Below are 144,179 nucleotides of genomic sequence, written 5' to 3' on the forward strand. Positions count from 1 at the left end.
GGTCATTAAGGGAAGTTACTGACTCTTCTGAATTCCATTCTTCTCTCCCAACCTCCACGCCCCTACTCTAAAGAGCTTTATGAGTTGAGGAGTCAGATTTTTGGGGGTGGATCTCTCAGGTAGTTCTACTGGACAGTGCTAATAAAGATATGACAGCAGGATCACCTGTCCCATTTCTAACCTCTTTAATTTTAAAGGGTAAGATCAAATGCTTTGCTTGCTAAGACTCAGAGCTGTCCAGCTCACCTGATGCAAGCAAACACAGGCATCCCAGCACCAAGACTGGAGGGTACGCAAAACCATGGCAACAGCTTACAGAACCACTCTGCAGCAGGCAGGAAGGGACCTTACACCACTTTCCCAAAAGGGGAAACTGAGGCCCAGCTGGGTTATGTAAATGCATTTACCACCCATGCAATACATATGTCTGTCACTACTCTTTTCTCACATTTCCATCTCTCTCCTACACCAGATCATGAGGCTCCTACGTAGTGCGGCATGAAGGTGCTCAGGGTTGAATAGACCTGACTCACCCGGCATTACACAGCCGTTAGGAACAGGAGAGGAATTTGATTCCAGGTCTCCTGCCTTCCAGGGCAATGTTCCTTGTTGGGAAAGCCCCAGTACATGGTACAGACAAAACTCCTTACTGTCCAAACCGTGCATGCTTGGGAGCATCCAGATTGGAAAGAATGTGCACGAGGTGGGCCCTCGAGAACACCAACCAGCTGGGAGTCCTGGGCTGGGCTTTTTCTCTATCCCTTGATTTCTGAATCTCTGAAGGCACAGAAAGCTTCTGTCCTGGCCAGCATCAATCAGCTGACCAGGGGGAACAAGCTCCAAGATTTACCCCCTTACTCTGAGTAGAGACTGGAAATAAAACGGCAGCATGTAAGAGAAATGCTTTAACTTTATAAAAAATGTGATAATACAGCAAGATATTGTTGGGGTTTTCTTTTTTTCTGTCAAGTAAGAAAAAAAAACACCTGGAATAAAAATTAGAAACATAATCTAAGAAAAATTGGAAACAAGCATTTCAAGGAAACAATTTGGAAAGACAAGGAAGAGAAAACAACGAGCAGCATGAGCAGCAAAAGCAGCAGCAACATGGGGGGAAAGCTGGCTCTGCTGTGAGGACAGAACAATCAAAGACCAACGTGCACTTTGCCTTCCATACCAGGCTGAGCTGAGGGGTGGGGTAAGGGTGGGCAGTAACCACCAGAGAGGCATGAAGGCTTCCCAGGTGGGATCAGCTGATGGCTGCTGGCTCACTGTGGGGAGAGGGTAGGCAATGGCCTCCTGCAAACGGGCCCAGATCCGCCCTCTTATAAGGCCTGCCAGCCAAGTGGCAGTGACGGATTTGGCTTAGCTGGCTTCCTCCTCTGTCCACTTGCTCCAACCTGCAGCTCTGCAGGTCACCGTCCCACAGTGATGAGCTCAGCAAGCAGAGACTCATCAGAACATCAGCCTAAGCTAGGGTAGCGAACTTGCCAGGGAGAACCAAGAAAACTAGATGTACAGGGCTGTGTACAAAACACTTTTTGGAATGTCTGCACCATAGCCAAGGCAGAATCAGGACCACTTTGGAGAGGCAGCTGGGAATGCTCCCAGCAACATTCCCCAGCCTTTCCCTCTAGGGAAGGGACATCCAAAGAACACTGAGTGAATTCTTGACTACATTCTGAGGTAGTCTAACTGTGACTTGGCACAGGTAGCTAAGAATGATCACAAAAAACAGAAGAAGGGAAGGCAGAAAAGTCGCCACAGAGAGAAAAGGCTAACATCTCTAACAGAAGAAGCTACACTACAAGTGGGCTCAGAGATGACCAGAATGCGTCTTGGGCTCGGGGTGGCCAGTGGCAGGGCCCACCCCTAGGCACATACAGCTCTCATAGCACACTTGATGCTGCAGCAGTGTGGCAGGAGATGAGGGAATCCACAGAGAGATTTCCTGGCCCAGAGCAGCAGCAACTGAGGTGAGGAGAGTCTGTCTTAACACCTAGTCCTCTGCTACCAACTCGTCATGATGGGGATGAGCCAGACACCCCAGGGACCATGCAGTGAGGAGTCCCAACATTCCCTTCGACTACAACTTCTCTACCTGAACTTGCTTATGGGGGAAACTAATACTGCTAGACTCAACTTGGAAACACTTTAGAGGTGAGGGAGCAATCAGATCCTAAGCCACTGAAAGAGAAGTAATGAGAACAAAAAGCAATGGTGTTGTTAGACTCCCCTATTTTTAAAATGCTAATTCACATTCTTTTTGTCTTCTGCCCCAGCACTCAGAATTCTAAGTCAGAATGGAATGTTCCGAAGGATGAGGAGGCTGCAGCTGTGTGGACATTAGTATTTTCTCTGCTTTCCACATTTCCGAGAACGCCTTCTAGGCCGAAGCTCACCAAAGTCTTCAACTTCATTTTCATAATCATCTTCCTGAACAATACCTGAAGAAAGAAGGAAGAAAGGAAGGAAGGAAGGAAGGAAGGAAGGAAGGAAGGAAGGAAGGAAGGAAGGAAGGAAGGAAAGAAGGGAGGGAGGGAAGGAAAGAAGGAAGGAAGGAAAGAAGGAAGGGAGGAAGGAAGAAAGGAAGGGCAGAATGGTGATTTTTTTTCCCAATCCACTGTAAAATATAGCATCCTAGTAAAACCTAGTGTCTCCGTAATCATTGGTTTAAATTAATGAAATAAAACTTTCTGCCAGGGTTCCAGAGAAAGAGAGATTGCCTTTGAGTACTGATGACTCCCAAAAAGAGTCAGAGTAAACACCCTTCTCCAGAATTAAGTTCCTTTATAGGCTGGTTCCTCTCGCCTTATTTTAGAGGCCTTTTAAATAACAAAGAAATCAAGCAAAAAATAAACTCAACCATACACTTGAATTGGTATACCAATTCTCTTCCCTTTGAAATACACATCACAAAATCCAAGACCCCAGAAGGGACTAAATGCTAAAGATTTTTTTATTGGCGCAGACATTTGTGCCAAGTCCCTTCAAGTTTTCCCCACCTCTGGGGTCTGGATTTTCCAGGGGCATCTGGGGTTGATGAAATACTCGGAGCAAGAAGGAATGTGGTCCTGTGGCTGGAATGGGCAAAAGAAAAAACATTCTGGATCACATATAACTTGGCAAGATCATTCTGACTGCCAGGAGAGAAAGTGCTTCATTCTACACAAACTTTTAACCCTCTGTAGGAAGAAGCATTTAAGTTTCCCCAGTGATTTTGTTTGTTTTATTCAGAAGTATATCCCCAGGCCAAGAACAACACTAATATGTACTAGAACCTCAATAACTATCCACTGACTTAAATGACTGATTGACACAGGAAAACATTTCTCAAGGGATAGCTTCGCAATGCTTTGTCCATCCTTGGGAGTCACTGCATTGAGTATGTGCAGTGACTGAGCATTATCAGTAACAGCTCATGAGCAGCAAGAGGTTTATGGCAACTAACATGTGCCCAGAATAATGGCCCTCATAATCAGATAAGAAAACTCAGATATTATGTTGCTAGTAATTTGAGTCACTGGAGGTGATGCTCCTAGACAGTGAGAGTCCACTATTGACATCACTGGGCTGCCCCACTTCAGATTCCCCCCGGGAGCCAACAGTAATAAGAACCACAGGACCCAAAGTGTTACCTGTCCCCAGAATCAAGACTCCTTACCTTCCTTCTTTAAGCGGGTCTCTGTTTTCATCAACCAGTCTCGTGCATCCCTGACTGACAGGATCAGAATGTTGACCAGCCGAGTCATCGCCTCCTCCGCTTCAGAAATCAAAGGACATGGCTCTGAGTAAAGATGCCATTGCAGGAACTAGAACACCAATTACTAGACCCAGAGTCCCCACGTCCCAAGAGCTGGTCTCTATGTTTTCCCTGAAAAGAGCCCTCCTTATGGGGTAAGGGACCCAAAGCTGCCTTCTGCTGCTACAAGCATAAACTACAACTAAAGGCTAGCCTGACACCATTACTGTCTGTCTATAGAGACTGCCACAACTGTAAACCTTTCTAAGACACTTGTGTCCAAAATGTCATTAAACCTTAAACTGGAAAGAGTATCTGAATTATGGGACATTTTAAAATATGCAATTTCACTAAGTTTATACATAACTTCTACACAGTGTTGATAAGAAGTAGCTAGTAAAAAAGCCAAGGAACTATAATCCCAGCACCTTGGGACGCCAAGGCAGGCAGATTACCTGGGGTCAGGAGTTTGAGACCAGCCTGGCCAACATGGTGAAACCACATCTTTACTAAAAATACAAAAATTAGCTGTGCATGGTGATAGGCACCTTGGGAGGCTGAGGCAGGTGAATCATTTGAACCCAGGAAGCGGAGGTTGCAGTGAGCCAAGATCACGCCACTGCACTCCGGCCTGGGCGACACAGTGAGACTCCATCTCTACTTAAAAACAAAAAACAAACAAAAAAAAAAAACGGGAAATCTGATTCTAAAATAACATAAGAATTCTATTAAAGGCTCACACTGGGTATGACTTAAAGACCCTCCTAAAAGGAAGAGACCAGCTAGACCAGCTACACACTTCCAGATCTTAGTCAGGGGATGAATGGGTCAAGAGAACCTTAAAGAGTTTTCTTAACACTTTAAACATTTTCCCTGTATCTTCTCCACAGAAGATTATTCTAGCAAGAATCATTCTGACTGCCAGGAGAGAAAGCGATTCATTCTACACAAGCTTTTAACCCTCTGTAGGAAGAGGCATGCAAGTTTCTGGAGTACCTGGGGAAACCATCCCAAGCCAAGGATAATGACAAACTTTTAACTGGGGGAGGGGTAATCCAAACAATGAGGTTTGCTATAACTTGAGAATATACATTCCTCATTTGTATTTCTTCTAAGGCCAAGATTCCACCATCCCCAAGTCAGAAGCCACTACAAGGAACTTAACCCTGAGAAATGTCCTCAGAGCCCAGGTCTCACTCCACCTGGGCCCCCATCTCTGCAGACCCTTACCGCCAGCCCAGGCCTTCCGCCTGTAGAGGTCCTCCACCATATCCGAAACCCTCTTGATGTGCTCCTGGACCTTCTGCAGCATGTGGCTGTGCTCCTTGGAGCCCACGTGACTGTGGATCCATACACTTTGCTCGATGTCCTGCACCACCAGCTTGCCTTCATCAATGGCCGGGTCCACCTTCTCGTGGAAAAATTCTGAGTATTTCTGGTAGGCCACTTGCTGCCTCTGGTGGTGTTCTAGATGGATATGCTGCTCGTAAGACTCGCTGTTCCTCTCCTGACACTCCTCCCTTTCCAGCTCAGCCCTGGAAAGGACTGCCACCTCAGAAGCTGCCCCCTCAAATGCTTTGCTGGGGCTGAAATAGTTCTCTGGGCCACGGGTAAACTTCACTCCACATAGGTCACACTGGGTCCTGTCCACGTCTGCCTTTTTGAAGTTCCCAGCCCTGGGCTCCCTGGCCTCCTCCCTGACACGCTCCATCTGGGTGCCCACTCTTCTCCTCCAACTGATGCACAGAGACACCACCAGGCATGCCCTCCTCAACTTCCGCTGTATGGAGGCCTTCCGTTGCTTTTGGGAAAGAATGGTGGCCAGGACGTGGTCTCGGTCTTCTAATGCCAGTTCATCCATCTCATCCTGGCCAAACTCACACTCAGGTTCAGCAAAGTAGTCCACGGGGTCCAAACAGAGCAGGCGGTTTAGTCTGACCTCCTCATAATAGAGGCCACGGACTATGGACCCTTTGGTGTGCACAGGGTCCCACCGCCAGTCACAGTCCATTAGGTACTCTTCATCCCGCTCAAAGAGCAGGTCCTGCAGTGCCTCAGCCACAGACTTCACATTGACTGCCACCAAGACCCGCTTCACCACCTTCAGGAGTCTCTCGGGAACCTGGCCAGGGCAGTCCATGCTCATGAGCTGCAGCCTTGACTCAATCTCCCGGAAGTGGCGATACAGGAGAGGCTTGCAGTATGGCTGCAGGATCTCCTCAGCATTCACTAGCATCACCAAGCACAGCACCAGTGTCCGCTCAGCCTCACCCGAGACCACATAGTCTATTTCACTGAAGGCATCAAGCAGGACGTTGAAGTTCACATTCTCATAGCCACATAGCACCTTGGCGAGGTAGGAGAGATGGAACCGGAAATCCTGAATGGCTCTTGTCACGTCCTTGGGTTTGTATTCCTGAATGATGGAGAACACATCCCCAAGCTCCTTGTCCTTCTTGCTAAACAGGAACTCCCAGTAGTGCAAGAGTGCAATGTAGCTCTTGGGGAGGCATAGAATGACATTCTTCCAGAGGCGGGCCAGCACCACCCCACAGTGGATGAACTGGAACTCCAGGAGGGCTACTGTGTTTCCAATGCTGGGGATGAGTGGTTCTTTGCACCTCTTGATGAGGACATTCATGAAACGGAAAAAGAGCCTCTTGTAGTCTTCTGGGTTCCTGTACACGTAGAATTGATCAATGCAATTCTCCAGAAGCCGGATGAAGCACAGGTGGGTCTTGTCCATATTTTCATCATCCCTGTTGGGTGCCAGCATGCCAAATTTCCCTTCTATTCCTTTTATCCTGCTGCCTCTCCCCCTGCCCCTTTCATCCTTTTCAGACTCTAGAGCTTTGAGTTCCCTGTTGTAGTTGTCCTCCTCCTGGTGGAGCAGCTTTTCAAACTCCTCTGGGTAGTTGGAAGAGAGAAGGAAAGCTTGCATGGCACTCAGCCACAGGTCTGTGGATTCCCGGCGGTTGCGTGCGCTTTCATTTTCAAACAGAAAGTGGATGTACTCCTTCAAAGCAAATCTGTAGAACCGGAAGGATTTGTAATTTGGTTTGAGGATTTCTTTGCATGCCATGGGGTTTTCTGACAACACTCTCTGATGGAAATGCTTAGGGAAAAGGACATCCAGAATGGACTTGCAAAGGCCATACATATCTGTAGACAAAATATAATCAATTTCTTTAAGTTCTTCTGCTAAGATTTTAGGGAATACTTTTTTGGCTTCCAAAAGCAACCCGTTGATTGCCACCAAGTTCATTTTCGACTGAACTAAACACTTGGCTTCACAACGCCGCAGAGGCCTGTGAAAATGTTCACAGTTTTCATCCTCACATTTTAAGCCTACAATAAACCTCATGCAGACTCCTCGGTAGGTCTTCCCAAGCAGGCTCCGTGTGATCTGACACAGCCTGCCCAAAAGGTGTTTGTTTAGGGCTAATTTCACTTGGTCAGTCATTATCAAAAAATGATCTTTTGTTTTCTTCTCTCTCAAGTTCAAATCCAGGTCAAAAATTATTCTTAATATGGGCCCAGGGTCATTCTGAGCTATCTGGCAATACTTGGCATCCACCTGGGAAATCCCAAAAAACTCAAAGCAAGATTTGACCATTTCCTTCTCAGCATTGTTGGTCACTCTTCTGAGAGCCCTGACCAGACTGAGGAGGATTTCCAAGCCCCCTGGAGCCAGGCCCAGAATCTTCTCAGGCTCGGCCTCACACTGGCTGGCTGCTTCGTAGAGTGCTTCCACCACTCCAGCTGAGTGGTTGAGCGTGTCAAACTTGAAGAAGGCATCCCTGAGCTTCTGAAAGTCTCTCAGGATTACCCCTTGCAGGAAGTGGGCCTCGGCAATGCCAGACAACTGGCCAGTTTGATAGCAGATATCAAGTGCTTCTCTCAGAATGTCCTTGGTGTGTTCTATGTCAGAATCCCTGGCCACATTGAGGCGGGCGGCCCCCAGCAGACATGAGGCCTGGAAGTCCTTGTCGGCAGTGAGCCTGGCAGCCTCCAGGAGGCAGCCATGTTGCTTCATCAGCAGGGCAGCCTCTTCTCTCCTACCTTCCCTGTTCAGCAGGTCTGCAGCTTCTGCTAAGCGTTTCCGAGACTTCAAGAACACCAGCTGGTCTTCTATGTCTAGCTTTGAGAGGACAGCCATCATTTCCTTCATCTTATTTGCACTCAGATACTTTGCTGCAGCTTCCAAGTAAAACTGACTGGCAGAATAGGAGAGCTTGGAAATGGGAAGGGTCTTAGTCTTTAGCATTTCTTCATACCTGCAAAGACAAAGGACACAAATGCCAACTTGCCATCACCCAATCAATGGAAAATTTCCTCCAAAATACAGTGCAGAGCAACTTAAATAAAACTCCCACATGTAGATATTACAAAATAAAACCTAAACTTGTCAAGCATTCAAGTATTTTTACAAAGGCCTTATTTTACACTGTTACCAGTATAATAATAATGAATAAATTCCTTATGCTTCAATCAGGAATTGGTGTGCTTAATTAATGAAATATAGTGGAGGTGTAACTCAAACAAGTGGGAGTGAAATCCAAAAGTCAATCTATAGGGCAAATGTTATGCATAGTCTAAATTATCCTTGAAAAACATCTCTTTGGTTCTCATAAAAGCATCATAATCATCTGGGTCTACAACTCTGTTCAGTTTGATAAAATGAGAAAGGATGACATGGGGGCTGCACATGCATCAGCAATTACACCAGTCTTCCCCTTATTACCCAACTTGTGATTCTTCTCTTTTAGCAGGTGTGCATTAGTTGGGTTCCTGTGAGATTAATGAGGCTCTGAAGGACTCCCCTTTATTCTGCTGATGGAAGTCAGAATACGTCATTATATACACACTCATAACATACTCCCATCCCCCTCAGCCCCCTCTCTTTGTGACACTGCATCAAAGCTTATAAAGAGACTGGAAAATAGAGTCCTGCTCTCAAAGAGCTGCTGACCCAGCACTGAGGCCATCGCTTAAGTGGAAAGGGAGCAATGTGGTCAAACCATGTCAGAAGCAGCAGGATAGCACCACCCAGAGCAGGCTGCCCCCAGAGAGAAGTGGGAGGAAGAGAGGGAGAAAGGGAGAGAATAAAACCACCTACTTTTCCACTGCAATAGCAGCTTCTTCAAAAAGCTCCTCTTGGCAGTACATTTTGAGTGCTAGATCAAATTCCTGAATCTGCTCAAAGCATCTGAAAGCGTCTTTGTAGCACTGGCTTCGCTTATAGAAATAGGCAGCATCTCTTATCTAGGATGGAGTAAATTTTACTTTTATTTAGAGTACTCATGATCAACTTTCTAATCTTAAACCAATACCACAAGTAATAAAGAGGATAGTCATATGTCTGCTTTCTGTTAGAATCCAGTTAAAAACCCTGTAACATAGATAATATTAGGAAAACCAATTATTTAAGGGGAGAAAAATAAAGTTAAATCCCAACCTCACAGCACACACAGAGGTAAGCCCCAGGTAGATTAAAGATCTAAATGTGGAAACTACTGTGGGAAAATATGTGAGAATATCTTTGTGACCTTGAGGTCACACTCAAGTGGAAGGAGTCTTCACGTGACTTCCAAAAATAACATAATCAACAAAACCCAAAACACAAATTTCAGGAGAAAAACTGATGGATCAAACTGATACATCAAAACTGCTCAACAAAAGACACATGAAATAAGCTAAATTTTAAAAAAATAACACCTAGATCAGTACTGTCCAATAGAAGTTTCTGTGAAGATGAAAATGTATTGTTTCTTTGCTATCCAATCTCACCACTAGTCACATCTGAATGCTGGGCCTTTAAAATGTGGGTAATGCAACCAAGGAACTGAACTTTTAAATTAATTTAATTTTAGTTATTTTAAAGTTAAAGAGTCACACATGGCTAATGGCTACCGTACTAGACTGGGCCTGTCTAGACAAAAAGAACTCTTGCAACCATAAGAAAAAGACTTTCCTCGAGACACAACAGAAAGCTAGGCAAAGGATATAAACTGGCAGTTTACAGTGGGGTAAACTTGAATGACTAACAAATAAATAAAAATGCTCAACTTTACTGACAATCAGAAGAATACAAATTAAAGCCACAGTGAAATACATCCACCAGGTTTGAAAAATTAGAAAATCACAATCTGCTGACTGTGGTCAAGAATTTGGGGAATGCAGAACCCTCATGCACAAAGTGGAATGGCTATCCCAGAAAGCGAAAGGACTGTACTTAGTGAAGTGAAGCATGTGCATACCCTAGGCCAGCAAGCCTGCTCCTGGCAATACATCTTGAAGAAGTATCTCACAGAACCCTAAAAAGACATACTGTGCCAAGGTGCTATGTGTGGGAGCCAGGAGCCAGTGGCAACCTGGAAGTGCCTCACAGGGAAATGAATTCATCAATGCAGTCAATGCCCACTCAGGAATACATGGCTGTCAGAAGCATGGCCAGACCTAACACTATATAGCAAGGGATGGAAAAGGTAAAACACAGAGAAAGATGTCTTCTAGATAAGCCTAAAGTATATATATATGTATAGAAGACACCACTATTCATTTCTCAATAATGCATGCATTTGAGCACACATAAAAATGTATTAGAATGACTACCAATGAGAAAAGAATGAGAATGGAGACTGGCTGTGAAGAAAAGGATGAACAAAATAACATGCAGTGATTGGGCCCCACACCCACCAATGGTGGGCTTGCCATGAACAGAAGAGTCTACTAGACTCTTCTTCCTATCACAGTTCCCATCCAGTTCACCAGCTAATCCTGTCTGCTCAGTTTCCCTAACATTTCCCGGATATGCCACCATCCCACCACTTCCACCACCACCATGGTAGGCCAGGCCCTATCATTTCAGCCTAAGCTGATGCTAGACTCTAACTGGCCTTTCTGCTTCAGCTCTTGCTGCCCTATAGACCTCTTCACAGAGCATCCAGATAATTAGCTTCATGTCAGTCTTCCCATCAAAGCCTTCCACTGGCTTCCCATCATGCTTGAACAAAGCCCAGTCCTTGCCACAGTCATCAAGGCCCTACTGATCTGGCCCTGCCACTTTCTCTTACTCATTTACCATTTCTTGTGGTCATCTCACCCAAACTGACTGGTAAGATTCAAACCAACCAACTTGGCAGCAGCCTTCTTCTGGATCCTCAGGATCCATCACCTGCCTTTTCCCAGTTCCCAAATGCATTCTATCCACGGGAAGAAATGTTTATGCAGGTGCCACAAGAGTGAAAGCTTTCCTTTCAGGGATTCCTGTGCCTTGCCTGCTTCTTGGCTCTAGAGAGCAGCGTTGTATCCCTGTTCCATTCCCATCTCCCACATCCTAAGAAGTCACATCCCATAATAAACATGGAACAGGGTAGGCAGCATCTGGAGGGCCTTATCCTCTTCTTCGCATTGACTTGGGGCCACACTTCAAACTTCCCAGTAGGTCCCACTCCTACCCCTCTCAATGCCCAGGGTGCTCTGAGGATCCCATGAGTCACTATATTTCACATACAGACAAGGAAACCCCCTTTCCTACTGAAAGATATTGACACCTGATAGGGGAAAATGCAATGGCCCACAGCTCCTTAAGCACAGTTTCTCCAACTACCTGTGGTAAGGGACCAAACCATTTTAAATTTCCGATCCATCACAGTTGATATGTTAAAAAATGAATTGATGGGAAGATTATCACCACTTGGATGTCAAAGCAATGCCAAATGTCAATTAAAAAATTCTGCTTACTTTTATCTTCTGTGTTAATCTTGCTGCAGACAAATAATAGTTTGTAGCCTGCTGACCACTCTGTGAGTAGCTATATTCCAGACTAGCAGCTCTGTCCAGCAGAGCTTTCTGCAATGATGGAAATGTTCTGTTAACAATGAGCACTTGCCATTGTGGCTAGTAAGATTGAGGATGTGAATTTTTAATATTATTATATTTTAATTAATTTAAATTGTAAATTAAATAGCTACATGTGACTGCTGAATTGGATAGTGCAGATCTAGAGTGATTACTAGGAACACAGCTGAGGAACCTCCATCTAAATGCCAGGCCACTCAGCCAAGGTGACTGAAGACTAGGAACACAGAGAAAGAAAAGTGGTATTCTAAAACCCTTCTGCCCTTTGGCTTGAGCATTTGGCTTCCCTGTGGTTAATATTAGGCCCTGAATATTAACACAGACATTAACACACAAACACACACACACACGCACATGCATACTGTCTTCAGAGCCTCCTCAAAGTTTGCCCAAGTAGTGAAAGTAGGCTTCCCTTAGAGTCACAGGGCCAGTGTCTCCCTCCTTGGAAGACTGCAGCCTCTTCCTGCTATGAGTAGAGGTCGAGCCTACCCCTCAATCTGCTCAAGTGAAGCCCAGTTTTCCCTGGAGCAGCAGCGGACTAGGAGCCATACCTTTCCCAGCCTCTCGCACAGCTGGGCAGAGAGCTGGAACTCCTTGGCATAGCTCAGACACTTAAGGGACAGTGTTGGCTCTTTGCACTCCAAATAGGTCTTAGCCAATTCCAAATATTCCAACTGCTTTTCCCTAGGGGAAGGAAAACAAAATAATATTTCCATGGAACATTGACCCTACACCAATATTTAACCTGCTACTCCCATCGAAGCAAACCAGAAGTGATTCCAAGACTCTTACTTGGGGCTGACTTTCTTGGATTTCATGCTCAGGGCAGTGTCATGGGCCAGGGCCAACTTCTCCTTCTCAAATGCACCTCCTTTCTGGTAACACTTGGCTGCAACCTGGAATAGGCAAAAAGTTTTATTCCCAGCAAGGTAATGGAGGTAACAGACAGAACAACAGTTAAAGCATGCATTATAAGTTTGTACTGACAAAACATGAAGTCTTGCTCCAGCCCAATCTGAGAAGGAGGAGCAGGAAGGTGCAGATATTCTAAAGAAAGTAGTCTTGGAGGATAAAACCCAACAGTATTCACACTCAATGGTATCTTTTGGAAGCACCCATCGAAAAGGTACAGAATACGTATTTTTTCAAGCTACCATAGTAACACCCTTATTTAATCTTCCAACAGCCACAGCAATAAGTATCATCCTTCTCATTGTATATAGTTGCTACTTCAGGTCAGAGCCATGGAGCAACTGGCCCAAAGTTACCCAGTGGCTCTTCTGGGCTTTGACCCAGTTGGTGAGTACAACAGCTACTTTGCAGTGTTGGCAGAACAGCTGGAGTACACATACTGGAGGTAGAAATGGGGATAGAGATGGTATCACAACACATCCAGATCCCTGGGGCATGCAGATCTGTTACCAAATCCTCTGACTATAAGGTAGGCAAACAAATGTCACAGAGGAGTCAGGCTTCACTCTGATCTTTGCCAGCAGAAAGCTGCTTTTCTAAAACAGGGGTGCTGATGCTATGTCTCAAAGCACACAATACATGGGCAGGAAGTTCACATTCTGCCCAGCATGTACACATTAGGTCTCAGTGTGGGCAAGGGAGGGACTAAGTGGCACATGCTGATAAGGTGGACAGGATGACCACTCTCCCCTTCATGCTATCTGTGTGGGTCTCCTTTCATTCCCGTGACCTGTGCCATTTCCTTCCCATTGCAGGGCTTTTGCACACACTGTTCCTTCTAACTGAAATGCTCTTCGGTCCTTTCCCTGTCTTGTTAACTTCATTCATTCTACAGGTTTCAGTTCAAGGCTATGTTCCTCAAAGAAGGGTTCCCACGACTCTATTTCCAGGACAGTTGGTTCTGGGAGCAGCTGGTCTCTCATCTGTGACACCTGCAACAGCTGGAGCTGTGCATTGGTCTATGTGCCTGTTTTGCTTACCATCAGATTCCTGGGATCTAAATATAATGCTTGGCCCATAGCTGCTGAAGACTAGGAACATAGAGAAAGAAAAGGGGCATTCTAAAAACCCTTTTTGTTGAATGAATGAATCTTCTGTGGTGGTTCTGAAACATTTATTGACATGCAGCCAAAAACTCAATAAACCACCTGAGTCCTGAAGTCCTTTAGCAGGGTCAAAATAAAGTCAGGTGAAGAGAAGGCTTTTTATAACATTCTCATCTGGGCCGGTTCCCCTAAAAAGATTTTAGATTCAAATATTCAAAAGGTATTTTTAAAGCGATAAATAATTGGATATCCATGGGCAACACATATGGGTAACAGCAAGAGTGTTCTGAAGGGAATAAAGGGTAAGATTTTATATAGTTTTCCAATTTCAGACCCATACCTGCTGCCCATATTATCCCTCCCTTCCCTCCCTAACACCCAACCCCTGCCCCACCAAAAAAAAAAAAAAATTCTTGGTTTCATAACAGCCAAACATTCAGTATTTCTTTCCAATTCTAACAAGGATGGGCAGTGAAGAAAATTGTGAGGCTTGGTCAACTTCTGCAGCTAAATACTACATACTTAGTAAAATACTTTCCAGACCTACCCAAACCTACAATAGCATAAATTGTACTTTTCACCCCATATAATACATTGCCAGGGTGGCCACAGTTCTTTACTCCTCCCTGTATCTGTCCACACCCCCTTACAGTGTAACTTTCCAGCTTCTCCCATCAAGAGTGCTGCCTATTTACCCTCCCGTCCGATCTAGGCTGAGACTTGCTTTGGCAACAGAATTCAGCAGAAGTGGCACTGGGCCAGTTCCAAAGCCAGGCCTCAAGGGGTCTTGTGTGCTTCTGTTCACGTTCTTTGAACCCTGCTCAGGCATCATGTGAACAAACCCAGACTAGCCTGCTGGAGGAGGAAAGAAATGTGATCCAGGAACCACAGTCACCCCTGTCCCCCCGTCCCCTGAGCCAAGAGCCAGCCAACCCCCAGAAGCAGACATGCCCAGCTGACTGCAGACACATGAGGTGCTCAGCTGAGCATAGAACCACTCAGCTGAACTCAGCACTGCCAATCCATAGAACTGTGAGCCACATAAATGACTTGTGTTAAGCCACTATGTTTCAGGATTGTTATGCAGCAAGAAGTAACTGATAAATCCCAGATGTAAGTTATATGCTACAGACTTAAAGCAATTTCCCTCTAACAATAGACAAAACTCTTCGAAGAACTGGAGCTGAGAAATCATTGGAAATTCCTTCTCCAGGCATGTCAGATCACAGATACCTCACACTGTGGCTTCCGTTAAGTCCTGAACTTGTGATTTCATTGTCCTCATCACTTCCCAGAACCTTTACTCAGGCCCAACGCCATGAAATTCCAATGAGAAGAAGGATCATTAGACAAGCAGGACAAGCCCTCCATAGAAAACACTGTTTCAAAACATTTGTTCCAAAGCGGCAAGAGAAAGTGCAGATACTTTTCCTGTAACATTTGAGGAGCTGGAGCCTTCTAATATGAACACTGGGGTGTAGAAAGAAAGATGGTGATCTTTCCAAAACCCAGATCCAGCTGTTGTTTCAGAAAACATCATCTGCAGCTGCATGCATGGGGAACTCCAGGTGCCTGGGGTAGAGAAATCTTAGGGAAATGTGCATTTGGTATGGTCATGCCTGTGGTGTCAGACACTGCTATTAGTTACCCACAGCAGTTCCTCCTCTCTTTCTTGCCTTTTGGCAGAACTTACCGCCCACAAAAGGTTAAAACTGCCAGATGGGATTGCTCTCCCAGACTCTCTTGCAGCTAGGAAGGTGTATGTGACCTAGTACTGACCAATGAGATATAGAAGGAAGACCACCGAGGACTTCATGATAAAAAAAATAGAGAGATCAATGAGAAGAAAGCGCCTGCACTTCATTCCTGCTTGGAATGCTGCTGAGGGAACGGAGCACTTGGAACTGCCACAGCAGCCATTAGGCAACCAATGAAAGGGAACATCTCAGACAAGCTGCAGATGACACAGGGAAGAGACGGAATGAGACTGGGCCCATGTTGACTTTGTTGAACTGCAGAACCAACCCTAAGACCTGACTTGTTGTTATTAGATTAAAGCAAAAAAAAAAAGCACTCTTTTAGTAGGGTGTTTAAAACTTGCAGGTGAAGTCATCACCACTATTTCAAGGGAGACACACATCCCAGCCATGGTGCCCCACCCAAAACCCTGTGATGTGCAGGAATGCTGACTTTGGGAAAAGCAACGTGGCTCTTTAACCTGGTTTCAAAATTTAAAGAGGTCTGCTACAGAGATAACACTTCCTGGAAGAAAACTGCTCAGGACCACTAACACGGCCTGTAACTGGAAATTGGTCAGTGCAGTGTAATAAAAAAGCTTAACCTACCTTCACCAGACTCAGATTGGCAATGAAATCTGTTTGATCAATTTGAAAAAAATCAAATGAGAGATCAATCTTTTACTGCTTTAAAATGCAGTATGATGATAGCAAAGCTTTTAGGCATAGAGTACAGGAGGGAAAGAAAATATATACAAGGATTCCTTGGTGGGGCAAAGGCCATAGCCCTTCATGATCTATCAGCACATGCTGGCACTCGGCCAAAATGAAGAGTTGTCATGCCTGCACTGACCAGAAAAGGAGCAGGACAGGAAGCTCTCCTCATCTTGAGGTGACCTGATGTTTCAGAACACGTGGCACAAGCACCATTACCCTCATCCTTTCCTGGTGACAAACACCATGATGCGAAACCTGCCTGTGAGGTCTGACGAGGGCACCAGTGATAAGGACCCCTCCTAGTCCAACCCCTTACCTTCCAGCACTGGTGCTTGGCGTAGTAATCTCCCTGTGCAATCCACTCCGCAGGAGTTGAGGTCTTAACGAACATGCTATCATCAAAGTCTAAAATGAGAAAGAAAAGTGTGTTTGCTTCTCTGGGCTTTCTTTCACTTAAAACTGTTGTTACGGGCTGAGTTGCGTCTCCTCCGCCAGCCATCAAATTCACTTGTTAAAGTCCTAACTCCCGGTACCTCAGAATGTGGCTGCATTTGGAGAGAGATAGGGCCTTTAAAGAGGTGACTAGGTTAAAATGAGGCCATTAGGATGGCCCCTCATCCAATCTCACTGGTATCCTTAGAAGAAATTAGAACACGGGGTGACCCCAGGGGCAAGAGAGCAGAGAGGAAAGACCACGTGAGGACACAGAGTGGCTGGCTGCAAACCAAGGAGAGAGGCCTCAGAAGAAACCAACCCTGCCAACACCTTGATCTTGGACTTCTAGCCTTCAGAACTGTGAGAAAATACATCTCTGTTGTTTAGGCCATCTAGTCTGTAGTATTCTGTTATGGCAGTCAGAGCAGACTGACCTGTGTTGTCTTTCTGGTATTCATGTAAGACATATTTTAACTTACCAAACCACATTTGTGAGGTTATTGAAAGGAGGAGGTAGAGGGGAGAAAGGATGTGGTTTGGTTTTTAAGTTTTGGTCTACTTTCCTTTTCTATGGCTACAAATCAGAAGACAGAAATTAAAAATTCCTCCTTGAAAACCCAAAGTCAAGTGGCTCTTAGCAAGCTCCCAGGCCAGGGCTTCAGCAAGAAAAAAAAGGTGAAAAATTTTACACTATTTCCAAATGTGCAAACTTTGCCCTCATCACAATAAGTAATCTGACACATTCCTATTGGTGGACAGAGACCATTGTCACCACCTGCTGTCCATCCCTTCTGTTATCCTCACTAGCCTGCTGGTGACTATTTCAGCACCGCACCCCACCCCCACCCTGCCACCTGCATCCCCCAGAGTATCACTAGACAATGGGTGACAATCCCTGCAGGTTCTGAGCCACAGCTTCATGAAACACACAAAATATAGTGAATACCAGGGTAATACTGGCAGACAAATCAGAGCTGAAGGAATCAGAGACACCTAGGCCAATGGATATCAACAGGGGAGTGAGGCAGACAGGCCAGATTTGTTTAGAAGGTGCAAAAACACGTTAAGCATCACAACCTGATCCCTCCCTGCTCGCCCTCTGCTGGTGCTGTGTAGCAGTACAGTGATGACTTAGCATCTTGTTCTGACTCCGTATGTGCTGCTATGAGTGCCCCTGTGACATTTAATTCCCACGGCAAAACCCCATCCCTATTATCTCAGAATAGGGCCAGTGAACTCTGCAGATGCCATGTGAAAGAAATACAAATTACATAATCACCATACTGAATCCAAACACAATGGGAACAGATGCTTTAGAAGACTTTACTATGTACAACTTAAAATTTGTAATTAAGACTGCACTTTTTCTTGCATTCTTAATGCTACCAAAACATAAAATAAATTGTGATCTGTTTTCATTTTGAATTTTTAAATTTAAAAAAGTCACTTAGCTTCTATGATCTTTGGTTTTTTAGTTTTTTTTTGTTTTTTTGTTTTTTGTTTTAAGATGGAGTCTTGCTCTATCACCCAGGCTGGAGTGCAGTGGCACAATCTTGGGTTACTGCAACCTCCACCTCCCAGGTTCAAGCAATTCTCCTGCCTCAGTCTCCTGAGTAGCTGGGACTACAGGCATGCACCACCACACCGGGCTAATTTTTGTATTTTTAGTAGAGATGGGGTTTCACCATGTTGGTCAGGCTGGTCTCCAACTCCTGACATCAGGTGATCCGCCCACCTTGGCCCCTCAAAGTGCTGGGATTACAGGCATGAGCCACCGTGCCCAGCCATATGATCTCTTATAGTGGATGCCAGAACATACTTGGGGAATAAAGGGGGATGAGCTGCAGGAAAGATTGAGAATGCCCATGCTAGGCCAATCCAATCATTTTCCTTTGGGAGAGAAGGTGGGACCTGAACAAGGTCATGTCATTACACAGGTAGAAAGTTTTTATGAGAAGCTATGTTTTGTTTTTTAACTCCTAGCCTTTGACTTTTCCCATCACAATAGTCAAGTCTTAGGATAAGAAATCTAATCCTAGTCGCCAACCAAGCCATCAGTAATAACCAGAAATAGCCTCCAAACTGGCTGAGGAATGCTCAGGACAAACCTCTCTCCAGCAGCCAAACTCTGATCCTTGCTCTACCCTTATAGAAATGAACAACAGCCTTGAGGAGACGACTTGACAACTAACCCTCAAGAAAGACAACAATTTTCTCCTTCCTAAAGGGCTGATTATTTCTCTTCTCAGTTATCGTATCAGAAGAACTTCACTTCGTTAGGTAGCCTTTGCAAATTATGAAAAAAAAATACACAATTAAAAAAAAACCTGCAAATAGCACAGAGATAAGAAGGTGAAAAGTAAAAAGTGTCCATATCTACTCGACAACCCCATACCCACCAATCCTAGCACAAGAAGTAATCACTATAAACAGTTTTGCAACAGAAATAATAGGTGTATACATGAATTTATATGCATGCTATCTCTCCAAACTCTTGCTATTTAAACCCTTGTTACCCATAATCAGGAACTGAATACAGATAAGTTTTCTGATTGATTCCTTACTATCTGAACTATCGGTTCTTACTATCTGAACTAAGAGTTCTTACTGTCTGGACTCTTAGTTTCCTTGTTTTGTGAAATTCGGAAACCAAACAGATTCAGACAACCTGTTAACTCAGTAGCTGAACCCTCACAAACCCAGTTCTTGTTAAACAAACTCAGGAAATGAATTGGGTTTGATGGTTAAAGACACTTCAATAGGTATTTGTATATATACACATACATACATACACATGCATAAACATTCTATTATGATATATACTGATATGCATAAATGGTTTTTATATTTGCATAATATAAAGTTACTTATAAATTATATCATTCTACCCATACTGTTTTAAATTTATCTTTTGCCCAATACATCTGGAACATCTTTCCTTAGCAGTAAATGACAATCCACATCCTTTTTCTCTTATATGGTTGCATAGTAGTCCCCTGAAAGAAATGAATTTAGCCTTTCCCTCATTGGTGGACTCTTAGATTGTTTTTAGTTTCTTGTAATTACAAACAGGGTTGTGATGAGCATACTTGTGCAGGTATCTTTGAGATTTTGAACACAAATATCTCAGATATATCCCTACAAGTGGAACTGTTGGGTCAAAGTATGTACCATCTTTATTTTGATAGATACTGTCAATCAGCTGTACAAACACTCATAGCACTTTGTATTCTCCCAAAAGGGCCTATTTCCTCTAGCCCTGTCCATAATCCCCACTTTTAAAGGCCAAATAAAAGATCTTCCCTGAAGGAGTTAACCTTCCCAATCCCACTACAGCTACACTTTCCCATGCACCTTGGCAAATGAGTAACAACTTCCATTTCTCAGAAGATTGCGGAAAAGAAAGAAAGCACTTTCAAAATACTACACCTTTTATTCCTGACCATAAGAACAGTTGAGAGAAACATGATTCCTCCATCAGTTAAGAGTATTTTAACAGGATCTTACCTTTATTTTCATCTGTCTTTACAACTTGGACAAAATCTCTTCTAATGAAATATTTGAATGCGGGAGCCCGTTTCTCTCGGTTTTCATCAAAGATCCAGAGGTTGACCCGAGCCCGTGTGATGGCGGTGTACAGCTGCTTCAGCTCTCCATTGAGGAGCTAAAGATAACATTGAGGACAAAGACGATGAGCCATTTATCTATAGCTACAATGTGACACACTTCAATGGGCTTACTCTAATTTTGGAAAAACACAAAAACTAAATTTTAGAGAAGCATAGCACAGCTGAGAACAGGATACCAGGAGCTCACTGTGGCCACAGCACAGGTAAGTGAGGCTCCAGTGAGGCTATGAGAAACTCCACCTCTTTCCCACCTAAGCAGGAAGTGAGCATGCCATCTGTATAGGATGACCTTTGAATCAGCCATAATTTTTTTTTCCTGTTTCTGCTATAATTATTTTAAGAGTTAATTCTGAAGTAATTATAGACTCACTGAAAGTTACAGTGGAAGATTCACTGGAAGAGTACAGACAGACCCCGTGTACTCAGTTTATCCCAAAGATTACATCTTACACAATTGCTGTGATTTATTTTTAAAAATTAAACCAGTCATACACTTTTACTATAACTATCGCTAGTACTGAATTACTCCAAACCTACCTTACGATTGCATCAAAATTTCTGAACAAAGCTGAGTTCCAGAGGTGAACTAGAAAGGACAACCCTTCTCCTTCCGTTTTCAGACAGTGTCCACCCATCAAGCCCAGTTCTCTACTAAAAAAAATGGAATTTACCAAAACTGAGATCCCTGCCCCTTCCTTTCTTATCCTCAGTTCCCCATTGCTGAGGAAAACCAGCCAAGTGCAAGCTCCATTTTTCCTCTCATCTTCTCTTCCAAGCCTTTTTCACTACTTCCATGTCAAGTACATGTGTTGACAAACGGCAGAAATTCACCTTGTACATTTCTGGATTCACCATGAGAGATCGACCCTGAGAAGAGCTTGGTTTGTCCAGCGGTACTTCAACCAACGGCCGGTTTTCCTCTCTGGAGTCAGTTGATGTAGGTGTGAATGAGGAAATGATCTTCCATTCCTTATAAGCCTGAACAACAACAAAAAAGTGAAGACCAACAGAATATGCTTTTGAACTACGCATACAGCCTCCCTGAGCTTCATGGAAAATTAAGCCTCATCGGGGGACCAGGCCTTCAACCCCAACTTTGAGAAAGATCCATCCTGTGATCTTAGAATGGACAGGAGGGAGATTAACTTGCACAAGCAGAGATCAGGGAAGTTGTGAAAATTCCCCACACACTAGACCAAGAAGCTAAGAAGCCAGGCACACATGACCACTTCCATGGAAGAATGCTAAGGGCTCAGGGAGTTATTCTCATTGAAAGAATTTCTACAATCAGTATGGACAGGGGAATCCCCACCCCTTCTCAAAACATGGTTAAGAGATGCACATAGGGTCAGCCGTTAAGACACATGTGGCAGAATTTTCTAACTAAATTATTTAACCGAGGATGAAGAAAATCCAGTGCTATGGTGTGCAAGGTAGACTCTGAGGTCAGACAGAACAAATTTGTATCACAGTTCTTCCATTTATTAATTATGCAACCTCGAACACATTGTTTATTCTCCTGCTCTATAAAATGAGAATAATAATACTCAACTTTGTTGGGAAAATAAAAACAGATAATCAGTGTCAAATGTCTAGTACAATGTTTAATAGTTGACATTTTACCCATTTTTTTCCTTTACCCAAACCCCAAAACCAAAGTGACTACAAACACCAGGGGTTGCTAAATTTTTTCTTTAAAGTGTCAAATAATAAATATTGTTATCATTGCGGGTCACATGATCTCTCTTTGCAACTACTCAACTCTGTCATTTTGGTGCTAAACCAGCCACAGTCAACAAGTAAATGAATGAGTGTGTCATGTTCCAACAAAACTTTATTTGGGAACACTGAATCAAATTTAATATAATTTTTATATGCCATAAAATATTATTCTCCTTTGGGTTTTTCTTCTGGCCATTTAAAAATGTGAAAATCCTTCTTGGCCCACATGCCATAAAAAACCTCCGGTAGTCTGGATTTGGCCAACAGGCTGTAGTTTACAGACCCCAGTAAAACTGAAGTGCCCAGATTACATGCAGAATTTAGAATTCAAAATTCTTAAGAAACTTCATATTTCATACTTTCCTGTGTCTTGTGAGAGTAGCTCTCCTAGCCTTTACTTTTCTTTTTATAAAATGGTGCTACTTGCCATCTATGTAACTTTTAAAGCATGCTGAAAAGGTGAAGTGGATAGAGTTTACTACCTGCCTTAAGTTACTCCATCACTTGAACTATGTAGACAAGGTTAAATGCCTTAAACACTGTCTATTAAATAGGAATGGTTATGCTACTAATCAATTATAGTACTAATCACCATGTTTTGAAATCATGAAATCACTTAGGTAGTTGGAAGGTTTAAAACAATCTTCAGGACATATTTGTGACTGTCCTCTTTGTGAAGCTATGCAGACAACAAAATTGTTTACCAAGGAAAGTAGGCAGAAGACACAAGTGCTTGACATTTGAGAGGATCCTCCTGGCAGGTAGCATGAGATACGGACTGGCTAATATTGAAAGGGCTAAGGAAGAACAGTGTATTTTAAAACAGCTGTAAGAGAAGCAAAAGCTGCTCAGATGGCACATGAATGGCCTGTTTCATGAATCAAACATATTTTATTTCCAAGGTGGGGCCTTTTAGGAGTGCGCTTATGTACTTGTAGCAAGGATACAGGCCTACAGCATTTGGGGGAATAAAAGCAGGAAAATTTAAAGTCTTCCAGTTTCTTTTCTTGGTACCATCAATTGTGAAGGAAAAGGCTTAGATTTTACTAGCAATCCTACCTTTGAGGGGTCTATTCTCTAGGTCAATTAGACAACCCATAAAGGTTGTAGTTTTCACAGTCCCTTCTGTCCCACTGCCATGAGTATGAAAGAAAGGAGGTCCCACTGGGGCAAGGTATAAATGGCAGTTACCCTTCTAAGTCCCCACAGAAGGATAGCTTGAGGGTGACTGGAAGAATGACTTCCTCTTCCCCAAAAAGAATGCAACATCCTACAAAAAGCTTTGGGGTAGCCTTTCTGTGTCCCTTTCACATCTCAAGAGATGGCTCTGGTGACCATGTGGTTCAACAGGTAACAATAAACCCTCCAGAGAGAAGAATCACAAACCAGGCCAACAAGCCCCATACCCCTCAACCCACCCACATATAAGCCCAGATAACAGCTGCTTCAAAGACAGAGCTTGCCTGAAATATAAATGAGATGGAAGAAGAGGTCAAGGAGAGAGAGGAGCTCTCCGCAGTTCCCCAAGTTCAAATAGCAATCACTGTTCAGCAGCCTTCAGTTACCTTGAAAGAAACCCCATGTAAGCAGCCAGACCACAGGAGGCTGGGGATATATGGGACCTGCCTTTCCTCTCCTTTTATGAAAGCGTTTCCTCTCATCTGCTGACTGACTCCCTTTGGCCTGGAGGTTGTAAATGATAAACTGAGAGTGTGCCTTGGGCCAGGGAATGCATGGTCACATTAACACTGGGAAGAACCCCAACCAAAGTATTTTCCAAAGTCTTACTGTGTACACAGGATGAAGTGGATGTTTACAAAAGATTCTGTTTGGGATTGTTTTAGTTTCAGGCAACTCCCTGAGCCATTGGTGGGAGCACTGGGTCAAGATACCTGAGCCTTCGCCACTTCCAGGATCAAGGTAAGACACATAACTGGATTTTTCTTTCACAAATAGAGCCAACCACAATTTACAGATCCTTAAGTCCAGAGCTCCTTGAGCTTCTTACTCGCACAAGCATACAACTGGTACTTAATAAAGAACAGAAACAACAAAGTCTTACCCTTCCTCTTTGAGGAGAGCCTCAGTCCAACCATGACCGATGGATGTATCATTAGAAAAAAAAGTTAGTCCTCAGAGGTAAAAATGGTTCCAGGGTTAATGAGTGTGCATCTGATTTTATTAGCCAAATTTAATAGGAAAGGAATGTGCATAAGGAACAGCAATGATACACTAATTGTGGAAGGTTCTGGAATTCAATTCGCATGCAAGGCTTTAAAAGGAAGGAAAATGGAAAGAGATTTAGAACTCAAAGCATCTGAGTTCATCTCCAGGCTCTGCCATCTACATTATGACTATGAGAAATGTACTAATCTCAGTGACCTTCTGCTTTATCTACAGATAAAGGTGGCGCATGCTTATAATCTCAGCACTTCAGGAGGCCAAGGCAGGAAGATCACTTAAGGCCAGGAGTTTGAGACCAGCCTGGGCAACACAGCAAGACCATATCTCTATAAAAATAAAAATAAATTTTAAAAAATAGAATGAGAGTAATAAAAATACATATAACCTCAGAGGGTTGGTGGAGTGAGACAATGACTTCAAAAAGTACTCTGTAAATTGCAAAGCACCTATATCAATATTGTAATAGTTGTGCTATTAAGGCAAAATAACATTTAAAAAATGATAAGAAAAAAGGGAAGGACTCTATCTAAAGGGTCAGTTCTGGGGCAGATTTTTAAAGTGTTAAAGCCAACAGTGCTCTTGACTTGGGTATAACATAGCCCCTTCAAGCATGCATCATGTGCAAAGGAAGTCTGCAACAAGGACTGGGACACAGCCAGCTAAGTCCCCAGAGAAGACCCCACAGTACAGTCAGCAGCCAGCCTGAGTCTCCACCAAAAGATAGTGGGAAAGAGAAAACAGTGGCTAGAAAACCCAGGACAATGGCCGTGAGTTGGTGCCTCTACCCATAATGAACTAAGCTTGGGGAGAAAAACCCACAAGGACTCAGGAGCCAAGTGAAAGCAGTGGACCAATACAGAGGTCACTGGGGGTCAATGTGGGGACTCTTTGGCTGCCATCATCTGCATGGGCTGCAAGCAGTGGTAGTGAAGCCATGCTAGAGGGGTCTCCCATGCAAGGAAGCTGTTCTTGCCCCCCATATTACCTGATCCAGAGGGCAGGAACCAAGCCTCATTTGTCTTCCTGGAATTGTCTCTATCTATGAACTGACCTTACCCAGTTCTGTCATCACAGGGTGGACATTGCTAACCTTGGCTTCATCTGTAAGGCTCTCCTTAGAGCTTGCTCCAACTTGGGCATCCCTGGGAGCCAAGGATAACAGTGGCTAATGAGAACTGGACACTGGCACTTGGGTACTAGAGAGCCAAAGAAGGGCAGGGCACGGGGGAACTAGCCCATGACACACTGTGAAACAACCCACAGCTAATGTCAAAACCCACATCTAAACACACAAAACCTCATACTGAATGAATGATGCTCTAAAACACAAACAGGAGCCTGTGATAAACTCTCTTACCCTCAACTCCAAATTCCCTTCCCCAGAGGGAAGTTCAGCTCATACATAAATATTCATTGTGTGAAAAGAATTAGGTGTGACATACCTCAGAATCAGTAAAAAAGTTGTAAAGGAGGACATCATCAAATTCTAAGCCTTTTGCTTCATAAATTGTTAGCACAAGTGCTAACCCCAGCTCTTCTGGAATTTTCTCCTTTGCCGTTTCATTGGCCACAAGGATTACCTGAAGAAAAACAAAAAAACATCAAATTCTACAGAGAAAACCCCAGTAAGCCTCAGTCTATTTCTATGGGAGATAGGTAATGTTTTTAAAGAGAAATGGCCAGCATAAACATGGTCAGGCAGGCCAGGGGAAAGATTGAAACACTTGGTCACTCAGCCATCTCTGGAACTCACCCACTGTGGGACAGGGACTATTTTTAATGCTACTTTGTGGTATAATTTAGCTTCTCAAACTTTTTTCAATTGCAAACTGTCTTTTATTTCAAAACATAAAATCCCAAGCAGCTCACCTGGTGGGCTCCAAATTCAATGGGCTGAGTTTTCCTTTTATTCCCTCGTAGCAAAATTGCCAAGTCGCTTACACTACAAGACTCCAGAACAGTTGGCTTGGGACCATCAAAGAGGCCAGAATCCCTTGGAAGGCGATCAAAAGATTCTGGGAAATAGAACTGAAGTAAATCCACCACTCCAGATGCCAGATTGAGGATTCCTGGAATGAAACAGAAAACCCAAGTTGGATAATTAACAACATGGCTGAGTTTTTTGGTTATTTGGGGTGGGGGACATGTTTTTCCTGAGAAGCAGATTTGGCCCCTACAGTATGTATAATTGCAAGCCTGTTTTCAGTTCCCATTTGATTACCACTGCAGCCCTGAGCTCTCTGGGTGCAGGGGATGAGAAGGCAGAGATATGTTGCTGTGCTGAGAGAGTTTTGTGGGATCTCATTCCCAACCTATATTCATATTAGAGAAAATTACCTCACAAAGAAGAGTCAAGGCAAAAATGTAATATAAACAATGAGACCTCAGGAGGCTGAGGCAGGAGAATCGCTTGAACCCAGGAAGCGGAGGTTGCAGTAAGCCAAGATCACACCTCAGCACACTCCAGCATGGGTGACAGAGAGAGACTCCGTCTCAATTAAAGAAAAAAAAAAAAATGAGAGCTGTTAAAATGCTCTCATAAGGGGCTGGTATTGACTTTGGTAAGGAAACCAGAATTGCCTTGTCCTCTCCCATTGGTGCTTACAGAAGCAACATTACCATGGTAAAAACAGTGCTGCATGTGAGCTAAGGACAGCAACCAAGGCCTCCATCACCCTTTTCCCCCAGGTTTATACCCAGTTGAGAGAGGATTACACTAAGAAAAAATGTCAGAGCAGGAGAGAGGATTTTCCAAAGAGATTTATTCCTGGGTCCCATTTCTTCTCTAATATCTGAAGTGACGTTAATAGTGACATTGACTTAATGCCTATCATACAGCAGGCACCTTCAAAAAAGTCATCCCATTTAATCCTCACAACAACAAATCCTCACAACAATGCAGTGAGACAGATGAGACAATTGCACTTTTACAAACAGGAACTCTGAGGTCTGAGAAGCTAATAAATATCTCCCAGTGATAGGATTTGAACATAGACCTCCCTGGGTGTCTCCACTACTCTTAGAAGCCAGGTGCCCTTTTCTAACACCAGATAGAATACAATGGTCTAGGTAGAACGTCATGAAATGGGCATATGTATCCCCATTGCTATTACCAAATAGTGAAGGGAAAATGTGACTATCCAATACTATTGTTATTAAAAGTATATAATATAAAGCAATAAGCCTAAGTGGAAACTGCTGAATCTAAGCAAATAAGCTTCTACTGTGGTTCCCTTCCCATTAGGAGTTAGCAGGGGCCAAATATATATCTACATTAACAGGAGAATCAGAAAAGGGCACAAAAGTTGCAGTGGAATCCACTTAAATAGCCTTCTAGGGAACTAGGCAAGTAATTTTTGATGTAACCATACTCAAAAAACAAAAGATGGTTCAACCATAGAAAGGAATAAAGTGCTGATACGTACTATACATGGATAAACCTTAAAGACATTAAACTGAGTGAAAGAAACCAGACACAAAAGGCCATGTATTATATGATTACACTCATATGAAATGTCCACAATAGGCAGATCCGTAGAAACAGAAAGATGAGTTGTTACCGTGGAATGGGAAGAAGGACACAATGAGTAGTAACTGCTATGATTATAGGTTTTGAGGGGTTTTTAATTTCTGAAAATGTTCTAGAATTAGATGATGGTGATAGTTACACAATCTTGTGAATACATTAAAAAACACTAAACTGAACATTTCAAATGGGTGCCTTTTATGCTATGTGAACCTCAATGAATGCACTAGAACTCCACATTATCAACATGCAAAATTCTCAACAACAGGCTGGGCACGAGGGCTTATGCCTGTAATCCCAGCACTTTGGGAGGCTGAGGTAGGTGAATCACCCAAGGTCAGGAGTTCAAGACCAGCCTGATGAACATAGCGAAACCCCATCTCTACTAAAAATACAAAATTAGCTGGACATGGTGGCAGGCGCCTGTAGTCCCAGCTACTTGGGAGGCTGAGGCAGGAGAATCGCTTGAACCCAGGAGGTGGAGGTTGCAGTGAGCCGAGGTCACACCACTGCACTCCGGCCTGAGCAACAGAGCAAGACTCTATCTGAAAAAAACAAAAAAAAAAAAAGAAAGAAATCTCAACAACATAACGTTAGGCAAAAATACCCAGTTACAGAAAGATATGTCCAGCATGATCCCATTACAGTTTTTAAACATGAAAAGCAATACTCCATATTGTTCACAGATATTTGTCGGCCAAAGGAGATAAATTTGTTAGTATCTATAAACCATAAAGGAAACATTCCAGCATTGGTACCCTGTTATTTAAACTTGTGTACCTTAGTTTCTCCTTTGTAAAATGGGTCTGATGCTTACCTCGCAGTGGTGTTATGAAGATTAAGCACTATACGTAAACTGTTTAGTATTGTGCCTGGCACAGAAAGAGGGGAAAACTAAGACACAAATTAAAAGCACCCCAGTGTGTGTTAACTCCCACTGCCTACCACCCTCCCTTTTTTTTTTTTTTTGTTCTCTTTGGGAGAAAACCTGCTTCAAGGATTAATGACTTGTAACTGGTATATTACTTTATATAGAATGAGCAGGTACTTCCCAAGTACTTTAATGAAAGTTCTCAAACAGTTTAAATGTTCCCCTGAAATGTATTCATGTTATGGCAAACTCCTTGAGATATAATTACTTAAAGGTCAGTTGCCACCCAACCACAGCTTAAATTATCAACTTAAGGAGCAGTGGCCAAAATCATACTATCTCTTGTCCATGAGCGTATTTACTAACAAATTCCAAAATACTACCCTTACTTCAGCTGTAAAAACCTAACAAGAGCTAGTCTGCAGCTTCAAAGGCAGCCCAAAGTCTGTGCCTAAGCACCCCCAGTAGGCAAGCCCAAGGCCTGGACTTACCTGAGTGGGACCTGTAATTCTGGTACAGCTGGTGGATCTTCTTGGGCTTCCGGACAGCACACTGCTTGTCTATGGTGTTTCTGCTGGCATAATGGAACAGAGAGCGCAGATCGCTGAAGCGGAAGGCCACGCCCTTCATGATGCTCTGGGCCGTGTCCCCCGTGAGGAACATAGCGTTGGGGTCATTGATGCATTTCATCAGCAGCGCCAGCTCGGCCTGGGTAAAGTCTTGAATCTCATCACCATAGAGCTCGTGGATGGACCAAGGGAGCACCCTGAGCTTCGACAGCCTCCGGGATATGTTGTACAGAACATCCTCTTCATCAAAATAACCTTTCTGGGACCTGATTTGCTGATACAGACTGAAGAGGCTGTAGATCTCACTCCGGTCTTCCTTGAAATTGGGGCACCGTTTCCTCCCTAATTTCTTATATACTTCTTCAGTGAGTCTCCCATGGGGACAGCTGAGGGCCTCAAAAGAACCCTTTAGAAAAGATTTTATTTCTTTCCAAATCAGTGCAGGGTTGTAGGCGGTCCTCCCTTTGGTCATTTTGGGCCATATTTCATTTTTGAACACCTCAAACGTCACGTACACCCGGGGGTCACTGTCACCCGTACGCATTTCTACAGCTTTATCCTCCTCACTGTAGTCCCCATCCACCTCAGCCTCCTCTTCATCCTCTTGCCAACTAGGAATGGTTGACTCTTCCTGTGCAGACCATCCTATGATGGTTCTTTTCAAGCTTCCATCTTCGTTTCTCAGAAAAAATGGTTTGGGCAGAGAAGCATCAAGCAGAAGAAGCAGCTGCTTGGAAGTGACAAACAGAGGAAAGTTCTCGTCCCTCAGGTCCTGGAGTTTGTGAATGTTGGGGTCCAGCGGTTTGTAATGACTAGTGGCCTTGGTGGACTTAGAAAGCTCAATGAAATTCCTTTGTACCTCCTGGCACAGCACATGGTTCTTGGTCACAAAGATCTGATGTAAATGCTCCAGCTGGTGGGGATGTTCTGGTGCACATACTTCTGCAGCTTGGCCGTCCCCTGCTGGCTCCACACCGGCTCCTCCTGTGCGGGCTTCACACTCCTGCTCATCTATGCTTTCTACTGTTTCCACTTCAATAGAATCTTCCTCTTCCTCGTCCTCTTCCTCCTCCTCTTCCTCCCCACCTGGACTCTCTTTTCCGGGTTCCACTTCCAACCTTCTCTTCAGCCAGACCTGTTTGGCCAGCAATGGGCTTCCTGCCTGCTCAGCTTTTTCCCAGTAAACGTGGAATTTCTTCCACAATCTGTACAAGCAGCAGGTTGTCTTCCCAGTGCCACTTCGCCCAATAAGGATGATGGGCTCCAGTGGCCTGGGATTGAGGTCGATCACCGCGTACTCAAGCTCACCCACCCGGAAGGGGTACTCCACTGTGGCTGTCGTGTCATTGAGGATGTTAAAGGCCATGTTGGTGCTGAAGCTGTGGAACTTCATGATGTTATATTCTGTCTCCACTGCACTGGCTGGGGGAAAGTACTCAGGATTGACATGCTCCCTGCCCTTCTCGGCCTCCGTGTCCTCCACATAGCAGCGAGGTATACGCTTTTGAATTTTCATGTTAGCTGACACTTGGCCTTTATTGATACCTTTCAGCTTCTTCCGCAGGACACAGGACAAGCCCCGGTTGTAGGCATTGCAGATGGCCTTAATGGAATCAGCCAGTTTGCAGTGATCTAAGACGATGTCCCAAATCCGGATGATTTCCGTGTAGATCCGCCCTGATTTCTCCATTGCACACGTGTTCTGCTCCGTGGCAATGATCTTCTCAGGGTTCTCACTGCATCGAGGGGAGAAGTCAATGGCGAGCTCCCAGAGCATCCGGGCTCCTTTGTCCAGCTTAGCTTCGAAGAGCTGAATGCTTCCTTTCAGGTGCTTCAGTCGCTTCTGCAGGCCCTGGGTCCACTCGCCATTTCCCAGCTGCTGAATGGCAAGGATGATTTTCTTCTTGATGACCTTAGTCATTACCTTACTAGACAGCTTCTTCAGCATTTCTGAAGTGCACTCGATCTCCCAGGTCATGTTATCGAAGTCCTGAAGGCAAGCCTCAATCTCCTGCGTGCTCCAGTCATCCTGATCATCACTGCCCTCCTTCCCTCTGTTATCATCAGGCACAAGCTGCAAGGCCCCAAGGCCCACCTGAGCATGTCCTTCCCCTACCTCACTACAGTCAGGGGCCCCTGCACCCAGGGTCGGCTGGTCATCTTTCTTTCCTTCTTTGCCAGCTCCTGCCTCCAGAGGCTCAGAGTTCTGAAGACAGTCCTCTGGGAGAGACAGATCCACTTCAACCTGCTGAATCAAAACTGTGATGTCCTGCATAAGGCAGTCTCTCAGCGAGCAGGGCCTGAGAGCTCCAGGCTCCTTCCTGGTCACCTGGGTACCTGGGAGAGTCTCCCAGCTGTCAGGGACTGCACTTCCTTCAGGCAGTGTTCTGGCAGTGGCACCACATGGCACTGACTTGAATGAACCCTGGGACTTCAGCTGAGACGTGTGACCAGGGGCAGTGGACTTTGAGAGCTTCCCCAGGTGGGCAGCAGAGTCCTGCCGGCTCCTCCTCCTGTTCTCCATCAGAGCTTTGTTCCAGGCCAAGAGCAGAGAGTCGTTCTTCTTAATCCGGTGCCGTGCATCTTTGCCCTCTTTGTTCTTCAGATTGAAGTTGATGTCAAACTTCACCAGCAGGTCTAACAGCTTCTTCATGCGCTTTAGCATGCCCTTCTGGAAGAGGATGTGCATCAGCGTGTTCCCATTGCTGTCCTGGACATTGGGGTTGAGGTAGTCGAATTCGGTGGGGTTGGACCAAAACAGATCCAACAGATGGTTGAGGAAGCTAAAACCAATGTCAGCTGAAAGACACAAACCAAACCCTGTGAGCACTGAGCCACTCTTCTTAGGGGACAGCAGACCCTGGGGTTTGAGAGTGATGCCAGCCAGGGGCATCTCAGAATGCTGAACTCCCCCAAAAATCTGAAATCCATTAAAGAGCTCAGTGGTTCTCAACCAATGGTGATTTACTCCCCAAGGGACATTTGGCAATGTATAGAGACATTTTTTATTGTCACAGCTAGGGGAGTGTCACTGGCAGCTAGTAGGTGGAAGCCAGGGATGCTGCTAAATATCCTACAATGCACAGAACAGTGCCTTACAACAAAGAATTATCCAGCCCAAATGTCATGGTAGTTCCTGAAATGACCATATAAGATTCTAGCAAGATCCTTCATATGCAGACCCTTGAAAATGATATACATAAATGGAAAGTATTTTTCAGCTACCAACAGCCAACTCTGGAACTTAAGAATCCTCCATCAACCCACCCTGACCATTCACCATGGTGGTCACTTCTTCCCATTACGCTACAAGTGAGGGGCCAGGTGACACGGGCAGGCCTGGCCAAGAAATGGGCCTTTTTCAGATCACTGGTTTACACAAAAGGAAAGACCAGAAAACATAGCATCAGTTCTAATATCCAGCTTCCTCCTCAAGGCAACGGCTGCTTAAAAAACAAGGGCTTACCTTTGATCTCTAGAAAGATGTGGAGTGCTGCATGCAAAGGAGTATCACCTTCCGTGAGAGAAATAGCACGGGGGTCTGCGCCCTTGGTCAAGAGAAGGAAAGCTAACTCGAAGTCCTCATGTTTCAGGCACGTGACAACTGGCCTCTCCTGGCTCTCCTGAACACCATCAGGCAAGGCTGGGAGAGGAGAGAAGGGAAGGGCAATGTGAGCAGGCACAGCCTGGCTCGCCTGACGAGAGAAGGACCGCTTCAGTTATTCAGTTGCAAGGGAAGAGCTAATGTTTACCTAACTTCCAAGATCCTCCTACCAGCACCCATTCTGGGAGGCAAAGGCTTCTGCCAGTAGCCACAAGGTGAAAGCCCAGCTCCTTCAAGCACCCTGTCTGGGGGCCTCGCCCCCGCCTCCTCTCCAGCTCCCCACCACAGGAGCATAGTTCCCACCATTCCCACTGTCCTGGCATGAGGACAGGGCATGAGAACTGAAACCCTAACACCCACCTAACATCATACCTAACACAGTCAGTGTGAGGACACTTTCTACATCCCTTGCTTCTTTTTTTTTTTTTTTTTTATAGTTTTAAGTTCTGGGATACATGTGCAGAACGTGCAGGTTTGTTACATAGGTACACACGTGTCATGGTGGTTTGCTGCACCCATCAACCTGTCACCTACATTAGGTATTTCTTCTAATGCTATCCCTCCGCTAACCCCCCACCTCCTGACAGGCCCTGGTGTGTGATGTGCCCTCCCTTTGTCCATGTGTTTTCATTGTTCAACCGCCACTTATGAGTGAGAACATGCCACATCCCTTGCTTCTACTGAGCTCCTATTCTCAACTGCCATCTTCCCTGACATCTCTCCACCCGAAATCACCTTCTTTTTAGTTCAGTCCACACAGCTCCTCTGCATCAAAGTTCCCCAACCTCCACCAGAAGGCAGACCCACCCACTATAGATCTGCAGTCTCCTCCACACACTTCCAGCAGCTGCGCACTCACCTCTGTGGGTTTGGTTCCTAGCACCTGATCCTGAGATGTGCTCTATAAGTGCTTGCTGAATCAAGGAATAAAACAGGAATTCCATGACAGCTGTGGTTTCCAGGCAAAGAAAGTAACACTCCACTTAAGGAAGGAGTTTAAAAAAATAAATTATAGAAGCCACCCCACCTACCTCCTGAAAGCTGTGGATGGAGCCAACACCTAAAGGCTCTGCAAGGTGTGTGGCACTTTGAGGGCTAAGGATCAATGTGCTATTGATAACACACAATGTCTTGTGTGTTACTGTTATATCTTACATATTATGTGCTATTGATAACACACACTGTCTTGTGTGTCACTGTTATATCTTACATATTATGTGTTATTGATAACACATAATGTTTTTTCTCATGAAAGACAATTCCTCATACAGCACGAAGCAAGCAGAGAACTACATAGCCAAGGTACTCTTCTAAAAGCCTGCACACATTAACTTATTTAATATCCAAAACAACCCTATGAAAGGGGGCCTATTTATTTCCATTTTACCAATGAGGAAATGAAGGCATAAATGGCATGTCCAATGCCACACAGTTAGTACTGGCATTAGTGGAGGTGTGAGGGACAGAGGTAGGAGGAGGTTGGTGTTTCTAAATCAGCTTGGAAATAAAAGCCAATTCAGCAAGATGTCTGCACACTCCAGACACACACCCAGCCATGCATGATAGTTCTCATTAAAGCAGCAGATGCTTCCACCCACCAATTACTTGACCGTTTCTTTAAAAACAAGCATCTTGAATCCCAATCTGTTGATCAGAAAAGAATGTCACAGGAGTAGATAACGATCCACATAGTATATCCACTGCAAGTCAAAGTCTAGCCAGAGGTCAGGAGCAAATGACTGCTGTAGGCTAAACCAGAGCCAAGGACCCTTCACACACCTGATGTTTCCCGTACAAAAGAGAACACCTGATGTTCCCCATACAAAAGAGAAAGGTAGTAACTGGAATTCACAAAAATGCAGAGATCCTCAAGGGCAACTCACTTACAGGGCAGTAACCTCCATCACTGTTTCAAAACAAGAATATACAGGGTAGGCAATGAGGGTGAACTTCATGGTGCCTCCAAAAGCAAGGGAAAGGCAGGCAGTGGCCTGGACTCCATCACATGGAGAATGTGGACAAGTCTCCAACGCTCAGCATCCAGTCACTCTCACCTCCACTGTCTATCAGGCAGCCCAGAAGCTGTTTCTTCCGCTGGTCCCAGGTGCTGAGATGGGGGATGATGGTACAGATGTCGAGGTCTGAGAAGTTGCAGTCTTTGATGAGGCAATCCCCAAGCGGTGGCTCTCCACTTACTTTGCGGGTCAGCAGCAGAAGCACCTCAGGCCATCTCTGTTTTTCCAATAAGAATTTGAAGACGGTGGTGGCACAGTCTTGATTAATATCACAGACCAGGTCAGGAGGAATTTCTTTCAAAAATAAGAGTAAGACACATTCCAAAAACGTTCATATGATTTCTCTTCTTTCCCCAGTCACAACCCAACATCCATATATAATTAACACGGATTATATAAACAAGTAATTGATTATTTGGGGCATGTTGCTTAACCACTCATGAACATCAGTGTAATGACCTTGAGACTTCATGGGAAGATCAGAAATACCCTATGAAGAGTACAGACCCTGGCCCAGGAGACAGAAGAATGATGACTGTGTCTTAACGCAGAATACTTGAATTCAGAGTATTCTGCTGAGATCAGAAGGGCAAAAGCCTGACTTAAATTTTGCATGATATTAAGAGTGTCCTTTCCTAATAAATACTGAAATACAGAGAGATACTACAGAACAATTAAAACGTCAAGAGCCGTAAGGTAACCATGAGAGGGTGGCTTATCCCTTAATTCTTGATTTTTTATCATGATAAATAAATGTTTCCATCTGATCTTTGATGTCTAAAGACAGGATAAAAATTATCCCACTTCATACTGTTGGTGAATCTTAAGAGTAGAAAACTTTTTTTTTTTTTTTGAGATGGAGTCTCACTCTGTCGCCCAGGCTGGAATACAGTGGCGCGATCTCGGCTCACTGCAAGCTCCACCTCCTGGATTCACGCCATTCTCCTGCCTCAGCCTCCCAAGTAGCTGGGACTACAGGCGCCCACCACAACACCTGGCTACTTTTTTGTATTTTTAGTAGATACAGGGTTTCACTGTGTTAGCCAGGATGGTCTCGATCTCCTGACCCCGTGATCTGCCCACCTCAGCCTCCCAAAGTGCTGAGATTACAGGCGTGAGCCACTGCACCCGGCCAAGAGTAGAAAACATTTTAACAGATCTTCAGCAAGTAGATGGTCAGATTTAGCAAATAAAAACATAGGATGCCAATTAAATTTGAATTTTAGATGAACAACAAATAAATTTTTGTATAAGTATATATATGCAATATTTAGGGACATATTTGTACTAAAAAATTATTCATTGCTTATCTGAAATTTAAATTCAACAGGGAATTCTGTATTTTGTCTGGCAACCCTACCACTAAGAAAGCAGGGAGGAAGAGCAGAAGGGGAGAAAAATCAAGGATTACCTAAATAAGAGCAACTTGATTTGCATTTGCTAGTTTTTGCTTCCCATCTTTTTCCAAGTTTTCTTAAAATGAATATTCATTTTAATATTTAAAATGTTCATTTTAAAATAAGAAGAAATTAAATATAGGCTAGTCTATCATCTTATTTTAACAGGAATCAGAATAAAAGTGTAAAAGGCAAACTATTTAAATCGGCATTTGCAATTTTTGTCCCCGGAATCTATTCACTCATCATCTGGTATCAGCCCTCTCCCACCTTCTGGCACTCTCTGTTGACGTATGGATGAGATAGGGTAGCATGTGATTTGGACCTAAGCCAATCAAGAATCTCCATCCTTCTGATCACATTCAGCTACAGAGGTATACATCGTGATCCAAAGTGAAGCCTAGGACATTTGTTCGAACCACTGAAAGAGAGAGACAGACGGGTCCACAAGTCCAGAAATGTGGGACAAGTCAGAGATTAGAGACTTCAATGTCATCTCCACAGAGAGTCTGAGATGGAAGCCAACTAGCAGAGAGCTCAGTTGAAAGATGGGAGACAATGGGTCATAGTGACATTGGTGAGCTCCCTGAAGCCAGCTGTACTCGAAGCCAGCCTGGCACTTTTATTAGGAGAGTCAAAAAAAGTCACTTTTTTGCCAATTTTTAGCCCACTCGAGTCTGTCATTTTCAATAGGAAGAGCTATAAATAGCCTACCCTACGGCCAGTTAAGGATACAAAGAGGAAAAAAAAAGGAAAAGTGAAGACAGAAAAAAGTTAAAAAGGTTGGGTGGTTTAGAGACTCACTCAGCTCTGGAAGACAGTTGAGGGAGAGACCTTCAAGAAAGGTACAAAGAGTAAGGAATAAGAGGAAAGGGGAAAGTAACCAAGCCAAAGCAAGAGAAAGAAGAACCCATACCAACACTCACAATACCCTACAGAGAAAAAAAGGAGGCACAGGAACACAGGCCATAAGACACAAAGGACATTAGAAAAGCAGCATTCCCATCGAATGGGCTTTTATGAGATTTTTACCAAATACCATTAAATAAGGTTTTATTTTCACAACCCTAAGTAAAAATGAGGACAGTCTTCATGGACCACAGATCAAATGACATTAAGTCCAAAAACCAAAGGCTCCCTAGATGTGGTTTGTACAGAATATCTACATCTAATAGATCCCATACAAAATGGCCCCATCCTAGAGTGTGTGTAACAGGTATGCTGGTTATCTTTGACTCACTGATACCTAAGAAAGAAAGGCTGACAACCTAGCCTCATCTCAACCCATCCTAACAGCTAACGAGTACTAGCATTTTATGTGCAGGACATTAGACTAATTGTTCTATATTCATTATCTCACGAGGTTAGTTCCCTACCCAAGGCAAGGAGATGAAGAAACTGAAGCTTAAAGAGGTTAATTAATTGGCCTAAGGTCACAGATCTGGTATGTTGGAAACAAGACTTGAATGCTAAACTCCAAGCCTTAAATACTATCATCTGCTGCACAACCTGAGTATTTTAGGTTTCTCTGGCCATGCCTTCTTGCACTCTTTGTAAAATGGAGACATCCCAGCCTTATGAAGTGTCCATTTTAAAAATATTATATTTTACCTACTTAGAATTTCTAGAATCTTCCCAAATTATTTAAATTTTTGTCATCTAAAGTTCTTTTCAGGAAGTTTCCTGATTCCCCATAATGAAAAGGAAGAACATTCAATTCTACAATAACTTTATACTCCAACATTAGCCATTATCTACAGAAGAGAGAAATATCTATAGTATTTTTTAAATGACTGTATATGCAAACAGTAATTCTAGAAGGACACATAACAAGCTAGTAACAGGTTGTTTCTGGGGATGGGATTTAGGGGTTGAAGTTCAGGGGTATGTAATGGATTTTACACCAAAGAATGCTCTGTGCTGTCTGAATGTTTTACATGTAGATACATTATCTTTATTTTTTAAAATTAATGTCTGAACAGATATTAGAAAAGAATTTTAATGAACATAAATCATTTTTAACATAATTGAACGTTGTGGAAAAAATTACCTTGCAGAGTAGAAAGGAGACGCAAGAACCTCTGAACTACTTCCTGCTTCAGAAAGTTTTTATGCAATAACCGGTTTCCTGAGTTCATATACTTCACCAGCTGCTCCAAGACCTTCCTGAAAATGTCGTTTTCACTAGTGGGTCCATCACCATTGCTGAATCCTACAAAACAGCACCAGGTAATGCTTCTGAATACAGAAATTGCAGCTGTTACAGATTGCAAAAATAACCACAATTCTCCAAACCTCCACATACTCACATGCTGTGCAGTGTGACTTTGCTGCTCCTCTCATCAAGAAGTGGAGCCTCTTTCCCCTCCACCCTCCCCTGATTCTGGACTAGCTTCATGACTTGCTATGACAAATAGAATGCAGTAGATGTGATTTTTGTGTCCTTTCTAAGCCTGGGCCTCAAGAAGCCTTGTATACTTCTGCTGACTTTCTTGAGGCTGTGGCCTTCATCATGTAAACAAGTCAGGCTAGCCTACTGAGAGATAAGAGACAACATAGAACAGGAAGGAATCGGCCTAGTTGTCCAAACTGAGACCCTATAGATGTGAAAGAAACCAGCCAACATCAGCAAAGACTGCAGACACTTGAGTAAGTTCAATTAAGGCCATAAGAACAGCCCAGACTAAATTGCTGACCTGTAGGATCAGGAGCCAAATAAACGCTTGTTGGTTTTTGGGGTTTTTTTGTTTTTTTGGTTTTTTTTTTTTTTTTTTGAGACGGAGTCTCACTCTATCGCCCAGGCTGAGTGCAGTGGCATGATCTCCACTTACTGTAACTTCTGTCGCCAAGGTTCAAGCAATTCTCCTGCCTCTGCCTCCCGAGTAGCTGGGATTACAGGCACCTGCCACCGCGCCCGGCTAATTTTTGTAATTTTAGTAGAGACGGGGTTTCACTATATTGGCCAGGCTGGTCTTGAACTCCTGACCTCATAATCCACTCGCCTCGGCCTCCCAAAGTGCTGGGATTACAGGCGTGAGCCATCACACCCAGCATGCTTGTTGTTTTAAGCCACGAAAATTGGAGTATTTTGTTATGCAGTAATAAATAACTGATATAACAATTCAGGGAGTGACAGCAGAAAGATGGCTTAGCACGATGGCAACATCCAACTACATGTCAGCCACCCAAACTTTTATGTCTTATTTGCAAGTGGAAAAGGCCAAGTAAGGAGCCATCTCTCTGGCCAAGGAAGGGAAGGCAATATCTTTTTCATTCAACTTATTTGATAAAGTAGTCATGATGAGAAAACACCCACTGGCTGGGTGCGGTGGCTCACTCCTGTAATCCCAGCAGTTTGGGAGGCTGAAACGGGTGGATTGCTTGAGCTCAGGGGTTCAAGACCAGCCTGAGCAACATGGCAAAACTCAGTCTCTACAAAACATACATATGTACACACACACATACATATATATAGACATATTCATATATATAAATAAAATACAAAAATTAGCCAGGTGTAATGGCACATGCCTGTGGTCCCAGCTACTCAGGAGGCTGAGGCAGGAGGATTGCTTGAGCCCAGGAGGTTGAGGCAGCAATGAGTAATGATTACACCACTGCACTCCAGCCTGGGCAACAGAGCAAGACCCTGTCTCAAAAGAAAAAAGAGAGAGAGAGAGACAGAGAAAGAAAGAAAGAAAGAAAGAAAGAGAGACAGAAAGAAAGAAAGAAAGAAAGAGACAGAGACAGAAAGAAAAGAAAGAAAAAGAAAGAAAGAAAGAAAGAAAGAAAGAAAGAAAGAAAGAAAAAGAGTCACTGATGAAGTGTTGGAAAAAATGACAAATTTTTTTTATTAGGAATCAAAAAGTATTGTTAATTAAAATGGAATCTTACTGAACAGATAAGAGAGCAGAACTGGACATTTATTTTCACACCAAGTGAAAAGAGCCTGGTCCAGAGTAGCACTATCATGGTTGTGAAGAGATGAATGAATGTTCAACGTTATGTTCTACCAGAGTGGGAATACTTTAAAAGAGACAGCCTATTTGAAAACAGGAAAAAAATTAAAAGCATGCTTCAGTCAGGTTCCCTGGCAGCAGACACCAGATTTGTGCACAAGTAGTTTATTAAGGAGGAAGACCAGTAGGGGAGTGGGGGAAGCAGAGTAAGGGTGAGAGGGGAAGCCAAACCCAGGTATGCAGTCAGGCAAAGTCCCACAGAGGGTGGTCTCAGCCTGATCCCACAGGAAGGCTCTGGAGTGTGAGTCACACTTCCGAGTGGTCCCTGTGCAAGGCAAAGGAAATGGGCTTTCATATTCTCGCACCTATCAGTCACTAGCTGCAAGCTGCCTTTGGACAATATAAATTCCCAGACATTTCTGGTTTAAAAAGAAGCACGAGCAAAACAGCCACTATAAGTCCAAAGACACTCCCTTGAAAACAAGCCTTGGGTGCTGACTTTTCAAACTGCACACACACCAATGTCAGGGGGTACTCAAAAATGGTGAAAGGGATCCAGGGGAATCCAGACAGAGCTCTCCAACATCTGCCACACCTTCTGACACACATCTAAATCACATTTCAATAAATCAAGCCAGAACACCAGAAACATACACACATCCACTTCCGGCGCAAACATTGCCCACTCTAATCAAGAGATGTTCAGGTGCCAGGCAGAAGGAAGATCCACTATAGCATCATCCTCCAGAGAACAGAAAATAATCATTTGGCAAAGAAAGACCCACATCACCCTGGCTGGAAGCTCACTGAGACTGAAATTGTGTGTAGTAAAGCAATATCTGGCTAGCATCCCTGGACTTTCCCCTCCCATCTTCATCCTAAAATACCTATGAAGACACACAAAAAAGGATGAAAACTCACAGTACAAAAAAAAAAAAAAAATAGGACCTTTGGTAAAAGAGAAACTTCCTTCACTATCAAGCTGATGGAAACTTGCTGCTTGTCTGCCTGATAGAATCTTTGCAAAAACATCATTCTTCCCCCAGGAAAGTAAGTTTAGTAAAAAACTCACATGAAAATGAACAGAAACATACTAAGCTCAACAAAAGACACAATTAGATGCAGCTGCATAATAAATACATGATTACATGGTTCAGACTTGTTAAGAAGGCAGTTATAGATGAGCGAAAGATTCAAACATCAGGAAAGAAATCAGAGAATGATACAGATGGAAAGTTGCTAAATACTGACAAATGGTATCCCTTGGTAGGAGGGCTGTGGGTGACTTGTTTACTTCACTGATCTTTTCTGATTTTGTTTCTAAATTTCCTATAAGCTTAAAGAGTCAAAAGAAACATCAGGAAACAAAGTTGCTTATGCATTATAATCAAGAGTTTTTTAAAAGATGACTACATAAGTACTGAACAACAAAAGACTGAATAAAAATGTGCTAACATGCAATTACAATAAATTTGCTTTTATATAAAACTATACTTTTACAAATTTTCAACAATGATCACATTTAGCAAATACAGCAGGTCCTCAAATAACATTCCTTTCAACAGAGTTTCATTATAACATCGATGAGAAAACAAATTTGGTCCCCACCGGGGACACTGTGTGGAGTTTGCACGTTCTTCCCATCTTTGCATGGATTTTCTCTAAGTACTCAGGTTTCCTCCCACACCCCAAAGATGTGTACAATAGGTGAACTGACATGTCTCAGTTGTCCCAGTCTGAGTGAGTGTGGATGTGTGTGAGTGAGCCCTGCAATTGAATGGAATCCTGTGGAGGGCTGGCTCCCACTTGGCTCCCTAAGCTGCCAGAATAAAGTGGCCACCTTCAACACTGAACTGGAATAACTCGGTAAATAATTATCTTACTTGCTTTTATTAACCTTTCTTAAATGTATATATAGCTCACATTTATTTCCATGTTTAATATTAGATCTTTATTTAGAAGTCTGGTGATGTTTTTGTGACCAAAACTATGCCTTAGGAACTTAACTCTTGTTACCAATTAACCTATGGTAAAACTGGTTTTGTTATACATCATTTTGCTTAAAGTCAGTTTCCAAGAACCTGTTAATAATGTTAAGTGATGACTTACTGTGTATACACACAGATTTGAAATTAAAAATTAAAAAGCTCTTCTGAAGTTGCAACCATAGTCAGAAGTAATAGAAAATAGAAATAAATTATTTCAAAAGGAGATTTCATTTTTCTCCAAAATCTTTTTATCAGGTTTAAAAAGCAAAAGTGTTAGGTTTTATTACATACATTTTTATCAATTTAAATTTACATTCTCATCGCATTTTATAAAAGAAAATATAAATATATAACTAAAAATGCATGGAATAAGACTAAATGACCAAATCACAAACACATTAATTTTTTTCTGGCAGGTACGATTACAGATAATTAATAGTTTCTTTTCTACATTTCATAAATTTTCTAAGTATATAAAAAGATTGGTTTTATAAAAAGGAAGAAGTATGACAGACATCCTTTAAGTCAATACCCTATGCCTGCATTTACTGAAAACAGGCACTGTCCTGGTGCTGAGCACAGCAGAAAGCAGCTGGCTCCCCACTGGAGGACCAGAAAGATAAGGATTCAGAGGCCTGATGTAAGCTGACTTGAAAAGCTCAAGAACTAGTAAATCAGAGAGAAGATCACAAAAACTGTGAGAAAAACAAAGGCTCCAATCTTGCGCTTCTTGGTCCCAAGGAAAGAGCTGAGCAGCAACAGCAGGTAGAGAAAGTGGACATGCTGCCATCTGGTGGTGGCTATGAAAACTGGATAAAGACCACTCTGTAATCTTGACTGTTTAGGACTAAAGCCTTGCTCCTCAAAGTGGTCCCTGGCTTGCCCTGGCAGCTAGTGAGAAATACAGAATCTCAGGTCCTGCCCTGAACCTGCTGAATCAAAACGTGCATTTTAGCAGGCTCCCAAATGATTCATGTACATGTTAAGATGGAGAAACACTGGTTTAGAGAACAGCAGAAATCTTTAGCAAGACCCTTTATTTCTCACCTAGATGCCAAAAGCAGCCCCATCCTAAGAGATAAGGACCACTGTTATCAGCAAAATGGGGTACAGCAAACTTGAGGAAGAGTCAAGGGAGAAAGTATCTTTCATCGTGGTCTGTAAATTGGAATGTTCATTCATCTGGATGTAAAACAACTCATATCCTAATGTTATTGTGCTCAGGACCATAGCTGCAAAAAACAAATGTTAGGCACAGATACAGCTCCCTAGCAGCAGCTCTTCCTAAAGACAATGCTTCCATCTGTCCCTTTAATGGATTAGGATGGGGAAGGATTAAGGTCCATAAAAACAAAGTAGATCCTCCTTCATTCCCATGGCCCTGGGCCTCCTCCTTTGATTCTCCCAGTCTCTTCAACTACTTTCTGGATAGAAACACCTTCTGGGAGCTAAAGTCTAAAGCTACATTATCCCATACATGGCCACTAACTTACATAAAATTACAGTTAATTAAATAAAATGAAATTTCTGGTTCTTCAGATGCATAAGCCACACACATTTCAACTGCTCAACAGTCACATGTGATGAGTGGCTATCATATCAGACAGAATAGGTGTAGGACATTTCCACCATCTAGGAAAATTATGCTTCATGGACCTAGTCTAGAAAGATCCCCCAGCCCCACCTTAGGTTTTAAACTTTGTGCCATCAGTAAAATCTTAGAAACAAAATGTGTGCATGTACCTCTACACAACTCTCTGGATGTATAAAGGAACAGTGATATTCAATATATAATTTCATTCAAAGATCATCACCTATAGAGTTCACATAGGCTTTATTTAGGCTTCTCCACAAGTTCTACTGCTGCGCCAGGAGTGGTGGCTCACGCCTATAATCACAGCACTTTAGGAGGCTGAAGGGAGTGGATCACCTGAGGTCAGGAGTTGGAGACCAGTCTGACCAACACAGCGAAACCCCATCTCTACAAAAAATACAAAATTAGCCGGGCATGGTGATGCATGCCTGTAATCCCACCTACGTGGGAGGCTGAGGCAGGAGAATCGCTTGGACCCGGGAGACGGAGGTTGCAGTGGGCAGAGATTCTGCCATTGCACTCCAGCCTGGGCAACAAGGGCAAAACTCTGTTTCAAAAAAAAAAAAAAAGAGAGAGAGAGAGAGTTCCACTGCCTAGAATATTTTGGGAAATATACAACTCCACCTTGCCAGCCCTTCCTGATTAACTTCTCCTCTTTAGAGATTTTTTTTTACTAGTTCCTTTCACTCATGTTTCTCTATAGTCTTTCAATATTCCTCTAGCATGGCAAGAAAATCTTTGTGACTAATGGTCTGGAAAACTTTACAGAAATCAAACATCCAACAAGTTTACCATTGAGTATGGAAGGCTTTAGGCTTGACTGCACCCACTACCATCACAGGCTACCTGGTAAGCCAAATGGCAAGCTTGGAACGATGCACAGTCCTCTCATGCATGCTTTTCTGCCAAGCAAGTACAGGTGAATTCTAATGAGTGAAAAGGGGACACACTGAGATTCTACTGAGTCTCTTCTCTTGGTTCCAAACCCAGGTCACATTTAACTGATGAAGGAAAGAGAAGAGAAGCGAGAGCAAGAACCTTGCCTCAGAAGACAAGGCATTTTGAGGATTAACAGATATTCAAGGATTGTATTATACAAGGAAACTAAAAAAAAAAAAAAAAAACTAAAACCTTAAAAACTAAACCAACATGAATGACTTAGGCCAAAGACTTTAACACTAAATAGAACATACACAGTATTCTAAGAACTGAGATTAAAATTAATAAAATATAAAATTTGCAGGCTGAGTGCAGTGGCTCACATCTGTAATCCCAGCACTTTGGGAGGCGAAGGCAAGCGATCACCTGAGGTCAGCAGATCAAGACCAGCCTGGCCAACACGCTGAAACCCCGTCCCTACTAATAATACAAAAATTAGCTGGGTGTGGTGGTGCACACCTGTAATCCCAGCTACTCAGGAGGCGGAGGCAGGAGAAACGCTTGAACCCGGGAGGTGGAGGTTGCAGTGAGCCGAGATCGTGCCACTGCACTACAGCCTGGGTGACAAGTGAAACCCCGTCTCTTAAAAAAATAATAATAATTATATATATATATATATTGCAAACAAGTCAGCCATTTTCTACCACTAACCAGTGGTTCTTCTTTTGCCATTATTTTAAAGCCTGAAAATTCACTGACCTGTTTGGCTACTTGGAGTTTCTCAAATCATGGAAACCATTCTGAAACTGAGATGATATGCACAAGCTCTCAAAAAGCATTCCACAATGACCTACACATTATACTACCTCACAGAAGAAATTAGTATTCCTAAAAACATGAGGTCATTTAAAAACTAAACATGATATGTCAAAGCTTTAAAAGAACACCCATGAAAAGGAAAAAAATAAAAAGAGGGCTCTACCCCTCTCTCCTTGTTCTCACAATCTCATAGAAATGACATCTTTAAAATAAATAAATAAAAATTAAAACATAAATGGGGAAATGGAGTCAAGGGAGAAGTGTTTAAAAAGCAGCTTCAATCTCCCTCACATAAAACTTTTCTCACTCTGGCAATTGCAATAATCTGCAGCCTGACAGACTATCTCCCACCCCAACACATGCCCTCTACAGGTTGCCTGCAATTTGCTGCCCACTTGCACATTCAAGAGAGGGAGTGTTTCTAGGGGAGCACATTTAAATAACTGCAGGAAATAAATGCTTACAAACTATTAAGTATTAATCAATCTAGTCCTTCAGTCATACATACAAACCATCCAAAGATCAGAAGATAATTAGGGAAAATGAACAGCACAAAAGAGAAGCAAGAAATGAGTCAGGCTGGGCATGGTGGCTCATGCCTATAATCCCAGCACTTTGGGAGGCCAAGGCAGGTAGATCACTTGAAGTCAGGAGTTCGAGATCAGCCTGGCCAACATGATGAAATCCAGTCTCTACTAAAAATACAAAAAGTAGCCGGGTGTGGTGGTACATGCCTGTAATCCCAATGACTTGGGAGGCTGAGGCAGGAGAATCACTTGAACCTGGGAGATGGGAGGTTGCAACGAGCTGAGATTGCATCACTGCACCCCAGCCTGGGCAACAGAGCGAGACTTCATCTCAAAAAAAAAGAAAATGAGTCAACTAACCCCGAAAGTAACATTAATAATTCAGAGAAGGAGAAAGTTTTTTTAAAAAAAAATTATTTGCTTTTTTAAATGCAATTCAAGAAGATGTGGCAAATATAAAACATGAATAAGCTGCTATAGATAAGAAACAATCAAAAGAGTTCTAGAAATTAAAACTATAATTTTCCAAATTAAAAAATGCAGCAATGGACAAGATAAATTATAAAAGGAGAAGCTTTAGATGAATTTAAAGATCTGGGAAGAGAAAAGGAGATAGAGACTAGTAGGGAAAGGTACAGAGACATATATTATAAATTCAAGAAGCTCATCCATTTAATAGCAGTGGCAAAGAGAAAAGAGACTTGGATGGGAACAAAATAATAGAAGATAATTCCCCTGAGCTAAGAAAACAGAATGCAAGGGGCCAACAGGTGCCAAGCCAGAAGAATGAGGAAGGACCCATATCTAGATACATACTAGGGAAATTTCAGGACTCCGAGGACAGAGAAAATTCTAGAGGGGGAAAAAATGAGACTGACATCAGACTTCTGTCAGTAGCAATGGGAGCTAGAAGATAATGAAATAATTTATACATTGTGAGGAACAAGGTTTTACAGTATATTTCATAAAACTAAAATACCATAGATATCGATGAACATACCAGAAAAGACTGCCATTAAACTATGACATGTCACTGATTATAAAACACATTCCCATTTCAAAGATGTTAAAATTGCTGGGAGGCAGGGGGGAGTGTAACTTACGATTGATGAAATACAATGCCTATATTCAGACAAATTATCCATCAATATCAGGGTAAAAGAAAGACATTTTCAAAAATTCTGTAAGTCTACTATCTATGCCTCCTCCATGAAAAACTTACTTGACCAAGTACTCCAACATATCAAGGAGGAAATCTGTGTGGATAACAGTAGCCATAGGAGTCATGTATGAGTGCAAGAACTACAAGAAGTATAAAAATATATACATGTTTCATTAAACTGAGATGCTTAAAGAGTATCACATTTAAAGAGCAAAGTTTTCAGGACATTTGGCGATTCCTTTCTATAGGTCTGCCCATGTTACTAGTTGTAGAAAGAGTAACATTTACATAATTGTACTACCATGCAAATGTCATTCACTAATTTGCAATTTTTAGAATCAATCTGTAGATGCAGCATGAAAAACTTAGAGTTAAGAAATAGAATATAAATGATACACACAGCATTACTAAACAACCCAACAAATAGGACTGACACAGCCAAGCACTTCATCTTTTACACGGTCTTGTCAGCAGATGCTGTCCAAAATTGATAAACCAAGAAATAGAGATGTATGTGTATTTTAAATTGTTGGCCATAATTGTTTCTAAGGAATAGACTTGATTTTGTTATCTCATATTCTGTCTAATTTTTTTCCTTTTTTTGCTGTGTGCATGCATGGGAAAAAAAAATCACCCACACTGTCCAAAGGTGGACTTGAAAAAGTTCCCAGAATGTCATAGCATCTCTCTAAATAAGAGCTATCTCATTCTACCTTTAAAAAAAAAAAAAAAAAAGCAAACAAGTTTTCCAAAGATTGGTAGGTCTCACTTCCATATATATATGTGTGTGTGTATATATATATATATACCAAAAAGAGATAAACTGATTTGTATCTAATGTCACAGAACCAGTTTTATCCCCCACAAAAGTTAATACACTGGAAGCTGTACCTGATAGGTCCTTAGAACACGTAGCTAGCTTTTCCAAGTGACTGTTGATTTTCTCGATGGCTTTGAAGTTCTTATTCCTCTTCAGGACATCCACAACAGACCGAGACTGTCGATCCAGCAAAGTGGGATCTGCCCCAAAGCGCAGGAGCATCTGCACATCCTCTGTTTGTCCTAGGGCAGGCCAAAATGAGAAGGGGGGTTTGTCATGGTTCCTTCCATAAGATGTCCCCATGAGTGCTCTTCTTCTCAGTCTCCTCCCAAGCAGCCCAGGGCAAGAGGACTAGGGTCTTCTGTTTGTGGAGCCTGCACTGCTAGCCTCAGGTAGTCCACCCAACTCCCTGAAGCAAGGAGTTCTTTGTAGAGTGGGAAGGACAATAGCTTTCAAGAGGTTCAGAAGTGCGCTCCTCTCTACCTTTCTCCCCTCTCCTTGGTAACAAGCAAGGAAAGGGGGAATCTGGTTACTAAGCAACAGTTACAGCTGTAAGGATAACATCAAGCTGTGACTTCAGATTTCTTTATTCCCTAGGGAGGAAACAAAATATTCTTCCAGGAGAAAAGTCTGCCTGGAGACAGGACATGAAAGCGGTGATTGCTTTGGCATCAGGGGCTGTTTTGTTGTCACTGTTACCACCCTCCTAGCCCCAGCTCCCTGGATGCCAACTCCATTTGCTGCTCTGATGTATCCATTTGCCAAGCATCAACGTATGTCTGTGGTCACAGATGCAACTGTTTGCGGAATGAAACAGGTATATCCCTGGGGGTACACAAAGACTTAAATGGGCACAGAGAGTTAAATGACTCAATGCCTAATCTCCAACTTCCATATGTAAGCTTTCCTAAAATTCACCTCCTGAGAAGGCAACTGCACTTCTCCCACTTTACCAAAAAAAAAAAAAAGAATTAAGTCATATTTCCCACCCATCGAGAATCTCACTGTGGTAGGCAGAATTCTAAGCCCCCAAGATTTCTGACCTGCTGTGCATCCACACTTTTTCCCAGTTATTCAATCAAATACTAGCCTAGGTGCTGCTGTGATGAAACTTTGCAAATGAAACAAAGGTCCCAAATCAGTTTATCTTAATATAGGGAGATTATCCAGAGAGGCCTGACCTAATCACATGAGTCCTAACAGTCAAAGTTCTAGAGGTCAGAGATTCAGAGTATGACAGGGATTTGATACACAAGAAATACTCCTCTGCTGGTTTTGAAGATACAAGAGGCAGGACAAGGAATGTGTGTGGCCTGCAGAAGTCAAGAGCAGCCTCTGGCTAATAACCAGAGCAGCCTCTAGCTAATAACCGGCAGAGAAACTGGGATCTCAATCCAATGATGGCAAAGAACTGGATTCTTCCACAACCATGTGAGCTTAAAAGCAGGCCCAGAACTCCAGATGAGAACATAGTCAAAGCCAACACCTTCAGCCTTGCAAGACACTGAGCAGAAAACTCAGTCACATCATGTCACTCTACTGACGTATAATAAATGGGTGTTGTTTCAAGCCACTAAGTGTATGGTGACATGGCATAACTATAGTATACTGCCCCAAAGGGGGTAAAAACTCCTAACCTCCAGGGTATCAACCCAAAGGACAATTAAAACTAACTGATACCTGCAAAACGTCTTTTAAAAGGCACTACATAATCCATCCCCTACCTACTTCCCCCCAGAATTTTATTTTTATGTTTAACAATTATAGAAATTTCACTATATTTATGTTGTTTTGATAAGCTCCATATTGATAATTAGGAATAATTCAATCCAGAAAAAAAGTAACGCTTAGAGCCTTACAATCACAGAAATGTTGGGAGGACATCATTTCCATTCTATTAAATACAAGTAAAGAAGTGAAATAACAGTTTTATTTTAAAATATCCATGTGTACAAAATTATACAAAATTCCAGATGTCAACTTAAATACATGCAGAGAGGTACACAGGTTTTCAAAATTCTTTAAGGGGGGATAAGGAAGCAAAATTCGAAAACCACCAACAAATAAGACTTATTTTTTTGTCTGGTCAGTATCCATTCTCCCTTTTTCTGAGAACCACCCAGTTTTCCTTTGAGACAGCACCTCCTCTCTCTCAGCCTTACCAGATTTGATGGTGTGAACACCAGACGGACTGACACACACTCCTGTGACAACCACATTCTCTACCATTTCACCAACGCCCAGGTCCAGGGGCTAACACTTAACCAGGATCTGGCCATTCAGATCATTCTGTTCTTCTAGCTCTGTCCCATACCCTCTTCCAGAGGCTAAATGCTGGCCAGGGCCTTGCCAATCAGATCATTCCATTCTTCTGGCTCTAGTGACTGATTGGTTCATAGGGAGGACATGTGACCAAAGTCAGGTCACTAAGACACACTAGGAGGACTTGTACTGAACTGTTGGGAGGAGGTATCCTCTTTGACTGAGATTGACAACTTGGCAGAAAGTAAGCCTGAAGGTTCTGGTGGCCTTAACTGAAAGACAGCCTGTCTAAAAACGAAACTAACAGAAAGAAGAAATAACCACAAACTGCTACTGATGAAAACAAACCCAACAACTCTCCCAACACCACTTTCAGAATGAACATATCAAACTTGATTTTCATTAGAACATAGTTATTTCTTCACACAACGGAGTAAAAGGCAAGACAGACTCATGAAGACAGCTTTGAAGCAAGCACCTGAACCAAACTCTGGAGTCTTCAGTCACATGAGACAATAAATTCTCTTTCCTGCCTAAACCAGTTTGAGTGTAGCTTCTAACCAAGACAGATGCAATGATCCAACCTCACTCCTTCAATTTCAGGAGCTAACCATATCTAGACTTGGGTTCTGCTGCTGCCCAGCTCTGGTGAGTTCCTGAGCCTCTGAAATCTCTATGCACCAGAGCCAATGAGACCATTGTAACAACAAGCACCCACCAAATTACAAACAAAGCTGAAGATTTCTAAGGCCCAACTGACACTGCAATTTTTTTCAAATGGGTTTAAAATTTAGGCCAACTTAAATAATCTGGAAAGTTCTTGATTCTCTATGTACCAAAAAATACTTAAGAAGGAGATAATAAACCCAGTGTTCAGGCAACATTTCTGGGGTTTAAGTTAGCAATAGCTTTCAAAATCCAAATGCATACCAATAAGCTAGCACATCTTAAACATATATGCTTTTACTTGTACATCATAAAATATTTGCAGAAAAAAATGTAAGATGTTAGTAACATTCATTCCTTGGTGCCTAATGGACAGAGTAGAATAGACTCTTGATGTATACATTTTGTACCTTTTGATTTTTTAATATATTTAAAATTTAAATAAAATTAAAATATATCCAAATAAATAACATGTACAGTTCCTTCAAACAAGAAATTTCTTAACAAGGAAATCATCCTATAGATACAACCCCACTGATTCACAAACATGTATGTAAAAGAATGGTCTCCAAGCCTTGTTTTCAATTGCAAAATGAACTAAAATACATTTAACCATCTATTAGTATGAGTTGTTAAAAAAATGAAACTGCTATGCAGATACTATTAGGGAAAGATGACTAAGATACATTGTTCAGTGAAGAAAGCAAGTTGCTGAACAGAATGTACAGTGTACCTACATTTATATTTAAAAGGGAAAAAACTGGCATTATACATATATATTACTAGCAAGACTCACAAAAAAAGTGTTTTAGTAGTTGATTTTGTAGAAAGAGATTTACTTTTTATCACATTCTTTGAAAGTGTCTGAATTTTTTAAAGGAATATAAAACTATTTATTGACCATCGTTCACCAGTATTTTAAATAATAAACAATATACAGTTGGATAACATTCTGATTAATACAAAGTTGTTTTTCCTGGCTTCTGCTGAACCAGTAAAACAAATACTGAAAAGACTGAGCCTACATGTAAGGAATAAGTTGAGGTAAAGAAAAAACATGCGAGTCAATAGTTTAGATCAGGGGTTCCCAACCCCCCCAGCTGTGGACAGGTGCTGGTCTGTGGCCTGTTAGGAAGCAGGCCTCACAGTAGGAGGTGTGCAGAGGACAGCGAGCATCACTGCCTGAGCTCCGCCTCCTGTCAGATAAGCAGCAGCATTAGATTCTTATAGGAGTGCAACCCTGTTGTGAACTACGCATGTGAGGGATCTAGGACATATGTTGCCACTCTTGAGAATCTAACTAATGCCTGGCAATCTCAGGTGGAACAGTTTCAGCCCAAAACCATCCTCTTCTCCCACCCCCAACTATACCCCACCATCTGTGGAAAAATCGTCTTGCACAAAACCAGTCCCTGGTGCCAAAAAGGTTGGGGACCGCTGCTTTAGATTACAAGACTTTGTTCACTCATTTACAGCTGCAGGTCCTAAACTACCAACATCTCTAACCATCTGATTAGTTTCCGTGAGCAACGTCTTAGATAGTCCATGAATCATGACCTTTTAGTCAATGTAGCAACAGGGATTTCAACTTACATGTTCTTACCTGTAAGTGAGGGCTACACAACTAGAATACTTGGATACCAGGAGGGAAACAACAGACACTAGGGCCTACTTGAGGGTGGAGGGTGTAAGGAGGGAGAGGATCAGAAAAAACACTTATCAGGTACTATACGTATTACCCAGGTGATGAAATGATCTTCACACAAAACCCCTATGACATGCAGTTTACCTATATAATAAACCTGCAAAAGTACCCCCCCAAACCTAAAATGAAAGTTCAAAAAAAAAAAAGAAAGAAAAGAAATGGCTCACTAAAAGAATCTTTTTAAATGCCCATTTAACTGTCTTGTTTAATTAAAACGTACTAGGATTTTCCTAGTTTCCTCATCTGGATAGGGAGGCTGCTGGGTTGTTGGCAACAATAAAATTTTTCTTTAAGGAATTTTGCTAACAAACCATTGCATTTTTAGATATAAATGCTTTTAAATTATCAATTTAAATTGTCTGATTAATTAGAATCATTTATTTCACTTAATACACATGGCTTCAGGAAAATTTTCAGTTTACCTGGAAGTGATTTATCTCTTACATTGCTCAGAATGATGGCATATTAGAAACATGGGCTTACTTGTGACTTTTGTTTTGGCAATTGTTTAAAAAAAAAAAGAAAGAAAACTATTTACATATGCATTTTATATATACGTACACAAAAACAAAACAACCAGAATGATCCTTAGGCTTACGAGAAGTCAATTTACGATTAATGACTATGAGAATTTTCCCCAACATTTAGAAAATCTGTTCCTTACTGCAGAGGAAATAATATACCATGGTATTGAATGTTCTTTACTGATAAAGGAAGCAACTACAGAGAGCTTTTGTTTCTTTGTTCAAAGTAACCAGTACTATTGATGAAAAAAAACAACAACAAACGCAACAACTCTCCCAATACCACTTCAAAATGAACATATCAAACTTGATTTTCATTAGAATGTAGTTATTTCTTCACACTAGTAAATAAAAAACCAAGATCCAGATTTTGTATAAATATATCTATATAAATATATATAAATATATACAAATATGTATAAATGTATAAATATATACACATATATAAATGTATAAATATATACACATATATAAATGTATAAATATATACACATATATAAATGTATAAATATACAAATACATATAAATGTATAAATATATACAAATACATATAAATGTATAAATATATATAAATATATAAATGTATAAATATATATCTATATATCAATCTATATGAATATGTATCTATATATCAATCTATATCAATATGTATCAATATATATCAATCTATATCAATATGTATCAATATATATCAATCTATATCAATATGTATCTATATATCAATATATATCAATATGTATCAATATATATCAATATATATCAATATGTATCAATATATATCAATATATATCAATATGTATCAATATATATCTATATATAAATATATAAATATATAAATATATAAATACACATAAATATATATAAATATATAAATATACAAAAATATAAATAAATATATAAATATACATAAATACATATAAATATATAAATATATAAATATACATAAATATATATAAATATATAAATATACATAAATATATATAAATATATAAATATATAAATATACATAAATATATATAAATATATATACATAAATATATATAAATATATATATACATAAATATATATAAATATATAATATACATAAATATATAAATATATAAATATATATAAATATATAAAAATATATAAATATATAAATATATAAATATATAAATATATATAAATACATATATAAATATATAAATATATATAAATATATAAATATATATAAATATATAAATATATATAAATATATAAATATACAAATACATATATAAATACATATAAATATATACAAATAAATAAATATATAAATAAATAAATATATATAAATATATAAATACATATAAATATATAAATTTATATACAAATATATATAAATATATAAATATATATACAAATATATATAAATATATAAATATATATAAATATATAAATATAAATATATATAAATATATAAATATAAATATATATAAATATATAAACATATACAAATATATAAATATATATAAACATAATATATATATAAAACAATGTGAACAGTTACTAACATCATCTTCTGGACGAGAATGCCAAGTTAGTCTTTCTTCATAAAAAGCAATTACAATTTAAGGACACTTCACACTTGTCTCTTTTGCCAGCATCAAGTTGGCCTCATTTGAGTCTTTCCATCTCATGAGAAACATCGATTCTCCACTGCTGTCTGTGGCACCAATTATTCTTTCAGGATTAAGACCTCTAGCAAGCCCTCTTGGTTTCTCAGCAGCATCTCTTTCCTTCTTTGATTTGCTCTCATCAGATTTACTGTGAGATAAAGTATTTTGTAATTCCTTTTCTTTACTTAATTTGGGAATTAATAAATGCTTCAATTAACTCTGGAGAATCTAAATTTTCTTCAGCTAACCAAGCATTGTATCATGACGTTCTTCCATCTGTAGGTCTGTAGCATCTGTAAATCCCTTCCACTTGAGGAAATAGTCCACTTTCCCTTTCACTACACATCAATCTACTACTTTTTCCACCACAAATTCTCCAACTTTTTTACTCTTTCCATTCTGTTTCTTTCCCCTTGTTTGCAATATAGTTTAATTGGAGGCCATTTTCTTTTTTTATTATTATTATTATACTTTAAGTTTTAGGGCACATGTGCACAACGTGCAGGTTTGTTACATATGTATACATGTGCCATGTTGTGTGCTGCACCCATTAACTCGTCATTTAGCATTAGGTATATCACCTAATGCTATCCCTCCCCCCTCCCCCCACCCCACAACAGTACCCGGTGTGTGATGTTCCCCTAATTGGAGGCCATTTTCTCATTGCAGACTTGAAGAGCCACTATTCACTGCCTCTCAGCTGTTCTGGGTCATGGGTCTGTGGCATCTGCAACCCTGTGCACCTTAAATTCAAGCCACATCCAATGAACTTTTTTTTATCAAAAACATGAACTTTCAATATTTTTCCCGTTTAAAATATTTTTTCCATTGAGATACAGCTCATATAACATAAAATTCATTCTTTTAAAGTGTATTATTTGCCCAGGTGTGGTAGCTCACGCCTGTAATCCCAGGACTTTGGGAGGCCGAGGAGGGCAGATCACCTGAGCTCAGGAGTTCAAGACCAAACTGGCCAACATGGTAAAACCCCATCTCTCCTAAAAATACAAAAATTAGCCAGGCGTGGTGGCATGCGCCTGTGGTCCCAGATACTCGGGAGGCTGAGGCAGGAGAATGGCGTGAACCCAGGAGGCAGAGCTTGCAGTGAGCAGAGATCACACCGCTGCACTCCAGCCTGGGTGACAGAGCGAGAGTCCATCTCAAAAAAAAAACAAAATTAGCCAAGCATGGTGGCACATGCCTGTAGTCTCAGCTACTTGGGAGGCTGAGGCAGGAGAATCGCTTGAACCCAGGAGGCAGAGGCTACAGTAAGCCGAGATCACATCACTGCACTCCAGCCTGGGCAACACAAGGAGAATCTCTCTCAAAAATAAATAAATAAATATAAACTATATAATTTAATTAGTTTTAGTATATTTATGAAGTTGTACAACCATCACCACTGTCCAATTCCAGAACATTTTCATCACCCCTAAAATAAATCTCATACACATTAGGTCATTCTCTACTCCCCTTCCCAAACCCCTGGCAACCAGTAATCTACTTTCCGTCTCTAGGGATTTCCTTATTCCGGACATTTCATATCAATGGAATCACACAACACGTGGTCTTTTTTGTCTGCTTCTTTCACCTAGCATAACGCAATCTTCGTCCATGTTGTAGCATGTATCAGTACTTCCTTTTTATGGTTGAATAATATTCCCTTGTATGGATATGGCATATTTTGTTTATCCATTCCTCAGTTGATAGAGATTTGGGTTGTTTCCACTTTTCTGGCTATTATGAATAATGCTGGTATTAATAATCATGTACAAGTTCTTATTTGGGCATGTTTACCTTCTCCTGGTATATACCTATGAGTGACAGATTTGGTCTTATGGTAATTGTTTAACTTTCTGAGCAACTGTCAAACTGTTTTCCAAAGCAGATGCACCATTTTTCTTACCCACCAGCAATGTATGAAGGATCCAAGTTTTCCACTTCCTTGTCAACATTTGTTGTTATCTTTTTTTATTTTAGTCATCCTGGTGGGTATAAAGTGTATCTAAAATTTTTAAACTGGTTTTTAGAAAGGTGATTCAAAGACGCCTACAACACATGAATAGGCAAAGAGATAAACAGAATAGAACAGAAAGTTCAGCATTAGTGACATCTCCAATTACTGAGGTTAAGACAGACTTTTTTTTTTTTTTTTTTTTTTTTTTTTGAGACGGAGTCTCGCTCTGTCACCCAGGCTGGACTGCAGTGGCGCGATCTCGGCTCACTGCAAGCTCCGCCTCCCGGGTTCACGCCATTCTCCTGCCTCAGCCTCCCGAGTAGCTGGGACTACAGGCGCCCGCCACTACGCCCGGCTAATTTTTTTGTATTTTTAGTAGAGACGGGGTTTCACCTTGGTCTCGATCTCCTGACCTCGTGATCCGCCCGCCTCGGCCTCCCAAAGTGCTGGAATTACAGGCGTGAGCCACCGCGCCCGGCCAAGACAGACTTTTAAATAAATAGTGCAGAGACAAATAGGTAATTATCTGGAAAAAAAAGTAAAGCTAGATTCTTATAATAAACTACAATGGACCAAGAATCTAAATGTAAAAAAATGAAACACTACAGGCACCTGAAGAAAATACGGGTGAATTCTTCTTTAACTTTGGTGTAAGGAAAGACTTTGTAACTCCAAATCTGGGGGCAATAAACAATAGATTGATAAATCTGACTACATAAAAAGAAAACCAAATTGCATGACAAAAAACAACAAAGTCAGAAGACAACTGACAAACCGGGAGAAAATAATTGCAATATATACCACAGACAAGAGCTAACGAGCAAAGAATTCTCAAAAATTGAGGACAAAGGACCAAAAACCATAAAGAAAAATGGGAAAGAGACATGAACATATAATTCATAGTAAAAGATATTAAAATGATTCTTAAACACATTCTAAAAAGTTCAACCTCACACATAATTAGAGAAATGCAAATTAAAACGATACTGGAAAAACAATTCTCACCTATTGGACCAGAAAACCTTTTAAAATAAGACAACAAATTCTACTGGTGAGACTGTTGTGAGAGAAGCACCCTCATACATTGTCGGTGGTAACGCAAATTGGTACAACCCTCTCCTAGATGAAAAGTTGATAATATCTAACAAAACTACATAAGCATTTATACACATGAATTAATATGGAGTGATTTCCAGGACACACTCTCAGTGAAAAAAATCAGGCAAGGTGCAATGGCTCATGCCTGTAATCTCAGCATTTTGTGAGACCAAGGCAGGCAGATCACTTGAGCCCAGGAGTTTGAGACCAACCTGGAAAACATGGCAAAACTCTGTCTCTACCAACAACAACAACAAAAAAAATAGTGGGGCATGGTAGCACATGTCTAGTCTTAGCTACTCAGGAGGCTGAGGTGGTAGGATCGCTTGAGCCCGGGTGGGTGAGGCTGCAGTGAGCCAAGACTGCACCACTGCATTCCAGACTGGGTGATAGAGTAAGACCCTGTCTCAAAAAAAAAAAAAAAAAAAAAAAAAAAACGCAGAGAAAAGAAAAGAGAAGAAAGAAAAAAGAAAAAGTGCCAAAGAGTATCTATATAATGTAACTCTTCATGCAAAAAAAAAAAAAAAAAAGGGAGCTATAAGAAAATAGCATGTGTGTGTTCATTGCTGCAAAAGAAATCCAGAAATAATAGGCCTGAAATTAAAGAAACTGATTATCTATAAGGCTGGATGGGCAGGCGGCAGAAAGGAGGAGGAAATGGAAATGGCCAGGGTGCAAGGATGAGAAGGAAGTGACATTTCTCTAAGCCTATCTTTTGTAAAGGTCTGACTCCCAGAACCATGGTAATATTTCACATGCCCTTCATATACCCAAAATATAAACAAAATCAAACAGGATGTGGGGCAAATCCTAAAATGGAATACAAACACTAAAAAAATGAGTTTGAGTGTCCTACAAATTACTAACAAAACCATGGTAAAGGGAGTGGGAAAGAAAAGAACTACCAGTATCTTAACAGGATGCTCTAAGACTAAAGACAAAAAACACTGAATATAAATGAACATAAAGTGAATATAAATCTAGTCAGTAAATGTGTTTCTCACAGAGGTATTATGGGTTACCTAGTCTGAAATTCATAGACTGAATAGGTAAATATATTGTAGATGAACAATATTACAAATAAAAAGGGCTGAATGATCATGGTGTTTGGACTGGAATCAGAGATATCAGTATAAACTCATGGTTTTTAACATAGACATATGCAGAGAGATACAATAATACGGATGTAGTATCATCGGTTAGTGCACATACATGTATGTCCTAGCTCTTATCTGCCAAAAAGTCCTAGAAACAATGACATTCCGCTTCGCAATGGCATACCTAGTACCAGATCTTGTTTCCTCTAACATTCTCCAATATGAACCAGGGATCCTTAGAGAAGTGGTTGATTCCAGGGCTGGGACAGGGACCACGCAATATGAACACCTTGTGGTGTCTGAAAGGAAGGAAGTGCTCAAGGGGACTTGAGCCAGTCTGAAGGAGGGCCTTATGGCTAAAGCTGGAGCAACGTTAGCAACAAAATAAATAATCAAAGCATTGGATTTTATCCCATAGAATAAAATAAACATCCGAGTCCATACTGAAATCATTAAATAATTGAATATACCGGGAGAAGGAACAGCTCTTCATTACATAAGAATTCCAAGCAATACGCCAGGCATAGTGGCTCACGCCTGTGATCACAGCACTTTGGGAGGCCCAGGCAGGTGAATCACGTGAGGCCAAGAGATTGAGACCACCCTGGCCAACATGGTGAAACCCTGTCTCTACTAAAAACACAAAAATTAGCTGAGCATGGTGGCACACACCTGTAATCCCAGCTACTCATGAGGCTGAGACAGGAGAATCGCTTGAACCCGGGAGGCGGAGGCTGCAGTGAGCCGAGATCGCGCCACTGCACTCCAGCCTGGTGACAGAACAAGACTCTGTCTCAGAAAAAAAAAAAAAATTTCAAACAATAAATGTAGACAGAAGGAAGAAAAATCTTAAATTAACGTTAATCGAAGACCATAGTAATACCTGTAGCTGTCAAGATCTACCAATGGATACCAAAATTGGTGGGCAGAAGTTTGAGAAGAAACAGGGTATATGCAGTTTCAAAGTATCCCCTCCAAGATACTCATTAACTACAAAAGAAAAGATAGTAATTTTACGGTGGAGAAGCCCCACACATCACAAATAATCAAGGTTAACAAATAATCAAATAATCAAGGTTAACATGATAAGAAGTATTGACATCATGAACCCCTTGGTACGATTCACTGAGGATACAAAATCATTTCTGTAATATTCTCACCAAAAACACGTAACTTCATTCCAGTCATAACAAAATATCAAACAAACCAAAATTGATAGATAGTCTACCAAATAACTGACTACTACTCTCTGAAAGGGTCAAGGTAACAAAAGGCAAGGAAAGACTGAGGAATGGTCACAGACTACAGAACACTAAGGAGACATGAAAACTAAATGCAATGTGGGATCCTGTAACAGAAAAGGTATGTTAGTGAAAAAGCTAGTGAAACTCATATGAGGTCTGTATATTATTTTTTAGAGACAGGGTCTCAGTCAACTGACTGGGCTGAATGCAGTAGCACGATCGTAGTTCACTGCAGGCTCGAACTCCTGGGCTCAAGCCATCTTCCCATCTCAGCCTCCTGAGTAGCTAGGACTACAGGCCTGTGCCACCACACCCAGCTAATTTTTTTATGTTTATTTTTATAGAGACAGGCTCTCACTATGTTGCCCAGGCTGGTCTCGAACTCCTGGGTTCAAGTGATCCTCCTATCTTGGCCTCCCATAGTGCTGGGATTACAGGCAGGAGGCACTGTGCTGGCCTAAACTTTGATTATATAACATGCTAACTTTATGAGGAGGCTGGGTGAGGGGAGTACAGAAAATCTCTGAACCATTTTTGTAACTTTTCTATAAGTCTAAAATTAGTTCAAAATAAAACATTTTTAAAAATATTCCCTGATGAAAAAGAAGATGAAGAGGGTATGGGAGAAAGCAGAAGAAGAAGGAGCCTGTGAGAGTTGAGAAGCCTCATTCGTTGGAGGTCATAGTGGCAGCCTATGTTGACATCTCTAATTGAAGGAAGAAAAGGCCCTCCTTTTTTTGTTGTTGTTGTTTTTTGTTTGTTTGTTTGTTTTTTGAGACAAGTACTTGCTCTGTTGCCCAGGCTGGAATGCAGTGGCACAATCTTAGCTCACTTCAACCTCCGCCTCCCAAGTTCAAGCGATTCTCCTGCCTCAGCCTCCCAAGTAACTGGGACTACAGGTGCCCACCACCACTCCCAGTTAATTTTGCCATGTGACCCAGGCTGGTCTCAAATTTCTGGTCTCAAGTGATCCACCCACCTTAGCCTCCCCCAAAGTGCTAGGATTACAGGCATGAGCCACCACACCCAGCCAGCCCTCTCTTTACTTTACGTTTTATCCTCCCAACTTTCAGAAAGTTGGAAGGGTTTCTGTGTTTATAAGAAATAGTATAAAATTGTTATTCTAAGCCACATACAGTTTAGAGTGTAAGCCACATATGGCTATAGAGCACTTGAAATGCATGATGAGGTGTGGTGAAAAGAGTGAAACATGCTGGATTTCAAAGACAGTACAAAACAAAAAATAAAGAGAAAAATGGCCTGGCACGGTGGCTCATGCCTGTAATCCCAGCACTTTGGGAGGCTGAGGCTGGCGGATCACAAGGTCAGGAGATCGAGACCATCCTGGCTAACGTGGTGAAACCCCATCTCTACTAAAAATACAATAAATTAGCCGGGCATAGCAGCATGCATCCGTACTCCCAGCTACTTGGGAGGCTGAGGTAGATCTTGACAGCTACAGGTATTACTATGGTCTTTAATTAATGTTGATTTAAAATTTTTCTTCCTTCCACCTACATTTTTTGTTGGATTTTTTTTTTTGAGACGGAGTCTCGCTCTGTTGCCCAGGCTGTTGTGCAGTGGCGCAATCTCTGCTCACTGGATTCCTGGGTTCAAGCCATTCTCCTACCTCAGCCTCCCGAGTAGCTGGGACTACAGGCGCATGCCACTATGCCACATGGATGTCAGGATACCTGGAGATGTGTTTTTTGTAAATCAAAGAGTCAGACAGGAACTACTTTTTTTATTGAAGATTTGCAAGGTAGAGATACGTAAAGAGGGCACAATGATTGGTGTGGCACATTCTTTAACCATAAATTGCTAGGCTAATGTTAGCTTTAGCACAGTGGTATGCTAAGACCCAGTTCATATCAGTTCACAAGAGCCAATTGTTTAATGTCCAGAAATGTTGCAAGCTGGTTGATAAAAATTAAAATAAAAAATTGTATGACAAACAAAACCCATCACTTCCTAATAATTTTTACTACATTTTGCTATTATCTATGATGAGGTTTCTTTACATCTATCTTAAAATGTATCTGTATACTAAAAATAAAATATAATAACGTCCCACCACACATCTCTTCCCAACTCTGTGTTGCATGACATCACATTGGTACCATGAATTATGCCACCATGGGAGTATTTCCAAGCTGGTCCAACCCATGGCCCACACAAATTCATAAATTTTCTTAAAACATTGTGACATTTGTGCACGGACCTTCTTTTATTTTTAAGCTCATCAGCCATCATTAGCGTTACTGTATTTTATGTGTGGCCCAAGACAATTCTTATTCCAATGTGGCCCAGGGAAGCCAAAAGATCAGACACCCCTGATTATACCACGGAACTCAAGAAATGCTACAATTCTGAGCTTCTGTCTTGAAGAGCTAGTTGTTTGCCAGAATATCACTGTCTTTGAGAAGGGACTAAAACACAGAAAAATCAAAAGAACAGATAATAAATAACAAGGGTTAGGATGTGAAGAAGCTGGAATCGTCATACACTGCTGGTGGCACTGTAAAATGGTACAGCCACTTTGGGAAACAGTCTGGCAGTTCCTCAAAAGGTTAAACATAGTGTTACCATATGATCCAGCAATTCTACTCCTGGGTATCTAGTTGGGAAAAATGAAAACAAATGCCCTGTACACAAATATTTACAGCAGCATTATTCATAATAGCCAGAAAGTGGAAACAACCCAAACGCCCATCAACTGAAGAATGAATAAACAAAATGTGGTATATTTATACAATACACTATTATTTGGCAATAAAAAGGAATTAAGTATTGATGCATTCTACAACACGGATAAACCTTGAAAATATGCTGGTGAAAGAAGCCAGTCACAAAAGGCCTTATATTCTATGATTCCAGTTACATGAAATATCCAGAATAGGCAAATCCATAGAGACAAAAAGTGGTGATTGCTTAGGGCTTGGAGATGGGAGAAACGGAATGACTGCTAATGGATGTGGGGTTTCTTTTTAGGATAAAAATGTTCTAAAATGTATTGTGATGTTACTTGCTCAACTCTGAATAGATCAAAAAGCATTTAACTGTACACTTTAAACAGGTAAATTATATAGTATATGAATAATATTTCAATAAAGCTCAAAAATCCATAGACCCCTTCTCCTTTGTTTCCCTAGATATAGGTTCCTAGGTCCCAGTTCAGTGGGAATGACATTAGAGAAACAAGCCTCGCTGGGCTTCTCCTGAGAGATGCTGAAGAGAGGAAATTGCAGTTTCCTACGAGTAACCCACCAGACCAGAGGTCCCCAAAAGGAGGCCTTCAGGCTGGTTCTAGTTCACAGGCATGTTTAAATCTGAGCAGACAGCTGAAAAATCACAAGATTTCACAGTTTTAAAAAATCCAGATTTGTGGCCGGGCATGGTAGCTCATGCCTGTATCCCAGTACTTTGGGAGGCCGAGGCAGGTGGATCACTTGAGGTCAGGAGTTCAAGAACAGCCCGGCCAACAGAGCTACTAAAGTTACAAAAATTAGCTGGGCATGGCGGTGTTTGCCTGTAATCCCAACTACTCGGGAGAGGCTGAGGCAGGAGAATCCCTTGAACCTGGGAAGCGGAGGTTGCAGTGAGCCAAGATTGTGCCACTGCACTCCAGCCTGGGCGACAGAGTGAGACTCCATCTCAAAAAAAATCCAGATGTCCAACATCTCTTGCCATGAGAAGATGACAGCCCAGCCTGGTTCCTATGACCAGCTCCAGGCTGCAGCAGCACGAGGCACAAGCTCCTCACCACTCCCTGTCACCTCCCTTCCACAGAGGCTGACAGTCCACTGTATGTTCTTCTCTATCCCAAACAGAAAGCAAAAACTGAGGGGTCTGAGAGTTTCAAGAAAAATGAGTGACATCAGAGAGCTCTGAGAGAGTGAACACAGCCTTCCTGCTTCCCAGGCTAACATGGTGCACCGGTGTCAGAAGAACCAGCTTTTCCTTGCATGTGCCAGCCTCACTCGCTCATGTGCCTAGTCTGACCCCAGCAGGTATGGGAAGATGCAATCCCTGTGTTAGATTCTAAGTGCCATGAAGGCAGAACCATGTGCAGTTCAGTTCACGATTCCTCTCTAGCAGCTAACACAGATTTGGCATAAAATAAAATGAGTTACCATGTGATGAAGGAGGGAACAAAGGCAGCCAGGAGCCCATGTTCTTGAATGATTCAACCCCACAGAAGCCATTTCAAGGTGAAAGAGCTCCTGAAGCCCAGCAATTCTTCCTTCTCTCACCTCACCTTCTTTCTGCATTACAGCTTACCCACCCACCCACCAAAATCAAGTTTAGTTCAAGGGGAAGTTTAGCCCTCTGAGCCAGCTAGGGATAGAATGGGTAAAACAAGGCAGTCGGTGGTGTGGGTCCTCAAAGCCTGACACCAGCCAGCCACAGCGCACCCTCTGGGTAATACCACTACTCACGCTTAACAAGGTATCCTGGGGAGTGGGCAGCGACAACATGCAGGACAGTGCAGCCATCCCCATCCTTCTGGTTAATGCGGCCTTTCCACTCGGGCTTGTGATCCATTAACCACCGGAAAAGATGGTTTTCTCCTGAAGGGAATTAAAATGACTTACTAATGTTTTCCACATACAGAAAGTCAGCGAAGTTAATTTGTGCAGCAGCAATAGATTAAAAAGAAAGAAAGAAAATCAGCAAAGCAAGTCAGTGTGGACCACACTAAGGTAACCAAATGAGGAATCCAACATACGTTTCCACTCACCACAAACAGGTGTGGGGAGACACAGGCATTTGTCAAGTGAGAGGATGAGTTATAGAAAGCTACCCATAATCATCGTAGGTCAGGTTCCCTAGAAGCCTGAGACAGGGATTCTTATACATGTGACTGAGCGAGAGATAGCATGAGAGAGAGCAAGGGAGGCAGGACACGTAGGGGAAGCAGCTAAGCAAGGTAGTGATCCTAGTAGAGTCACTCCAGCCTGACCTCATGAGCAGCCCTGCAGCAGGAATGCACCACAGCCTGGAGCCACCTTGAGGCACTGGGGCTGGCCTTTTGAATCCCCATGTCAGTCAATCAAGAGCTACAGAATGCACTCAGGGAGAGGCAAGGTCCAGAGAGAACCTCTCTGGGAAGTGGTTTCTGTTGACAAAGAGCAACTCTCTGCCCAAGGGGCCAGCTGTGGGTTGTTAGCAGCTAACATTGACAACAGGTGGGGGTGAGGGGGTTGGTGGCAAAGAGGATCTGGGTGAGGCACAACAGCCTCCACTTTAATAATCAAGCCAGTATCTCTGATAAGATTACCCTACTACATTACTATCAATAAGACATATATATTGAATTCTTTTCCCAGACTCCTTCCTTGGAGTTCCTGAGATCTAGGAAAGCCACGCACCTCTGCCAACTCTTTGGATGCCAATTTGTCACCATGTCAGAGTTCTCTGAGAAACAAATCAACGATTAAAACGTACCACTTTGAAGGCTCAATCTTACTGATACCACCTATAATCACAGGAACTAACTTAAAAGTAGACACAATGGGGAATCATGACATTCATAACCAGAGCCACGCTTCTCTGCATTCCAGTTTCCTCACTTGAAACTGGGAGGATTAGATTACGTAGCTTTCAATCAGGCTTTACTTTTAAATGTTTTATCTACCAATCTCTGTGTAAGAATAAAATCTCTTGGCCAGGCATGGTGGGGCTCACGCCTGTAATCCCAGCACTTTGGGAGGCTAAGGCGGGTGGATCACTTGAGATCAGGAGTTTGAGACCAGCCTGGCCAACACGGTGAAACCCCATGTCTACTAAAAGCACAAAAATTAGCCAGGTGTGGTGGCGGGCGCCTGTAATCCCAGATACTCAGGGGGCTGATGCAGGGGAATCGCCTGAACCCGGGAGGCAAAGGCTGCAGTGAGCCAATATCACGTCACTGCACTCCCCCAGCCTGGGCAATGGAGTGAGACTCAGTCTCAAAAAAAAATCTCTTATAAATTCCCCACTATATGAAATGAATAACACCAGGACAAATCTGGCTAAAGCAAAGACAGGGGTCCCAGGCCTCAAGCCCATGGCCACCTCCCACACCCCCATTCCTGGGGAGATGATACAGCCTACAAGAGGTAGACTAGACAAGTTCTCTTGGCCCTTTCTGGCACTAAAATGCTATAGGTGAATGTCCCACAGTGCTGCCACGTGTGCTTGGAAAGAAAAACAAACTTCTATCTAAAGTGTGAGTGTGTGCATATGTGTGTGTTAATGATAAAATAAAAATATTTTTAAAGTTAAAGCCTATAACCAGATGGCGAAGCTTAAAAAAGAATTTCATGAAAATAGCAGTCCTTTAAAAGAAGCACAGCCAAACTGTATCAGCAACAGCTCTGTCTCCCTTGGGATACCCCCAGCCAAGGGACTGTGTTGTGTGTCCCACAACACAGCCGTCAACCCTAGAGTGAAAATGAACTGAGAGAAATAGACCAAAGCTGCCTATGCCGGAAGGAGGAAACTCCGCAGGTCTCCTGGGTGTGTTGCCCAGCAACAGCTGTCTGTCCTAAGTCCCTTCCATGGGTCCCAGGGCTCCATCCTCCTGCCAGGATCTGTCTAGAATCACAGAATCCTTTCCGTTTGGACCTCCTGCAGCTACTAGGTGCCAGGAAAGATAAAAATGATACTATTTTCCTGCTGCTTCATTCATTTGAATAATCAGATCATTTGAATATTCAAATGGTCTGCATTCAAGTGGCTTAATTCTAGTTTCACTTGAGCTCAACAGAGTTCCAGAACTAGGCTGGAAGGGCAGCTTGGAGGGTGGAAAACTGGGAGAAGACTCACTGGCTTGGATACAGAGTCGCATGAGGGCATGAAGGGGATACGGTCCTATAGTCTCAACACTTGCACCAATGGAGATGAGCCACTGGACTAACTTGGGCACTTGTTCCATCTTCTCATAAAGTCCAATAAAAACGTATTTCTGGGGAAAAAAAACACACAGGACAAATTACGGAAGTCACTAATCAATATGAAGCTTCAAACTCCTTTACCCATAAAGTATGGAATCAGTAAAACTTGGATTAGCTGTGGTCCAAGCCTAGGATTATTATAAATAACAAATTTGTGGTAAGGCAGATGAAGGAGAAAGTACCCGACACAAGGAAGTGTATGTTTCAAGAAATCGCCTTGCGAGGCCAGGCGCAGTGATTCACGCCTATAATCCCAGCACTTTGGGAGGCCAAGGTGGCTGATCACCTGAGGTCAGGAGTTCAAGACCAGCCAGGCCAACATGGCGAAACCCCATCTTTACCAAAAAATACAACAATTAGCTGGGCATTGTGGTAGGCACCTGTAATCCCAGCTATTCGGGAGGCTGAGGCAGGGAGAATTGCTTCAACCCGGGAGGAGGAGGTTACAGTGAGCTATCATGCCACTGCACTCCAGCCTGGGCGAAAGGGCGAGACTCAGTCTCAAAACAAAACAAAACAAAACAAAACAAAACAAAACAAAACATACATACATACATACATACATACATATATATATATATATATATATATATATATCACCTTACCTCAAAGAGACTTTTCAGTGATAACTCTGGGACATGAATATTTCTTGGTAATCGGTCTTTTTTTGCTGACAGAAGTAGAAATGACTGGTGGGAGAAGACAGAAAAGGCTGGAATAATAATGTTCTCCACATAGGTTATTAAAGCAAAAAAGTTATTTTAAGCTTTAAAACAAGCAAATTAAAAAAAACCACTCTCTAGCCTTGTCTTTTTTTAAAGTGCTTGCCAAGTTTTTCAGCTATTTGCTGTGACAATTAAAGTCTCTGTCTAGCCAACTTCCTGTTCCTGCTAAGGACTAAGGCCCCTCTGCACTTCCTCAAAGCCTGCTGAGGACAGGAGCAGATGATGTCATGTAGCATTTCACAGTATAGTTGCAATGAGATTAAAAAAAAAAAAAAAAGAGTAATTCCCTGCCAAGTTCTTAAGGCTTAGCAAGTGGAAGACTCAAATCCTTTAGAAATATCCCATCCCAATCAATTATTCCGCACATCAGCGTTTTAAAAGCCCCAAGTACTTGGAGCCCATTAGACCCTGTCAATGGTCTGCTGCAGCCAGCTCCTATCAGCTACTGAGTTGATGATGCACATCTCCTCCTAACTCCAAGTCTTGTATGTCATATTAGTAGCTGGAAATTGGCCATGGTGAGAGTATTTATACTACCAAAGTTAGCAAATGCTACAAATCGGGACCTTTTCTTTTCAGAGACCCAGTTGTTAAACTACTGACCCTATCTAAAGTTGCTGAAGAGACTAAATCCCAGAGAAGTTAAGCCAGTTTTCACAGGTCTCACAGCACATCTTGAGAAGCCCCTACTGAGATCATTCAGGTATGCTAACAGGTCTAAGAATTCCCGGCTCTGTTATGACCATGACTGGAGACCCAGTCTCAGCTCCAACCTCTCTCATGTATGGCTTTTGCCAGTGGACTTAGGACCACAGGAACTGAGCCCATGGCCACATCTCACTTCTAGTTTCTTTCAGATTGATACCCATTCTTTTTTTTTTTTTTTGAGACAGAGTCTCACTCTTGTTGCCCTGGCTAGAGTGCAGTGGTGCAATCTCAGCTTGCTGCAACCTCTGTGATGCCCATTCTTAACTTTTTGCCCTAAACAAGCCTCGCTGCCCACACTCAACCCCACATGATAAGTTCAGCCTTCTAGTGGGCAGATTGCTGGCCTTTTAAAAGATGCTTCTGTCTGCAGTATTTGGGAATTACCAGAGCCTCACTGCAGGTAGGATGTTGGACCTGCCACTTGGGCTGGATTCCTGGGCCCTCCCTTGACTGGCTGGGATAATAATCTATTAGGAGTTGCCTGTCTCCCATTCTCTCATTCTCTGCCTAGGCCATGGAGCTCTATTCATGTCCACCCCACACTGGGAAAAGAGGACAAGGTTCTTTCCCTGAGTGCAGTAAATTAAACTATCTTCCTGCTAATGAGGCCTAAGGCCTCCTGCTCACAGATCTACCCTAGCACTTGGAATCACAGAATTTCAAAACTTTTTAAAAAATAAAGCTGGAAGGATCCTTATAAATCTCTTAGGCCAGCTACCTTATCCCAAGAGAAAATATCTCAAATGTCTTTTAATGGGACCCTGGATTTCTGACTGCTTGTTCCCCAAGAGTTCAGTTGCCTTCCTCAACCCTGCTGCCTGCCCTCCCAAGATTTTTTAATACAGGGGTAAGCTTCAGGGAGCCCATGGCTGGACTCCAGGAGGTTTCCCATGAACCCCCTGAAACTATACACATAATTGTCAGTGCATGACAAGAGAGCCCCACAGATTTCATTAGATTTCCAACAGAATCCATTACCTTGCCCAAAATTTAAGAATTCTCTATTCTAAAGTCATCCAACCTGCTAGGATCAGGAGTCCTTAATAGGTTGCCCTTGTTTTTGGTGACTTTTCTGGACTGCCCAGCTTTTGAAAGCCCAGGAGGGCTGTTCTAACCAAATTCGTAGCTTGGCCAGCCCATTCTCATGAGCACTTATAGTCTATCACCAATGATGACTGCTATTCACTGGGCACTTAGAATATGCCAGGTATTATAAAACCCCTCAGCTCAATGCCTGGCACTGTAAACCTTCCACAAACATTACCTGATAGGTACTCTTGTCCATTATTTCTGATCTCACCAAAACTCTGAAGAAATAGGTTTATATAATGCAACTTACAAATGAGGAAATAAGACTCAAAAGGGAAGTAATTAGCCCAAAATAGTAAGTGGGGGATTCTGATTCAAGGACACATCTGTGTGACACTGAAGCCCAGACCTCCACAGTCCACCCACTCCTTCATTACATGGATTCCTGGCCCTGGGTTCAGGTCCTACAACCTCACTTAGCCACTACCCAAATGTTAGCAGTCCCTTAAAACCACATGGGAACCCTTGTGAGCAGCCCAGATAGGTCATCCGGGCACACACTAGCTAAAGCAGTATAAAAAAGGATTGTGAAAATGAACACACAGCTTTGTTTTTCTCATTCCATATTACCATTAGCATCTGTACTTTACATTTCTTTGATGACAGTGGAGACACAGATCTAAGCGTTTTTCCCGTTTCTAAAAATAAATGGAAACTGGCTAATCAATCTATCTCAAAGACTTTTCATCTTTAATGATATCCTAGTTAAAAATTTACCCTGGCATCAAGATCAACAAATAATAAATTACAATCCCTCAATGCCAATGGAAAGGAATCATTTCATCAAGAATGCATTCTCCCCATGAGAGCCATCTCCTTTTACTTACATGCCATAATCCTTTCTTTGCCAACTTTTCTATTACAGATTGCCACACTTCTGTTGGGAATCCAGTTGTGAAAATATGATCAAAGCAAGGCAAGAAACTTTGCAAAACAATGGAGTCACCTAAAAGAAAGTTTCATAATTTAGGGATTTTAATGTGGGGAAAGTCTACAGCATTTGGGAAAAGGTCCTCCAATTAAGTTCACACATAGACAAATGGTAAATTAAAGATACCCTAAAGAAAGGCATTTTCAAAGTAGTATGAAGTCCTTTATAATTGGTTGAAGTGGCAATTATTTTCAGTTCATCATAAAATCAATCCCCTAAGAGTTAGGCAGGATAATTAACATTCGCTTTGCCTTTCTAGTTGCCAAGCCCAGTGATATGTGCTTATATTCAATACCTCAAATAAACCACTAAGGAAGTGCCTATTATCTCCACTTATAGAGGAGGAAATGGAAGCTTAAGTTACAAAACTCACTTCCTTTAAGAAAAATGTGACAAATATTGTTACCCAAAACATTAGAAACTACAACAAATGAAGATAGGTTTCATGGCATATCATGCAGTTAGTTCATGACAAGAAACAAGACTGGAACCCAGATCTACCAACTCTTGTCATCAATACACATTCTTCTGACCTGGTGGCCCATCGACCTATTGCACCTGGTGATCCTCCAACCATATTTCTCAAATTCATGGATGAGAATGTCCAAGGGGACAGGTCAAGACTCAGAATAACTTGGCACCTCTTCCAAGGTTATTAATTTCAAAAAATAAGTAAATATCAAAACAAACGCATACTATATGAAATGATACAAAGTTTCCCATAAATATATTTTTCAAAATTTAGAAACTGGGCGACGCCAATTTCTTTACCTTCCAAAAAGGAGTACTTTGGTAAAGTATTGGCTGCATCATCTTAAGAAGTCCTGTTAACTGCCCCCTTTCAGGTTGGGGGCAGAATGAAAACCACCCAGGTTATCTTAAGGGGCAGTCATCAAGAAGCAGTTGTTTGGAATTCCCATAACTCCGGCCTGGCTTCTGACAGAATAGTGACATTTAAAAGATGCAGAGGGCCGGGTGCAGTGGCTCACACCTGTAATCTGAGCACTTTGGGAGGCCAAGGCGGGCAGATCACCTGAGGTCAGGAATTTGAGACAAGCCTGGCCAACAGGGTGAAAGCCCGTCTCTACTAAAAAAACAAAAATCAGCTGGATGTGGTGGCAGTGCCTGTAATACCAGCTACTAGGGAGGCTGAGGCAGGAGAATCGCTTGAACCCAGGAGTTGGAGGTTGCAGTGAGCAGAGATCACGCCATTGCACTTCAGCCTGGCTGAAAAGAGTGAAACTCCATCTCAAAAAAAATAAAAAAGATGCAGAGAAACCAGGGGCAGTGGCTCAAGCCTGTAATCCCAGCACTTTGGGAGGCCAAGGCAGGTGGATCACCTGAGGTCAGGAGTTCGAGACCAGCCTGGCTAACATAGTGAAACTCCATCTCTACTAAAAATACAAAAATTAGCCAGACGTGGAGGTGGTGCACACCTGTAGTCCCAGCTACTCAGGAGGCTGAGGCAGGAGAATCACTTGAACCTGGGAGTCAGAGGTTGCAGTGAGCCTAGATTGCACCACTGCACTCCAGCCTGGCCCACAGAGCAAGACACCGTCTCAAAAAAAAGATGCAGAGAAGTGCAGGCCAAGTCATTGGGTTTGAAAGAAAATGAAGCCAGCCCTGGCTACTGTTGGCAAAAGACTGACTGAAGAGCTGTGACCCATCAGCACCTATCTAGAGACCTTCTACTTCCCTGTCTAGGGGACATGGCTGCACCTGCCTCTAACTCCTTCCCACTGCCTGCTACTACTCTAGTCCCCTCTCTGTACCAAACTTGTCAAAATCTGTGAGATTCCACCTACAGACCACAGAAGTTGCTTTCCCACAACTGCAATGGGAACAGTTTGATTGATAACAGTCTATCCATTGTCAGCTGTGGTTTCCCCATATTTAAAAACCAAAGACCATTTTTCAGAAATTCTAACGTGCCATTTTTCATATTCTAACATCTCTGAAATCAGGATGTCTTACAATCAATGTTGTCTTTCACTGGCAGAGCATAAATTAATAGCACATCTTAGTGCAACTTAAATTTGATCAAACACCATATTTAAAAACAACAGCCTAGGTATTGGCAGGACTTTAGACTGCACCATCACTGCCAAGGAGTGAAGTTTATTACACTGTGCTTTACCAGTTTCTGGTTTTGCCTGATCTGGGCCACTGACAAAGCTATGTCTTAGGCCAGGTCATTAGAGTAGTAACTTAATGCAGTGACACAAAAGCTTCCCCTCCCTGCTAGGCTGAACACTCAGGTCCTCCACTGATTCTGCAGTGCCAGGTAGTGAGCTTCACGACCCTGACATGGAGCACCCATTATCAGCTTTCACAGGACCCTCCATCGGCCCTTCCAGGTTATTTTCATAGCAAACAAATATTTTCTCAATAGACTGGAAAAATACATGTGAAAAAGTACAGGTAAGTCCAGGCATGGTGGCTTACGCCTGTAATCTCAGCACTTTAGGAGGCCAAGGCAGGTGGATTGAGGTCAGGAGTTTAAGACCAGTCTGGCCAACATGGTGAAGCCCCATCTCTACTAAAAATACAAAAAGTTAGCCGGGCGGGGTGGTAGGCGCCTGTAATCCCAGCTACTCAGGAGGCTGAGGCAGGAGACCCTTTGAACCTGGGAGACAGAGGTTGCAGTGAGCAAAGATCGTGCCATTGCACTCCAGCCTGGGCAACAAGAGTAAAAATCCGTCTCAAAAAAAAAAAGAAAGAAAAAGAAAAATTACAGGAAAGAGCAAAAGTCACATCAGGCGAGTAGTATAAATACGGAAACCCCTATGAATAGCGACACAAAACACTTAAGAAGTCTGAAACCAGCCGGGCAGGGTGGCTCACACCTGTAATCCTAGCACTTTGGGAGGCCAAGGCGGGCGGATCACGAGGTCAAGAGATTAAGGCCATCCTGGCCAATATGGCGAAACCTCATCTCTACTAAAAATACAAAAAACTAGCCCGGTGTGGTGGCGTGTGCCTGTAATCCCAGCCGCTCGGGAGGCTGAGGCAGGAGGATCACTTGAACCCAGGAGGCAGAGCTTGCAGTGAGCCAAGATCGCATCACTGCACTCCGGCCTGGTGACAGAGTAAGACTCTGTCTCAAAAAAAAAAAAAACAGTCTGAAACCAAACTCTCAAAGTTTTAGTCATTTATGCAAAAAGGACTTCATTGTTTTCACAAAGGCAGAAGCCACCGAAGCATCCAAAATGCTTTCTAATGTGTGAACTAGATTCATTAAACTGCATAAATCAGCCACAAAGAAACACCCAGAAATTATCTCCCCATGAGCCTGAGTCCCCAGGAGCTATTTCAATAAAATAGCAAGGACTTTACAAAAAGTCTCCCCAGTTCCAACTTACTGCTCATAGTGGTGAAGACTCCAACAAGGAAATCAGCAACTGGTGCCTGGTCTTGGCTTCTCTGCACAAGTCGCAGACCCTCAAAAAACATGCGAGCAGCTTCGTAAGGCTGGTGCAACCTCAGCAAGGAATAACCAGCTCGGTAGTATCCCTGAAACAGGATAAAAAGCAAAACTGTCATGTACCACATCTCCTTTAACCTGCTGGTGAAAGAAAAAGCAAAATTGGCAACATGGGAAATCCAATCCTAAAAGTCTGACTTCTGGCTGGGCACAGTGGCTCATGCCTGTAATCCTAATATTCCGAGAGATCAAGGCAAGAGGATCGCTTGAGCTCAGGAGTTGGAGGCCAGCCTAGGCAACATAGTGAGACCTTGTCTCTACTAAAAAGAAAATAAAAATTAGCTGGGTGTAGCGGCACATACCTTGTAGTCCCAGCTACTCAGGAGGCTGAGGTGAGAGGATTACTTGAGCCCAGGAGATAGAGGCTACAGTGAGCTACAGTCATGCTACTGCACTCCAGCCTGGGCAACAGACTTATATCCTGTCTTACTTCTATGTAAACATGGATTTCTAACCAACACTGGATACAGGGTTTCCACATTATATTCTGTGCCACATTGCTCCTGTCATTTAACTGCCAAGAAAAGAATCACTTTCAAATCCATGACTTACATAGCATCTAACATATGACACAGAGAGAAGGAAGAAGGTCTGCTTTCAATTATGTCTCTGGTTGGTTGGTTTGTTATTGACTGATTGATTGATTGAGACAGGATCTTGCCCTATCACCCAGGCTGGAGTGTAGTGGCATGATCCTGGCTCACTGCTACCCTCTAACTCCTGGGCTCAAACTAACCTCTCATCATAGCCTCCCAAGTAGCTGGGACTACAGGTGTGCACCACCATGCCCAGATAATTTTTCCATTTTTTGTAGAGACGAAGTCTTGCTATATTGCCCAAACTGGTCTTGAACTCCTGGCCTCAAGCATCTTCCTGCCTCGGCCTCCCAAACTGCTGGGATTATGAAGCCGGGGTGCAGTGCAAGTGAGCCACTGCACCTGGCCTTATTTATTAATTCATACTTCAAGTCACAGCTTGGGCCGGAACAAAAGAATGAAAATAATCCTTTGATTAGTGTTCAGGAAAAGAATGACATTGACATGAAAGCAAAGGTGTTTTTCCTGCCCCTTTCAAAGTAAACACAATTTCCACTGGGTACGTAAGAAAACAAATTGTAATGACAAACATTGAGATTTACTGAGTTCTACATTATAAGCAATATTCACGAGAGGCCAAAGAAATATTTGATTTTTATAGAAAGAAGAAAATTACAATGATCAATAGAAGAAAATGGTCTAGTTTTGCCTATATACAAATAATATGACTCTTGAATGGGAATAAAGTGATATTTCCTACCCCACGTTGATCACCTGAATCAGCATCAGGGATCTACCAAAACAATTTTCTGTCTCAGATAACAGAAAGCCGGGTGTAGTGACTCTAGCCTGTAATTCCAGCACTTTGGGAGGCCAAGGCAGGAGGACTGCTTGAGCCCAGGAGTTCAAGACCAGCCTGGGCAACATAGTGAGACCCTGTCTCTACAAAAAAAAAAAATTGTTTTCATTAGCTGGGCATGGTGGTGCAAGCCTGTAGTCCCAGCTATTCCAGAGGCGGAGGGAGGAGGATCACATGAGCCCACGAGGTGAGGCTCCAGCCTGGGTGACAAAGCAAGACCCTGTCTCAAAAAAAAAAAAAAAGATAACAGGTGTTCACCAACTGGGTTCATAAAAAAGGAAGTACTTTAAAACTCCGCGTAACACCAAATTTCTGGCTATTTAATGATTTGTTTCAACTTTCATTTTGAAAGTCTAAAGACCTCAGATAACAATCAAAGAGAGGAGGAAAAAAAAGTGTGTTTTGTTTTTTCTAACTAGGCAAGCTGATAATCTCCCATTTCTTTGCCTTCCTCAGATTCAAGGTTTTTTTTTTTTTTGAGGAAGATGAAGGGGATCAGAATATGCCACCCTAAAATATGCCACTTTGGCATAAGGATTATTTCGAGCTGAAGGTATCTGAGATTCAACAGATGCAAAAAGAAGCCTCCCCTGAGCTTCACTTAACTGATTAAAAAGCAGAAACTCTGAAGAAATGAGGACTGCCATAAATCTTCTCTCCCAGGGAAGTTTTATGGCCATGAAGAAGAGAGAAATTGAGCACCAAGACTGGCCTGAACAAACCTTGCTAAGATAGCCCCTTATCTTCCAATACGTTCCCACATATAGACACCTTCCCATAGTTTGCAGCCTCTAGAGACCTAAAACTCTTTTCCTTTATCTTGTCGCATCCCCACAATTTATTATTCTTTATTAAAAATATCAAAGAAGATCTCAGGCCTGTCCACATTTTTTGGAGCTTTACCTCTCTTCTAGAAAGATTCCTTTGACACATAAAAGTGAACATCAAATGAAATCTGTGTGCTTTTCTCCCGTTAATCTGTCTCTTGTCAATCTGATTTGCAAGGCCTCAGCCACTGAACCAAAAGAAGGTGGAGGGAAAATTTTTTGCCTTCCCTGTAGAGGACAATTGCGGTGGGGAAGGGGAGAGAGGATGGAGAGAGACTCCCAGGAGTTCTGGGTAAGAACTAGGAAGTGGCCCTGGTTGCTGTGCTGTCAGGGGCTGCTGCAGGTTTGGCCAATCAAGGAAGAAGCCCCTTGATGTAAGAGCATCAAGTCCCTTGGGCCACAGTCACAGCCTCCACTTCCGGGATTTGGGCAAAACCCAAATATTAATACTGTCCCAGCGAGAGGATTGGGAATATCCTAAAATACCTTTGGGAAGAAATTTCCCAGGAATGCACTCCCATTTTCAAAACTAGTCAATAAATTCTAAAGCAGAGGTATCCAATCTTTTGGCTTCCTTGGGCCATATTGGAAGAAGAATAAGATCCACTGACACTAACAATAGCTGACACGCTTTAAAAAAATAACCGCAAAAAAAAATCTCAATGTTTTAAGAAAGTTTATGAATTTGTGTTGGGCCACATTCAAAGCTGTCCTGGGCCAGGGGTTGGATGAGCTTGTTCTAAAATATTCATCTTCCAATAAGAAGTTTAAGAGTCAGTGTCTACTTACTATGTAAAATATCCAAATCCCTCTCTTAAAGTTAAAGTACTCTATAGGTCAAACTTCCACCACTCCCTTTCCATTGTATTTTGTTTCTAGCAGTCACACATTATGTGTTGCTTCAGATGCTCCAGAGTGGCTATTGAATTTAAGGCCTCTGAATGTAATGCTCTTTTTCTCCCCAGATTGAATGCAAACTACTCAAGAGCTGGGATGAGTCTTCTGCTCCTTTTGTCTGCCTTGAGGCACCAAGAACAGTAAAGGTGCCGTGAAGAGTGGCACTCAGGGCATTTCTGATGAAAAAACAATCAAATGATGTTTATTGACCTTTGTTAACAATCTTAAAGGGTCTTAGTGGCCTCTCAAACTCCATGATCTCTCTAAAGAGCTGGTTTCTACTACAAGAAATGCCTTCTGAAAAATTGGTTTTGTGTCACCCACCCAGCTTGCATTTGAAGTAAAGCTTTGCTCAGATGAAACTTGCGAACGGCAAAGAACATGCACAGATTATGAGTTTGGGTGTAACTACATCAGAACAAAACAAGTTCCTCTGTGATCTCCATTGTGCTCCATCCACTAGGAGGCCAAGCTCTGCTGTTCCTACAAAGTGCATTTCAACACTAGGCGATCCTTGTTTTTACTCTTCTCCAGATAACGATCACATGCCCCATGGGCATCTGTCTGAAGATGCAAAGAGATCTAGAAGCACTGCTAGCATTTCCACTTTTAAAAGGAATGGAAAGAGGCAGGCTAAAAGGAAGGAGGCAGCAGCTGCCACCCCCAGGTGCCACTGCCCCACACCTTCTCTCATCCTTTCATACCTTCATCCACTACCCCAATACTCTCAAGTCATCTCCCCACACCTTCACCCTCCCACCCCATACCTTCACGTAGGTTGGATCCCATTGGAGACATTCCTTGGCAGCAACAAATGCCTCATTCCACTTCCCAAGGCTGAAAAATGCATTTGATTTGTTGCACAGCAGCACAGCCAAGTCCCTCGGGGGAACCCTGTAAGAACAAACCGGTGGTCTGTCATGGTTCTGCAAATACAGAAAACAGTCTGTGAAGTCCCCCCATTCGGTGCTGGCTGCTGCCATCAGGAAGGGGGTTTCAGCAGGAAGTGACTCATTCATGCTTATCAGATCAGTCTCCCAGACCCCAAAAGAGCCTGGAACATTTACAATATATAAATGTGTCCTTCCTCACTCCCAAATACTCTGCTCCTGTCTTTTAATGACAATTGTTCTCAACGGGGTGGTTCCATCTCTCACTGATCTCCACGCATAATCATTTCATCTCCATTGCCAGCCCTCAGAAGAATGGGCTTCAGGTAAGAGGCCTGTGCAGGCCCTGGGAGCAGGGCCTATAAGGCAGGGAATTCCATAGTCTTGGTACCCACAGTGTAGACCAAAGGGGATGCAAGAACTCTGGGTGAGTACGGCCCTGGCCCCACAGACTCCTGCCTGTGAGGAGGGCACAGCTGGAAGATGGCCAAAGGAGGGCCCTTTAAAGCGCAGCAGGGCAGGGATGGCTCTGGCCTTGGTCTAGAGGTAATATAGCTGCAAGTTAATGCTGAAACCAGGCCAGAAGAAAAAGGAAAATTCAAAGCAAACCACAATATGTCAAGAGAAGCCCAGCTACCAATGGAATATAAGACACACAAATAAAAAAAGCAAGTCTTATGACTTCTTTTTTATTTAATATCTTTGAGACAGAGTCGCACTCTGTCGCCCAAGCTGGAATGCAGTGGTGCAATCTCGGCTCACTGCAACCTCCACCTCCTGGGTTCAAGCACTTCTGCCTCAGCCTCCCGAGTAGCTGGGATTACAGGCGCACACCACCACACCCGGCTAATTTTTGTATTTCTAGTAGAGATGGGGTTTCACCATGTTGGCCAGGATGGTCTCGAATTCCTGACCTCGTGATCCGCCTGCCTCAGCTTCCCAAAGTGCTGGGATTACATAATTAAGATATTAAATAGGCCAGGCGCAGTGGCTCATGCCTGTAATCGCAGCACTTTGGGAGGCCGAGGCCGAGGCGAGGAGTTCGAGACCATCCTGGCCAACATGGTGAAACCCCATCTCTACTAAAATACAAAAAAATTATCTGGGTGTGGTGGGGTGCACCTGTAGTCCCAGCTACACGGCGGGCTGAGGCAGGAGAATCGTTTGAACCCAGGAGCAGGAGATTTCAGTGAGCCAAGATCGCACCACTGCACTCCAGCCTGGCAACACAGCAAGACTCCGTCTCAAAAAAAGAAAAAAAAAATCTTAATCTTAAAAATAATACAAATCACTGTAGAATAATACAAAAATCACTGTAGATAATGCAGATAAGCACAAAAATATTAATAAACAAAGGAAAAATCACCTCCATTACTGTCCCCACCCTCGATGTTTTGTGTCTGGCTTCTTCCATGGCCCAACATTCCCTCTAGGTGAAGGGATGAGGCCCCAGAAGCACACAGGAGGCAGTGGGGTCAGGCAGTGAGGGATCAGCAAGGGAGCAGTGACCGCAAGTGTAAGAGATGCCATGGTGTCCATCCCAGACACTCTGGCCAGTGCAGCCATTCCCAGCTGCAATGTCTGTTGGCTGCAGCTAGAGGTTCTCAGCACCCTGTTCTCCAGAGATTTATCCTCAGCCTAATGAGAGCTACCCTCTCCCCAGGAAGTTACACCCATACTAGGGACTGAACTTCCCCCATCCCCAACTGCCAAAAAAAAAAAAAAAAAAAATCCCTGGGTAGGCCGGGCACAGTGGCTCATGCCTGTAATCCCAGCACTTTAGGAGGCCGAGCGGGCGGATCACAAGGTCAGGAGATCGAGACCATCCTGGCTAACACGGTGAAACCCCATCTCTACTAAAAATACAAAAAATTAGCCGGGCGTGGTGGCAGGTGCCTGTAGTCCCAGCTACTCGGGAGGCTGAGGCAGGAGAATGGCGTGAACCCGGGAGGCGGCGGAGCTTGCAGTGAGCCGAGATTGTGCCATTGCACTCTAGCCTGGGAGACAGAGCGAGACTCTGTCTCAAAAAAAAAAAAAAAAAAAAAAAAAAATCCCTGGGTTGAAGCCCTAACCCTCAATGTGACAATATTTGAACAAGGAGCCATTGGGAGGTAATTATGTTTAGCTGAGGTCATGAGGGTGGAGTCCTCACAATGGAATAAGAAGAGACACTGGAGAGCTTGCTCTCTCCTCTTTGCACGTAACACAGTGAGAAGGCAACCATCTACAAGCCAGGAAGACAGCCCTCACAGGGGGCAGCTTGATCTTGAACTTCCCAGCCTGTAGAACTTTGAAAAATAAATTTCTGTTGTTTAAGCCACCCAGTCTGTGCTATTTTGTTATGGTAGCGCAAGCAGACTAATATAGCCCACTCCCTAGGATGACTGCCGGGAGCCAGACAGCCTAAAACCAGTGACTGACTGATATGAGAATCAAAAGGTTAACCTCCTTGCCTCAAGATGGAACCAGCTCTGCAGTATGATTCATGCTCCAGAGCTGCCTATGGGATCAGGCAAATCTTGCTTGGTTTAGACACCATCCCTGCTTAGAGCCTTCCTTGTGCCATCCTGCCTCCCTCAGTCCCCTTTCTCCTGCAAGTACGCTGTAAATCACATACACCTGAGTCTCAGTGTTAGCTAGCTGTGGCAGGAAGGCCAGCAGCAGGTGATGGGCAAGGGGAACAGTGTCAGGAAGATCCCACAAAAGGCAACATGAGGGTCCAGGCAGAAGTCCCAGTAGGGGACACACAGTAAGTGGTGGAGCTGAGCTTTGAACACACATAGTGTGGGGTCAGTCTACAACCATAACCACTACACAATACTACCTCTTTCTAAGAAAGCTGAATGTTTGCCTTGATTGAGGATCTCTAGACCCAGCTCTGACACAATTCTGATATGTACCAGGACAAGGCAGAACTGCAGAAACTACAGACACAAGCTAATTACACTCAACTCAACCTCAACTAGAGTGTAGACATCAAGGAGATGGGAGGGGGAGGTAGAGCCGTGTTTCAGTAATTTAATTTGGTGCCATTTCCTAGCACAAGTTTAGGTTGTGTGCACCCTACAGATGCCAACATCTGCTCGCTCTACTGCAGCTGTTCCAAAAGGATGATCTGGGAACTTCTGGGGACCTTCAAAGCCACTGCAGGTGATCCACAAGGTGAAAATACTTTCACAGTTGTGGTAAGCTGAATAATGGCCCCCAAATACTGTTCTTTTTATGGAAAAAGACAGACTTTTGTGATTAACAAATGATGTAGCAGATGTGATCAATTTAAGGATTTTAGGAATAGGAGATTATCCTGAATTATGATAAAATCACAAGGGTCCCTATGAACAAGAGAGACAGAGGGAGACAGAAGCACAGCTGAGGAGAAGGCGAGGTGATGACAGAAGCAGAGATTGGCAGGCGAGAATTCTACCACTGAACCACCAATGCGCGAGAAGCAGAGATTGGAATGATAAGCTTTGAAGATAAAGGAAGGAGCCACAAGCCAAAGAATACACACCGCCACTCAAAGCTGAGAAAGGCAAGGAAGTGCCTTCTCCCCCTCAGAGCCTCCCTGAGGTTAGCAGGTTAGCCCTGCTAACACCTTGATGTTAGCCCCATTAGACTCATTTAGAACTTCTGATCTTCAGAATTCCAAGAGAAAAAATTGGTATCGCTTTAAGCCCTAAATTGGTGGTAACTTGTTACAGCAGCAACAGGAAACTAATACAATAAGTAAGACATAATGTGCCTTGTTCATACTCATTCCCTCACACTCACACAGGGAGTTTTCCAGAAGCCATATGACATGTGATATTGCAACAGACTGAATACAGATGTAAGAAGCCAGCTGTCTTCTGTGGAGACAAGACATTAAGAAGGAGATTTACAAAAATGTACAAGTTTTTGTTTTGGAAAATATACTTTAAAAATACAACATGTAATAGATTTACTGATATATTTATTTATTTATTTTTGAGACAGAGTTTCACTCTTGTCACCGAGGCCAGAGTTCAATGGCACGATCTCGGCTCGCTGTAACATCTGCCTCCCACGATCAAGCGATTCTCCTGCCTCAGCCTCCCAAGTAGCTGGGATTACAGGCGTGCGCCACTACGCCCAGCTAATTTTGTATTTTTAGTAGAGATGGGGTTTCACCATGTTGGCCAGGCTGGTCTTGAACTCCTGAAGTCAGGTGATCTGACCGCCTCGGCCTCCCAAAGTGCTGGGATTACAGGTTTGAGCCACTCTACCCAGCAACTTTATTGATTTTTTTTTTTTTTTTGAGACAGAGTCTGGCTCTGTCGCCCGGGATGGAGTGCAGTGGCGTAATCTCTGCTCACTGCAAGCTCCGCCTCCCGGGTTCACGCTATTCTCCTGCCTCACCCTCCGGAGTAGCTGGGACTACAGGTGCCCACCACCACACCCGGCTAATTTGTTGTATTTTTAATAGAGATGGGGTTTCACCCTGTTAGCCAGGATGGTCTCGATCTCCTGACCTCGTGATCTGCCCACCTCGGCCTCCCAAAGTGCTGGGATTACAGGCATGAGCCACCGCACCCGGCCAATATTTTTAAATAAATACATATTTTATTTTTTTATCAGTTTTAAGTTCTACCACACTGTATTGACAGCTACAGCCTACATAAACAGAAGAAGCTCTTTAGGGTCCTCAGCAATGTTTAAGCATGTTGTGATACTACAATGTTTGAGAACAGGTCTGTAAGAAGCTGAAGGGGCGAGGAAAGAGAAAGTGAACCTTAGTGCCCGGCGGGGTGTGCGCTGTGGCCACGGAGTAAATGGCATAGATAATAAAGAAGATGAAATGAATGACAACGAAGAGGTTTGTTCGAAGACTTCAGTCATCCCATTAAATCTGACCCCTAGCCAGCCAGAACGGGAAGTTTTGTTATGTTTATCAACAGTCCTCTATGTTTCACTTTCTATTTCCCTTCTTACACAATCCCTGTTCACTTCTAAGCTGACAATGCAGAGAAGATAAATAGGAAGTGAGCGATAAAGAAAACAGAAACAGGGTGGAATGATAAGAAATGAAAAGAAATCATAAGGAACAGAGTCCCATGTACTGAAAAAGAAAAGATGAGGTGAAAATGCAAACACTTACCCCCACTGGTATAACTGCAGGAGAATCTGGATGGCTTCATCGTACTTTCTGATGGCCAAAGAGAAGTTCCCATTCTTAAGAACCTGGTTGCCGGATTCTTTCAGCAGCTCAGCGTAAGCTGTCAGGTCCATCCTGTGAGGAGACGGGGGAGACGCTTGCTGCCAGACCCGTGCAGGGCATGTTCACCTTCCGGTCTGCATTGCTGAAATCTGGAGAAGGAGTTCGCTCACTATGGCCCCACCCACCTTCAAAGGGCACATCTTGGCAACACCTCTCACCACCAGGAAACCAGGCAGAGTGTCTGACAAGACCATTTCTTTGTCAGTTCTTTTCTGTTCTCAAGGGTGGCCAGACCAATTCCATTTATTCAGCATTAATGATCTGGAGGAGGCTGTTTCCATGCATGAGACAACATAAACCTGGTAGGTAGTGAGTGCTATCCCTGTAACTGGCATTATTATTAATCTCATTTACCCATCATCACAGCCCACAGGAAGGCATTGTCCCCACTGTTCAGATGAGGAAACTGAGGCTCAGAGGTTCAACTCACTTGCCTAAAAATCTGCTGATGGCATTTCCCATTTCTGACCCCAGATCTGACCAATTTCTAGTTTCTGCTCTTGACCACTATACCACATCACGTATTGGTAAAAACTCAGCTGATAGTACTTCCACTCTCTCAGCAGATGGAACAGGGAGGGCAGGTGAAGGCCTCAGTATGCAAGTGGCTAGGACACAGAGACACAACCACTGTCTCTCCTGTCCCCCTCCTTTCTTAAAACACTATAAAATAAGCCTTGAAATATTTGTCCCTGAGACAGCCATTGCCTGCCTACTTGTCTGTGTCCCCCAAGGGTATTTGCCTCTTTCAGGTCAAACCCCTATTTTGCTAATTTTTGTAGCCGTATGGCCTCGAACATAAGGGGTACTTAAATATCTGTGGTGTAACAATTTGAATGCCAGACCCAGAGAAGACGCACATTACTGATTTTCTCCAGTGTGGCCTGGGTGGTTGGAGTGAACTGCCTGGCAGCCCTGACCACATGGGGGGCCTTGGTAAGTGTGCTGAACAAAGGCAGGAGAGGAGAGCACCCAGGAAGATCTTAACAAGCAGCTGCCAAGGAGACAGGGAAAAGGCGGGGGTCAGAGGAGAGGTCCTTTAGTATTGCTTCCTCTCAAGATGGCAGAGGGAAAAGCAAATTGGTAGGGTAGGGTAGGTCTTAAATATGTGGACAGTTTCAGATGTTCACAGATGACATGTACCTATGGGGTCATAAAATTTCTTAGGTGTCTTGATGACCAACACAATTCTTGGATAGACAGTAATTATTAATTTTATCATTTTAAATCCGAGTAAGGGGTCAGAGGGGGAAACAGACCGAAGCACACATAAGTGGTGATTTATTTTAAACAATTTGACTTCTTGGGAATGGGGTTTTTGAACTGTACTCCACTTCCTAGGCAGAGCTTTAACAGAATGAGGCACATGACTCTTAAGTCAGAATACAGAACTCTACCTATGCTTTTCATGTAGTAATCTCTAAATTATATGACTACTATTTACACAGAGATGACTAAGAAGAACATGAAAAAATGTAAAGAGCTATGTACTAGGGAATAAAGTATGCTTTTCTTTCAAATATTGTCGGCCATTTGTCCAATAAATATTCTTTAAGCTGGCCATGGTCAAACAACTGAAACAAGAAAATTATTGTAATAACTGACAAAGAGTTCATATCCCTCTGTTATAAATAGCTTTCCACTGCAAGAAAAGACCAACATTCTCACCAAAATGTATAAGGGTCCTAAGAAACAATTTACAAAGAAACACCAAGTAATTGCTACTAAATATATGAAAAGTGGGTAAATAGGATCACCTTCACTAGTGCATAAGTAAATCAAAAATTGAACACAAAATATCATTGGAAAATAATTAAAAGAATGACACGAAATGTTGGGGACACTGCTTACAGAGGAAATAGAATACATCATAAATAGGTTTAGCCTCATGGATGTTCACCACCTCGAAAACTTGGAAATAACTCTAAATGTTCCATAATATACAATGGGTTTAAATCAGTTATAGAAGATCCGTATGTTAGAACAACACACAGTTATTTTTAAAATCATGTTGTGGCTGGGCACAGTGGCTCACACCTGTAATCCCAGCACTTTGGGAGGCTGAGGCGGGCAGACCACCTGAGGTCAGGAGTTCGAGTCCAGCCTGGCCAACGTGATGAAACCCCATGTCTTCTAAAAATACAAAAATCAGACAGGTGTGGTGGCACGCACCTGTAATCCCAGCTACTCGGGAGGCTGAGACAGGAGAATCGCTTGAACCCAGGAGGGAGAGGTTGCAGTGAGCCAAGATCACACCACTACACTCCAGCCTGGGTGACAGAGTGAGACTCTATCTCCAAAAAATAAAATAAAATAAAATAAAATCATGTTGTAAAAGACCCAGTGCGCTGGCTCATGCCTGTAATCCCAGCACTTTAGGAGGCTGATCAGCTGAGGCGGGCGGATCACCTGAGGCCAGGAGTTCGAGACCAGCCTGGCCAACATGGTGAAACCCCGTCTTTACTAAAACTGCAGAAATTAGCCAGGCATAGTGGTTAGCACCTGTAATCGCAGCTTCTTGGGAGACTGAGGCAGGAGAATTGCTTGAACCCGGAAGGCACAGGTTGCAGTGAGCCAAGATCACGCCACTGCACTCCAGCCTGGGTGACAAGCGCTAACTCCATCTGGAAAAAAAAAATCATGTTGTAAAAGAACATTTAATGACAGAGTAAGTTAGTAAATGAAAAATACAGGCCTATACGGTTGAAAAGGCATATTGTAAAAGAACATTTAATGACAGAGCAAGTTAGTAAATGAAAAATATAGGCCTATAAGGTTGAAAAGGCATATAATCCCAAATTGTTTTAAATACATAAAATGTATTGAAAATATGCCAAAATGTTAAAAGCCACGCCTTTGGGATTTGACAGAATTTTAATTTTCTTCCTTGATTTTCTGAATTTCCAATCACTCTACGATGTACCCTCTTACTAATCAGACCATAAATGTTATCAACAGACTCTTTAAGGGTTTAACTGAAGAATTCAAGCACAAGGCATTTCCATTGTATTTACAAATACAAAAAAAACTCTTCATTTCAAGATTATTTTTCATACTTCTCTAGAAACCAAGTCAGCTCTTAATGTTATGTGGGCAACAACAAATGTATTCACCCACCTATGTTTCTGCTTTTTCTTGATACAATCACATCAAAAGTGAAAGAAGGAATGCCAACCATACAGAAGGCTTTTTTCTTCCTAATAGGATTCATTGAGAGTTACATTCTCATTACACGGAAGAATGCTTTATATCTCTACAATAGAATACAGATGGCTCCGTTGTTGGGTCTTTAAAAAAAAGAAAAAACTGACCAACTGATGATTTATTTATAAGATGAAATTATTAAATAAAAGTGGTAATAATTTACCATAATGACAATATTCTTCATAGCTAATATCTGCTAAGTACCTACTATGTGCTTTACATCATTGCGTCTTTTCATTCTTATAAGAAGCCTCGGCCAGGCACAGTGGCTCACGCCTGTAATCCCAACATTTTGGGAGGCCGAAGCAGGCAGATTACCTGAGGTCAGGAGTTCGAGACCAGCCTGGCCAACATGGTGAAACCCCCATCTCTACTAAAAACATACAAAAATTAGCCAGGCATGGTAGTGCATGCCTATAGCCCCAGCTACTCAGGAAGCTGAGGCACGAGAATCACTTAAGCCCAGGAGATGCAGGTTGTAGTGAGCTGAGATCAAGCCACTGCATGCCAGCCTGGGCAACAGAGTGAGACTCTGTCAAAAAAAAAAAAAAAAAAAAGTGCTATAAGGTCAGCGTGACTCTATCTCTATTTTGCACACAGGGAAAGTGAAGCAAAGACAGGTTAAGCCACTTACCACTTGCCACAGTCACACTGAAATTGGTAATGTGAGAATTCCAACCTAGGTGGCCTCACTTTAAGAGCCAAACTACACTCTGAAGGGCCAAGACAGGGCTAAAAGATCAGCACCCAGTAAAATCACTAGGGTATCTTATATTTTGGCTGGCACTGAGCACTCTACCCTGCACTTTCAGTTTCGTAAATGGTGTAAAAGCTACAAAATACTTAAGGACAATTGCACAGCTGCCTGGCTGGCTTTCAGAAATTTTCACTATGTCTCTATGAGAATTCAAACTCTAGTTGTTGGAAGCTGTCACAGGCTGCTGAGCTACATAAGAGGAAGAAGATGCAAGAAAAATGCAAATGCACTGAGTAGATTTTGAAACAAGCAAGTCTGAAACAGAGCAGATCCAGGTGGTTGTGGTTTTTATGACTCATTGTGTATACGTATACACATGAAGTTCTGTAACTGACGTACAGGATTACAGCAAAGATTGGCAACACAGATGGCCTATGGGGGGTTATTACTGAAATGGGCAGAGAGGATGGCTTTCCCTTCATACATTATCTGGGTACTACTTGAATTCTTGACAACAAATTTGTTTACTTTTTTATTTTATTTTTTGGGGTTTTTTGTTTGCTTGCTTGCTTTTTTTGTTTAGGGCTGCCAAAAGAGCCCAAAAGCAGTCAATGATCCAAGATTAACTCAGGAATGCTGGCAGTAGCAGTAGATCCAAGTTGAAGCTAGAAAGAGTATGTCTCTTTGTGTGTGTGTGTGTGTGTGTGTGTGTGTGATGGAGTCTCACTCTGTCACCCAGGCTGGAGTGCAGTGGCGCAATCTTGGCTCACTGCAACCTCCATCTCTCGAGTTCAAGCCATTCTCCTGCTTCAGCTTCCTGAGTAGCTGGGATTACAGGCGTGCGCCCTGTAATCCCACCATGCCCAGCTAACTTTCTATTTTTAGTAGAAATAGGGTTTCCCCATGTTGGCCAGACTGGTCTTGAACTCCTGACCTCAAGTGATCCGGCCGCCTCGTGTCCCAAAGTGCTGGGATTACAGGCTTGAGCCACCATGCCCGTCCTTTTCCTTCTATCTTTCTATCTTTCTTTCTTGCCTGTTTGCTTGCTTGCTTGCTTGCTTGCTCACTTACTTTCTTGCTTGCTTTCTTTTTCTTGCTTTGTTTCTCTCCTCTCCTCTCCTCTCTTTCTTTCTCTCCTCTCCTCTCTTTCTTTCTCTCTCTCTTAAAAGTGACTCTTTCCTCTTCCCCACAGGAAGGGTGCCACAGACAGTCAAGGATAAAAATCCAAAGTCAGAATATATCCTGGGGACTTCAATGTGTTTTGTTTTGTTTTTTTCTTTTTTTCTTGGGGAAAGGGGTACAAATGTGGGACAAGAACAGGAATTTTCTTAAGAAACTCACTCAAAATATTTCATAAGTCCCCTGGAAAAGTATGAGGTGCTGCACCCAAGTCTTCCCTACCCAGGGCATTTAAATAGGACAAGACCGGAACACCTTGCCACCACCCCCCTCAGCTGTCTCACCATCCTGCCCCCGACCAAAGCCCAGTAAAGTGGCCTGCACTAAACCTAAGGCATTACCAGTGCAACTTATCCCCTTCGCCCATCAACTTTAAGTTATTCCTCATTTATTTACAGCCTCAATTACACCCAACTACATGCACACTAAAGATGGTATTTCTGAAGCCAGTTGACGAGACCAGCTCCAAACTGTTTTTGTAAAATTTATAACCTAAAAGTCATTCTCACAGCAAAAAGTAAACACCATAAATAATTATCTACCTCCCCAATATCTGGGGCCTCTTGACTGTTTTTGGGTTTGTTTTGTTTTTTTTTTTTTTTTTTGAGACTGAGTCTCACTCTGTCGCCCAGGCTGGAGTGCGGTGGTGCAATTTTGGCTCACTGCAAACTCCATCTCCCGGGTTCAAGCTGTTCTCCTGCCTCAGCCTCCTAAGTAGCTGGGATTACAAGCGCACGCCACCATGCCAGGCTAATTTTTGTATTTTTAATAGAGACAGGGTTTTCACCATGTTGGCCAGGCTGGTCTTGAACTCCTGAGCTCAAGTGAGTGCTCAGGTGATCCCTCGGTCTTCCGAAGTGCTGGGATTACAGACATGAGCCACTGCACCCAGCTGGTGTCTTCCTTTTTTTTTTTTTTAAGTAAATTTTATTGAGGTACAATTTACATATGATAAAATTCACCCATTTTAAGTGTTCAATTCATTTAACAAAATTTATGATCATGCAACCACAACCACAGTCATGATATAGAACACCCCCAATCCCCCATCCCCAGCTCCTGGGAACATTTTTCTAGATTTTTTATTTATTTATTTATTTCGAGAAGGAGTTTTCACTCTTGTCACCCAGGCTGGAGTGCAATGGCGCGATCTCGGCTCACTGCAACCTCTGCCTCGTGGGTTCAAGCCATTCTCTTCCCTTAGCTTCCCTAGTAGCTGGTATTACAGGTGCCCACCACCACGCCCAGCTAATTTTTGTATTTTTAGTAGAGACGGGGTTTCACCATGTTGGCCAGGCTTGTCTCGAACTCCTGACTTCAGGTGATCCACCTGCCTCAGCCTCCCAAAATGCTGGGATTACAGGCGTGAGCCACCACACCAGGCCTATTTTATTTCTTTTTTGTTTTTTGTTTTTTGAGAAGGAGTCTCATCTCTGTCACCCAGGCTGGAGTGCAGTGGCCCGATCTCCACTCACTGCAAGCTCCGCCTCCCGGGTTCATGCCATTCTCCTGCCTCAGCCTCTTGAGTAGCTGGGACTACAGGCGCCGGCCACCACCCCCGGCTAATTTTTTGTATTTTTAGTAGAGATGGGGTTTCACTGTGTTAGCCAGGATGGTCTAAATCTCCTGACCTCGTGATCCACCCGCCTTGGCCTCCCAAAGTGCTGGGATTACAGGTGTGAGCCACCGCGCCAGGCCTACCTATTTTCTTAAATTGACATATTGATAATGTACATATTCATAGTGATGTTTTGATGCATATAATGTATAAGTGATCAGATCAGGGTATGTAGCATATCCATCATCTCAAACATTTATTATTTCTTTGTGTTGGGAATGTTCAATATCCTCCTTCTAGCTATTTGAACTATATGTTATTGTTAACTACAGTCATCCTACAGTGATAAAGAACTGTTTTTAATTTTCACACACCCAACACACATGTGCCTTCCCACTGGATCTGAACTTTCAGCACACCCTAGTCCTATTGTTCATATAGCATCTACCCTATGCTGGGCACTGTGCTGGGGATCAGGAGTCTGATGGTGAAAGGATGGCCACTATCCCCACCTTCCAGAAGTTTACTGTCTGTTAGGGAGATGAACATTAAGTACATCAATAATCACACAAATATTATAGTTAAAATATTTTTCTTCTTATGAAGAAAAAGTAGAGGGTATAAGAAAGCCTGTAACAGGAGATCACAGCTTAGATTGCAGGGATCAAGGCAAGTCTGTTGAAATTGACATTTAAGACAAGATCTAAATAGTGAGCGGTTAGCCCAGTGACAAGGACAGTAGGTGTCCAGGCCACAGAAACAGCACATGCAAAAGCTCTGAGCTTCACAGTTCAAGAACTGCCAGGTGAGTAGGATGCAAAAGTGAAGCTGAAAGAGTAGGTAATTGCTGCAGTAAGTAGATGATGGATCTTGAAGGCCATCAGAGGGTCTTGGAATTCATCTAAATGCAACTGGGAAAGCAGCATTGTCTATGACAACTTTCTGTGATAATGCAAATGTTCAATTTTATACTATACAATACAGAAGGCACTAGCCACAACTGGCTACTGTGCATTTGAAATATGACTAGTACAAATGAAGAACTGAATTTCAAATCTAACTTAATTTTAATTAACTTTGCAATACATAGCCACATGTGGCTAGTGGCTACCGTATTGAACAGTAAAACACTAGAGGGTTTTAGGTTGCGGATTAACAAGATCCAAATGGGCCTGGTACAGTGGCTCACATCTGTAATCCCAGCACTTTGGGAGGCCAAGGCGGGCAGATCACGAGGTCAGGAGTTCAAGACTAGCCTGGCCAACATGGTGAAACTCCGTCTCTCCTAAAAAAATACAAATTAGCTGGGCATGGTGGCACATCGCTGTAATCCCAGCTACTCAGGAGGCTAAGGCAGAATTGCTTGAACCTGGGAGGCAGAGGTTGCAGTGAGCCAAGATCGTGCCACTGCACTCCAGCCTGGGTGACAGAGCAAGACTCTGTCTCAAAAAATAAAAAAACCAAGATCCAATTGATACTTCCAGATCATCCTGGCTGAAGGCAAGATGGAGAGAAATAAGCCAATGTAAAATGGATGCAGGAAGAGCAGCCAATAAGAGTTCCTGATGAATTTCATGGGCGTGAGAGTGGAAGGCAAAAGAAATCAACTCCAAGGCTTTTAGCCAAATTTTACTTTGCATTATAGAAACAGGGGCTTTGGTTTCAAATATAAACGTATGGGTTTTTTTTGTTTTTTTTGTTTTTTGTTTTTTTTGAAGAGACCGGAGTCTTGCTCTGTCCCCCAGCCTGGAGTGCAGTGGTGCAATCTTGGCTCACTGCAGCTTCCACCTCCCAGGTTCAAGAGATTCTCCTGCCTCAGCCTCCCAGGTAGCTGGAATTACAGATGTACGCCACCACGCCTGGCTAATTTTTTAATTTTTAGTAGAGACAGAGTTTCACCATGTTGGCCAGGCTGGTCTCGAACTCCTGACCTCAAATGACCTGTCCACCTCAGCCTCCCAAAGCACTGGGATTACAAATGTGAGCCACCGTGCCCAGCCAAATGCATGTAATATTGGATTTTCTTTTATACAAATACATACACTCACACGCACACACACACACAGCCTAGCTCCCTGAGGATAACTATTGCGATACCACTGCATCTAATGGGGGCAAAGTATATGCTCTATAAAGCACATAAATTTGGTAAATACACAAAAGCCTCGAATAGATAACCTTAAAACTGTCAAAGATGAACCAAATAGAAATATATTCTATATTTTTTTCATGAAATGGGAAAAAAGAAATATATTCTATAGGACAATATACATTATGAGCTAAATATGGTGTCATCAACCCATTAAAGTGTTTCAGCAACAACAGCAGGGGAAGGAGGAGGCAGGAGACACAGAGAACCATTCGCCCCTCTAAAAGAGAGGTCATTCCCACACCAGGACCAGGAAAGATCAAGAGGTGAACTTCTTTCTTTCTTTTTGTGTATTTATCTGTTTGTTTAAGGGAGGGCAGGAGATATTGGAAGTTTGGTGGGAGCAGAGAAGAGAGAGGCGAGTTTAAGATTTTCTCCAAGTACCATTTCTTTCATTACCAAGTATTTAGTAAACTTGGGGCTACCTCTGTATGTATTAATCTGGAATTGGTTTTCCCTATAGCATGCATTCTCAATGGGGCAATATTGCCCCCAAAGGAAAGAAAATGGGATATTGGGGAGTAAAAATGTTTACTCTTTTCATGCACAAAGCACAGATATACATACAATACAAAAAAAAGATATACAGTATTATCTGTGGTATTAAAATTTCATAGGGGGTGGGAAGCTAGATTAGCTAAAAGTCTGAAAAGGTTGGGAGGAGCTATAATGAAAAAATGCTTGAGTAACACTACCCTAGAGGAAATTGAGGGATGGAGGAAAGGGTGTTAAATGTAAACAAAAGATCTACTGATGAATATATAAACAAAATGTGGCATATACATACAGTGGAGTACTATTTAGCCTTAGAGAGGAAGGAAATCCTGACACAAGATACAACATGGATGAACCTTCAGGGCATCATGCTAAGTGAAATAAGCCAGTCACCAAAAAACAAGTATTTTACAATTCTACTTATATGAGCTACTTAAAATAGTCAATTTCATAGAAACAGAAAGTAGAACTGTGGTTATCAGGTACTATAAGGAAGGAGAAATGGGAAGTTGTTGTCTAATGAATATGGAGTTTCAGTTTTGCAAATGAAAAAGTTCCAGAAATCGTTTGTACAATATGAATGTGCTTAACACTACTGAACTGTACATTTAAAAAGTGTTAAGATGGCAAACTATGTTTTGTGTTTTTTACCACAGTTAAAATTTGTTTTAAGTAAAGAGAAAATAAAGCAAAAACCCAGAAAGAAAAGAAGAAAGAAGGAAGGAAGGAAGGAAGGAAGGAAGGAAGGAAGGAAGCAAGGAAGGAAGGAAAGAAAGAAAGAAAGAAAGAAAGAAAGAAAGAAAGAAAGAAAGAAAGAAAGAAAGAAAGAAAGAAAGAAAGAAAGAAAGAGAAAGAAAGAAAAAGAAACGCCGGTGTAAACAAATATGTTCTGGACTTGTATTTCTACTCCAAGTCTGACAGAAACATTACTGATTTTCCTTACGCACACTATGTTACATCATGATACCCAAAAGATGGCAGGATATCAAAGTTTCCTCGGTTTTGTAGTAGTACTGATTTACATGCACATTCAGGAAAGTAAAAGCAGCCAAGATACTAATTACTTACAGAGCCATCCTAAGACCCTGGCCCCGCTGACAAGATGACAGTTAAAATATCCCCCAGCAGGCATCACAGGCAGGTGGGTTTGCAGTATCCAAAGTATAATTTATGTGCCCATAAAAAACTATATTATGCAATAAGGATATGTGGGGTTACAGTCAAATGGTCAAACAACATACAGCAACAATTACTGTGCAATATTAACAAAGACGTACAGTAGAGGTCTGTCATATCCCATTATCTTGATGGGCCCAATTTTTTTTAACATTTTTATTGAGGCAAAACATAGTATAATGTGTGTAACATGCACTACTCTTTGGTGTTCAGCTATGATTTTTATACCCATCTACCCATCTAACTCCCACCTGGGTGAATATATAGAACATTTCCAGGTCTCCAGAAGGTTCCCTCTTGTCCATTCCTAGTCTAAACCCACCTTCTTCACCACTATTCTGATCTGTAAACTATAAATGAGTCTCACCTGTTCTTGAACCCCATAATAACATAGTGGGTTCCCCTCTTTCCTTAAAGATTATCCATGTGAGACTCAGCTATATTGTTGTATATACCAGTAACTCCTTTCTCTTATTGCTGTGTAGTATTTGATTTTATGAATATACCACAATTTACTTATCCATTCTGTTGATGGGCATTTGCATTGTTTCCAGTTTGAGATAACTGTGAATAAAGCTGTTATAAATGATCCTGTATATGTCTTTCAGTGAGTTATTTGTCTGCCTTTCTTCCCAGGAGTGGATCTGCTGAGTGACAGGGAAGATGCGCTATTTACTTTTAGTAGAGACTGCCAGTTTTCCAAGTGGTTGAACCAATTTATACTCCCAAAAGCAGTGTTTTGTGTATATAAACTGCCAACATTTGTCAATTCTGCGCACTATCAGTCTTTTTAATTTTAGCCACTGTGGTATCTTATTGTGGTTTTAATTAGCATTTTCCTGATGACTAATAATGTTGTGTGCCTTTTATTGGCCATATGAGTGTCCTCTTTCGTGAAGCTCCAAATAGAACCAATCCTAGAAGAGTTGTTTGTTTCGTTTTTAATAATTAACCACTAGATGACAATATGCCAGGCCCATTTTAGCTCACGTTCTTGCAATATTGCTAATAGCAGGGGAAAGAATGGACTCTGACCTGCATACTGGACAGCCATCATTCTACTGTGCGGTACACAAACTATAATAAGCTCAGGAAATAAATTCTCTTAAAATGCTTTACCAATAAATGGCTAAGGATATTTCATTAGATTATAGTGACAGCGTGGTGCCAGGAAATATTCTTCTAAAAAACTAAAAACAGGTTAAACTTTTATGTCAGATACTTGAAAGTTGACCCTTAGTAACAGTTAATGATATTTATAATTTACGAAGTTCTGACACTCTACCCATTTGGCTACAGTGAACCATTCTTGGGACCTTTGAAGTGGCTACTCCTTCCTCACTGAGTCCCAGATTTGTTTCTGTTATGTGCCTCTCTTCCCCAAGCTCCTTAGACTTAAGGGAAGCTGACTCCACCCTTACTTCCTAAGGGTCTGATGAGCAAATTTATCTCCCTGACAGAAACTGGTTCAGTATTGCGTGTAGGGCACAATTCTGGCCCCTGAAACTTAAAAAGATGTTTATTGGAGGATTCCGAGACAGTGTTTTATCATCATTCTGGATAAGCTTCTAGAAGAGAATCTCTCTATTACACAGGGCACTGTCCAGTGTGGAAGTGAAGCTGAGATGTGTAAATGTGTGGCCCTACATTTCAGCTGCATTTTGCTTCCGGCGTAAGGATGAAATCAACACTCACAGGATGAAACCAACAGTGACAGAAAAGGACAGGGCCCAAGGAAATAAAGGAAAATAGTGGGGAGCCATCAATTTGGGGAGAATCCTGAGGCCTGCCCTATCTCTGGACTTCTACTTATATGAGTGCATCAGTTAGGATGACTTTGGCAGCAAACAAGGAGTTGGGGGGTGTGTAATTTTCTTATTGGATACAATGAGTTCTAAATTTCTCTTCAAAGAATCAGTATGTCAGCATGTTCAGTTCTTTGTCCTCCACTTTAAAGTTTAACTTCCTCGTAGTTTCAGTAAACAACCTTTTCCACCAGTTTTAATCAGTAGTTCACATCTGTTCTCCTGGTCACCTGCTCCATCCTGACTCATCCTGGTTACCTGCTTTGACCTGAGTCACCCTCGGTCAGCTGTTCAGACCTAAGTCACCTTCGGTTACTTGTTCCATAACTGTCTTTCCTGCCAAACTGTTAACCCCGCCACTCTGGCTGATACTCCTGCTCTCTTTAAACTAGCCAATTGGAATTAGCTTAGACTGTGCTGTTCAACCCTAGCCAATAGGGAAACAACACAGCAGTAGGGGCTACCTGCGACAGGAATAAGAATCCCTTCCCCTCCCCTGTCCAGGTGTGCTCTCACCATTACTCCATTCACGAGTCGCATCCTCCTATAGAAGTAAAAATTGCCTTGCTGAGAAAATTAAATTTATGTTCCAGTGCTATTTCCTTGCGGCACCGAAAATTTATTTGTAACATTCTCACAGAATCAGAAGTAAGGGAGTAAGAGTACAGCTCTTTATCTCTCTGTAACACCATCCTAAGCACACTGGCTTTGTGCCCTCATGCTTGTCCCCTCAAGATTGAAGGTTGCTGTAACTCCAGGCATCACATTAAAGACAGGAAGAAGGGGTCCCTGCAACCACTGGCTCCCTGGTACCACGTATCTCTTTCATAAAACTTTCCCAAAGCCCCCAAGTAGACTTCTCTGCATTTCACTAGTCAGAAATAGGAATCTAGAAAAATAAGTATGTGGCTCTATAATGGTAGGTGGCCAGGGAAGAGAATGTAGGTAGGAGCTGCTGGGTTTGCCAAACAACAGGGTGAGCTAGTACATATCCTTATTGTTTAAGTTAGACTTTCTGTTACTTGTAACTAAAAGCACAGCAGGCCAGGTATGGTGGCTCACACCTTTAATCCCAAAACTTTAGAAGGCTGGGCTGGGAGGATTGCTTGAGCTTAGGAATTCCATACCAACCTAGGCAACACAGTGAGACCCCCATCTCTACAAAATAAAAATTAAAAAATTAGCCAAACATGGTGGCATGCACCTGTAGTTCCAGCTATTTGGGAAACTGAGGCTGAAGATCACTTGAGCCCTGGAGGTCAAGGCTGTGGTAAACCATGACTATGCCACTGCACTCCAGCCTGGGTGACAAAGTGAAACCCCATCTCAATAAAAATAATAATAATAATAAATAAAAAATGAAAGCAGGGCAATTAGCTCTGTGACAGTTACTATTCTATCTGGCTACTATTACTATTCTATCTGGAACATTCTGTCCAATGTGGTAACCACACATGGCTATTTACATTTTAATTTAACTAAAATTAAATACAATTAAAGGTTCAGGGCCGGGCGCAGTGGCTCACGCCTGTAATCCCAGCACTTTGGGAGGCCGAGGTGGGTGGATCACAAGGTAGGGAGTTGGAGACCAGCCTGGCCAATATGGTGGAACCCTGTCTGTACCAAAAAATACAAAAATTAGCCAGGTGTGGTGGTGGGCGTCTGTAATCCCAGCTACTCAGAAGGCTGAGGCAGGAGAATCACTTGAAACCAGAAGGTGGAGGTTGCAGTGAGCCGAGATCATGCCACTGCACTGTAGCCTGGGTGAAAAAGTGAAACTCCATCTCAAAAAACAAAAATACAAAAAAACATAGCTGGGTGTGGTGGTGCGCACCTGTAGTCTCAGCTACTCGGGAGGCTGAGGCAGGAGAATCGCTTAAACCCAGGAGGCAGAGGTTGCAGTGAGCCGAGATCACACCACTGCACTCCAGCCTGGGTGACAAAGCAAGACTCTGTCTCAAAAAAAAAAAAAAAAAAAAAAAATTAAAGGTTTAATTCCTCAATTCCTTAGTCACTCTAGCCACATTTCAAGTACTCCATAGTCATACGTGGCTAGTAGCTATCTTATCTGTGGAGTCCTAATTAGGAACAGGAAGTCACGCTGGCAGGGCCGAGGGAAAGCAACAACAGACATCAGATAAACTATAAGTCTGTCTTTCTTCATGGTCCAGGACACACAGTGCTCCTGTGCAAATAACTTACAATCTTCCATTGCCCAACTATCACCAGACACCTGCAAGTTAGCTCACTGCAACCTTAGTGTTTTATCGGCACTGCACGTAGCATTCTGCAGCCTAAGAACCATCCTATAAAATCCCCAGCAAGACTTTGTCTCCTGGCAGTCAGCTCCTCTTCTGCTGACTCTGACCGTTGCCCTCTTGTAACATATTTTCCTATTTTCTCTAATAAATCCACCCTTCTTCACCTACAACTGTCTTGGTAAATTTTTTTTTTTTTTTTTTTTTTTTGAGATGGAGTCCTGCTCCAGTTGTGCAGGCTGGATTGCAGTGATACAATCTCGGCTCACTGCAACCTCCACCTCCCGGGTTCATGCAACTCTTCTGCCTCAGCCTCCCGAGTGGCTGGGATTACAGGCGTGCAGCACCACGCCCGGCTAATTGTTGTATTTTTAGTATAGACGGGGTTTCACCATGTTGCCCAGGCTGGTCTCGATCTCCTGACCTCAGGTGATCCACCTGCCTCAGCATCCCAAAGTGCTAGGATTACAGGTGTGAGCCACCGCGCCTGGCATTGGTAAATTCTTTTACCCCCATGCCACCAGCATAGTCACTGCTCACCCACAACATTTTGGTGGCCTGTAGGGGGAACTCTCTCTGGACGGGAACTCTCTCTCCTCACAGGAAACTCTCTCCCCTCTCTCTTTCCCTTTCTCCAGTCAGCACCCTCCGAGAATAGCCTCTAAGCGTGGAGGCAACTGCAGGTCTCCGGCAGGAGCTGCACTCTGGTGGGACTGAAAGGTGACTGTGTGGAAGCATCTGACGGCCACTGCTCAGATTGGGTGAGGGACCTGGGTTCACTTACTCTTTTCAGTCTTTCAGCAGCTGGCTTCTTAACCATCCTGGTGCTCTCCTGTGCTGCCTGAAGGCCAAAGGGTGAACGGGGCTGGCTGCCTCGCCTGAAGGGAAGAAGACTCTCTCTCCTATCTGGCAGCAGAAGCTCGTCCAGAGTGAATTCACACACGTTTGGGGTAACTCAGGTGCTCTCTTTCTCACTCTACATTCTCCTGTGGGGTCAGCCAGCCATCCTGTCTTGGACATTGCTAAATCAGGTGACCTCGGACAGCCTCAAAATGGTGAGGGTTCCCTTACCCACTCCCTCTCCTGGGCGGGCACCAGGTGAGATCACCCTTTACCCTTTTTTCCTCGTACCTGGGCTGATCACCCAGAGTGAGTACCTGGACTGGCCGTCCACCGTTAAGGCCCCTAGCAGCCAAGTGCACTTTTCTAATAGGTGGAACACCCCTTTGGAAAGTGCACCCAAAGTCCCTCAGCAGACACAAGTGGAACCCTCTTTTCATCTTGGCAGGATGTCCCAAGAGAAAGTGCAATTAGTGCCCCGAAGTGGCACCGCCCCCAAGCAGCATGTTTTCCAGTCCCACCATGGGACAAACCCCATCTATCCTTCAAACTCACCTCTGGGCTACATTCTAAAGCATTAAAACAAATTTAATTCTCAGACTCTCAAAAAAGAGAAATGTGTAATTTTCTTGTGTAACACAGCATAACCCTTACACAAAAGAAATCATCAAATTAACCTCCTCAGTCTTTTATAACCAAGAGCAGAATAAGGAGAACAGGGCTAAAAAGAAAGACGCAGAGACAAAAACCAGACTCAACTGTTGGCTGCTTCACAAGACCCCAGCCCCCTCCTCGTTGCCCTAAGGACACTCCTCCAGATAACTGCCACCGGTGCGAAAGGCCAGGCCACTAAAAGGCAAAGCACCTCAACTGAATAAATGAAAAAAAGCCCCACATGCTTGCCCCCTCTGCCACAAGCTCGGCCACTGGAAACAGGACTGCCCTGAGAGCCAAAGGACTCCCCGGACAGAATCCCAAACCCCAGTGGCCTTAAGCTAAAGAGGCTCTCTGCTCCTGCTAAAAACAGCTCACCTTAACTGGTAACTTGCAGAGGTGAGGAAGAATTCATCTCACACCATAAAGGTCTGGGGTGCTAAGGCTCTCCCTGATGGGAGAGAAACAAGGGTGTTAGGGGTATTGGCCCCACACCATTCAGTGGCTGAAAGGGGGTAACCCAGGCACTCTCACACAAACTTTACAGGAGGCACACAAACTCTCCTGTAAAGTTTAACCTTTTCCTCTCTGTTCCTTTCTTTTTTTCCTTTTCCTGTTCAATCTAGGGGTCCAGATTGAAAAGACGGTTTCCAACATCCTAACCTCTGATTTTATTGTTCTTTTTAAAACTCCAGCTAGTTACATATTATGGCCTGTTTTGTGCACATTTTAAACTAATGGGCAAACTACAATAAGAAAAAGTCAGAGCTCAAATGGTTAACCTGCACCATAGGGTTAAGTAGAATCATCTAAAGTTCTCTATCTTCCTCTTTTTTTTCTGTCTGCTTTAAATCTCCTGTTACCAAGTTGCTGGTGCTGAGATAAGACTCGTTATTTATGATCCAACTAGACTGTAAACATTGGAAACTCATTTAAAGTTAAAGAAAAAAAAGGTAAAAGAAGTTTTGTTAAACAAACAACCTAGAATTTTTTTAACCTTCCTTAAAAGTTAGTAAGTCCAATACCTCTTTTGAATCTTTCTTTTTTTTTTTTTGAGACGGAGTCTCGCTCTGTCACCCAGGCTGGAGTGCAGTGGTGCAATCTCCGCTCACTGCAGCCTCTGCCTCTCGGGTTCAAGCAATTCTCCTGCCTCAGCCTCCCGAGTAGCTGGGACTACAGGCACGCACCACCACACCCAGCTAATTTTTGTATTTTGAGATGGGGTTTCACCATGTTGGCCAGGATGGTCTTGATCTCCTGACCTCATGATCCACCCACCTTGGCCTCCCAAACTGTTGGGATTACAGACATGAGCCACTGTGCCCGGCCGTTGAATCTTATTCTTAAAGCTAACTCTTTTTATTCAGTTCTACTGCAGGCTCTCAGTAATTCTCCAACTACCTCCCTTAAGCAGCTTCACCCTCTTAATATTGATGCTTTTATAAGGGAAGTAGTATACAATTGCTATTTGCAAGGAAACTTCCAAGATTACTGCCCAGACAAAATTTCTTTATATTTGTCCCAGTAATGACATATACCCCCACACCACAACAACAATGTGCTGAGGTACTTTGTGTTTAACTGTTTTTCTTATACTCTTTACAGCCCTTCTTCTTTCCTGTCTTCCTGAGTTTCCTGTATATTGTCATTTTCCCTAAACATGGCTCTGTTTTTATTCGTCTATCATGGCTAACTGTTGTCTCAATGGCTATACACAGGCATCCACTCTACTCAGTAACATCACAGGTTGCTAACATAACACACAGCACTAACTGCTGGATGTGCCCTCGCAAACAAGCACTTGAGGATGACATTACACTCTTAGCAGTCCCATGATCTACAGAAGAAATTGTTAAGCCCAATACTCTGGATTAGACTATACCGTTTACATGCACACCAAAAACACAGGTCTAGGAGAGAGACCTGGGCCAATCGATCCCTCATGGCAATCATCCACCGTGACAAAGCAAATAGGGAAGGCACCAGAAATGGCCTGTAAGGCTCACCTCTGCATCAGAAACTCCAAGGGGTCTGGCCCTTTCCTAGGGGCTTTAACACAAGCCCATTATAGTTACATCATTAACTATAATCAAATGTACCAGGAATGGTAGCCAAACAACAACTCTAACAAGTTCACTGTGTACCTCTGCAGGTTTTCTCTATGGTTGGGAAACAATAAAGTTAATGCCAGCAAAATTTAGAGTGATTCTTTTATGCCTGTAAATAGTTCAGCAAGTGGGACAGAATACAGAGGAACAAGGGTCGAAACTGGGCAACTTCTTAACCTCACTAATATGTCTACATCTGTTCCTCAATTTTCCCTTATCCCATTAATATTTAAAAACCTTATTTGTCAGGCCAGGCCCCACTTCTGCCTATAATAATGATTATACTAGTTTATTTGCACCTTGTATTGTTCATGAAATATCTTGTTTTGCGTCTTCTAGAATACAACTTCAAACCAAAATGTTACTGCAGCAAGGGTATCAGCCAGTAAAAGAACTAATGAATCCCCTTTGGAGCCAGCAGAACAAAATTTTAGGCTGCAAATGCTGTTCCCCTAAGGTTCCACAGCGACTCTGCCTAATTTATCTCCCAACCCAGGGACTGAGGCCCATGTAACCTCCTGACTGACTAACAATCCTAGGTAGGGCCAACTCTACGTCCCTGGTCAGCAAGAAGGTGAAGGTGAAACCTTCATTCACATGCCAAAGATTTGTCATCGCTGCTCTGTCAGGGGAGGAATGTGGAGTCCTAACTGCAGAAAAGAAGTCAGGCTGGCGGGACCAAGGGAAAGCAAAAACAGACAACAGATAAGCTGTAAGTCTGCCTTTCTTCATGGTCCAGGACACATAGCCCTCCTGCGCAAATAGCTTACAATCTTCCTTCACCCAACTATCACCAGACACCTGCAAGTTAGCTCACTGCAACCTTGGTGTTTTATCGGAACTGCATGTAGCATTCTGCAGCCTAAGAACCATCCTATAAAATCCCCAGCAAGACTTTGTCTCCTGGCAGTCAGCTCCCATTTAGCTACTTGCTCTAATAAATCTGCCCTTCTTCACCTACAACTGTCTTGGGAAATTCTTTTCTCTGCACACCACTGGCCCAGTGGTCGCTCACCCCCAACAATATTTGACAGTGCAGATCTAGAGAAAGTTTTGGAGAGTGCAGTTCCACATAGAATAATAAGCCAGATGCAACATCTCAAATATTATTTTTCTACTCAGTGGAAATTTAGCCTTCAATTCTTGTGTGTGAGAGTATGAGGGCTGTTTCCCCAAATTTTGGAGTGCCCCAGGAGTTGGGTATGTCCATGCTCCATCCTATTCCCACCTCAGAGAATGATGCTGTCTTTCTAGCCTGCACAAATCTAAGACATAAGATGAATATCTGCAGTCAGGAACTAAATTCTCATGGAATTACTTCTGTGGCGCATTTTGATATAGAATGTGGGGTCACAGGTTGTGATGAGCAAACCCAGCCCATATCTCTCCAAGCATTCCCTGATTAGTGCTCACAGTATTACAACTGGAAACTAGTTTCTTGCCCCATAGCTCCCACATAAATACATTAATTTTAAGTTTCTATCTACTTGTTCCCTTGAAAACTAGAGCAAAGGCCTGCAAAACCAACGTACGCCCAATAAAACTGCCATTGACCTTGCAAAGCAAAAATGAAGAAAAATTTCTGACATGATTTCATGAAGCAACATGGTTTTTTGTTTGTGAAGGGAATGGGGAAAAAGTCTTTTTTTCTACAGATCTGATCCCTATTTGACTAGCTCTTGAGAATTTTCAATACAGCCAACTTTAAAGTCCTGTTTCCCTTGATATTCATATTAGGACTTCACTCACCACACACTGACTCACCCTTGTCCCTTCACCAACCAGTACTTCAAAAGATGCTTTTCATTAAATTCTTCATTACACATGGAACATTTCACTATGGGAGAAAAGCAGAAGCAGGACTCCTGGGAAGTTTAATTACACTAATACTGCTTTATGACTTGATGTTTACAGGCTTAAATTAATACAGGACTAAAATAACTTGTATCTATGTGACCTGAGGATATAGACACAGATTTTCAAAGAAAAACCAAGGTAATAAGAAGAACGTTAATTTTGAAAAGTATACATGTAATTCTCATAGGAGCATTTTTTAAAAGCTCCTTACAAAATATGAACTAATGTCCTTATATTTTCAAGACTTATATGGAGAAAAAACAAAACTTTACTTAAAAAAAGTATTTTTAAAATACTAACATGTTTCTGGTTTGGGCAAATTCACTATTATAAAATGTCAAGTCCTCCCATGTTAATGAATTAATGTATATTTTCAGCAAAATTTCAATTTATAAAAAATAAAATGTTTAAAGAAATTAATGAAGCAGCTATCAAGGTTATCTAAAAGAATACATAAGCCAGAATTGCAAAGATATTTTTAATAAAAAGAGAAGTATCAAGAGGGAATCTTCTTCCAGGTGAGGCTTAAAGGATAATAGTAAATCAAATAAAACAAATAAATAAAAGAGTAGAAAAGGGAATCTTCTCTAACATTTTAAAATACGTATTTATAAAACATTAATTTTTTTTTTTTTTTGAGATGGAGTCTTACTCCATTGCCCAGGTTGGAGAGCAGTGGCAAGACCTTGGCTCACTGCAACCTCTGCCTCCTGGGCTCAAGCAATTCTGCCTCAGCGTCCTGAGTAGCTGGGATTACAGGCACGCACTGCCACACCTGGCTGGTCTCACCATGTTGGCCAGGCTGGTTTCAAACTCCTGATCTCAAGCGATCCACCTGCCTTGGCCTCCCAAAGTGCTGAGATTACAGGCGTGAGTGACCGCCACCGGGCCTATAAAACATTAAATTGTTAAAGTCAGGTACTAATATGAAAGTAAGCACATCAATGGAACAAAGTAGAATATCCAGCAATAAATATATATATAGTATAAAAAGCAGAAACACATGCCATATGTAATAAAAGTGGCTTTTTAAGTAAATTGAAAAAGAGTGAATCATTTGGTACAACTCACTAAACATCTGGAAAATAAGTTAAATTCCTACTTCACCCCATGTGGCAGGCCAAGTAATGAATTCCCCCAAAGACATCCAGATCCCTATCCCCAGAAACTGTGAATATATTACATTACATGGTAAAAGGAACTTTACCGATGTAATTATGATTACAGACCATAAGCTAGGGATACTATCCCTGGATTATCAGGGTGAGCGCAATCTAATGACAAGAACTCTTTGACTGTGGCCCTGTGGCCAGAGTCAGACAGGCTCATGGAAAGACGAGGGCAAGGGAGATGCAGCAGATTGTTGTTGTCGTTGTTGTTGTTGTTGTTGTTGTTGTTGTTGTTGTTGTTTTAAGACGGAGTTTCACTCTTGTTGCCCAGGCTGGGGTGCAATGGCACAATCTCAGCTCACTACAACCTCAGCCTCCCAAGTAGCTGGGATTACAGGCATGTGCCACCACGCCCGGCTAACTTTTTTTTGTATTTAGTAAAGACGAGGTTTCACCATGGTCAGGCTGGTCTCAAACTCCTGATGTCAGGTGATCCACCTGCCTCTGCCTCCTAAAGTGCTGGGATTATAGGCATGAACCACTTTGCCCAGCTGAGATGCAGCAGATTTGAAGCATGAAAAGGAGTGGGCCCATCACTGCAGGCCTTGAAGGCGGAGCGGTGAGGAGTGATGAGGAACATGGGTCACCTTAAGGAACAGAGGCTCCCAGCTGACAGTAAGAAAATGGGGACCTGAGTCTTACACCTACCAGGAACTGGATCCTGCCAACAACATGAGTGAGTCTGGAAGCAGGGGGTCTTTGCAGACTTTCCCAGTAGGAACTCAGCCAGCCAACATCTTGGTTTTCGCCATTTGAAACCAGCCAAGCTAGCCCACACTTCTAACCTATGGACTGTGAGATAATAAATTCATGTTGTTTTAAGCCACTAAGTTTGTGGTCATTCATTATGGCAGCAATAGGAAACTAATATACATCATACACCAAAATTAGTTCCAAATGAATAAAAAAAGTCAGTGTGAAAATGATACCACAGCAATAAAAGGAACAAATTGCTGATAAAAACAGCAACATGAGGAATCTCAAAAAGTTTATGTTGAGCAAAAGAAGCCAGACAAAAGAACATAAACTGTGTGATTCCATTTACATGACATTCTATAACAGGCAAATCTAAGAAATCAGAACAGTGATTGCCAAAAAAAGAGAGGGGGACTGACTGGAAAGGGGTATCAGTGAACTTTCTGGAAGAATGGAAATGTGTATTTTGACATTGTGGTGGTGGCCACACAGGTGCATATGTTTGTTAAAACTCATTGAACAGTAACTTAAAATCTGTGCCGTTTATTACATGCAAATATCTCATTTTTTAAAAAGCACCGAGAAAAAGAAAAGCACTAACAGAAAATATAGGTACAGATTTTAGATAATCTTCAACCACTCTAGGAAGACATTCGGCAATACCTAACAAAGTGACACATACATATGGCCTTTGAAGCAGCAACTGAGTCTACTTCTGGGAATGGATCTTACAGACTGACTGCGTACATTGGAAATGGCAAATGTGTAAGATTATTCACTATCATGTTGCTGTAATAATAAAAGACTAGGACCAACCTTAAGACCCATCAACAGGGGACTGATTCAATAAATTAAAGTGCAGCACCCCCCCAAAAAATAAAATATTAATCAAGTGTTAAGAAAAAAAGAATGAAGATAGTTCTGTATATTGATCTAGGATAACCTCCAAAATATATTTGAAAAAGCAAATGCAGAACAGTGTTTATATTACATTCCCTTTTGTACAGAAAGGAAGAGAGGGGCTGAATAAGAATATCTATTAATATTTGCAACCAAGTACAGTGGCTCATGCTTGTAATCCCAGCACTCTGGGGAACCAAGGCAGGTGGATCACTTGAGCCCAGGAGTTCCAGACCAGCCTGGGCAACACAGTGAGACCTCATCTCTACAAAAAATGCGAAAATTAGCAGGGCATGGTGGCACGCACCTATAGTCCCAACTACTCAAGAGGCTGAGGCAGAAGGATCACTTGAGCCCAGGTCAAGGCTGCAGTTAGCCATGATCATGCCACTGAACTACACGCTGGACAACACAGCAAGACCCTGTCACAAAAAGAAAGAAAGAAAGAATATACATTTGCATTTGCTTATATATGCATAAAGAAATTCTGGGCCAGGTGTGATGGCTCACACTTGTAATCCCAGCACTCTGGGAGGCCAAGGTGGGAGGATCACTTAAGCTTAGGAGTTTGAGGTTACAGTGAGCTATGATTGCACCGCTGCACTGCAGCCTAGGTGACAGAGCAGGAAAATCTGTCTCTTAAAAAAAAAAATCTGGAAGGATCCCCTAGAAATAAAATTATTTACCCTTATTGGGAGGGTGGGGCAGAGAACACAGGAGAGAGACTTTTCTTCATAACCTTTTTATATATTGTTAGATTCTTGAATTACATAAATTCAAAAGAGCTTTAGTGCAGTTTTATGTAATCTTCACATTTGAGGTCATTCTAATGATACCAAAAGCAGAAATCATAAAGAAAGTAGCAGACATGAATCCATGAAAATTACAAACTCCTATATATCGAAAGGCACTGAAAATACTTTAAATCAACATGGTTATGCGTAGAGATTCACTGACATACTGCCATGGCGGATAAAGCAGTACAGCATCTGTCTACAGAAATGTTAAATGCACAGCTGAGTGCAGTGGCTCACGCCTGTAATCCCAGCACTTTGGGAGGTGGAGGTGAGTGGATCACCTGAGATCAGGAGTTCGAGACCAGCCTGGCCAATGTGGTGAAACCCCGTCTCTACTAAAAATGCAAAACTAGCCAGGTGTGGTGCCTGTAATCCCAGCTACTCGGGAGCCTAAGCCAGGAGAATCGCTTGAACCTGGGAGGTGGAGGTCACAGTGAGCCGAGATCGCACCACTGCACTCCAGCCTAGGCAACAGAGCGAAACTCCAACTCAAACAAACAAACACGCACACACAAAAAGTACGAGTTAGAGCTATCAGAGTGTCAAAATATGGAATTAAAGTGAATAAAGCAAACTGGAGAGCAATTTGGAGAGCAACTTAGAGAACGAGTTGAAGAGCTTAAGGACGTATGTGTGTACGTACATTTCATCTATAGAGAGATTTCTGACTTAACAAACTAATAAGAGCAGTGATCTTTGGGGAGCAGATCTGGGAATGGGAAGATTGCTACTGAACTATGAGAGAGTACATTTTTCTGTTGTTTTAGGTCAGCTAATTTGTGGTAGTTTGTTTTTGCAGCCCTAAGAAACTAATACACCACCACTCTGAATATATTCACAGAATCATATAAATAGAAAAAATGCAATAAAGTGTGGGATATGATGAGGTTTCTCTTCAAATAGCTTGATCAATCCTTTATTCTTTAATTCATAGTACCCCCAAACCCCTTTTTCTCTTTTCTTCCTTTCTGTCTTTGTTACATGTCCAGACATGCCACAGTACCAGGCGTTATCAGTACTAGCTCACATTCCTTTCCTTATTTGGAAAGAAGACTAGCTCTCTAGCTCCTTGCAGACACCCCTTCCCCTTTCCCCTCTCTCCCTTACGTGCCCACCTTATCTTTAAAAAGTTCAAATGTTTAGCCAACCGGGATTAGTTTAGAATTTACGGCCTGAACCCGGCCAATGGGGAAAGGGTACAGGCACACTTGCGTCAGGAATAAAGGCTCTCGTGCCCCTTTGTTCAGGTGTGCTGTCATGGCGACTGGCCAAGGAGGCACCCCTCTGCGCAAAGTAAAATTGCTTTGCTAAGAATCCTCTGTTTGAGTGTTCAATCTCCTTAGGATTTTGAATGTTATTCCCAACAAAAGTGAGATGGTTGGACTACAGTTTCTAGAGCAAGGAACCCAAAGCTCAGAGATTAGGGGGCCTTGAGCCAGGCCACACAGCAATGAGCACCAGAGGTGAAACCCAGGCTTATCTCCTAGCATTCACCCCAGCACCCTGGTCCACACTACCTGTCACCTGCCATTTCTGGGTGGGCAGGAAAGACAGGCCTAGATCCCAGGGCTTGCTTCTGGTTCATGATGTTTCAGGTTAATGGGATATGGGCCATGGTGATCCCTGCATGTTATTTGAGTGTAATCCCTGCAACATTTACAGAACCTTTGCTTTGTTTACCCAGTGAGGAGAAAATATTTGGTAAAAACATAGCCCTAGTATTTGTCTGTTTTTCAAAGGGGTTCCCTGAAATTACTAATCAATTAAGCAGCTACAGCTGAGAAAGTCTGTGGGACTCAAGACCTTGCCCCACTTCCCAAGCTAAGATAGGCTGTGAGGATGAGGCATGGGACAGGTCAGCACTGTGATGTCTGGAAATAGCCCCAACTCTTTCCACTGTGAATGTTCCTTTAGGAAACAGGGCACTTGCTCAGGGGCCCTAAGAAACCCTTTTCAGCTGGAGGGCAATGTCACCATGGTAGGCATGCTCTAGATGGCTGCTCAGCTCACTGCAAAGGCCTTCCAGGGGACAGCCAAGGTACACAGAGGCAGGCCAGGGCCTTGTGTGTGCTCCATGGGCCAGACCTGCCAGGACAAGGCCCTTTCCTGGGAGTTTCTTAACTAGAATTTTGGGAAGAGTCCCCTTGTGTTGGAAACTGAGATAGGAGGCTCCAGAGGGTTGCAGCCTTACTTCCTACCCTGAGAAGAAGCCAACTTCTGGGGTAAAAGAATATAATGCCTGTGCCCAGAGAAAAGAAAGGCAGAAAGCAGGGCTCCTACAGCCCCCAAATTCCACATCCCATTGCCCTGAGGCCCAGCTGCTGCCTACCCCTTCCTTGGTTACTAAGCACCCTTCAAGAACTTTCCTCCTTCTGTCTAAATCGTTTGAGTTGTTTTTTCTCTCATTCATTAAAAACGAGGGAAGCAAGGAAAAGTGACCTGCCTGTTTCATCCTTCTCTACAGCTGCATATTAGACAAGGGTCTATAATACCAGGGGTGTCCTACCCTCACCCCGCCCTGGGTATCTCTGGTCACAGTATTCCTTCCTGTAGGACCTGACAAGGCCTCAGAATCCTTTGTGAAACATTCATTCCAGGTGGTCACAAGTTCACACCCCAGATGAATCCTATGTGCCATTCCCAGTTTACATGACAACAAAGACTTGAGCCAAAAATCAACTTGTGCATTTAAGCACAAGCATCCAGAATGTCCTAACTAGAAAACAACAAGCCAAAGACACACAGTCAGCTGTTCTCGAGCTCATTCCCAGCTTGCCTCCCTTAGGAGGCATGCAGGCCCCAGAATAGCTATCCCTGAGTTGGGTTCACACACACCCTCCAGAGGTATCTTCCTTGCCAGGCTGGATTACTGCAAAATTGGCCTTTTCATTGCTCTCCCTGGCCCACCCTCACCCAGCTCCAGCGTGGCCTCTTCACCACAATCTGTAAGACAGTCCCCAAGACCATCAGATCATGTGCTATGTGTCCAGATTAAAAAAGACCCCAAGATCACCCAGGCCCCCAACCCCATCTGCCTCCCAGCACAATTTCTATGAACATCAGCTCTTCCCCAAGGGACTCGCAGATTCTCTGGGCCCTTCTCCCTCCCTCCACTTTAACCCCCTCCAAACCTCATGGTCTCCCTGCATGCCCACCCCGGGAGGGTGAGGGGCCACAGTCACTGCTGCTGCTCTTAACGCACCTCTATAAGGTCCCGTGTGTAGCTTTTATACCACTTAATCCCCTGAATTATGATTTACTCGTTCTTTCGCCATATATTTCCCACCCTGCCTCTATGTTTGGGGCACTGTGCTGGTCTCAACAGCTCTGTGCCAGACACTAATTTGTTTTACTGCTTTCCCTAGAAGAAGCCTGAATTCTTTTTTTTTTTTTTTTTTTTTGAGATGGAGTTTTGCTCTCGTTGCCCAGGCTGGAATGCAATGGCGCAATCTCAACTCACTGCAACCTCTGTCTCCCAGGTTCAAGTGATTCTCCTGTCTCAGCCTCCCGAGTAGCTGGGATTACAGGCACATGTCACCACACTCGGCTAATTTTTGTATTTTTAGTAGAGATGTGGTTTCATATTGGTCAGGCTGGTCTTGAACTCCTGACCTGAGGTGATCCGCCCATCTCAGCTTCCCAAAGGGCTGGGATTACAGGCATGAGCCACCGCACACGGCCAAAGCCTGAATTCTTAAGGCAAAAACTAAGTCTTAGTAAGTCTTACTATTTCTGCAACCCAAGGGCTCAGCATTTGTTGCATGAATAAATGATTCTCTGGCCACTTCTTACTTATCAGAGGCAGATGATTAAGCTAGAGGACTAGAAAAGGAATAAAAGTTTGGGAGATTTAATTCAAACTAGATTATTTCACTGGTGGTATTGGATTTCTGGCCATTTCCTGTAAAGCCAGGTGGCTTTGTTACTTGGGGAAAACAAAGGGAAAAGATGTATACAAATTAATAAGCACCTGTTGAGAATCTAATGGTCAGCAAACAAGGTAACATATCCCCGTGAGCAATTCTAGTCCTGGAGATTCGAAAATGCTAAAAGCTAAGAACAATCCTGGAGGATCAGTAATTCCTAGCTTTTTGGAACTGGAAAACAGTAGCATTTGCACGCACAAAAAAAGAAAAGGGATAGGTGTGGTGGGCCACACCTGTAATCCCAGCACTTCGGGAGGCCAAAGTGGAAGGATGGCTTGAGTCCAGGAATTCAATACCAGCCTGGGCAACATAGCGAGATCACATCTCTACAAAAAAATTAAAAGTTAGCCAGGCATGGTGGTGTATGCCTGTAGTCCCAGCTACTCAAGAGGCTTAGGTGAGAGGATCATTTGAGACGGAAGAGGTCAAGCCTGCAGTGAGCTGTGATCACACCACTGCACTCCAGCCTGGGTGACAGAGTGAGATCCTCTGTCTCAAAAAAAGAAAAAAAAAAAAAAGGAAATTGAAGGGAATCTAAGATAGGGTTGCCAACACTTAATTTTGCCAAAAAAGAACTTTTTTAAAAAGTACCAACTACTGCCCCAATAATTTCACAAAAGGAGGAACATTTTAACTCCAAAAAAAGAGAATGAAGAGTGTAAACTCAGGCTAAAAACAGTCATTCTCGAGGAAGGATGAGCTGAGAGCCTCGCCCCACGTTTTAGTCATGGACAGCGTGCAGATGAGATGGGCCTTGAAAGACAGATGATGGTTCCAGCTCCCTAAAACCAAGCCAGGAAAATGCTCAAGAAATACTGCTAAAGGGCAGACAGGCCGGCATGATGGCTCACGCCTGTAATTCCAGCACTTTGGGAGACTGAGGTGGGTGGATCACCTGAGGTCAGAAGTTCGAGACTGGCCTGGCCAACATGATGAAATCCTGTCTCTACTAAAAATACAAAAATTAGCCAGGCATAGGCATATGTCTGTAATCACAGCTACTCTGGAGGCTGAGGCAGAATTGCTTGATCCCGGGAGGCGGAGGTTGCAGTGAGCCGAGATCATGCCACTGCACTCCAGCCTGGGTGACAGAGCTAGGTTTTGTCTCAAAAAATATATAAATAAATAAATGGCAAAGACAGATTAATTTCAACTTCTGGGTCTGAAGTGGAGTCTCAGTCATTCAACCTCCAAAGAGGAGACCCTAAGGCATCCCTCCCTTTGTGTAGCTAGTGGTAGACACATGATTTCTCCTCAGTGTGCCACAGGCTATTGTGTTTCCAGATCATTATTTGGATGAATAGTTTAAGGCAGCTGCATGATAACAAGTAAAGTGTATTCAGCACTTACTATGTGCCCAGCCCTGTCCTAAACCCATCTCAAGCATCTTCTCACTGAATGTCTTTAAGAATGCCAGGAGGTACAAATATCCCAATTTCACAGATCAGGAAATAGATTTACACAAAATGAAGGGACTTCTCCAAGCAAGGAACAAACTTAAGTCTGATATAAAAATCTGTGTTAACAACCCATAGGACAGAAGAGGTGTACAAAGAGTAAAGGTTATTGGGAAAATCAGAAAAGGGGGCTTTAAAATTAAAATCAAATTCCTGCAAAAGCCAGCCCAAAGAATAACCAATAAGTTAGCATTCCACAATGTCTCAAGACAAACGATTTAGTTAAGCATCAGCCAACCACAGATTACTCATAAATCTTGACTTAGGTATCTGTGCTAGGCCTAGGCTGCCCAATAACTGCCATTTTTCCTTCATGGCCCCCATTGTTCATGCAGAGTGTCCCAGGAACTATGAAGTTGGGAGCAGCCCCGAAAACGGAGTACACCAGGCACTCCAGTGACAGCCATTAAACAAAGATGTTTTCTAATCAAAGGAGAACTTGGGCTTTGATAATAGCAGCCCAGGCATCTCCCCACCCAGAACCTTCTCCAAGCCTCTATGTAGCATTTAAATGCTAACTACTAATGCCCTTCATTCCACCTCCCAACCCCAAGACCACAGCAATTTGCTTCCTCCTCAATCTGAGGGGCAAGTCAAACCCAGCAGAGAGGTGAAAACACCGTTCACTGCTGCATGGGGAGGGTCTGGAGGTGTCCAGGAGCTCCCCATAGACAAAACAATCTCCCATGGACAAGGACATCTGAAGGGTGGCCCCTTAACAGCACTGGGAGAATTGGAGTTCTAGCCTCTGGGTTTTTTTGTTTGTTTGTTTGTTTGTTTGTTTTTTTGAGAGGGAGTCTCTCTCTGTCACCCAGGCTGGAGTGCAGTGGCCTGGTCTCGGCTCACTGCAACCTCCACCTCCTGGGTTCAAGCGATTCTCCAGCCTCAGCCTCCTGAGTAGCTGGGATTACAGGCGCCCGCCACAATGCCCAGCTAATTTTTGTATTTTTAGTAGAGACAGGGTTTCACCATGTTGGCCAGGCTGGTCTCAAACTCCTGACCTCATGATCCGCCCACCTCAGCCTCCCAAAGTGCTGGGATTACAGGCGTGAGCCACCAGGCCCAGCCATTCTAGCCTCTGTTCTAACACTAGTTCATAGTTTCCTGATACATACATAGAGACTTGAACTTTACCTTGAAAAAACTGTGGACTTTGGCCAGGCTGAAAGATGTATTTATCCACACTCCCAGCCTCCAGAGTCAAAACTTCTAAATAAAACACAGAGCTGGCCGGGTGTGATAGCTCACACCTGTAATCCCAGCACTTTGGGAGGCCGAGGTGGGAGGATTGCCTGAGCTCAGCAGTTCGAGACCAGCCTGGGAAACATGGTGAAATCTGATTTCTACCAAAATACAAAAAATTTAGCGGAGGGTGGTGGCGTGTGCCTATAGTCCCAGCTACTCAGGATGCTGAGGCAGGAGAACCACTTGAGCCCAGGAGGCAGAGGCTGCAGTGAGCCTAGATCGTGCCACCATACTCCAGCCTGGGCAACAGAGCGAGAATCCGTCTCAAAAAAAAAAAATACAAAAATTAGTCGGGTGTTGTGACACATGCTGGTAATTGCAGCTTCTTGAGAGTCTGAGGCAGGAGAATCGCTGGAACCCAGGAGGTGGAGGATGCAGTGAGCTGAGATCGCACCACTGTACTCCAGCGTGGGCAACAGAGCGAAACCCTGTCTCATAAATAAATAAATAAATAAATAAATAACACAGAGCTGTGTGTATACACAGGCACACAAACATATTTTCCATGGCCTCTACCCTCATGTAGAATAAAGCCCAAATAGTTCAGATTCCCATTCTAACATACACACACACACACACACACACACACACACACACACACACACACGCCTCTACTTACCTTTCTAGTATTCTCTAACACTATGTACCCACCATGTTTTAGCCACATGACCACAAATTCATGTGGCTCCCTCCCATTCACATGACTTTGCACAGCAGTGTTAACAGGGCTGGGACTAGTCCCAAAAGGAAGATACAAGGATATGAGTGTTTTCCTCATAGAAGAGAAAATCCAGAAATCTGGGATCAAGTCCCACTGTTCTCTCTTCCAGGCCTGGTGTCAGGTGGTAAATTCACTTAATTTCTAGGCCTCAGTTTCCTTACTGGAAAACAAGGACAGTATCACATACATGACTGGACTCCTTGTTTCCTCACACAGTCAACAAATATTGATTGGTGCCTACTGTGTACCAGGTACTCTGTCTGCTAGATGCTTGAGCTATGTGAAACAGCAACAATAACAAAAAACACTGCTGCCCCTTCATGAAGCTCACATTCCAGTACAGGTACATCTGTAAAATGGTACTTGCTCAAAATATTTATGTGGGAATTAAATATAATAATATATGAAACACAACTCAGAGGCTGGCACAGGGTAAACTATTATTATTATGTTGATGTTTAGGGTCCAAGCCCTTTTGTTCACTTTTTTTTTTCTTTTGAGACGGAGTCATGCTCTGTAGCCCAGGCTTGAGTGCAGTGGTGCAATCTCGGCTCACTGCAACCTCCACCTCCCGGGTTCAAGCGATTCTCCCGCCTCGGCCTCCCGAGTAGCTAGGACTACAGGTGTGCACCACCATGCCTGGCTAATTTTTTTATTTTTTAATGGAGACAGGGTTTTACCATGTTGGCCAGGCTGGTCTCGAACCACAGACCTCAGGTGATCTACCCGCCTCAGCCTCCCAAACTGCTGGGATTACAGGCATGACCCACCGCGCCTGACCCACCATTATTCTTAGTAACAAGCTGCTCCTTGGCCGGGCGCAGTGGCTCAAGCCTGTAATCCCAGCACTTTGGGAGGCCGAGGCGGGTGGATCACGAGGTCAGGAGATCGAGACCATCCTGGCTAACACGGTGAAACCCTGTCTCTACTAAAAAAGTACAAAAAAATTAGCCGGGTGTGGTGGCAGGCGCCTGTAGTCCTAGCTACTCGGGAGGCTGAGGCAGGAGAATGGCATGAACCTGGGAAGCAGAGCTGGCAGTGAGCTGAGATCGTGCCACTGCACTCCAGCCTGGGCGACAGAGCGAGAATCTGTTTCAAAAAAAAAAAAAAAGAAGCTGCTCCTTTAACCTGGAATGTCCCTCTCTTCCACCTGGCAATCCTAATCTGCCTGCTAGAAGTGCTCTCCACCTGTTTAGGTACAGCTCAAAACTGACCTCCCATACTTCTTCTGGGAAGGATTCAGGAGCTGGGAAGTCTCTTCGAGTGCTTGTCTGCACCTCCACTAATCCTTTCCCACAGGTCTACATGACATTAACTCCGTTCTATCACAATTAGCAGAGCCTATGTCTTATATATTTACATCCTCCATACCCAATATGGACCCTTGGATATATCTGAGGAGCAGAACTGACTTGAAAAACAAAAAGCAAGAAGGGGTGAGAAAAGGCAAGAAGAAAGACCATATTAGAGAAACAGTCTGGGGGCCAGATTATAGATGGCCTTAGTACCTGGCCAATGAGTTCAGGCCAATGAGTCCCTAGAAGTCATCAATGATTGAGCCTCCAGGTAGAGTGGACCTTCATGGGCAGAAGATGAGCTAGTCTAAGGGTTAGCAAAAATGATTGCCCTGGTGGCCACAGCTGAACATGAAGGATGAGCCCATCCAATGTCAAGGCTGCTGTCTGAGCATTCTTGCCCCAGTGAATGAAGATCACCCAATATAGTGCTATAATTCTCTATATTTTATGTGTTGTGCACTACTGGCCTGGTTTCCTCCAAAATCCATCACTGATTTTTAGGACTGGGAATATTGCCCTCTTTCCAAGTGCTAGGAGGACCCAGTGCTTAAAAAATAAAAACATCCCAATCAAAATGTTGCTGGAACTTCAAAGACAGATATAGCTAAACCCAGAGTTGGCTTGGCTCCAAAAGACACACAGGGAGTCCCACCAGCCCACCAGGCTCACAGGAGCTCAGACAAGCATGCTATGGTGAGCACAGGGTAGGTACTGTGAGGCTCAACATCTAAGCAAAAGATGGAATTGATTCAGGTAAACGGAGTCCAGGGTATCTTAGGCAAAGGTCATTCACATTTCCAGATTTTCAACAAAAACAAACAAGGCAATACTTATGCAATTTTAGACCAAGAAAAATGTCTGCTCTGGCAGAATGAACTTTGCTTACCTAAGGAGTGACCAAAGGAGTAATCACTCTTGGCTGGGCACTGTGACATTTTTGTGTTCCAAAGATGCCTGTTTATCTGGCTCAATACTTTCTTTTTTAAAGGTTAAACTTAACCATTCTCCCCATCGCTGTAACCAGCTCGACTATCAGTCTTTGCTGTAACTGTTACAGTGTCATCTTTGCTGCCCCAAGTCTTTCTTTCCTGTAAAGATTTCTTACAAGGGTGCTTTTGGCCTTGGGAACCTCAGGCAGCACTCCAAGGAAATTTGTTTTAAAAGCAATGAGTCTGTGGTCACTCTGAGGGCAAAGCACTGAAATGTCAGCCCCACCTCCCCATCTGGAAATGCAGTGAAGGGTTCATTCCTCAAGGTCAAGAAAACCAACACCACATACTTGATAATGGCCAGAGAGGCCCACACCTCAACCTCCACTTCAGTTCTTAAAATCCTCCTCTTCAGATCACTTTACCTTCCCCAAACAGGAGGACTGCAGGCTCTACTTGGCTGCTAAAATAATCTTCATCCCCAAAAGCAAAGATAAAATAACGAGGGCATATACTATAGAAATGGGTCTTTGGTAGTAACTTCAGGAAAACAGAAGCAACCAGCAAATAGAAGTTTAATATTTCCACAAGGCCAGTCTCTATTTGGTTCCTGAGAGCCATGGACTGGGAAGTCAAGAGATAAGTTGTCTAATCCCAGATCTAACACTAACTCGTTGGTAATGACTAACAAGTGATGGCCTTTCTGGGCCTTAATTTCTTTATCTATAAAATGATCGTGGTCCAGCTCTTGAGTGCAGCTGTGAAATTCTGAGACAAGACCCAAAGAATCCTTTTAGAAAACTATGAATCCAAGTCTGCAGTAGGGTTGCAGCATCTTCCTTTCTTCTTCCTCAAAAAAAAAAAAAAAAAGAACAGGAGCTATTATGCCCCTACCTCCCTAGCATTTACACCAGGCCCCACTGGGATCCATGCAGGAGGCCAGCTCTCTGTGGACACATAGCCAGAACCAAAGTAACCAGAAGCATCTGCGGTCTGTCTTTGTAGATGGTACTGGCTTGAACCACACAGCCATGTCCTACAGTATTCTAATCACTCAAGTATGAATTTCAATCTACTTCATCACTCCTACACCAAGTCCTCACTTCCAAAGTCAACTCCCCAGTGAAATGCTGACAGTCTCCTCATACTCTGGGAGAGTGGCGGAAACAGAACCTGCAGTTGCCCCATAAAGCTGGTCAGTCGGTCATAAAGTGAAGTTAACAATTTACGACCCGTTTAAAAAAAAAAAAACCATAGAATGGGCCGGCGTGGTGGCTCTGGCGTGTAATCCCAGCACTCTGGCAGGCGGAAGCCGGTGGATCACTTGAGATCAGGAGTTTGAGACCAGCATGGTCAACATGGCGAAACACCGTCTCCACTAAAAATACAAAAATTAGTCAGGCTTGGTGGCGCCCCACCCCCGGCCCCCCGTAATCCCAGCTATTTCGGAGGCTGCGGCAGGAGAATCGCTTGAACCCAGGAGGCGGAGGCTGCAGTGAGCCGAGATCGCCTCATTGCACTCCAGGCTGGGTGACAGAGCGAAAATCCCTCTGGTGGGGGGTGGGGGGTGGGGGGAGGGAATAGAATGGAAAATATCATTGTGCCTCACCCTGTAGAAAGAATAACTATACCATGAAGCTCTTGCTGCAATTTTACATGTGTATGTGTGTGTGTATATATATGTATATATAATATTACACACATGCATATATACATTATATACATATAGGTGGGTGGGTGTGGGTCTTGATCGAAAAAAGACCTAGAAACCCATACATAGGCCAGTGGCAGTGGGATGCGACTCTGGGAGTGAATGCCACACACACCTATCCCACCTCTACCCACCCCCCCTACCCCCCGCAGAGGATGCAAAAGCCAACAAAGAGCATATGAACTCAAGCACCTATCCTGCAATCCTACAAAACAGACCTGCCTGGAAAACAGTTGAAACAAACTCCTGACCACCGTCCCCGCCCTCCAACACACACACGGTAGTACTTTTTTTTTTTTCTGTAAAGGACCAAACAGGATGCCATCCGGATAACAGCCTTATATCAGAAAGGATCCTGGAACCCAAAACGCTCAGCACGAGGGAGCAGGAGAGCATACCTACGCTGGGAACACAAGGCTTTAATCCCAGCTATTCCTTCCCGCATAAGGACTAATTGAGCCAGCAGCAACTGGGCTGGAGCAGATCGGGGAACTAGAGACCTCAGAGCCCCATTCTCTTTCTGCTTCTTAAATTTTTTTTTCTTTTATTTTCCAAATTGCACACTTCCATAAAAATTTTCCTAGGAAGCACCAAAGCTTTCAACTGCCCAGAAACACCCCGATCTGGGAGAAAAGGTGGCTTGCGCTGCACGTCAAAGATGGGCTCTATCTCAGCCGGGTTGCAAGTGCACAGGGCTCCCCGCGGGACGGAGACAGGGAGTTGGGAGGAAACGCAACGCGCCTCCCAGGCAACAGACTCCGAGCTCCGGTTCGGAAACGCTCCGAGGCAGAAGCAAGGGCTTCTAAGGGCTCCGCTTCCCAGCCTTGGGTCCCTACTACTACCTTGCCCCTAGACTCGGTGAGCCCAGGCTGATGGACCGTGCAGTCCAGTTTGAGCCAGCCCAGCAGCCCTCAATCGGGCGGGCAGGGAAGAAGGCCTCCTACTGCCGGGAAGAGGCCAGCGCGCTCCAAGTTCCCCGCAAATTCCGCCCTTCCCGCCTGGCACGGTTCCCTTGCACCGCTGTGCTCCGCTCCCGGGCGCCTGCCCGCCAAGAATGCTTGCCCCGGGGGCGCGTTCGCCGGTCAAGAACGTGTCGGCAGCCCCCGGGAACCCCTGAGGATGCGGAGGTGGGCCCGAGAGCTGCGGCTTCGATGCCGGGGTGGGAGCTAGGCAGGCCGCGCGCCGCCGCAGTCCTGTCGCAGCGCGTGCCCTTGTCCCTCCGGACCGAAAAGGCCGAAGCCGTCCCCCGCGACCGACCCCGCGCAACTGGCTCGGGTCTGCACCTAGATGGCTGTGGGCCCCACAGGGATGGCTCGGCGGGCCCGTTCGGCCGCTACCTCAGGGTCGCCAGTCCCCGCGCGCGGCCGCCTCCCGCCAGGAAGGGTGGCGGGCCCGGAAGGCCAGAGACGCCCCCGTGCTTCCCGCGCCGCTACGCACCTAGCTGCCCGCGGGTCCCACATGGCTGCGGCCGGAGGGTCCGCACCAGGACCGCCGCCGCCTCGGGAAGCGCTTCCCTGTGGGCAGGGCGCGGCGGGCAGTGCGGAAGCCCGAAAGCTACCGGAGCCCGGGGCAGGGGCGGCGCGATGCAGAGGCGGCGCTCGGGGGCCCCCAGCTGCCTGCGGCTCGGCTACCCAGCCGCGATCAGAGGGGGCGGGGGGCGCAGGAACCCCGGCGTCCGGGCGGTGTGCAGCCGCAGACCTATTCCAAGTTTCCACGTAGTTGCGAGAGCCCAAAAACTGTCACGTGCACGTCGCTGCTGAGTGGGAGGAGGTGTTTGTCATCGCGTTCAAAAGGGGCGTTTCGGTGTCTCCCATCATGCAAGCGAGTGCTCCAATGGTATGGCTCTCGACCGCCTTTGAAAAACGAGTGCTTCGAACCCTTTACCAGGAGGGACTAGGCGCACAACCACCTCCGACACTCCTCGGGCATGCGAGAATTCGGCTTTCCTTAGTGGGGCCCATCAATGTTGTCCGGGAGGTAAAGAAAGTGATCGGCCAACGGCCTCAGCGTGGGTTTTCTCCTTCCCTCGTTCCTCTCTCCAACAAAGGACATACGGAGAACAAGCCCCCTAGCTCCTACAGAGGAGGAGCTCAGGAGTCGGGCGAATATCAAGTACTTACTGTGTGCTTGCCCCTCCACTCTGGGGAGGCTGGGGGTCCGGGAGTGAAGGGGGCAGCGAGACCGCCGGCTGCTCCACGCTCACCGTCGTGTCCATGGAGAGTTAAGTGCGCACAGGCCTGAGCAGGCAACCAAATGAGGATCTTGCCTTGTCTTTCCACCTCCCCAGTGATGATCGACAGAGTAGTGGGTCGGAGAGGACCACCTCTGGCTGCTACCTCCCCAGCGGCCTAGGGAGCCGGTTTGGTCTTCACAGCTTCTCTGGGCCTGGGAGTACTTTCCTACACACCAGAGAATCCACCCAATCAGGGAGCTAAGCCCGCCGCCCTCCCCTGGGGCAAGGTTCGGCCTACACTGCATCCCGGTGGTTCGCCCATCCTTCTGGGGGACCACCACACCAGGCTGCCTGGTGGCAGGGAGGACATCACCAGAGCTTTAGTGAGGGGGACCACACATTTCAGCGAAACAGAGAGGCTTTGCTAACACGTGGACACACCTAAGGCACACAGTGTACTTCTCTCCACTGGTAATTTTGAGTTGTGAACTAGTCTCAGGTCTAGCTAGTGGTCTCCTTGCTTCTAGAATCTCACAGAGATTTCTGTGCATTGATCTTCCCCAAACATCAGGATGAATCACGTACAGTTCAAAAGCCATCAGTGGCACTCCATTGTCTCCTAGAGATCAGGTTAGGTAGCCGGGCATTTGAGATTCTTCTTCACAATCTTACCCCACATTTCCAATCTTAGCTTCCTCATGCAAACTCTATACTGCAGTGCTTCCCAACCTTACTTACACAATAGAATCACCTGGGGAGCTTAAAAACAAAAACAAGGCCGGGCGCGTGGCTCACACCTGTAATCCCAGCACTTTGGAAGCCTGAGGCAGGCGGATCACCTGAGGTCGGGAGTTTGAGACCAGCCTGACCAACATGGAGAAACCCCATCTCTACTAAAAATACAAAAAAAAAAAAAAAAAAAAAAAAACCCAAAAATATGCGTATGTTTGGCTTTTACTCCCAAATTATCTAATTGACATGGGCGTCAGGAATTTTTGTTTTTGTTTTTGTTTTTGTTTTTTTTGAGACAGTCTCACTCTGTTGTTCGGGTGATTCTCCTGCCTCAGCCTCCTGAGTAGCTGGGATTACAGGTGCCCGCCGCCTTGCCCGGCTGAATTTTTTAGATTTTTAGTAGAGGCGGGGTTTCACCATGTTAGACAGGCTGGTCTCAAACTCCTGACTTCAAGTGATCCACCCACCTAGGCCTCCCCAAGTGCTGGAATTATAGGTGGAAGCCACCACACCCAGCCACATCAGGATTTTTAAAAGACTATAACATGCTGCAAAATTTGAGAATCACTGCTAGCCACCAAATAGTTGGACTACTTGCTATTGCCCAGACATCATTGGTCCTTTCACTTTTAAGATACTTTCCATATCCTTCCTCCAATACTTTTCCCAACATCCCCCAATTCTATATTTAGGAAAGCACATGCCACCTCTTCTAGCATACCTCTTTCTGTTTGTGATTTTTGGGTTTGTTCAGTTTGGGTTTTGGTTTGGTTTGGTTTTGGTTTGGGGATTTTTGGTTGGGGGGTATTTTTTGGTTTCGGAGATATTTTTGGTTTTGGGGTTTTTTGTTTTTCTTTTTGTTTTGGGGGGTTATTTTGTTTTGTTGTTGTTGTGGTGGTTATTTTTGCCAACTTCAAGGAGTCTACTTCCAGAAAGCCTAGCCAGGTTCTTACATCAAAGAGAGCAAGCCAAGGGATTGGTGAAGAGAGGAGGATTTAAAAAAACCGAAAAGTCCTTTTACACTTTGACCACTCTTTCACTAGTTTTCATAAGCATCTCAAAATCTTGTTGTCATACATCTTCTTTTGATATCTTCACCATAATCCTCAAAAGTCACATCAGTATGTTATCTTTCTTTTTAAAACTGTTTCTTCTCTGTCTTCTATTTTTATATTTTTATCAGTTATACATTCACAGTTAAAAGAGCAGGCCTCAGCCAGGCGTGGTGGCTCATGCCTGTAATCCCAGCATTTTGGGAGTCCCAGGTAAGCAGATCCCCTGAGTCAGGAGTTCAAGACCAGCCTGACCACCATGGTAAAACCCCATTTCTACTAAAAATACAAAAATTAGCTGGGCATGGTGGCGCATGCCTGTAATCCCAGCTACTCTCAAGACTGAGGCAGGAGAATCGCTTGAACCCGGGAGGTGGAGGTTGCAGTGAGCCGAGATCATGCCACTGCACTCCAGCCTGGGTAACAGAGCGAGACTCCATCTCAATAAAAAATCATAAAAATAAAATAAAAAATAAATAAATATAAAGAGCAGGCCCCTTTTTCCCTTCCACCTGACTTCTTCCCTAGAAACAACCACTTTTACATCTTTCAGCTGATTATTTTGATGCCTATGCTCATGTCTCTAAATAACGTTTGTATTGCTACTTCTTGTTGTTGGGGCTTTTTTCCCCTCAGTTTTATGCATGATCAGGTAAAATTTTTGAGACTGTGCTTGTCTGAAAACCTTTATCCTTAATATAGTTTGGCTGGGTATAAAATTATCAGCTAGAAATCATTTTCTACCGGGCGTGGTGGCTCACACCTGTAATCCCAGCACTTTGGGAAGCTGAGACGGGCAGATCACCTGAGGTCAGGAGTTCAAGACCAGCTTGGCCAATATGGCGAAACCCTGTCTCTACCAAAAATACAAAAATTAGCCAGTCATGGTGGTGGGCACTTGTAATCTCAGCTACTCCGGAGGCTGAGGCAGGAGAATCACTTGAACCCAGGAGGTGGAGGCTGCAGTGAGCCAAGATCATGCCACTGCACTCCAGCCTCAGCGACAGAGGGAGACTTTGTTTCAAAAAAAAAAAAAATAGAAATCATTTTCCTTCAGAATTCTGAAGCTATTACTTCAGTGACTTCTAGCTTCCAGGACTGCTGTTGGGAATTCTGAAAACATTCAATCATCAATCTTATCTATTTATTTAGAGACAGAGTCTCGCTCTGTCACCCAGGCTGGAGTGCAATGGTGCAGTCTCAGTTCACTACAACCTCTGCCTCCTGGGTTCAAGCATCAGTCACCAATCTTTTTATAGGACCTCTTCTTTTTTTAATCTCTGGAAGCATGAAGAATCTTCTTTTCCTCCCCAGTGTTTTGAAATTACACAATGATCTGCTTTGATGTGGGCCCATTCATTGATTCCACTGGGTACTGCATGGGTTATTTCAGTCTCAACACTCAAGCTCTTCAGTCTGGGAAAATATCTTGAATTATTTTATTGATTTTTTTTTCCATTTTCTTTCTCTCCCTCTCTCTTTTTAATCCTATTATTCAGGATATTGAACTTCCAGGACTGATCTCTGTGATACAGTTGCTTAATTTTCAAATCACTTCTCTCCTGTTTTCCATCTTTTTGTTTTGTTTTGTTTTTGTTTATGTTTTTGTTTTGAGATGGAGTCTCGCTCTTTTGCCCAGGCTGGACTGCAGTGGCACTATCTTGGCTCACTGCAAGCTCCACCTCCCGGGTTCACGCCATTCTCCTGCCTCAGCCTCCCGAGTAGCTGGGACTACAGGCGCCTGCTACCATGCCCGGCTAATTTTTTTTGTATTTTTAGTAGAGACGGGGTTTCACTGTGTTAGCCAGGATGGTCTCGATCTCCTGACCTCGTGATCCGCCCACCTCGGCCTCCCAAAGTGCTGGGATTACAGGCGTGAGCCACCACGCCCGGCCCTGTTTTCCATCTTTTTTGGCCTTTTTTGCTCTAGTTTCTGGGAGAGTTTCTCAACTTTATCTTCCACTTCTTAATGAGTTTTTTGTTTCTGATATCATACTTTAACTTTTCCAAGAGGTCTTTTTTATTCTATGAGCATTCGTTTGTTGGAGTACCCCATTGTCTTTTCATGATTGCATATCTTTTATTACCTCCTTGCAGATGGTAATCGGGTTTTTTTTTCCTTTTGCATAGGCTCTATTCTCCATGATTCTTTTTCTGTTTCTGTGTTATGTTTTGTTCCCCTTGTTATGGATTTTCCTCAGATGCTTAGCTACTCATTACTAACAGTGGGGAACAAGATATCCATCAACAAAGAACTGACTGAATAAACTATAGTACATCCACATTGTGGGAAACTATGGAGCTGTACTAAGAAATGAGAAGTATTTCTATATAAGACTGTGGGCTGAAGGCCAGGAAATATTGCTAAGTGAGAAAAATCTAGACGAGAACAGTGTTTATAGTATGCTACCTTTGAAGTAAGTAGAAGTGGGTATTTTTATGTGTTTGCTTATGATTTCTGAAAGAAACAATGGAAAGAAAACTAAAAACTGAGATATGTGGTTGTAAGAAGGAAAGGGGTAGAGGAGACCAAGAGGGAAGCTAGGCTTCTTTAAATATGCCTTGTTTTATAGTTTCAGCTTCATAACCATATATGCATTTAACATAATTGAGAAGTTGTATTTAAGTTTTAAAAAGCAGTTCCTAAAATTGAAAACAAACTGAGACAAACTAAACTGTATATCAAGTAGATAGCATAACTACACAAAAATTATTTCTAGTGACATTAAGACATAATATTTTGACTACAGGGATGTATACCAAGGGAAAAAGATAACAAACAATAAAAATATTGAATTTAATAGTCATATTTTTACTAAGTAATACTGGTACTCTATTTTTAAAACATTTGTTTAAAAATATTGCTTAGTAATATTTTTATTACTTAATAATGAGTATAAATTAGAATAAGCAAATAATTAATTATGACAATGTGTCATTCAAAACCAAGATATTAAATATAAGAGAAAAATACAAACATAAAATAAAAGAAGTTGATGGAAAAAATCTGTAATCTGAAAACTGAATTAGAAACACCAGTATGGACTCATGATTTATTTCCTATCTCTATTCATTCTGTCCATCTTTGATATGATGTGGTATTACTGGGATCATTAACAATGTGCACCTCTGGCACCCAGGAAGCGATCTCTAAACAACATTCTTCTCTACAAGAAACCAAGACTCTAAAGCAAATTAAAAAGATTCTAAGTCTGGGGCAGAAATGTACAAGTTGAGCTTGGGACATTTTGTTGTTCCAGAAAGCAAAGAAGCTACCAAAGAGTAATGGGGTTGTGTCCAAGGATCCTGCAAGCAACTTAAACGGGCTTCCACTGCTCAAACATGAGAAATTAAGCATTAAAAAGAAAAATCAGGCCTGGCATGGTGGTTTGACTAATCCCATGCCTGTAATCCCAGAACTTTGGGAGGCCAAGGTGGGGCGGGATCACCTGAGCCCAAGAGTTTGAGACCAGCCTGGGAAACATGGAGAAACCCTGTCTTTACAAAAAATACAAAAATTAGCCAGACATGGTGGCATGAGCCTGCAGTCCCAGCCACTCAGGAGGCTGAGGTGGGAGGATAGCTTGAGCCTGGGAGTTCAAGGCTACAGTAAGCCATAATGGTGCCGTTGCACTCCAGCCTGGGCAACAGAAAGAGACCCTGTCTCAAAAAAAGAGAGGAAAAAGAAAAATCATTTTTCTAATTATATCATTCTTTCTGCATTTATTAGCTGGAATTCTTTTATAAAAAACTGTCCATCTACAATCATTTGGTTGCCCTGAAAAATAGTTCATACAGGAAAAGTGGGATAAATGCTTTTCTCCCTTTATTTACCAGTTTCAGAATGAGTTGGTACCCTGGGATTCAGCAAATTTTTTAAATGACTCATGGATTTAAAAAAATACAGTTGGTGTACTTTAATCATTACAATATTTTTTTCTGAATGCTCTGATTTCCCATATTCAAAAAGTGGGAGCCCATGTAGTCAGTGATTATCGATGGAGCAAAAAAACACTAGGAGAAAGGATAGATCTGGCCAAGGTTTTTTTAAATCTCATTTACCAATCCCAACATCATTAAAAGCGGGACCGCCAGATTTTATGTGCCTCCTGATGTGATGCAAAAGGAAGTACACAGCAACACGAGTGAAGAACTTTTACCCAAAAATATTGAATATGAATTTAAGCAAGCCTCTAAACTAGAAGTTCTTAACCAGAAATCCATACAGAGAATTTGGGAAGTCTGTGAATTTGAATAAGAACATAATTATCATCTTTATCTGCACTATTCTTTAACTGAAATTTAGCATTGCCTTCGATTATGTATGTAGGCAAAAACAAAGAAAAAACTAAAACTACAGTAAAAGCAGTATCCAAAGCTTTGTCAACAATAGAAATCATGGATTCTTTCATATTCCATTACAGTGTTGTGGATATCCCAGAATATTGTTTTTGCTTATCTACTTTATAATTATGATTAGACCTACTGTTAGATCTTGTTGTTTAATGTATTAATAAAGAAGATACATTATATCACAAATGAGTTATTTTTAATATGTTGAGAATTATAGTTCAATATAAATAGTTTTCTCTGTAATCCTATACATTTCATTTTATGCATTTAAAAATATTATCCTGGCCGGGCACGGTGGCTCATGCTCATAATCCCAGCACTTTGGGAGGCCGAGGCGGGCGGATCAGAGGTCAGGAGTTTGAGACCAACCTGGCCAACATGGCGAAACCCCATTTCTACTAAAAATACAAAAAATAAGTCAGGCACGGTGGCATGAGCCTGTAATCCCAGCTACACGGGAGGCTGAGGCAGGAGAATCTCTTGAACCTGGGAGGCGGAGGTTGCAATCAGCCAAGATCACGCCATTGCACTCCAGCTTGGGCAACAAGAGCGAAACGCCGTCTCAAAAATAAATAAATAAATAAATAATAAAAATAAAAATATTATCCTGAGCAGGGGTCTATGGATGTCATCAGATTGCTAAGAGGTGCATAATAAATGAAAGGTTAAGAATCCCTACTCTCGATCTACCAGTTCTAATTTTTGTATTTTTAGTAGAGATGGGGTTTCACCATGTTGGCCAGGCTGATCTCGAACTTCTGGCCTCAAGTCATCTGTCTGCCTCTGCCTCCCAAAATGCTGGAATTACAGTCATGAGCCATTGTGCCCGGCCCATTTCCCACTTTTCTAATAGCTTTCCAGCTTCCAGGCTTTTGTTGCTGTTGCCTTCTCTCCTGTTCTTCCTCTCCGTATGCCTTTTAACAATTTAGTGGGGTTTCAGGAGGGAGAAAAAACAAATACTTGTTTTCAATTCACCATAGTCCTACAATATTTTTTTAAATGGTTGAAAGTCCTGTCTTTTGGAGAATGTGCTCAATAATGCTTCTTCTCCCCATTCCACATCCCCCACTCCCATGCCTCCCTAGGCTTTTGCTCTGTGGCACCTGATATCACTCCCTTAAGGCCTTAGATTGCAGAGACAGATCAAGGCGTGATTTGTCTGGGCAACTGCCTATGCTACTCACCTCCAACAAGCCCCAAAACATTCCTGAAAAGCTAACAAGATGAAGAGTTTTATCTACCAAAACTCTGGAGAGAGTTTTATATGGGATTGGAAAGAGCTTTTGGAAATACCAGTTGGTTTGGGGGCTGGAGGCAGGACTGATGGAGAACCAATCCAAAGGACAAGTTCACTAACAACAGAAGGTGACTCAACTGTTTTCCAACAGGAGTAGGTCCTATTAGATGCAGGGTTCTGCTTGTGCTAAGCAGTGTAAGGAGTCAGGTCCGAAATAAAATTTCCTGGACCACAGAGGAAAGGCTGATATTCCAGTAAAGTCTTTTGTCCACTGCCTTTGCCCAGACACTGCTCAGTCTCTCCTCTGTAGACAGACTGAACACAAATTTTAAAGTATTAATTTCAAAGGATAAGAAAATCACCCAACTAGGGTGTCTTCTGAGTCTGTGGCTTATCCCTTACTATAATATCTTGAGGGCATGGCCTTGCCCCACCTATCTTTCTGCTTCTCACATGTGGTGGTTGGTTGAAAGAAAGGTAAGCTCTTCTCATTTGAAAGTATCCAAGGACCCATTTTAATAACACTGAATAACTGAAAGTTGTCAGATAATCTTCGGGATGTAGGCAGGCCAGAATCATCACTGTCAAAAACATCAGCAGGCTGGGCATGGTGGCTCACACCTGTAATCCCAGCACTTTGGGAGGCTGAGGTGGGCAGATTACCTGAGGTCGGGAGTTCAAGACCACCCTGACCAACATGGAGAAATCCCGTCTGTACTAAAAATGCAAAATTAACCAGGCGTGGTGGCACATGCCTGTAATCCCAGCTACTCAGGAGGCTGAGGCAGGAGAATCACTTGAACCCAGGAGGCGGAGGTTGCAGTGAGCCAAGATCCCACCATTGCACTCCAGCCTGAGCAACAAGAGCAAAACTCCATCTCAAAAAAATAAAAAATTTAAAAAATTTTTAAAAAATTAGCCGGGTGTGATGGCAGGTGCCTGTAATCCCAGCTACTGGGGAGGCTGAGGCAGGAGAATCACTTGAACCCAGGAGGAGGAGGTTGCAGTGGGCCGAGGCCATGCCAGCCTGGGTAACAGAGCACGACTCTGTCAAAAAAAAAAAAAATCAACAGAAACAAACGACTATTGAGTTATGCCATGGTAGCCACTATACCAAGTGAAGACCACAGACCAAACTCTGTGTACCCAGATAGCTAACCAAGTAAAAAAGACAAATACTTAGGTGACCAGGAGCATGCAGTACAGAAATAAATATCAGTTGATTTTTTTAAAAGAGAAAAACTTAAATAATGCAAGTACAGGAGGAAGGACGATTTATCTTCATTCAACATTTCTGTAACACTATTCTTTAAATTCCTTATGATAATGTAAGTTGTTCTTAAAATAGTCTTCTAAGAAGGGTATTAATATCTGCATTTTACAGAAAGGAAAACTAAAGAAATTAAAAGTTAAGCAATCTGCTATATAACCACTTGGTCAAAAGGCTAAGACTAGAAAACAGAGACAAGTTCAGAATAGGCTTGGCTGTGTGTCTCTTGGACCCTGAGCTTAGTCCTGGATTCTGATGCTCAAGGATAATGTCACTGGAGACCACTGGGAGCATTATCTATTACATATGCTTACAGGCAGACAGGTTTATACAGCAACAACAACAACAACAACAAAAAAAAACAACACTGCAGCAGAAGTTGTTTTCCATTTCAACTTCAGTGGAACTGATTCTTACCTTGTCTAAGGGTAAGAATCCGAGAATGCCAATGAGGTGTGTCATATATGACACTAATCTATCCTGATAACATAGGAGGGGCAGCATGGACTATTTACAGCCCAACCTTGAGATACACACATATATATATGCCCTCACAAAGATACCTTTGCCCACACAGGGAATTGCACATTCTCAAAAATGTATACATACACAAAGAGTAAACCAATAAATATGCTCACTCAAGTCCATGCAGCTGCAACACACACACACACACACACACACACACACTACTCTGTCTTGATTTCCCCATTTTGAATGAGCACAGCCATTCATGTATGAACCCATCAATGCTCTATCTGACCCTTGCCCTTAGCAGAAGCTACTTCTCTCAGTCTCTGAGTCAGCCCTGAGAGGGTAGATATATAATCAGTAGCCTTCACATTCACAGTCCTGACTACCTACTACACCCACATGGGTGGGCTAATTCTGGTATCTCCCATACCCTTAGAACAGTGGTTCTCAACCAAGGGTGATTTTTCCCCTAGGGAATATTTAGCAAAGTCTACAAACATTTTTGATTGTCATAATTCTGCAGGAAGGGGAAAGGGTTTTTCTGGCATCTGTTAGGTGGTGGCCAGGGATGCTGCTAAACAGTCTAGAACGGACAGGTCTGTACCCCACAACAATGAGTTATTCAGCCCAAAATGTCAGTAATGCCAAGGTTAGGAAACCTTGTCTTAGGGGGAGCAATGGGCAACTGTCCTGCCCTTAGCCACCTGCTAATAAACCACCTAGGCTGCTTCCTCTGAGATAACTGGCCATGGATACCAGGGACACAGCTACTTGGACCTGGGTGGGCAGGCACCTATCCCTAGGGCAGACAATATGCAGATTATCCATTTTCCCCTGAGGCAAACTGGTGAGAAAGCTACGCCAACAGGGACCACAGCAATTTTCTGGACCAGACCATCTCTCAGCAGTTTGAACTGGAAGTTAGGGGCAACTGATAGTGGGAGCAAAAGATGAAAAACAATGAAAGAGCAGCTACAGGGGCCACAGGGCCAGATTCAGCTGAAGCCATCAGGTCGAGAAAGAGATACACAGAGTGAAGGCAGTTGCTTGGGAAAGCAGCAGGAGTGACTGAAGCTGAAGAGGAGGGACTGGGGCGCCATGCTATTAGATGATCAGTAAATCTATTAGTACAAGTCAATGAGCCAGCCTGGGCAACATGGTGAAACCCTGTCTCTAACAAAAAGACAAAAAATTAGCCGGGTGTGGTTGCATGCACCTGTGCTCCCAGCTACTCAGGAGGCTGAGGGGGGAGGATCACTTGAGGTGGAGATTGTAGTGAACTGAGATCATGCCACTGCACTCCAGCCTGGGTGACAGAGTAAGAACCCGTTTAAAAAAAAGAAAGAAAGAAAGAGTCAAGGAGAACCAAGCTGTCTTGGGGGATCATCCACCTTGTTCCCAAGCTGTAGGAGGCCTGGCTGCAAGGCGGTTTCTGCAAACTTGTGAGTCCTACTTCCCTTGTCGGTGCCTGGGACTTGATGATAGACTCTCTTGTGGGCTGAACTGTGTCCCCCAATAAGGATATGTTGAAGTTTTCACTCCCACTACTTCAGAATATGGCCTTATTTGCAAGTAGGGTTGTTGCAGGTATAATTAGTTAAAATGAGGTCATTCTGGAATAGGGGGAGCCCCTAATGTAATATGACTTGTATCCTTTTAAGAAAATGGCCATGTGCAGACACAGAGAAACAGAGAATGCCACATGAAGATGGAGGCAGAGATAAGAGTGGTGTATCTGCAAGCCAACCATTGCCAGCTGTCTCCAGAAGCCAGGAGAGAGGTGTGGAATAGATTCTCCCTCAGAGCCCTCAGAAAGAATGAATCCTGCCAACACCTTAATTTTGGACGTCTAGCCTCCAGAACTGTGAGAGAGTAAGTATCTGTTGTTTGAAGCCACCCATTTGTGGTACTCTATTACAGTAGGCCTAGCACACTAACGCAGACCCCATTACCCATAGTAACCCAAGTGCATCCCTGTTCCTGACAATATTTCAGCCCTTGCCCTCGAATTTATAAGGCTCTAGGACTCTGGCTCTCTTCTGACCATGCTCGTCCATAGGGGATGAGGAGTCTACCAGCCCAAGGGGATGTGCCCATCTAGAGTCCACACCTAGCTTCTAGAACACATTTGGGGTACCTAGACCCCAAAATTTCCTGCCAAAACAGCTCTGAGACTTATTTAAGAGTCTGGTCAGGCCTGGTTCTTGTGTCTGTCTTTCTGAGAGTGGGCCACGTAGCAGTGCACATACCCCCAGGTTCAACGGTTGACCAAGGGCCAGCTATTTGCCAGTAACTAGGGAAGCTGTGGACAGAACTTGGATTTATGGCCTCGGGTGTCCACGCACATGTGTACCTTATTCTATGGGACAGAGGTAAGGATATGAAGAGAAAGGGAGTAGGCTATGGGCTCTGGATCTCCATTTGAACTCTTGCCCCAGCTCCCAGGACAGTCAGGGGTGGACCTATCACTCTTACCCCCACAGGTCAGGATTAATGTCCAAGGAATAGGTCCTGGGCATCTTCATGCATCACTCTGTTCCTCCTGTAGGCCCCAGCCACAGGGACTACTGCCTCTTTCTTTTTTTGTGCTCTGACCCATCCCCCTCTGGGTGGCGCTCTACACAACCAACCTCAGCAGCTGGGTCAACTCCTGCTACCCCTTCCTTCTTCCCCTTCATTATGACCTCCACAAAGGGGATCTGCACCAGATTTCTTAAGAATCCTGACTTATGGGGGGAGGGAGGAGGGAAAGCATTAGGAGATATACTTAATGTAAATGACGAGTTAATGGGTACAGCACACCAACATGGCACTTGTATACATATGTAACAAACCTGCACATTGTGCACATGCACCCTACAACTTACAGTATAATAAGAAAAAAAAAAGAATCCTGGCTTACTCCTGTAACTGGGGCCCCCAGATGTCTCAAAACAGAGGTCACATTCAGCTGTCTACAGAGGTCAGGCAAATATCACAACTAAATGTGTCTGGCCAGGTAGGTATAAGTTCCCAGGAGAGGTAAGGTCTACAGCAAACTGGGACAGCCAGACTCCTTCTAAAGTGGCTCCAGCTAATTGTTGCCATGGAGATGGTGGGCTTGATGTCAAAAAACTTTTGATTTTCTGATAGAAACTGGAAAACTTGATTAAATTATGTGAAAGTTCCTGTTCAACTAATTCAAAATTTCGACACAGTGTCTACCAAATAAAACTCAGCCACAGACAAGCCAGAGAGTTTGGCAAGTTTATTACCACAAATAAAACCAACTACCTCTATCAGATCTAGTTGGCAAGCTGAGGAAGCCTGAAGCTATCCTACACCTGGTTTGCCCTGAACTTACTGAACTCCAGTTTGAAGAACTAGTGGTATTTTCATGAATTGTTATTTTTGTGGCCTGATATGACATTCCCACCTCCTTCTATCTGGCAAACTCCAAAACTTGTGATGAGTCCTTCATGACTCATCTTTATCATCACCTCCCATGTGTAAACCTGGACTTTCCCAGATAGACAGCCCAGCCTCCCCATTTTCACCACTCCCTGCTCAATATTCCTTATTCATGCCTCTATTACAGCCCTTATCACATCATTTTATAACTGTCTGTCATCTGTCACTAGAGGGTGAGCACCTCAAAGTCTAGGATTTTATCTTGTTCATTCTGTGTTCCCAGCTCCCTGGCACTTTGCTGACACAATGCTTGTGGAATGAATGAATAAACAGCACAGATTAGTAATTAAACCAATGTCAGGAAGCTACTAGATATAATTACAAATTAGTATTCATGACAATAAGTTTATCATCATAAGAGCTTAGGAGTGGAGGAAAACAATTTTCAGCAGGATGGCTAAGGAATTTGCATTTGAACTGGGAAACTAATTCTCATAGGGAAGGGGAGGAAAAAGGAAGAACAGTCTGGAAATGAAACTAAAGGCCCAAAGGTCAGAAAGCCTGCGGTGGTCTCTGACGGCGAGAACGGTAGGGGTGGCAAGTAAGACAACAAATGAAATAAAATAATTATAATAAAGTATTCTTAAAGGGGAACTGTGAGGAGACAGTTGTGTAGGGACAACTGAGGTGGTGGGATAAGAATAAGAAAGTGCTTCGAGGACTCTGCTGACAGCCATCTTGAACCATTGCCACACTTGTAAAGGTGTTTGTTTCTTATGGTGATATCACTGTTGCTTCTTTTCCCTAGCTTCAGTCCTGCAGAGACTTTACACTAGGAGCTGCTCCTTCCATTTAGGTATGCCGCCACCGTGCGGTGGGAGTGTGCAGCTACACGACTTACTGGCAGGCTCACATTTTACCTTAACATAAGTGGATGGAAATTGTACTCAAGCTCAGCACGTTTACAGATCCAACTTTAATGACATCTAAATATCATACAGAGATTTATCTTTACATTAGCTGGGGTCAAGCAAAGAAGACCATATGCAACTCAGTTCACAATCAACCAGGCCCTCCCTCCTTCATGTGTATTCCTTCTGTGTTTTCCTCCTCTTTAGGGACAGAGGTTTATTCAACTTTGCTTCCTCCATAGGGCCTTACATACTGCAGGTGCTTTAAAAAAAATCTCTGCTTAGTGGACTTATATAAAGATGATATAGCACTTTTTTTTTTTAAAGTTCCAAAAACATTTTATCACTTTTTCAGAAAAGTGAGAGTAGAAAATTTTCACCCATAATTCCACCGCCCTAAAACAGTGACTATTAATGATTAGCAAACAATTCAAAATAACTATCCTGGCCAGGTGCGATGGCTCACGCCTGTAATCCCAACACTTTGGGAGACCAAGGCGGGCAGATCACTTGAGGTCAGGAGTTCAAGACCAGCCTGGCCAACATGGCCAAATCTCGTCTCTACTAAAAATATAAAAATAGCCAGGAGTGGTGGTGCATGCCTATAATCCCAGCTACTCAGAAGGCTGTGATCCCAGCTACTCAGAAGGCAGGAGAATCACTTGAACCCAGGCGGCGGAGGTTGCAGTGAGCCAAGATTGCACTACCGCACCCCAGCCTGGGCGACAGAGCGAGACTCTGTTTTTTGGGGGTTTTTTTTTGTGAAAAAACAAAACAAAAGATCTGGCTTTGTTTTTACTCTCCATGGACCATTAGCCATAAGGAATTGTTGGACACTATCTGATATGGAAAGAGATGTATTTCAGGTTAAGTGAAGGAAATTTAAAGCAGGTTAAAATGCTTTTGGTTTTAAGTAAAAGAGAACTTGACTCAAATTAGCTTAAATGGAGATGTACTGGCTCATGTAATGAAAAGTGTGGGATTCAGACACAGTGTTTCCAGAGCTTCACTCAGGAAGATTCGGCCTTCATGGTGGCAATATGCCAGCTAGAAAAGAGGTATGTGCCGAGTAAAGCCCTTCTCTTTATGGCATTTGGCTCCCTCCCCATCTCCTTGCCAATTAAACCCATTCAACTAGCTTAATGTGTGCAGAGCCAGCTCATTCAGCCTCCCTGTCTCTTCATTGTTAGATATGATTAGTCAACCAAGGGACTCCACACATTTGAGGAAAAACTATTCATGAAAGACAAAGATAAACAAACATAAAAAAATATGTCCCCAGAAGTAATAGAGATGGTCTTGGAAACAGAAAAAAAATTACAAAAATTAGCCAGGCTTGGTGGCGGGCACCTGCAATCCCAGCTACTCTGGAGGCTGAGGCAGGAGAATCGCTTGAAACCGGAAGGAGGAGGTTGCACTAGTCGAGATCATGCCACTGCACTCCAGCCTGGGCGAAAGAGTGAAACTCCATCTCAAAAAAAAAAAAAAAAGAAAAGAAAATCCCATACTTTCAAACACAGAACCACTGGTCCACAGAACCACTGGTCACAGTGGCTTACATCTATAATCCAAGCACTTTGGGAGGCCTAAGCAGGTGAAACACTTGAGGTCAGGAGTTCAACACTAGCCTGGGCAACATGACGAAACCCTGTCTCTACAAAAAATACAAAAATTCACTGGGCATGATGGCATGTGCCTGTAGTTCCAGCTACTCAGAAGCCTGAGGTGAGAGGAGAGCTTGAGCCCAGGAAGTCGAGGCTGCAGTGGGCTAAGATTGTGCCACTGCACTTCAGCCTGGGCAACAGAGCAAGACCCTGTCTCAAAACAAAAACGAACAAACAAAAACAACAACAACAAAATGCAGTACCATTTACAACCACTCCAAGGAAAATAAGGTACTTGGATATTCATTTGATATGGTTTGAATGTTTGTGTCCCTCCAAAATTCATATTGAAAATCTCCAATGCAATAGTAGTAAGAGGCAGGGCCTTTACGAGGTGATTGGGTCATGACTAATCCCATCCAAGAGGGATTAGCCTTATAGAAGGGTTTGAGGGAGTCTGTTAGTCCTCTTTGCCCTTCTACATTTCCACCATGTGAGGATGTAGCAAAGAGGTGCCACTGATGAAGCAGAGAGCAAGCCATCACCAGACACCAAACCTGCTGGTGCCTTGATCTTGGACTTCCCAACCTCCAGAACTGTGAGAAATCAATTTCTATTTATTTTTATGTATGTATGTATTGAGATGTAGTCTTGCTCTGTCATCCAGGCTGGAGTTCAGCGGTACAATCTCAGCTGACAGCAACCTCTGCCTCCCAGGCTTAGGTGATTCTCCGGCCTCAGCCTCCCGAGTAGCTGGAATTACAGGCATGCACCACCATACCCAGCTAATTTTGTATTTTTAGTAGGGACAGGGTTGTGTCATGTTGGCCAGGCTGGTCTCAAACTCCTGACCTCAGGTGATCCACCCGCCTCAGCCTCCCTAAGTGTTGGGATTACAGGCATGAGCCACCGTGCCCAGCCTTAAATTTCTATTATTTACAAATTACCCAGTCTACGGTATTTTGTTACAGCAGCCTTAATAGACCAAGATAAAATTTTATTTTATTTCTTATTTTTATTTTTTGGAGACAGAGTCTTGTTCTATCCCCCAGGCTGAAGTGCAGTGGCACGATCTCGGCTCGCTGCAACCTCTGCCTCCCAGGTTCAAGCGATTCTCATGCCTCAGCCTCCTGGGTAGCTGGGACTACAAGCATACACCACCACACCCAGCTAATTTTTATACATATATATATATATATATATATATATATATATATATATATATATATATATATATATATATTTAGACTGAGTTTCACTCTTGTTGCCCAGGCTGGAGTGCAACGGCGCAATCTTGGCTCACTGCAACCTTTGCCTCCTGGGTTCAAGCCATTCTCCTACCTCAGCCTCCCAAGGAGCTGCAATTGCAGGTATGTGCCACCACGCCCTGCTAATTTTGTATTTTTAGTAGAGATGGGGTTTCTTCATGTGGGTCAGGCTGGTCTTGAACTCCCGACCTCAGGTGATCCACCTGCCTCAGCCTCCCAAAATGCTGGGATTACAGGCGTGAACCACTGTGCCTGGCCCTAATTTTTATATTTTTAGTACAGACAGGATTTTGCCATGTTGTCCAGGCTGGTCATGAACTCCTGACCTCAGGTGATCCGCCTGCCTTGGCCTCCCAAAGTGCTGGGATTACAGGTGTGAGCCACTCCTCCTGGCCTAAGATAATATTTTTAAAAATAATTTATTGGCTGGGCGCAGTGGCTCACGCCTGTAATCCCAGCACTTTAGGAGGCCGAGGTGGTCAGATCATGAGGTCAGGAGATCGAGACCAGCCTGGCCAACATGGTGAAACCCCGTCTCTACTAAAAATTCAAACAAAATTAGCTGGGTGTGGTGGTATGTGCCTGTAATCCCAGCTACTCAGGAGGCTGAGGCAGGAGAATCGCTTGAATCAGGGAGTTGGAGGTTGCAGTGAGCTGAGATCATGCCACAGCACTCCAGCCTGGCGACAGAGCAAGACTCCATCTCAATAAATAAATAAGTAAGTAAGTAAATAAATAAATAAAATAATTTACTGAGGTGAAATTCACATAACTTAAAATTAACCACTTTATTTATTTATTTATTGTTTTGAGACAGAGGTCTTACTCTGTCGCCCAGGCTAGAGTGTGGTGGCGCAGTCCTGGTTCACTGTAGCCTCTGCCTCCTGGGTTCAAGTGATTCTCATGCCTCAGCCTCTGGAGTAGCTGGGATCACAGGTGCACATCACCATGCCTGTCTGGTTTACTGTAATTTTAGTAGAGATGGGGTTTCACCATGTTGACTGGGCTGGTCTCGAACTTCTGACCTCAGGTGATCCACCCACCTCAGCCTCCCAAATTGCTGGGATTACAGGTGTGAGCCACCGTGCTGGCCTAACCATTTTATTTTATTTTATTTTTATTATTTTTTAAGATGGAGTCTTGCTCTGTTGCCCAGGCTGGAGTGCATTGGCTTGATGTCAGCTCACTGCAACCTCCACCTCCTGGGTTCAAGCGATTCTCCTGCCTCAGCCTCCTAAGTAACTGAGACTACAGGGAGTCCAATATTTGTATTTTTAGTAGAGACAGGGTTTCACTGTGTTGGCGGGGCTGGTCTTGAACTCCTGACCTCAGGTGATCCACCCCTTCGTCCTCCCAAATTGCTGGGATTATAGGCATGAGCCACCACACGTGGCCCAGCCAAACCATTTTATTTTATTTATTTATTTATTTATTTATTTATTTATTTATTTATTTATTTATTTATTTTTGAGACAGAGTCTTGCTGTGTTACCCAGGCTGGAGTGCAGTGGCATGATGTCAGCTCACTGCAACCTCTGCCTCCTGGGTTCAAGCAATTCCCCTGCCTCAGCCTCCCAAGTAGCTGGGATTATAGTCGTGCGCCACCACACCCAGCTAAGTTTTTGTATTTTTAGTAGAGATGGGGTTTCGCCATATTGGCCAGGCTGGTCTGGAACTCCTGACCTCAAGTGATCTGCCCGCCTTGGCCTCCCAAAGTGCTGGGATTACAGGCATGAGCCACCGCACCCGGCCCTAACCATTTTAAAATAAACAATTCAGTGGCATTCAATACATTCACCGTGTTAGGCAACCACTACCTCTACCTAGCTCTAGAGCATTTCTATCACTCTACGATAAACCCCTTAAGCTGTTCCTTCCATTCCCTCTCCCCTCCGCCATTGACAACCATCAATCTGCATTCTGTCTCTATGATTTTTTTTTTTTTTTTTTTTTTGAGACAGGATCTTACTCTGTCACCCAGGCTGAAGTGCAGTGGCGCGATCTCGGCTCACTGCAACCTGTCTCCCAGGTTCAACCAATTCTCCTGCCTCAGCCTCCCAAGTAGCTGGGACTACAGGTGCCCGCCATCATGCCTGGCTAATTTTTGTATTTTTAGTAGACATGGGGTTTCACCATTTTGGCCAGGCTGGTCTCGAACTCCTGACCCCAGGCGATCAGCCCGCCATGGCCTCCCAAAGTGCTGGGATTACAGGCATGAGCCACCAAGCCCGGCCCTGACTCTATGAATTTATCTATTCTAGATATTTCAAGTATACAGTCATATAATATGTGACCTTTTTTGTCTGGATTCTTTCACAATGTAGCATAATGCTCTGGAGTTTCAGCCATGTTGCAGCGTGCATCAGTACTTCATTTCTTTTTATAGCTGAATAATATTCCATAGTATTTATATATCAAAATCTGTTTATCCATTAACCTGTGGAGGGACATTTAGGCTGTTTCCACCTTTTCGCTATTGTGAATGGTGCTACTATAAACACATGTGTACACATGCCTGTTTAAGTATATGTTTTCAGTTCTTTGGGGTATATACCTAGGAGTGGAATTGTAGAATCACGTGGTAATTTTGTTTAACTTTTTGGAAAAATATCAAGCTGTACCCAAAGTGGTTGCACCATTTTGCATTTCCACCAGCAAAATGTGAGTTTCCAGTTTCTCCATATCCTTGCCAATACTTATTTTTCTTTTTAAAAAATAGCTATCCTAGTACATGGGAAGTGACATTCATCGTGGTTTTAATTTGCATTTCCCTAATGATTAGTGATGCTGAGCATCTTTTCATGTGTTCATTAGTCATTTGGATATCTTTGGAGAAATGGCTATTCAAGCCCTTTGTCCATTTTTAACTGGGTTGTTCAGTTTTGTTGTCGAGTTGTAGGAGTTCATTATGTATTCTGGATATTAATCACTTACCTGATACATGATTTGCAAATATTTTCTCCCATTCTGTGGGATGCCTTTTCATTCTCTTCATAGTGTCCTTTGATACACAAAAGTTTTTCATTTTGATGAAGTCCAATTCACCTGTTTTTTTCTTGACCAAAAAGTAGAAACAACTGAAATATCCACCAACTCATGAACAGATAAACAAAATGTGTATATAATGGGATATATTCAGCCATAAAATGAATGAAGTACAAACACATACAACATGGATGAACCTTGGAAACTTTATGCTAAGTGAATACAGTCAGATACAAAAAGGGAACTATTGTATAATTCTATGCATGTGAGGTACACAGAATAGTCATTTTCATAAGGACAGGAAATGGAATAGTGGTTAGCAGGGGCTGAACAGAGGAGAAGATTGGTAGGTATTATTTAATGGACATAGAGTGTTTTTTTTTGAATGATTCATAAGTTATGGAACTAGATAGTGATAATCATGAATGTACTTAATACCACTGAATTGTACACTTTAAAATTGTTAAAATGGGGCTGGGAACAGTGGCTTATGCCTGTAATCTAATCCTAGCACTTTGGGAGGACAAGGAGGGAGGATGGCATGAGCCTTGGAGTTCGAAGTTACAGTGAACTCTGATTGTAATCACCCAGTGGGTTCACCTTGCCCGCTGCCTAGACAGAGCCGATTTATCAAGACAGGATAACTGCAATGGAGAAAGAGTAATTCACACAGAGCTGGCTGTGCGGGAAACCGGAGTTTTATTATTACTCAAATCAGTCTCCCCAAGCATTTGGGGATCAGGGTTTTTAAAGATAATTTGGCAGGTAGGAGTTTGGGAAGTGGGGAGTGCTGATTGGTCAGGTTAGAGATGGAATCATAGGGGGTTGAAGTGAGTTTTTCTTGCTGTCTTCTGTTCTTGGGTGTGATGGCAGAACTGGTTGAGCCAGATTCCTGGTCTGAGTGGTGTCAGCTGATCCATTGAGTGTAGGGTCTGCAAATATCTCAAGCACTGATCTTAGGTTTTACAATAGTGATGTTATCCCCAGAAGCAATTAGGGGAAGTTCAGACTCTAGGCGCCAGAGGCGGCATGATCCCTAAACTGTAATTTCTAATCTTGTAGCTAATTTGTTAGTTCGCAAAGGCAGACTGGTCCCCAGGCAAGAAGGGGGTCTTTTCAGGAAAGGGCTGTTATTAATTTTGTTTCAGAGTCAAACCATGAACTGAATTCCTTCCCAAGGTTAGTTTGGCCTACTCGCAGGAATGAACAAAGACAGCTTAAAGGTTAGAAGCAAGATGGAGTTATTTAGGTCTATTTCTTTCATTGTCATAATTTCCTCAGTTACAATTTTGCAAAGGCGGTTTCATGATCATGCAACTGCACTCCAGCCTGGGCAACAGAGCAAGACCTTGCCTCTAAAAAAAAGTATATAAAATGGTTAAAATGGAAATTTTTATATTATGTGTATTTTACCACGATAAAAAAAAATGAAAGAAAACTGGTCTAGCTTTATTAATATGAGACAAAACAGAATTTAGGACAAAAAAATTAGAGAGGACCACTTAATTATGATAAAAGCTTCAAGTCATCAGGAATAATTAACATTGGTACAAAATATGTATGTACCAAATATTATTGCCTTGACATGTATAAAGCAAAAGCTGTCAGAATCACGAAGAGAAACTCACAATGCTTGCGGGAGATTTGAACAAAATTATCTCAGTAACTGATAGAACAAGCAGTCAAAAATTTTCTTTCGGCCGGGCGCAGTGGCTCACGCCTGTAATCCCAGCACTTTGGGAGGCCGAGGCGGGCAGATCACGAAGTCAGGAGTTCGAGACCAGCCTGGCCAACACAGCGAAACCCCGTCTCTATTAAAAAATACAAAAAATTAGCTGGTCATGGTGGCGGGCACCTGTAATCCCAGCTACTCGGGAGGCTGAGGCAAGAGAATTGCTTGAACCCGGGAGGCAGAGGTTGCAAGGAGCCTAGATCACGCCATTACGCTACAGCCAGGGCGACAGTGCGAGACTCTGTCTCAAAAAAAAAAAAAAAAAATTTCTTTCATATCAGGATGAGAAAACTCATACAAAGATCTTCCTAGCAGCATTATTCATGACAGCCTCAAACTGGAACCGACCTATTAATAAATATCTATCACTAGTAGAAGAGATATACACATTGTATTAGATTAATCCAATGTAATACTGAACAGCAATGGAAATGAATGAACTGTAGGTACATCCAACAACATGGATGAATTTCAAAACATAATGCTAAGCAAATAAAGCCAGACTCAAAATAATATATGCTGTATTATTCCATTTACGTGAAGCTCAAAAATAAGCAAACTAAATTATATGTGTAGAGAAGCATATTTATTTGACAACATTATTTTTATAAAGCAAGAAAGTTATTTCCATAAAATTCAGAATTGTGGATTTTTTTTTTTTTTTTTTTTTGAGACAGAGTCTCATTCTGTCGCCAGGCTGGAATGCAGTGGCATGATCTCAGCTCACTGCAATCTCCGCCTCCGGGTTCGAGTGATTACCCTGCCTCAGCCTCCCTAGTAGCTGGGATTACAGGTGTGCACCACCACGCCCAGCTAATTTTTTGTATTTTAGTAGAGACAGGGTTTCACCATGTTGGCCAGGATGGTCTCGATCTCCTGACCTCGTGATCCGCCCACCTCGGCCTCCCAAAGTGCTGGGATTACAGGCATGAGCCACTGTGCCTGGCCTCTTTTTTTTGAGACAGAGTCTCGTAATTGTGGATATTTCTAAGAGGAAAGAGGAACATTGGAATTGGAAAGAGACCAGTGGGCCAAAGGTGGAAAATGTTGATGTAGACTTCTAAGATTTTGACAAAATTTTGTTTTATGGCCTGGATGGTGGTTATATAAATATTTACTGTATAACAATTCATTAAGATACACATTTGTGTTTTTTGTATATATGTATTCTATTTCACAATCTTAAATGTTCCTTAATTAATTAATGGAGCACACCTTCAGAGTTGGGTGGGAAAATAATTCTGCCTAGAAATCCTAACTTAGACAAGCTAGCTATCAAGACTGAGGACAAACTAAAGCCATTCTTACACCTGTAAAGATTCAGGGTTTATCTACTATTTATGCTGTCTGAAGGAGATAACTGAAAATGTTGGCCAGGAAACGAAGTGTGAGGAGTATGTAGAAAACAGAAGATGATAGTACTAACCCTGTTAATCTAATAAAAAGAAACCCCAGGATGACTGCTTGCAGTGGGGTTTGAAAGAAATCTATTCAAATTAAAACAGGAGGTCCATGTGCTCCAAAAAGATATTCTTTTTTTAAATATATATATATTTTTTATTACACTTTAAGTTCTAGGGTACATGTACACAATGTGCAGGTTTGTTACATATGCATACATGTGCCATGTTGGTGTGCTGCACCCATTAACTCCTCATTTACATTAGGTATGTCTCCTAATGCTATCCCTCCCCCGTCCCCTACCCCACAACAGGCCCCGGTGTGTGAAAAAACGATGGTTAGATGCCACGAACTAGTTGGCAATGCCTTAACCATATGTGTGTTGTCAGGCCTGAGGGCCTCTTCCATCCTTGGCAAGGGGAGTACTAACCTTCTCCCCTTTCATACAACACAAAGATATTCTTAAGACTTCTAGAATAGACCCTGAACAATTTTAGAGTAAGGAACTAACAGATATCAGTGCTTTCATGAAGAAGGCTTTTGCTTCTCCTGATGAGGGAAAAATTATAAAAATTCTAAGACAGGAAAGTTATGATCCAAACTTGAAATAAACAAATGTGGTATGAATTTGGGCAACTGTGGTTCTTTAAGAAAAGAGAATCCATCACGCAATTTTCTTTTTTTTTTTTTTTTTTTTTTGAGACAGGGTCTCACTCTGTCGCCCAGGCTGGAGTGCAGTGGTGATCTCAGTTCACTGCAACCTCTGCCTCCCGGGGTCAAGTGATTCTCATGCCTCAGCGTCCCAAGCAGCTGGGATTACAGTTGCCCGCCACAACACCTGGCTAATTTTTGTATTTTGTAGTAGAGACAGGGTTTCACCCTGTTGGTCAGGCTGGTCTTGAACTCCTGAACTCAAGTGATCTGCCAACCTCAGCCTCCCAAAGTGCTGGGATTATAGGCGTGAGCCACAGCGCCTGGCCCATCATAGAATTTTCTAGGAATATTGTCCTCTGAGAGGTCTAGGGTGATGACATAATTATAGAGGAAAACATAATGTCATAACAATTTAATATTTTTAGTAATTTTAAATTTGTGTCATCAACCTACAGACAAAGGATGGGGGTTCAGGTATGATTTCTGAACAGAATATAAATTTTCAACCTCAACAATGTAAATATCAAAGTGAAGCTCACAGAAACCAGAAGGTAGAAGTAGGAAAAGAGATAGAGGCAAGGGTAGGGGAAAAAGTCAAGAGACATTAATGAAAATTGACAGAATTAAAAACAAATAGTTTAAGAACAGAATCTAAATGTATAAAAGTAACCAATGGAAAGAAAACCAATGATACAACAAAAGTCATGGTAAAAAGAAGAAAAGGAGAAATGGGGTGGTATTAATTAGTTAAATCCTTATTAATCATAAGCAATAAGTAGACAATGCCTACAGTTGATAAATTAAGAATTAGCAATATACAGAAATATATATGAAACCAAAATAACTAATGAAAGAAAAGGAGGCTGGGCACGGTGGCTCAGGCCTGTAATCCCAGCACTTTGGGAGGCAGAGGCAGGCAGATCATTTGAGTCCCGGAGTTTGAGACCAGCCTAAGCAACGTAGTGAGACCTCATCGCTACAAAAAAAAAAAAGAAAAATTAGCTGGGTGTGGTGGTGCATGCCTGTATTCC

The 144,179-nt window shown here is 43.0% G+C and overlaps 1 protein-coding gene, 1 non-coding gene and 1 pseudogene across 4 annotated transcripts; all 3 read right to left on the reverse strand.

The window, feature by feature from the left end:
- Positions 1–892: 892 nt before the first annotated feature.
- TRANK1 (tetratricopeptide repeat and ankyrin repeat containing 1) lies at positions 893–120,149 on the reverse strand. Of its 3 annotated transcripts, none has more exons than XM_055381224.2 (24): positions 120,036–120,149; positions 82,967–83,098; positions 77,728–77,854; positions 73,720–73,870; positions 70,254–70,372; positions 67,510–67,593; positions 66,777–66,915; positions 64,406–64,537; positions 47,848–48,018; positions 38,079–38,240; positions 34,671–34,925; positions 32,479–32,655; positions 28,935–31,811; positions 25,916–26,115; positions 25,489–25,626; positions 20,972–21,118; positions 20,019–20,175; positions 16,393–16,481; positions 12,398–12,501; positions 12,157–12,289; positions 8,862–9,007; positions 4,973–8,019; positions 3,665–3,763; positions 893–2,447 (listed from the first exon to the last, which is right to left on the reverse strand). In XM_055381224.2, the coding sequence occupies exons 1-24, from the start codon at positions 120,128–120,130 to the stop codon at positions 2,347–2,349; spliced, it is 8,982 nt and encodes a 2,993-aa protein (XP_055237199.2). In that variant the 5' UTR covers positions 120,131–120,149; the 3' UTR covers positions 893–2,346. The 3 variants fall into 3 exon arrangements, with proteins under 3 accessions (XP_055237199.2, XP_018879832.3, XP_063559760.1); XM_019024287.4 differs by lacking the exon at positions 120,036–120,149 and adding an exon at positions 119,353–119,701; XM_063703690.1 differs by lacking the exon at positions 120,036–120,149 and adding an exon at positions 119,353–119,701 and having other exon boundaries at positions 82,967–83,175.
- Positions 48,545–55,014, reverse strand: LOC109026060 (chromobox protein homolog 3-like; annotated as a pseudogene).
- Positions 120,150–142,820: 22,671 nt separating the features above from the next.
- LOC115934206 (U6atac minor spliceosomal RNA) lies at positions 142,821–142,946 on the reverse strand. The gene has a single exon (XR_004070028.1). It is a non-coding gene; the product is annotated as a U6atac minor spliceosomal RNA (small nuclear RNA).
- Positions 142,947–144,179: the final 1,233 nt, after the last annotated feature.

The sequence above is a fragment of the Gorilla gorilla genome, chromosome 2 (assembly GCF_029281585.2).
Source record: "Gorilla gorilla gorilla isolate KB3781 chromosome 2, NHGRI_mGorGor1-v2.1_pri, whole genome shotgun sequence".
Lineage (NCBI taxonomy): Eukaryota > Metazoa > Chordata > Mammalia > Primates > Hominidae > Gorilla > Gorilla gorilla.

Coding starts and splice junctions, on each gene's coding strand:
- TRANK1 (XM_055381224.2), bottom strand. CDS start 120,130: ATGGACACGACGGTGAGCGTGGAGCAGCCGGCGGTCTCGCTGCCCCCT. Junction 32,656..34,670: donor CTGCCTGATAGACAGTGGAG/GTGAGAGTGACT, acceptor CTCCTCTCCCAG/CCTTGCCTGATGGTGTTCAG. Junction 16,482..20,018: donor AAAGACAGATGAAAATAAAG/GTAAGATCCTGT, acceptor TTCTCATTTTAG/ACTTTGATGATAGCATGTTC.